General features: G+C 44.5%; 1 protein-coding gene across 1 annotated transcript; it reads right to left on the bottom strand.

The window, feature by feature from the left end:
* Nucleotides 1–881: 881 nt before the first annotated feature.
* On the bottom strand, nucleotides 882–71,343 carry MYPN (myopalladin). The gene is made up of 21 exons (XM_060241168.1): nucleotides 71,121–71,343; nucleotides 54,327–55,259; nucleotides 44,493–44,668; nucleotides 42,481–42,532; nucleotides 41,426–41,552; nucleotides 38,733–38,804; nucleotides 38,160–38,301; nucleotides 36,785–36,808; nucleotides 34,538–34,654; nucleotides 33,213–33,582; nucleotides 31,790–32,365; nucleotides 29,422–29,569; nucleotides 17,303–17,395; nucleotides 12,852–13,073; nucleotides 11,780–11,929; nucleotides 9,484–9,566; nucleotides 8,515–8,641; nucleotides 6,385–6,592; nucleotides 4,212–4,377; nucleotides 3,091–3,224; nucleotides 882–1,744 (listed from the first exon to the last, which is right to left on the bottom strand). Exons 2-21 carry the CDS (start codon nucleotides 55,256–55,258, stop codon nucleotides 1,584–1,586), a joined length of 4,080 nt encoding a protein of 1,359 aa, XP_060097151.1. The 5' UTR covers nucleotide 55,259; nucleotides 71,121–71,343; the 3' UTR covers nucleotides 882–1,583.
* Between the last annotated feature and the right edge of the window lie 39,466 nt (nucleotides 71,344–110,809).

Genomic DNA, 110,809 nt, shown 5'->3' with positions numbered 1-110,809 from the left:
AAAAAGTCTTCACAGTCCATCTCTTCGACTCAGTCAAAGAAAGTCCCAACTACAAATATTTTGACAACATGGAATCATTAGATCTCCAGGCAACTTATCATGAGGGCTAGATCCTTCAGTCACTTTGAAGTAAGCTAAAAGATATACAGATTGACTTGGTTATGGCTGACCACTAGTGCAAAAGTAGAGAATACTTGGGGACCTACGTTTGCATTAGAATTCAATTATATTCCCTGTGATGGTTGGGACTGCATGGTTCCCAGTGATTATAAATCCAAGTGAGTGTTCATTGCTAATAATACTTACAGCAGCATGACTCTTGTCCTTTATGAATGGTCTTTGTCAGATCTCATCTCCTGGCAGCAAAATCCAAATCATACATCAGATCCAAGAGTTTAAATACAGACAAAATGCGTAACAAATATTCCTAGCCTTACTGAAGACTTTGCTAGAATATCGAATAAAACAGAAATGTGGGCACGCTAGTTAACTGGATGCATTATCAAAGACCCCCACCTTAAATGAATCTGTTTTTCTAACTGATGCTAAAAGCCTCATGAAAGTAGAATTCTATCAGAATCCAAAACAAAACTGAAGGATATTGATTGGACCAGGTCACAGCTCCTCTTTGTTTAGCACTTCACATCTAGAAGTACTTTCTCCTCTCCCCTAACCTGAAGGGTAGAAAGAAATTCATATCTAAAAATCCCATGAAACAAACAAAAAATGCAATTTTTTGCTTATTAGGCAGCTCCTTAAATGGAAGAAAAGAACCAGTAAAGCACACTTCAAAATGCATATAGCAATGGTAGCTGTGGTGTCTATATAATATGTGCTTCATAAGATATAGGCTGTTTAATTGCACATGTTCACGTTCAAAATGCATGCATGGTGTTTTATGGTATCATTCAGTACACCACGGTACACAATTAATGGAATATAAACACACACAAATAGAAAAAGTTACTCTGTATATTGTGGTTCCTACATACTATGTTTATCCAGTTCCCAAGATCTCTTACTGATGTGTATTCCAATTAAACTGATCGTCCAGTATTTTTGTGTGTGGGAGGGTTATTTAGATTTGTCTTGTGCTTTGTAACCATCAGCCACCTTTTCAAAACACTACATTCAAAGTCACATGGTTTGCCCTCTTTCAGAATTTATCACAACGTTGATACTTTGGCTGCTAGCTCTCAACCAAACATCCAGAATCCTCCCCAAGATCTGTTTTAGGCACAATAGTTTTTTTTTTTTAAAAAAACCCTGAAACAGTAAAAAGAGAAAAGCATTTTTTCCCCTTTAGGGGTTGAAAACTAGGTCTCTTTCATGGAGGGGGAAAAACAACACAACACTGAACTTATTGCACTGCATCTATACCACAACAATCCAGTAGTATGATGCTGCACCAAGATCTTATATGTTACTCACAGGAATTCCAGCAACAGTACACTTACTAAACAGATACAAGTTGCTTGTAAACCTTGAGAATCCCGGTTTGTATCTTCCGTTCTTTTTTCACAGTTCTAGTGTTCTTTTGCAGGTAGGATTGGAACCAGCAGGGGGTTTTTTTGTTTTGTGTTTTAAAGTTCTTCACTTTCCACCACAGGTGATGAAAACCGCACTGGACTCTCCACAGCAGAGAAAGCAGAAAATATGTCGAGTCCTTGCCCTGTGAGATTTGCATATCGAGTGCCACCAGGGCGGATCTTTATTGGCTGAGGGATCTGCTGATGCCATTGGGCTGAGGTGACAAAAAATACATAATCATGGGACACAAAAATCTGCTTCAAAAATCCACTTATAGTTTAAAACTCATATTTTAAAACTGTGGTAACATCTACCCATAGTCTGTAAGTGAAGTCCTAAAAACTAGTATGAACAAGGTGGGTATGTTGCATTTGCCCTCGACTAAAATTAGTTTTCCTGAGGTGTTTCCATGTTACATTTACTAGGCAGAGTCTAACTGATATGAAAGTTGCCCCATGGCACAGAGTGGTAAGCTGCAGTACTGCAGTCCAAGCTCTGTACACAATCTGAGTTCAATCCTGGCAAAAGTTGGGTTCAGGTAGCTGACTCAAGGTTGACTCAGCCTTCCATCCTTTCCAAGGTTGGCAAAATGAGTACCCAGCTTGCTGGGGGTAAAGTGCAGATGACTGGTGAAGCAATGGCTAAATCACCCTGTAACAAAAAGTCTGCTAAGAAACATTGTGATGTAACATCATCTCATGGGTCAGTAATGACTCAGTCCTTTCACCTTTACCCTAAACTGATATGAAGCACAGTACCACTACCTTTAGATCCTCTCTCTTAGCTCTGCCACAGCTGCACAAGAAAATTAAGTGACCGCAATATCGTTAGTAATGACAATAAAGAAGTTAGGGTGTAAAAGATCACCCCAGCATCCTTTGCAATTGCAGAGAAGATACTGGATACTTCCCTTGGATACAATGTGGCCATATATGATCTAAGAAGTAAAAAAGGAGTCATTAAAGCCTGTCTCCACCCAGCTACTGTATTCATTCAGGAATGTTAAATAAACAGAAGCCCAGAAAAGTCTTACAAATAACAACTTTACACTGGCATAATAATCTTTTGTGAGTCAGAGCTCACTTCTTCAGATGCATGCTGGGGCACCTCCAACAAGAACTGAAGGCTAAAAATAAAAATGGAAGAGTTCTTAAAGAAACAGTAGCCTGGGATGCCTCAATAGCACTTTGCCTCAATAGCCCCACACATGGGATTCCTCAATTGTCCCACACCTGGACAACTGGTGCTGCGAATTGTATTTTAAATTGAAAAAAACCCTGCAAATCATTTCTGAAAAAAAGCAAAACAACGCAGAAAATGATGGGGTACCCATCTGACAATGATCTCCCCCTAGCCCTCCCATTAAACCAGTAGGAGCATATCATGGTCATTCCAGCCTAAATTGTTGAGCAGAATCAACTTATGACAACCAGCTAAGAAAAAGGGCAAGTCATGACTCAAAGGAGTGGCATGAGTCACTATGGCTAGAAAAGATACAGAGTTCATACTGGCAAAGTACATCAGTTTTATTATTTTATTACTTAAACAATAACCACTTACCGTATATATCTAGTCTTGCAGTGCAGGAAACAATACCAGCTTCATTTTTTGCAGATAAAGTGTACCAACCAGCATCCATTTTCTTAGCTGGCTGAATCAAAAGGCAAACATACCCTGTAGCATCTTGATGCATACTAAAAACAAAAAAACCCCAAAGGTTCTCAATATTTTAGCTATCAGGTTTGACATAGCTCAGGTTTGCAGGTTAAATTATATCCATGCAGTGTAGTTCAGTTCCCCAAAACACATGCGTGAGGGGTTACACTTGGCTTGTTGTCCACAACCAGTACTTCTCATTGATTCTATTGACTGAATATTTGACTTCGATTTGTACCACATATACAACTCTAATAATTAGGGCTAAATTTTTGGTTGCTTGTGTATTAGAATTAATTAATGAAAAAATGTTTGACTAAAAGGTGCCCCATCCAAATTTAACAAGGTTACTAGTTTTTTTTAAAAAGTTAATACTTCTAAAAAGAGCAGATGACAGTGATGTATAAAGAAGCATTCCTTCCTGTGTTTGAGTAGAGGGAATGCCTCTTCTAGAAGATGCTTGCTTCCACACATGTATGTATCAGCAAAGAATGGATGGTTCTTCCTTTAGAATATTTTTGTACATGTGCACAGTGAATGGTGTGTGGACCCGCAATGATTTTCATGCATGTGTGCTTCAGCTATGCACCCAACACAGGAAATAAACAAGGCCCTAAACCCTCCTGCTCTCCAGCCCTCATGGGAATAGAATAAAGGGGCATTTATAAGACCTGAACCGATTTCCCACTAGCCTTATGCCGCTCTCACACTCCTCTTCTTGGCGGGGTTTCCGTCGGATTATCTGCCCCGGGGCTGCAACTAGCTTCGCCTTTTTCACGTGGCAAACAGAAACTGGTTTTTAGAGGATCTTGTTTGCTACATGAAAGAGGCGGAGTGAGTTGCAGCCCTGGGGCAGATAATGTGAAATCTGATGGAAGCCCCCACAGAGAAAAGTGAGAGTGGCATAAGAATAGTGGGAAATCGGTCCTGGTCTTTATTGTTCCTTACACCTCAGGAGAGATGAAATGGACCTCTTGAAGAGGACTTACTGTTCCATTTTCAAAAGACATAAACCCTGCAAATACCTTATCCTTTCTCGATTGGCAGGAATGGTTTCATTGTCCTTCTTCCAAAAGAAGACTGGGGGCGGCATTCCAATCACTCGGCATTCTAGTCGGACCGGATGCCCTTCTGGGACTCCACAGTTCTGCAGCTTCTCCAGTATCACTGGAGCTTTTTTCACTTCCTTCGCTGGAAAGCAGGGAAGAAAAAGCTGGCATGAGTCTGGTGTAGTGAGTGACACTCAGCCATCGGGACTGGTGTTATTCATAGTTAAGAACATAAGAAGGGTCACACTGGACCGGCCGAAAGGTCCATCAGGCCCCAGCAGCCTGTTCACACAGTGGCCAATCAGTTTTTGCCAAGGAAGCCCCTGAGCAGGATGATTGCAACAGCATCTTCCCACCTGTGGTCCCAAGCTACTGCTTCTGGTGCTGGAGAGAGTAGATACCCATCATGGCTAGAAGTCACTGATAGCCTCATAAGACCCTAAAACAGGGGTGTCGAACTCATTTGTTATGAGGGCAGGATCTGACATAAATGAGACTTCGTTGGGCCGGGCCATGTCTTGCTGGGCCAGGCGGGGTGTGTACCTATATAAGTTTAGGTAGTAGAGATATAAACTTTATAAAGGACACAGACAAACACAAAGATTTTTTTTTTTTTAAGTTAAGACATGCTTAAAACATTAGCACTCATTGGTCTTAAAGGTGGTTTCTTTTTATTTCTCCTGTGGGATCCAGGGAACTGGGCAAAGGAAGCTCTGGCTCTTTCCTTCCTTCCTTAGGGGACCAGGAAGGGAAGGAGCCTCAGCCAACAGAAGGAAGAGAGGCGTGGCTCAGTAACTCTGCTGTGCAATTGAGAAAGCCTGGCAAAGCAAACTATCCCTCCACACCTTCCTCTCCAAGGGAGGAGCCTCACCAATGGAGAAAATAGAATCTTTTCTTCATAGTTCTTGTGTGATTGTACAAGCCTGGCAAAGCAAGCTGTGATGCAGAAGGGAGCAAGAGAGAGGGAGAAGGAAGCAGACCACAGCCAGTTGCTCAGGGGCCTGATAAGAGCCCACATATTTGACACCCTTGCCCTAAAAGGTGTGTGTGTGTGGTGTGTACTTACACTCAGGGGTCATTTTGTAGGAAAAGAGGTGTCAGAGCTCATAAGCACAACTCATTTGCATATGCCACACACCCCTGACATCACCAGAAGGTGTATTAAATTAGTTCAGCATCTACCTTAAAATACTTCTTGAATTACAATTGTCCAAATAAATCCTTACTCCCATCACACTTTTTAAATTACTTTCTCCTATGTGGCTACAGTGGAATGATGAAGATTTCCATCCGTCTGTTTTATATGTTTTGGTTATTTTTCCTTTTTTTGTGTGTGTGGGGAAAAATATTAGAAAGTTTGTCAAACCTTAGTTCAGCAAAATTCTCACAGAGGGTTTGAACAATGGAGTCCAGAAACAAGTATTGGGGGGTGGGGGCAAGAAATAAAGAGTACAATAAAATTTAGGGGTTTCAGAGCTCTGCTCTTGTGAGCTCCTGCCCAAAATGAGGCCTGCTTACTCTTGTGTATGTGTACACTGGAGACTGGGCAAGATAAATGATCTCCCTGTAGATGCTGAGCACATTCTCCTTAATTGCTGAAAACTGTAAGCGGAATCTTAATCATTTTTAGCCCTATTTGCATACTGTCTTACTAATGTTTATTTACTAAATGGTTCTCCTGCTTTTCTAAATTAAAAATTCAAGGCTGGTTCTCCGAAATTATTTTTAAAAATTCCACCACTATATATAAACCAGGCAATACAAGACAAAGCTAAAACAATGTACAATCAGCAAACTAAAACAAATAAAACACCATTTATTCTTCATGGCTTACAAAACAGGAATACTTCCCCTGGTTTTCTTTAAAAGAAGAAGAAGACTGCAGATTTGTACCCTGCCCTTCTCTCTGAATCAGAGCGACTTACAATCTCCTGTATCTTCTCCCCCCACAACAGACACCCTGTGAGGTAGGTGGGGCTGAGAGGGCTCTCACAGCAGCTGCCTTTTCAAGGACAATTCCTGCGATAGCTATGGCTAACCCAAGGCCATTCCAGCAGCTGTAAGTGGAGGAGTGGGGAATCAAACCTGGTTCTCCCAGATAAGAGTCCGCACACTTAACCACTACACCAAACTGGCTCTACAGACTTACCTACAACGCTGAGTTCCAGGTTGAATGAGTTTTGTCCTGTTTTGTTGCTTGCAATGCAAGTGTAAATCCCAGCATCGTTTTGCGTGAGGGGATCGATCAGCAGGGAGTGCACCCCTGTCTCCCGGACCAACATCTTGTGGGTGGTATCTGGCAATACAGGCCTGCCGTTCAGAAGCCACATCAGATCTGGAGGGGGTAGGCCACTCACCTGACAGAGAAGAAAACAAGCTACAGGCAAGTGACAGGATGACTGACGAGTCTACCGCTTTATTTTCTGATGGCATCTTTTTAAGCCCTGCTTCTCAGAAGAACATGGTAGAAATTAAGAAAATGAAAGTGATCATTTGGCTCAGTTAGAGAGAATTTTTAAAAGATGTACATTTTTACACATGTTGGTCGAACATGCCCTTTGAATCCCTGTTGTGCTATTTTTAAGACATGTGAACACCGTGAACCAACTGAGGTCTACTTAAGCCTCTCATATGAAAATACTCTTTGCGTGTCCATTAGGGTTGATAGAGCCCCTGGGTCCACCGCCCTTTGTTGATCATCTGGCCAGTGGAGGAGACTAGCCCAGAAAACCAGAAGCCTTACCCAAGTTCCAGAGACATGTCTATGTCACTCCCAACATGAACCAGAAGTGATGTTACGATGTCTGTGACGTCAGGGTGATGCTTTGGTATTTTAGGCAAAACCTATCACGACAGTCAAATTTATGATAAGAGTTTTTGCCCAAATACTAGAGCACTGCCCTTACGTCACTGTGTGATGACATCACTTCTGGCTCACATCAGAAATGACATGGACACACCCCTGGGACATGGACTAAGCCTCCCTCCCAGTAAGTCCCTCCCATCCCCCGCCAGTTGCCAGAAAGGACCTGGCAACCCTAGTGGGCATGCTGCTTCCTCATAAAGTGTAAAGCAGCTATGCGTCTTTATGTCTCCACACGTGCTTTGCACAGACGACTGGTGTCATGTTTATGTTCCATTGAGAACAGGCAGTGAAATAAAAGCTGTGTAGCTCTCTGACACATTACAGGGGGGGAAAGGGGGTACATGACGAATCTCCCACATGCTGTTAGGTATGAAGCATTATACTTCATTGGTCATTAGGGGATAACATGGAGGACAGGAGAACAATGTAAAGCCCTCTGGATCCCCACTGGGGGAGAACATAGGATAAAAATAAATACATGTATTGTATGGACATATATACTGTGTTGTTTTGTTTTGTAATCTAATTTTGTAATCAAACTTGATTGCAGCATTTGTTAAATCTAAGGCAATGTTTTACTGCATTGTTCTCCAGTCTTGCATTCCTGTTGCGTTGTGTACATTATACAGTTCTTAGTATGTCATTATCTAAATTAATAATTCAGTTTGACTGTACTGTTTGTTGAATGTGTGCATGATACTGTTCTTACTGCAATGTTTTTATTTGTGCCATCCGCCCTGAGTCTCTCAGTAAGGCAGGGGACTTGGCAACCCTAAAGGGTCTGACTGGGGAGGAGGTGGAGGATTATGGGTAATCATGTTTTAGAGGATTAGTCTTAAAATAAACGCCTGAGTTCTTTCAAAACTATACAATTTAGTGGGTCAAACATTTCCACTGCAGTTAATTGTTAAGGAGTCACATATTGATCATTTTTTTAAAGGGCGATGAGCTTAAACCCAGCCTGCATGTAGGGTTGTCAGGTCCTACCTAGCTCTGGGCACGGGATCCTCCTCATACACACAAAGCGTGCAGTGCATGATCATGTCACCCAGAAGTGGTGTTATCATGCTGGGCACATTGCTGGAAGGGGGGACGGTCTGTCACCTGGGGGAAAACTCTATGGTTATCATAGAGTATTTTCCTAAGTGATAGAATGTCCCCCCCAGGAACGTGTCCAGTGTGATAATGTCACTTCCATGTGATGTCATAATGCCGGTCATGTCACAGTGTGCAGACACTCTTTGGGGGTGCGGCTCCCTCACTGGCCAGATGTGTGATGGCGGTTAGGGGGCCCCAAAATTGGGGAAAACCCACCCCCGGCAGGAGGCTGGACCTGCATGGCATGGGAATTTGCTCTACATACTTTCAGAAGACACAACAGGGTGAGCAAAGAAAGCCAGGGACATCAAGTACCTTGCAATCCAATCTACAAAGCCGTCCTTCATGAGCTACCATATCCCCAGGAGCCTGTAGAAAGTATGGCCGGAAAAAACGTTCCTGTACTGGCTCCTTATCTGCTTCTTGCACACGGGACCTTCCCCTGAAACACAAAGCCCTGTAATTTAGAGTGGGATTATTAGGTGGTTTCTGAGCTAGCAAATTGGGCCTCCAGACTTTGAGGCCAAGGATTGCCAACCTCCAGTTGGGGCCTGCAGATCTCCTGGAAATTCAAAAGATTTCCAGATAACAGAGATCAGTTCACCTGGAGAAAATGACTGCTCTGGAAATTAGGGTTGCCAGGTCGGTGTTGGAGAATACTTGGAGACTTTGGGGGTGGATCTGGGAGAAGGTGGGGCTTGGGGACAAGAAGGGCCACAGCATAGCACAATGCCATAAAGTCCACCCTTCAAAATGGCCATTTTCTCCAGAGGAGCTGATCTCTGCCAGCTGGAGATCAGCTGTAAAAACAGGAGATCTCCAGGCCTCACCTGGAGGCTGGCAACCCTACTGGAAAGTGCACTTTATGGATTTATACCCCTCTGTCCTTCCCTCCCCAGACCCTGCCCTCCAAGGATCTCCCCCCCAAATCCCCAGGAATTTCCCAACCCAAAGTTGGCAACCCTATCAACTGGCAAGAGTCTAAGGGGACCGCATGAGGGCACCATCAGTAACACTGTGACATAACTTCCACAGAAAACCCAGAAATGACATCATGGCTCTGTTAGAATAACTGGAAACTCTATGGTAGAACTGCTCCAAGCAGCAGTGGGAAGAGGAAGTTGTAGGCCATAGTAGGAGACCTGGCAATCCTGAGTCCTGAAATCTTTAATATTTGTTCAGAAATTTGCACGTTGCTACTGAACTTACACTGGCTTTATTTTGGTGAAGGTACCCATGCTTACCTCACAATTTATGTCCCAAGCATGAGTTGCTGTTTTTTACCTGTGCGACTGGTTAGCTGTTGTCAATCTACCACGCATTGGAAGAGTCTGCACCATCAAGTGCCCGGAGCAGCTGATCCTCCCCTGTCAAAACAGTAGAGAAGGTAAGCACACACAAGGGGAACATACCACTGGCAAACAGTGGGGGAGGGCTGTTATTGTCAGGCTCTGTAGGCAGCCTTCTCTGGAGTGGAGCCTCTGATTGACCAGTGATAGAGAAAGGATGCTGGATGAGATGGACCTCTGGTCTGATCCACTAAGGTAATTCTTATTTTCTATTATTATTACTATGTCTAATGTTAAGGTGGGTAACTTTAATATTTAGTATTAATATTTAATATTAATCACAAAAGCATATCAGTTCAAGATAGCACTGGAGTTCTGATATAGTCAGGGGAGTAAACAATAATGACACACACACGACCTAATGAGGACTGAGCATGCTAGGATTGCCAAGTCAGAAAATATCTGGGGACTTTGGGGGTGGAGCCAGGAGACTTTCACATTCCCTAAAATAAATACATAAAAATACAGCAGTGCATTTCCCCTGAATACAGTCTTCATTTCCTCATCCTCCAGCAACTGCACATCCTCTCTCTCTCTCTCTCTCTCTCTCGCTCTCTCACACACACACACATCAGCCAAAATAAAGACTTTGAAAACCTATACTTTTGTGATCTTACTAGGGCAATTAGTCAGAGTGGTTAAATGTAACCATCTGCTGTATATTCAACCAAGTTCTTCAGACTAACATGCGGAAACCAAAGGTTCTAGTTTACTCTTTACTCTCTATTTTACTGTGCAAATAACTTCTGAAAGGAATATAAAACAAGCCCTCATTTGTTGTGCCGGTTTCGCTTCCTTTCTAGCAGTCCACTGGGAGCAGCCATGTTGTTTTGCCAGCTTGCCCCGTCTCCATTCAGCCTGGCTCCTACAGATTTAAAGGCACACACACCTTCCAAAAAGCAAATGGTTTCCCAACTACTTCTAGCCTTCCAGGTGGAAAGGCACATCGTGGCTGTTGAGGCAGGCTCCCCTCCACCCCGGCTAGTGACTGGGGTGGGAAGGAGCCTGCAAAACCGGGGGATCCCCATTGGGACCTGGGGATTGGGAAGCCTAGAGCATTCTGAAGGAAGCACAGGATATTGAGAACAACTGGGAATCAATTAACAGGAGGGAAAAATACATGGAGATTTAGAAACTGGTCTGGTCAAGTTCCTCAGAGTTTATAATGTGGAGGGGATGCCCTAATCCCCTTTCACCATTGCAGATGAGCTTAGTGGATGATATTGGGAAGGAGAAGATGATCACCATCACTGAGTCCTTCTTCAGTTCATTATAATATTATGTTTTATCATTATCATTATCAATTTTAATTTAATTTAATTTTTATTTATTTTATTATCTTTTCTATCCCAAATAGTGGATCTGGGCATGTGATAATATCTGTCTATTTATGTATGTGCATACACTTGCATATATGCCAATTTAATAGCATAATCAAGAAGTTTTTAAACAATTAGCTAACATTTATTTAGTTAAATAATTATCCTAAACATTTGTTAGTTTTTCTGCTAACAAAAAAGAACCTTTTGAGCACCCAACAAGACTGTGCTGAAAATTATGAAATGGAGAAGAAAAGTAAGTTTTTATATTTTAAGGAGTCTCCAAGCAGCTTACAATCACCTTTCCCTTCCTCTCCCCACAACAAGCACCTTGTGAGGTAGGTGGGGCTGAGAGACTTCTGAGAGGACTGTGACTGACCCAAGGTCACCCAGCAGCTGCATGTGGAGGAGAGGGGAACCTACTGCTCTTAACCACTACACCAAATAAGAAAGCCATGTGAGATGGGGGCTCTAGTAAGCAGGGGAACTGGGTGACCTGGGGTGAAAAGATGTCTGGATCCTAGGGATACCAGCCTCCAGGTGGGATGTGAGGATCCCCTGAAACTACAGCTTATCTCCAGACTACAGTGATCAGTTCCCCTGAAGAAAAGAGGATGGACTCTAGGGCATTGTACCCCACTGAGATCCCTGTCCTCCCCAAGATCCATCCCCAATTCTCCAGGAGTTTCTCAACTTGAACTTGGCAACCCCCCCCCCCCCATCAGTGGCTGGGGGGAAGGTCTGGCAACCCAAATTCAGTCTGTTATTAGAAATTGACTACGATTTTTTCATTGCTTGATCTTTTTTCTGGTGGTGTGAAAAATACTTTACATAACACTGCTGTATATGCTTTACATACACATCTTAAGCCAGTGGCCAGAAAGCATATTTTTAAAGGGAGTAGACCCATACCTGTGGATTTGAAGCCATGAATGTGTAGTTTCCATCATCATCATTTGTGGTTGCTTCAATATGTAAAGAGCATGTCCCATCACCTTCTCTGCTCATTTTGAAATGCTCATTTTTCTTTGATATCTGCTTGCCATCTTTAAACCAATATACCTAAGGAGATTGTTAAAAGAAAAAAAAAGTAGTTTAATGTAATAGTTATGGGCCAAAATGTATCATTTTTTAAAGATGGAAATTGCAGCTGCAGGAAGGCCTTAAGAGATTGCTTAAGAGACTGTTATGAACACCCCAAAACCCTATCAGTTCAGATCTTATGTCCAGCACAAAGTTCCTTCTGATAAGCTACTATGGCCCACCCCCCATCTGCACCCAGGCAACTGACAGGCCAACTGTCATCAGTGTACATTTCCCTTGGTGTACCTGGCACTCCCCTCATCCTGGCAAATGGCCATCTCACTGCTAGCAGCTAGGGAGAACTGTGGTGTAAAAGACCATGGGAGCAACCACAATGACCAAATAAGAACTGGGATTTGCGTGGGATTTTACCACAGGAAATGCTATGCATCAAAGAAGATGGAAATATCCCCATGTTCAGTGGCTCCACTAATACTCTTGGACAGTCCAAGTTATTTCTCTTGGTAAGTCAGTAAATGGTAAGGGACCAGACTGCAGACTGTAGCTGGCAGTTGGAATCTGACAAAGGGAGAGCTGACACTTAAAGGCTTATACCCTGAAAATCTCATTGGTCTCTCAGGTGCTACTGGACCTGGATCTAGCTCTTCTACTGCGGACCAATACGGCTGCCTTCTGAAATTAACTCTGAACTGTAGTATGCTTCCTTCACTCCTAAAAAAGGAAGGAAAAATGATAAAGTCCCAGAAAGGGAGAGCACATTGGCTCTCTCCTGCAGGCCAAAGTAAAGATTCAGTTTGGAAACTTGCGGCTCCAGAAGCACCCAGTCCTTGGGAATTACAAATTCTAGATACAAATACACTTACAAATACTAAATGCACTGATAGTAAAATGACTGGGAGATGATCCTACTTCTTCAGTTGGTTTTCCCCATGCGACCTACCTTAGGTATTGGTATTCCAACAATTTTGCAAGTGAATGCAGCAGGATACCCTTCCAAGACCCGGAAATGCTTGAGCCTCTTGTCGAAGATTGGAGCAATGCACTTGCCTGTCGGGATCTCATCATGTTGGATTTCATCATCTGATTCATCCACTGGAGTACGTTCCAAGCGAAACTCTATTTCATTCATCAACCTCTGCTCAAAGCTGGAAATCTTGTATTCCTGTTAAATGAATTTGGAAAATCTCTCTATGACAAATGTCTTATCCCCAAATAGCTAAATCTCTCTTGGCATGTGTTCTTTTAAATCAGGGGTTGCCATACTGCCAAACAATATCAACCTTCAGTCTTTTCAAATGTAACAAACCTAGAAATATGATTGGGCAAGGATGGAGCTGTGTGACCCACCCATCCCTAGTCTCAGGGCCATCTTAACAGCATTATGGGCCCTGGGCAAAGCAGTGTACTGGGCCCCTATGACAACTACTCATATATTCATATAGTCACAAACTATCAATACCTGGTTATTAGAACTGCTTCATACACAGGTTAATATGGGGCCCCTATGCTTGGGGGGGCCACAGGCAAGTGCCCACCAGGCCCATGCGTTAAGACAGCCCTGCCTAGTCTTGCTTGTGATGGCAACATGACCATTGCAACAGTTGTCAGAGAGAGAATAGCAATAAAAACGTGTGCTTATCAAATTGCTGTTCCTCCTTTTGCTTATCCATTGGTGGTACTCTTCTTATGTTCTTTCATTACCACTTTGGCTTCCGTGTTGTACTGAAAGGGCCCATTGGAAAAATTCACCATAAAATCTAAATTAGCATACAGTGTTAAAGAAAATCTATACCCAAAATAAATAATCTACATTTACCTGCATAGAAGAGCAATTGCACTGTGCTTGACTGTTTCTGTGAAATATATTTGTTTGCATATTGGTTTAGTGCTTTGCTTCATGGGGTGGGTGGGGGTAAAGACAGAGCTACTTATGGTCTTTTTATTTTGGACTTCATTTCAGTTTTCATTTAAGGCAGGGGTCCCCAACCCCTGTACTGGTACTGGTTTATGGCCTGTTAGCAACCGAGCTGTGAGTTGTATAATTATTTCATTATATATTACAATATAATAATAATAATACATTGGATTGATATCCTGCCCTCCACTCCGAATCTCAGAGTGGCTCACAATCTCCTTTATCTTCCCGTCCCACAACAGACACCCTGTGAGTTGGGTGGGATTGAGAGAGCTCTCCAAGAAGCTGCCCTTTCAAGGACAACTCTGCAAGAGCTATAGCTGACCTAAGGCCATTCCAGCAGCTGCAAGTGGAGGAGAGGGGAATTAAACCCAGGTCTCCCAGATAAGAGTCTGTACACATAACCACCACACCAAAATAAAGTGCACAATTGTATCATCCCAAAACCATTGTGCACACCACCACCCCCAAGTCAGTGGAAAAACTGTTTTCCACAAAACCGGTCTCTGGTGCCAAAAAGGGACTAGATGCCAGCCTGCTGAAATGACAAAGACTGAAATCCTGCCTGCTTTCAGTTGGAGAAAGCAAAGGGCAGGTCCTTGCTTCATGCCTTTCTTTCATCTCAGAAGGGAAAACTGCATGAAATGAAACACCAGTTTCATAATTACCAGACATACAACAGACACACCCACCAGCTACAGTTGCCAACTCTGGGTGAGAAATACCTGGAGATTTGTGGGGCAGAGCTTGGGGAAAGCAGGGTTTGGGGAGGGGAGGGACCTCACTGGTATGTCATGGAATCCACTCTCCAAAGCAGCTATTTTCTTTCAGTTGAAGGCAGCAATGGTTTATTATCTGGCCAGTGCCTCTCTTTTTTCCTTACCCCCCAGACAGTTTGTAAATTTCCTTTTCCCTCCAGCAGGACGCCCTGGTAGTCCAGGATTTAAAGAAAACCTATAGGGTGCCATCTGAGTTTAACTTTTAGTTAATTTGTCTGTTGTTATTAATTGGTTTTTGTATTTTAACTATGTTGTAAATCACCCAGAGCCTGGCCCAAGCTGGGAGGGGGTAACAACAACAACAACAATAATCTGCCGAGAAACTGATCTTTTGGCTGGTGATCTATTGTAAAAGTGGGAGATCTCCAGACGGCACCCTGCCATCATGGGCAGACTGTCCATTTAACTTACAGGGAAGTCTCCCAGTAGAGTGCAGCCCCAGAGGGTCACCAGTGTCCAGGAACAATCAGAGCCAACCCTAGCAACTCAGCCTAAGCCTCAGACCCCAAATCAGCCCCGACAGCCTGTGTCAGGTCACCCACTGTCTCCTCTTGTACTGCTTCCAGTCTGGGGGATGATGCAGTGGGTGACTTAATAATGCCCATTGTGAGCCCCACTAAGTACAACTGGGCCACTCAGCTTGACTAGTCTCCAGGGGCTGCTTTCACTTCCCAGTCTATCCCTGCCCCCCCACTGCTCTTCTACCATGCCAGACCATAGTAAGCAGGGCAAGTAATCTGCAGGAGGCCGTGTTCATACATTCACACAGCCACGAAGAAGTGTGTCCAGCCACTAGATGGGGCCACCTCCCTCTCATTCTAGGAAAGCCGGCACCATGGCTTTCCACCAACTGGCAGGCAAAGCAGGCTGCTAGAATTTCACCTTGTTTAGTTTTCTCTTTCATGAAGCATGTCTCAGCAAATTGCTTAACCAAATGGGCCAAATTCCTATCTCAGTTGCTTCTGAAAGCTGTTACATAATGCCTTTAAAAATAGAAAGGCCTGTACTCCTGAAAGTGAACGACAGAAATGTATTCCATGATAATAATTTCCAGAAAAAGAAGGTCAACCATTCTTTTTTGGTGTTACGTGCTGTAAGCATCTAAAACAGTAAAAACAACATTTTTGGGACATGGTAATGCTGGACCTCAGAATTCCAAACTGAGCCGTGTAATCTGAGCAGAGTCGTACTTTACAAAAGGACCTAAAGTTAAATGGCAAACTGACCATCAGTTGTAAATAATGTGTATATTTTTGAGATGGAAAACTGTCCTTTTTTCAAACTGCCGTTTCTACAAATTTAAAATTTAAACTAGAGTTCCCAACTCTGTTCTGGGGAATCCCTAGAGATTTGAGAATGCAGCTTAGAGAAGCTGGGGTTTAGCAAGGAGAGGGACTTCACTGGGGTATAATGCCATAGAATCTACCCTCCAAAGAAGCCATTTTCTCCAGGCAAACTCATCTCTGTGGTTTAGAGATAAGTTGTAATCTCCAGGCTCCACTTGGAGAACGGCAGCACTGATTTAAAAAGTAAGCCTCATCAGGGACAAGTTGATTTCTCTCCAAGAATGTGTTCGACTGTCGAACTTAGCACATTAGAAGGTGTCTGTCAGATGTGAGCCAATCACAGCTCCCAACTGCTGTTTTCAAGCTGTCTCTCACATTCCGTCGACTCTCATTGGCTGCCCATAGGGAGAGGTTACCATTTTAAAACCTCAATTTTCCCATCTGTACTTTGGGAGTAATAGTGATTTACAATCATGGAAACATTATTTCTTGTCCCAAGTAAATGTTGGTAACAGAATGAGCTATGAAATAAATATATTTTTAAAAAGCAGCAAGTAACATACAACACAGCAAACATATTGGACTCAGTTGAATCTTTTAAGAATATGGCAGTCTCTTGATTTATAATATTCCGTAGATCACCCCTACCTTGAAGATCAGACATCTTGCTCTTAATACTTTTGCCATGCAGTCCTAAGGTATAACTTTACTTAGGATTGCACTGTTAGCTACTTTCATAATATTTTACACTATTTGCCAAGAATGATAACTGAATTATTTTCGGTAGAAACTAACTTTCCCCGATCTACTCCCATACCACCCTCTAGTTGTGGTAGGCTTCCCAATCCCCAGGTCCCAGCGGGGGATCCCCCGATTTTACAGGCTTCCCCCCTCCCCCAGCCAGCAGGGGAAGCCCCACCCCCACAGCCATTATGCACCTCCACAAAAGATTCCCATAGGGAATGATGGGGAATTGATCTGTGGGTATTGGGGGCTCTGGGGGGGGCTGTTTTTTGAGGTAGAGGTGCCAAATTTTCAGTATAGCATCTAGTGCCTCTCCCCAAAATACCTTCCAAGTCTCAAAAGGGTTGGACCAGGGGGTCCAATTCTATGAGCCCCAAAAGAGGGTGCCCCTATCCTTCATTATTTTCTATGGAAGGAAGGCATTTTAAAAGGTGTGCTGTCCCTTTAAATGTGATGGCCAGAACTCCCTTGGAGTTCAATTATGCTTGTCACACCCTTGCTCCTGGCTCCGCCCCAATGTCTCCTGGCTCCACCCCCAAAGTCCCCAGATATTTCTTGAATTGGACTTGGCAACCCTAAGTTGTGGCAACTACCAAAAACTGAATTTGAGGATTTCAGATTACAGTGATGAGATTTACACAGGGTTGCTGGGAGGGTAAAGTTGTACCTTGGATACATCCTGAGTTGTATAGTTGTAGATGGGGGTATCATTGGTTGGTCCCTGAAGCATGAGAGCCAGATTTTCATCATATGTTGTTCTCTGGTAGAGGGAAGTAATGGGGTTAGGAAAGTGTTATTGCAACACGTATGAGCATCATTATAATGAAATTAAGAACAAATCTGCAGGAGTTTCAGAGGTGAAACAAAACTAGGATTGGATTAATCATTTAGCATTGTGGTGTACAGTGTATATTCAAATAAGTATGAAATAGTTGACGTTCCATGTTTTAGAACGCCACAGTTCTCCCAGTAAAACCAACTACAAAATTCCCACTGATTATAGAAGAGGAGTAGGAGTTTAGATTTATACCTGCCCTTCACTCAGAGTGGCTTATGATCTCCTTCCCTCCCTCTCTCCACAACAGACACCCTGTGAGGTAGGTGGGGCTGAGAGAGCTCTCAGATAACTGCTCGAGAAAACAACTCTACAAGAACTGTGACTGACCCAAAGTCACCCAGCTGGCTATATGTGGAGGAGTGAGGAATCAAACCTGGTTCTCCCAGATTAGAGTCCACACACTTAACCACAACATCAGAATGGCTCTATAATGGAGCTGGGCTGCAAATCCTAAAAAAACTCCCCCCCCCACAAGTACCTACCCTGTACATGATGTGTGTGTGTTTAGGAGGGGCTGAGATTGAGGGACCCTCTCCCATCGAAACTGTAGGAACAAAACCCTTCACAGTAGTCTTGTAAAACAGAAAGATGAAACCTTAAATGCACAGCCAACAAATATTGTAGCATTCCTTATGCTATATAGCCACATACAAACAAAACATGTCTATTGTTCAAATAACTGCAAATTTTCTTTAATAGAAAATCAATAAACAAGTGACAGCTTTGTAAAAGATGACTGTCATTTGGCTTCCTTTTTCTTTATTCACACAAAATGTGTTATTTTAATTGAGGCATAGTCCCATAAAGTATTTAACCGCTTCTAAAATGCTGGAGTATTTTCTTCAAAAGTCTTCAGCATTCCTGTTGGCAAATCCAATCACTGGTTGGAGTGAATGATTGATTTAGGGGGACCCCAAATTAAATTGAGCATTGCAAGGACTGCTTGCTGTGAGAGATATATCTGAGCTTGAGGCTTACTAAATTTCACCATGGAATCTCAGAGACTAACAAGAAGCCCCCTATGCAGGACCCAAGTCCACTCCTGAATACTTATGAGGAAATACAGAGGTAAAATTTCTTAATGGGGGGGGGAGGCATTATGTCTGAACAGCCAACTGCTCAGGAACTGCTTTCTGAAACATCCAATAGAGGGGTCCCAAACTCTTTTCAGCCTGTGTTCAACTTTGGTGACAGAGCGTTTTGGGCACAATTACAAAATGGCTGCCACAGGAGGCAGAGCCAACCACAATAATGCCTTCTATCTACAGAAGAACTTCTAAACACATTCTCTGTAGGACAGGGGTTCTTCAGGATTTATTTCCCTCAGAAGATCTGTGGAAGTTCTTCAGGGCAGAGAGGTATGACTATGATGAGTTTATAACTGGAGCTCTGAAAGTGCTAATCAGGTTGCTGGACTGCAGTAAAAGGAAAACAAAGGAGATAATAATCTGTGGAGAAGGACCCATTGATGCATTTCTTCAAATCACCCCAATATCCACCCCTCCAAAAAAATTAGTATCTCAGCCTCACACTGTGCCATTAAAGGACTCTGTAAAAAACTGAGTTTTGTTTTCCTGCTAAAATATATTTCAATGATTTATTTGTTGCTGTCAAACATATTTGTTGATTTTGATGTCTGGTCCTCTTGTGGGCTGCCGCCTTCAAGATTCATCCTGTGAAATCCTAGGAGGTCATACCTTGTTGAGAATCACCCTTCCACATTGCCAGAGAGATCTATGCTTATGTTTGATATCTTTTCTACCATATTTGAATTTGCAGCTAACCACTTGTAAGCATGTTTGTTCCTGTCTCATTGCAAGTGACCATCTCATTGCAAGGTTGCTCCATGTGCAGGATGAAGATACTTGTGCACACAGGAGGAACAGACCACAAGAAAAACACTGCTGGGTCTTCTCTAGAGCATCAGACTAATATATCACCAATGGAGGTTCACATGGGGTAACACTGCACATTACACTACTCCCTTGAGGGTTATAAAGAAACTGTAGCTCACCCCCTCCCTTGGAGACAGGTGGGAATTCAGACTGGACACAAGGCATGGCACAAACAGCACAAGAGCAGCAGATGGGTGAAAAGGTCAGTGCAAACAGAGAATGTGAAGCACGTACAGTAGTGCTCCAGAAATCCCGTGCCTGTTCTTTTTCTTTTTCTTTCTTTGATGTGCCACACGAAATTCTGACAAGCTAGTTATTAAGCTAGCTTTGACCTGGATGGTCCAGACTAGCCTGGGCTTACAGTTGCCAGGCATCCTGGCAGAAAAATTAAAAGAAAAATATGAACTTGTCTACTTATAGGGATTTCTTGCCATAGACCTCCTGGTAGCTCTAGGAATTGCCAGAAACTTGATGGTAAGAACTGTGCACACTGGCTATTCCAGTCTTTAGAGGGTACTGAAGGCAAGCTTTTGCCAGAAACCCCTGAACCAACATGGTTCCCACAATGGACCCACTGTCCCAACAGCATAGTCATACTCCATTTTCATAGGATACCCAGAAAGATCAGAGGCAGCATGAGATAATTGCTTCCAAGCACTGCCTCTTCCAGGTTATGGTTCTACTGAAGGTGCCTTGCCCAAGGGCTTCCCCAAATATACCTGTATTAAGCTCACTCCCCATAAAACACGGAGACCTGGCAGCCAGAAAGGCAATAAGACCGGGCCCCCCATCGCAATGGTCTGTCAAAAGCAGACTATGTGGAGCCAGCACAGACTCCATCTTGGAACCAGCCTCACAGACCAAAAAGAACTTCTGAAAGCAAGCACGTGTACAATCAACAAGAGGCAGCCAGCCTTGTCTTCTTAGTAATCCATAATCCCATCTTCTCTGACTCTAGCAAACTGTACTGTCTCCAAAGTAATTCCAGAGGTCTAGCACCTCTCTCCACTCAACATTGAACCACTGACATATAGAAATACAAACATTGGCTAAGTTCCGAATCTCGGAAGCACAAGCCAAGCATCCCACACATACACAGTTTTTATCTGGCTACTCATTACAACTGGGTCAGCCCACCCCTGCCTCCCCAGAACATACTTAAACTGGCACTCCGCGCCCCAACTTTGTACATCTCTTGTGGCACATAGAAGAGTGCACCCTCAGACTCTCTCTGAGCTTCTAACATTGTAATGTATTGGCTGAAATACGCGCCCACGCGCAGAGGCGGCTGGGTATCCCAGGCACCTCTAGCGCGGGGCGCGGAATCCCCGCCTACTACATCCACGGCGGGAAGTTTAACAGGCCAGGATTGGCCTGACCTGTACAGGAGGCTGAACCGGGTATGTACATAAGCGGGGCCCGGCCCGCGTGTTCTCCCTCTTGCAACGTGCTCCTAATAAACAATGTTGCCCTACTCTCGTCTCTGCCTCGAGTACGTTACACTGGCGACGAAGGTGGGATACTAGCCTCATCGGCGACAATCGGAGACCTTGGGCAACGAACGACCGGCCACGACCGCCGCCGCCACCATGGCCAACCAGAGCGGGAACACCGGGTACATCGAGCCCTTCGACCCTGCAAATCCTGAGGGCTGGGAGTCCTACTCGGAACGGGTCGAGTTCTACCTCCGGGCCAACAAGATCACCGACGCCGGATCAAAGAGGGATGTTCTCCTGAGCGTCTGCGGGCCAGCCACGTTCGAGATCGCCAAGGGTCTCTCGGCTCCCGCCCGCCTCGCGGAGAAATCCTACGATGAGATCATCAGGCTCCTCACGGGCCATTTCTTGCCGCAGCCCTCACGGGTGGCCCGCAGATTCCTGTTCCACAAAAGGGACCAGACCGCTGGAGAATCAGCCGCGGACTACTTGGCGGCCCTCCGCAAACTCGCCGGGAACTGCAACTTCCCCCAGTTGGAGGAAACCCTGGCCGACCGATTCACGTGGGGCCTCCGCGACGAAAGGCTCCAGCAGAAGCTCTTCGCCAAAGAAGAGCTCACCCTCCAGGGCGCCTTCAGCGAGGCAGTCGCGTTCGAGAGGGCTGCCCGGACCTTTCCCCGGGTCAAGACCGAGACCGCCCACCATGAGGAGCTGGACCCCGAGCACCAGGACGAGGGGGAAGCCTTCCAGACGCGCCGCGCCGCAGGACCAGCTGCCCGAGCTCCACAGCGCCCCCGAGCCAGCGAACGGCCGAGCCAGCGAACGGCCGAACCAGCGAACTAACGAAAGGGCCAAATGCGCCAGCTGCGGCGACCCCCACGATCGGAGGGACTGCCAGTACCGGACCTGGGACTGCAGGAGCTGCGGGAAGACCGGCCACATCGCGCGAGCTTGCCGAGCCAAGCACAACCGCCCGCGACCGACCGCACACCACGAGGCCACAGAGTCCCACTCAACAGCCTCCACCTCACTTCAGGTACTGAGTTTGCCCCTGACCACCCCCAACAAGATAAAGATGGCGGTCCTCATAGACGGGGCCCCCTGCGTCATGGAAGTGGACTCGGGCTCCTCCATCTCCATAATCGCGGAGGAGACCCTGAGAAGGCTGCGCCCCGGCTAGGGGCTGCAGCTGCGACCGGCAAATTTCATATTGCGGGACGTCCAGCAAAACCCGGTCCAAATAGCGGGGTGGGCACGGGTGCAGGTGGAACGGGGGTCCTTCAGAGGCCCCCTAGACATCCTGGTGGTCAGGCGGCCGCTTACCACCCTCTTGGGTCTTGCATGGTTTGGCCCCTTGGGAATCCGAATAGAGGTGGCGCGCACGACCACCGCGGGAGGGTTCGGGGAGGTGTGCAGAGAGTTCCCCGACGTATTCGATGGGTCGCTGGGTAGTTACAAGGGCCCGGCCATCTCCCTACCGCTCGACCCGACGGTCAGACCGATCCGGCTCAAGGCAAGGAGGGTCCCCTTCGCCTTGAAGCCCAAGATCGAGGCAGAGTTGGACCGCCTAGTAGCACAAGGGGTCCTGGAGCCGGTCGATTACGCCATGTGGGAGACCCCCATAGTGTCTCCGGTCAAACCCAATGGGGACGTGCGTATATGTGCAGATTACAAGTGCACAATTAACAAAGCGCTCCAAGACAACCCCTACCCAGTGCCGGTGGTGAGCCACGTCCTGGCTGCTCTAGCGGGGTCTAAGGTCTTTGGGAAGCTGGACCTGGCCCAGGCCTACCAACAGCTCCCAATAGACGCCAAGACGGCGGAAGCCCAGACCATAGTGACACACAGGGGGGCCTTCCGGGTGAAGAGGCTACAGTTCGGGGTAAGCGTCGCTCCGGGGATTTTCCAGAGTATAATGGACGCTCTCCTTAAAGGGATCCCCGGAGTGCAGCCGTTTTTCGACGACGTTTTAATCGCCGCCCCCGGCCCCGAAGAGTTCGGAAATCGCTTGAGAGAGGTGCTCCGCCGGTTCCAGACAGCGGGGCTCAAGGTCAAACGGGAAAAATGCTTGCTGGGGGTCCCACGGGTGGAGTTCCTGGGTTTCGCCGTAGACTCCGCGGGAATCCACCCAACAGAAGAAAAAACTCGAGCCATCCTGCAGGCCCCGGCTCCCACCTGCAAGGCGGAGCTCCAAAGCTTCTTGGGGGTGCTGAACTTTTATCATTCGTTCCTCCCCCACAAGGCAGCCCTCGCTGAGCCCCTCCACAGGTTACTGGACAAAAAGGCCCCGTGGGTGTGGGGAAAAAGGCAAGCCGCCGCATTCCAGACGGTCAAGGACATCCTAGTATCTAATGCGGTGCTCCACCATTTTGACGAGGGTCTCCCCGTCATCTTGGTGTGCGATGCGTCGCCCTACGGAGTGGGGGCAGTCCTGGGGCACCAACTCCCGGACGGGAGGGAGGTTCCGGTGGCATACTACTCCCGCACGCTGTCTCCAGCCGAGCGCAATTACGCGCAGATAGACAAAGAGGCACTGGCAATTGTGGCGGGGGTCCGCAAGTTCCACGAATATCTGTACGGGCGGAGGTTCACTATTGCCACCGACCACAAGCCTCTCCTAGGCCTGTTGGCCCCTGACCGGCAAACCCCCCAAATTCTCTCACAGTGCGTGTTGAGGTGGAACCAATTCCTCAACTCCTACACGTACACACTGGTGCACAGGGCAGGCAAGGCCATGGGCCACGCGGACGCGCTCAGCCGTTTGCCGCTCCCAGAAGTAGGCCCAGACCCCGCCCCCGCACACCAGGTCATGATGATAGAGAGCCTCCCGGAGCAGCCCCTCCACGCGGCGGAGGTCGCCAAGGCAACACAGAAACACAAAACACTGGCGAGGGTGCTAGACTGGGTGATGAGGGGCTGGCCGGAGGGGAACATGGGGGAAGAATTCAAACCATACACGACCAGGAGGGAGGAACTAGCTGCGCACAAGGGGTGCCTATTATGGGGAAGCAGGGTGGTGATCCCGCCTCCGCTGCAAAAGCGAGTCCTGGAATCCCTACACGAGACCCATCCCGGCATAGTCCGAATGAAGGCGTTAGCCAGGAGCTACGTCTGGTGGCCGGGAATGGACGGGGAAATTGAGACGTGGGTGCGCAGGCGTCAAACGTGTCAGGAGTCAAGGCCTGAGCCCCCCAGCGCCCCCGCCACACGGTGGGAGTCCACCCGGAAGCCCTGGTCGAGGCTCCACATCGATTTTGCGGGGCCATTCCAGGGTCAAATCTTCATGATCATTGTGGACGCCTATTCCAAATGGCTGGAGGTCATTCCCGTAGGGTCCACCTCAGCGGCCGCCGCCATCAAAGCGCTGCGCAGGGTCTTGTGCACCCACGGTATTCCGGATACCATAGTCTCAGATAACGGGACAGCATTCACAGCGGCGGACTTCCAAGGGTTCCTCAACAGATACCTGATTAAACACATTCGCTCCGCCCCCTTTCACCCGGCCACTAACGGCCAGGCGGAGCGGATGGTCCGCACAACCAAGGAAGCCTTAAGCCGCATCGTTCAGGGAGACTGGGACCACAGACTAGCTGCGTTCCTTTTCGATAACCGGGTCACCCCCAACCCGGCCACAGGGGTCAGTCCGGCCGAGCTCCTCATGGGGCGCAAACTCATAACACGGCTGGACCGACTACACCCTGACAGGACCGCTGACCCCAGCGGAAGTCCCGAGGTCCGGGACGCGGCAAGGGGGTTCTTCGCAGGCGACCCAGTTTATGCCCGGAACTACGCTAGGGGACCCGAATGGGTGGTGGGCAGAGTGTTACGAGTAACGGGGTCCCGCCACTACGACATATCGACCGAGGGGGGCCAGGTCCTACGGCGGCACATCGACCAGCTACGCCGCCGGACGCTGCCCGAGGACCCAGCGGACATAGAGGAGGCGGAGCCAACCAGAGGCCGGCCAGACGACGCGCCCCCAACGACAGCAGGGCTGCCGCCCGAAGTGCAGGGGCCCACCGAGCCCGACCGGCCCGAGGAACCAAACCCGCCGCCTCTGGCGGCACCACAACCCCCGGACGCGCCCGCCAGGGAAGCAGCGCCCCCCCCACAGGACCTTCCCAGACGGTCCACCAGGGAGAGCCGCCCGCCCGCGTATCTTAAAGACTATGTTCATTAACTAGGGGGGGAGGAGTGTAATGTATTGGCTGAAATACGCGCCCACGCGCAGAGGCGGCTGGGTATCCCAGGCACCTCTAGCGCGGGGCGCGGAATCCCCGCCTACTACATCCACGGCGGGAAGTTTAACAGGCCAGGATTGGCCTGACCTGTACAGGAGGCTGAACCGGGTATGTACATAAGCGGGGCCCGGCCCGCGTGTTCTCCCTCTTGCAACGTGCTCCTAATAAACAATGTTGCCCTACTCTCGTCTCCGCCTCGAGTACGTTACAAACATGAACCACTGGTTGGCCATGTCTGTTCCCCCTCCTTCCTCCACGTGGATTCCAGACTTCAGGATCAGGTGAATATCACCCTATTACAAACCAACCCTCTTCTTGTCACTATCAATCACCCCTCTGTTTCTTAGTTCTGTATACGTGTGTTGATCTGTGTTTATTATTTTGCATGAATGCTTAGTGTGAATTTACACATTTTTACACAATGAAACTCAATTTATTCAATTAAGGCCTCTTTCTTCCATTGGTATCTCTTGCAATCTGACCCTTGCATACATAAAGAACCCTTATGCACTTGAACTGCCCTGTGTCAATAACCAGACCCAAGAAATTGGGGTAACACCCCACATTTTGGAGCTAATCCCCCACAAAATGTAGTTCTGCAAAAAAATGAAGAACTACAGATAGAGAGCTGGAAAGATTAAGAAAAATATTTTGGATGGAATCAAGATGAAATGACAGTAATAATTAGTCTTCTTGGTAAGGGAGGATGGGTCAAATCCAACGTTTTTCAAAAGTTTTTTGATCTACAGTTAGTCACACAGTATATAAATAACTAGTACTGTCAGCAGATAGTTCTCCAGCCATGGAGTGATGCTTGTTTCCAAGGGAGTTATTATGCCGTTAACATAAAAGATTGGATGGTATTTCATGTTGGCCTTCTAAGCAATTTATCCCATTGCTTTAGCAAGTGCAGACTTTAGCATCTATGATTCATCTGTAAAAACATGCCCCATGCTTATTGATTTACTAGAAGTGGTTTTGACAAGCGACTCTCCACCAGAGAAATGTCACCAGGGCAATAAAGAATGAGGAGCATACTGCTTTCTTTTATCACCTGTGAGTAGTCTATGTCCATATGTCTTGGTTATTTCTCTTGCAAACATATAAATTAGGAGTGAGGGGGGAAGGAGAGAGAGTCTTCTGCATATGTTACATGACAGCCACAGAAAAATTAGTGTGAGGAGCTCCACAGAGTCAGTGAAGCCAGAAATAGCTCCCGTATAGTAATTAATGTGCTCCCATGTGCTTCTACACAATTGTAAGGAAACATACAAGAGCAAGGGAAAGATTTAATTTGGCTCCTGGCTGCGCTGAAATTTGTTTTCAGCAACAGGTTAGGACTCAAATCTAGGACAAGTGAAATAATAACTAAAAATAGAGCTCATTTGAATATGTGTAAAATGCCTTCTCTTCTTCATCACAATCACAAGCATTTAACAAGATCCTATGTTTGTAGGCCTGAAGGGCATATCCACATACACAACCCACAACGCATCTGAAAAAAGGCACAAAGATCAATGTTTACAAAGCGGTTGTGATGACAACCCTCATCTATGGCTCCGAATCGTGGGTTTTATATCGTCATCACCTGCAACTCCTCGAGCGCTTTCATCAGCGCTGCCTTCGCACCATCCTCAACATCCACTGGAGTGACTTTGTGACCAACACTGAAGTCCTCAAGCGGGCGGAGGTTACCAGTATCGAGGCACTGCTGCTGAAGACGCAGCTGCGCTGGGCAGGGCATATTTCTAGGATGGAAAACCACCGCCTTCCCAAGATTGCCCTGTATGGCGAACTCTCCACCGGCCATCGAAATAGAGGGGCACCAAAGAAGAGGTACAAGGACTCCTTGAAGAAATCCCTTGGCACCTGTCGCATCAACCATCACCAGTGGTCTGACCTAGCCTCAGATCGCAAAGCATGGAGACACACCATCCACCAGGCTGTCTCTTCCTTTGAAAACGCACGCATAGCTGGTCTTGAGGACAAAAGGAGATTGAGGAAGAATCGCACTGCTACAGCACCAATCCTAAATCAGACTTTTCCCTGCAGCCACTGTGGCTGGACCTGCCTGTCCCGCATTGGTCTTGTCAGCCACCAGCGAGCCTGCAGCAGACGTGGACTATTGCACCCTTCTTAAATCTTCGTTCGTGAAGCCAAGCCGAGAGAGCGAGAGATGTTTGTAGGGCTTAAGGGTTGTATCTAGTACAGCATTTCCATGCAAAATTGCAGCTCAAACACAACACTGGGCTTCACCTATACCCCAAAAAAACGAAAAGAGGGTAACTTAACCCAAAATAATGAATTAAGAACCTAGAAAGTTAAATGAATCAAAACTAAAGGGCCCAGTATTAAAACTGCTGAATATAGGACATAAATATACATTGATATTAAAAAAATACCTGTATTTATTACAAAATACTTTAAAAATAATTAGAGGCCCAAATATAGCCTCAATTCAGGTTACAATCATGCAGAAATCTCATACAAAGACTTTATGCGACTCTGACCAAACACACTTGTGTTAGGTCTGCCAGGTGTTACCTTTTTTCCAGTGGGGAATTTTGGGAGAGGGGTGTTCCAGGGGTGGGCAAGGAATATCACATGGGGGACCCTCTGGTATTTGGGTCCAAGGAAAATCAATTCTAAGTGTAGCCTGGAGCCAAGTAACATAGACCAGAATAGGAAGGTATATAAGTGAATACCACTCAAGACAGGGCAGACAGTGATTTCAAATAAGGCCTCTTAAGTACATCTCTACCTTGAGTTAGTGACATTAATTAGAACCAGGCCTCAGATTCAGCAGGAGCTCATAGGAGTGCAGCTCCTGAACCTTTCTGAGGGTTCCCACTCCTCCTTCCCACCTTGTCCACTGAATAACAATCCCTGGATGAGTTCCATCACCTATTTTTTTACAAAACGACCCCTGATTAGGACACAATTCCAACTTGGCCCTATATTGACTAATTATTGTAATATTACATTGTCTGGAACTAATGTGTAATAACTATGCTTGACCATTGAAGAAGGCCATACGGCCGAAACACATTTGTCAGGGTTGCATAAAGTCTTTGTTTGAGATTTCTGCATGATTTTGACCTGAACAGAGGGTATATTTGGGGCCATAATTGTTTTAAACCATTTTGTAATATAATGCATGCATTTTTGTATAGCAATGTATATTTATGTTCTATATTCAGCAGTTTTAATACTGGGCCCTAATTTGGATTCATTTAAGCTTCTAGGCTCTTAAACGTAGCCTCGGACCCCCTATTGTCAACCTCATAGTGCACACATATTGTTAGATTTATAGCACACACATTCCGTAACTGAGGACAGGGCTCTGTCTCACAGCCTTTTCTAAAATGCCAGCTACTTGGCTACTGTGAAAGAAATATATATGAGAGTAAATAAAGACGACCACTTATATGGAAATCTCACCAGTAGTCTTGCTAAACTTGGCTAACATCCCTCCCATAAATATTTCTTCCAGTATTAGGGTTGCCAATCCCCAGGTGGGGGCAGGGGATCCCCCGGTTTGGAGGCCCTCCCCCCGCTTCAGGATCGTCAGAAAGCGGGGGGAGGCGAGGGAAATGTCTGCTGGGAATTCTGTTATTCCCTATAGAGATTTATTCCTATAAAAATCATGGAGAATTGATCCGCGGGTATCTGGGGGGGGCTGTTTTTTGGGGTAGATACACCAAATTTTTAGTATAGCATCTAGTACCTCTCCCCAAAATACCCCCTAAGTTTCAAAAAAGATTGGACCAGGGGGTCCAATTCTATGATCCCCAAAAGAAGGTGCCCCTATCCTTCATTATTTCCTATGGAAGGAGGGAATTGAAAAGGTGTGCCGTCCCTTTAAATGTGATGGCTAGAACTCCCTTTGGAGTTCAATTACGTATGCTTGTCACAGCCTTGATCTTGGCTCCACCCCTAATGTCTCCTGGCTCCACCTCCAAAGTCCCCAGATATTTCTTGAATTGGACTTGGCAACCCTATCCAGTATACCTGCTTGTAATGCCAGCACTGGAACCAGTGCTTTTTTTGAGCAGGAACACACAGGAATGCAGTTCCAGCTGGCTAGGTGTCAGGGGGTTTGGCCTAGTATTCAAATGAGTTCCTGCTGGCCTTTTTCTACAAAAAAGCCCGGTGTGAAATGATGACATCACAGACTGTGGCCTAATATGCAAATAAGTTCCTGCTGGGCTTTTTCTACAAACAAAGCCCTGCCTGGAATAATGTCACACTGAGTGATTTTTTTGCTTGGGCAGGCTGCCCTTATAGGGTATCCTATGTATGTATGCGTTGGTGAGGAGAGATGGAGCTTTAACCTTTAGAGGATCACACATTTGAACTGTAGGCAGAGCACTTACCTGAGGGCCATGTGGAAACATGTCATCCCTTAAATGCAGCCTTTTCTCCAGGTCTTTTACAACAGCCGCTTTGCTTTCTCTAATTGACTCCTCTGTGGCCAGTTGTGAGGGTCTGAGACTTTTCTTCACTGCTCCCTGCTGGCTTCCTCTACAAAACAAACATTCTGCTAAGAGGCTGCTGTTGATATTTAAATTTTGATATTTAATTTAATTTCAGGACAAAAAAAAAAAGAAGGGGTAAAGTACCACCAGAGCTGGCAAATGCAGTTTTTCAAGGCACAAAGGATTTCCCACTAACCTCACTTCCAGCTTGCCTGGATTCAGTTTCAGATCATTCAACCCAATCCATTCAACCATAGCTTCCAAACACCAGTTAAGGGCAGAAACAGCACATCCCTGGATGTTTAGCTAATGGGATGCACAGCCCACCAATTTTCTCTTTCTAACCTGGATGAGGCTAGCTTGATCTCACCAGAATTCAGAAGCTAAGCAGGATTGACCCCGATTAGTATTTGAATGGGAGACCACCAAGGAAGTCCAGGGTTGCTACACAGAGGCAGGGAATAGCAAACCACCTCTGAACGGCTCTTGAAAACCCTATCGTGTCACAATAAGCTGTCTGTGACTTGTCAGCACTTTCCACCATCTTTAGCAGTTATCAGTGCTTTTTTGTAGCTGAAACTCCTTTGCATATTAGGCTACACCACCACCACCACCACCCCACCACCCCCAATGTAGCCAATCCTCCTACAGGGCTCTTCTACTGTAAGCTCTTGGAGAATTGGGGGGGTGTAGCCTAAGATGCAAAGGAGTTCCTGCTACAAAAAAAGCCCTGACTACAACAATAAATTTACCCATTAATCATGTACCATCTGTGCGGCCTCCTCTCCATGATATTAAAATTAATAATTCCTAGTTCCAAAGTTCTACACAAACTCTTCCAGTGACTACACTGGGAGGTATTGGTGAAAATACCAAGCCCTGTAGAACACATACATTAACTCCTGTTGAACAAAGTTTGAGTCCGGTGGCACCTTTAAGACCAACTAAGTTTTATTCAAGCTATAAGCTTTTGTGTGCATGCACACTTCTTCAGATACATTGAAATGGAAGTTACCAGTTCATACATGTAGGCAGAGGGTTAGCAGCAAATTAGCATAAGCATACGAAAATGTGTTTATCAGATGTAAGGACCAAACCAGAATAACAAGCCTGGTTTATAAGGTCACTATTTGCTTGGGTTCAATTCCAGGGAATGACCACCAGAGTTTAGGGGGAAGGGACATGGAGAGTGTGGCATTGTGTCACAGTGATGTCATTTCCAGAGAGAAATGGAAGTGATGTGACACCATATGCAATGCTGTTTTTGTTCTGCTACCAACGCTGAGAGTGGTTACCAGTGGGAGGTTTGCTACAGCAGGGGTGCGGTCACACCTACCATTAAAAGCGGGTGTGTAGTGCTCAAATCTGAACTGCTGAATATTGATTCGATGCAGGGCAGTTCAGACGAGCATCCAAGAATGCTATTCATTCTGTTGTGCGCGATCAGACATCCAATACTATCACGCTCCTTTCTTGGAGCATGCGTAATCAGATGGTGATTTCTGGGAGGGGAGGGGGTCCATTGAACATGCGCCCAACTGTTTGGAGTTGGAAAATCAAAACTTTCTTCAGAGGCAGGGGGGAAGGGCGAAAGTTTCCAGAATTAACGTTGCCGATCCAAACCACAGAACTGCCAGGAATTATTTTCCTAGAAATTGGCAGTGACAATGATATCTTGAAATCCTCCACATTGAAAAAAAAGAATTTTTTCCTGTTCTGAATAGTGGGATAACGTTTCCCCCTCCCCTCCGATCCTGTGTTGATTGGAGAAGCAGAAGCGTCACCTCAGATTCCCGGATGATCTGGCAATGCGCAGGTCTGCTGGGGCTTTTTTTTTTTAAAGGTGAGAGGCAGTATCGCGCGTGAGCTGTCCAAACAACAAAAAGCCGATCTTGTGCCACTGTTTTGAAAAAGGGCCTGACTTTATGTGCTGTCAAATTAATGCGCCATTCATGCGTAGCAAGCCTGGATGACACTGGATGACGCTCCATTGCCAGATGTGCCTGTCTGAACGAACATATTTAATCCGTCAGCCAGACGGAGCTGTGTCGTCACTAATGGTACGTGTGACCGCACCCCAGGAGACCCAGCAGCTCTAACCAGGGTCCCTTGATGAACTCATAAGAGTACTTTAATAAAGAAGATTGCATTCAAAACACCCTTTCCCACAATTTCCATTGGGATATGTTTTCTGTGAACATCCTTATCCATTCATTCACAATGATTTACTCATATTATATTTATATGCAACATTTCCATCACTTACGCTGCTGGTGCACTTTTAGGTAGGCCCATAGCATTTGTTGCAGGTACAGAAGGAAGAGAAGGAAGTACAGCGCTTAGGAAGGCTACTGGATTCTGGATCCGACCGGTTGGAGAAAGAGGTGTAGGGGGCACATTTTGGGGCTGGAACTGGTTCATACTAGAAACAGAAAGCAACAGTGGTGGTAACACAGGTTCCTTGGGAGTTGTTATAGGTTGATCAGTTTGGTTGGAAAAAACCCCTGGAGACCTTGTCTGGACTGGTGGAGGAGTTCTAAAGAAGTTTTCCTTGTTGCTTGTTCTTTGGTTTCCTTGAGGTATGTTGCTGAATGATGAAGACATGGGGGAGCTAGAAGGTGAACTGACGGTTGGAGAGGTGTTCTGAGATGCCAGGAATTGTTTCGGCCGGGTGTAGGTGAACGTCTGTGATGGAGAGCCTTTGTTCTGCTTGTATGTACTTGAAGATGACTGCTGATTGGGCAAAGCAGCAGAGTTCAGCTCCCTTGGAAGTGTGGGAGATGGCTGCTGTTGCTGCTCAAACAAGACCTGGTTGTGCAGTTGCTTTAACATTGTCGGATCCCTGAGCACAAACAGAGACAATCTATATTACATGCCATAATAAACCATGTGTTTTTCCAAAAAGATACAGTATATGAGTATTTGCAAAATGTAATATTTCCATCCCTGAGAGAAAAACAAAAAAAGAAACAATTAAAATGACACAGGCCTGGATCATATGAACATATGAAGCTGCCTTATACTAAATCAGACCCTCAGTCCATCAAAGTCAGTATTGTCTAATCAGACTGGCAGTGGCTCTCCAGGGTCTCAAGCTGAGGTTTTTCATGCCTATTTGCCTGGACACTTTTTAGTTGGAGATGCTGGGGACTGAACCTGGGACCTTCTGCTTACCAAGCAGATGCTCTACCACTGAGCCACCCTCCCCTACATTTTCTGTCGATGGAAGCATGACTTCCCTGTTTCACCCTCACCCTACAACCCAACCCCCTCCCTCAAATGCTACTACTGGGGGATGCCTCCCCAGAATAATTAAGGGTAGGGTTGCCAGATCCCTCCACCCAGCCACCAGTGGGGCATAGGGTTGCCAGATCCAAGTTGGGAAAGATTTGGGGATAGAGCCTGGGGAGAACAGGGGTTTCAGTAGGGTACAATTCCCTAGAATCCACTCTCCAAATCATCTATTTTCTCCAGGAGAACTGATCTCTGTAGATGAGCTATAATTCCAGGGGATGCCCAGATCACGCCTGGAGGCTAGCATCCCTAGCTAAGAGTGGGAGTCAGAGGTCTGCTTTGGGAGGGGGGAAATCAGTGAAAATGGCCCCCTTGCAGGTGTAGAAATTTTAGGCAAGATCCAAAGCAAACTTTTAAGAATATGACTAAACACTAAGAAATGCCTTCTTGCTTACAGCTTTGGTTTAGCTAATACTGGTGGTGGCTCTTTGGAAGGTGAGGTTGGCTCTTGTGTTTTCACCACCTGTCCATTGATCTTATCTGGGAAGGAGTTTGGTCTGATCTGATTCGTAGGCCCTCCACCATCTTCTGACGATGTTTCACTTCCTTTGTCATCTTCTGGCAACTTAAAGTGCACATGGAGGCCTATCTTGGAACTTGACCGGGGTTCATTGTGGTTCACAAGAACACCTTCCAGTTTAGGTTTTAGAGGCTGATCCACCACTGGAACTGAAGGGAGAGGTGCAGAAGTCTGGCATTCAGCAGCAACTTGGTTTATTGAATTTATAGTGTGAAGAGCAGCAGCATTATTCTGGTCCTCAGGTCCTGCAATAACAAGCATTACATAAGTACCTGTTATCCAAATGTGCTAAAGTAGATTACAAGGTCCACAAATGTAGATAGTAATCAGAGAGCCCTGAAAGGATCTAAACCTGATACCCTTAAAATTGGGGTCAAGAAGTCACATGTGTCAGCAGGAACTGGTAATGAAAGATTAGGAGCAGTTATGGAGGCCTGGCCTTGGCATCTGACTTTCTGGAAAGACAAGAAATTTATACATTTGCCAGAACCTGGTTGGGAAATACTTGGAGATTTTGGAGATGGACCCTGAAAGGGGTGAGGTTGGGTGAGGGAAGGGACTCCAGTGAGGTATAACACTAGAGTTGCCAATCCTCAGGTGGGGGCAGGGGATCCCCCAGTCTGAAGGCCCTCCGCCCGCTTCAGGGTCATCAAAAAGTGGGGGGAGAGAAATGGCTGCTGGGCACTCCATTATTCCCTATGGAGATGGATTCCCATAGGGAATTGGGGCTTGGGGGGAGGCTCTTTTTTGAGGTCAAGCCACCAATGTTCTGCATAGCATCTGGTGCCTCTTCTCAAAACACCCTCCAAGTTTCAAAAAGATTGGACCAGTTTAAGCAGGGCCTTTTTTGTAGAAAAAGCCCAGGAGGAACTCATTATCATTTTAGGCCACACCCCCTAACATCACCATTGTTTAGTATAGGGCATTTTTGTAGAAAAAGTCCAGCAGAAGCTCATTTGCATATAAGGCCACACCCCCTGATCCCAAGCCAGCTGGAACTGCGTTCCTGTGCATTCCTGCTCAAAAAAAGCCCTGAGTTTAAGTAAAAACTTTCAGCAATGCATAATAATTTTGAAGGGCTCAAACAGTGAGGATTTAGTTACAAATATGTTCTTATTTTCATCTGTGAAATTCTAGAAGCCCCATATCATTGACTAACGTGTCCATATTTTTCGAAGAGTGATTAAAATGCTCACTTGCCTTTTACAGTTAGCTGAGCCATACTGGAGACTGTTCCATATTTGTTACTTGCTGTGCATGTAAAACTTCCAGAATCTTCTGAAAACACTTCAGCAATAACTAATGTGCAGATCTCCTCTGAAAACCACCACCATCACAACAACAACAAAGAGAGCACATCAAGCCCAAATTATAACCATTAAATAAGCATACTCATGACAAGAATGTAGTAGACATGCAGCCAATTGTGAGGATTTTATCTTCTGGTCTTCACAGTGAAAGGCACACAATTAATATCCTCTCCAGGGTTGTTCGTTTCCTGAGGTGAGACATTCTGCCTGTCTCAGGGATCTGATTATGAAAACCATTAAATGGAGTGAGCGACACGCAGATCCAGCCTATAGTACACAGTTACCAGAAAGTTCTCCTCCAAAAGTCTCACTGAAATGAAATGTGTTTTTCAGGAGTTTCTTTATGCAGGAGAGCTTCTTAGAGATTGCGCCTTATGTTAATTAGTGGGCGGAGTGCAGAGAAGGGACTGCTGTGAGAGCCAGCATGGTGTAGTGGTTTGGCCCAAATCTCCATTCAGCTATGAAGCTCATTGGCTGGCCAGTCACTGTCACTGCCTATCCTACCTTACAGGCTTGTTGTGGGGGTAAAATGAAGGAAGAGGAGAACCACATATGCCACCTGCACCCTCCTTGGAGGAAAAGTGGAATGAAAATGTAATCAGAGGTCTGTTGATATTCTTTACCTCAGAATTCACATGATTTGAGCCAGTCCTGGGGCTCCCTGTGTGAGACACATTTCAAGAACATAATACAGAAAGGGAGCCTGTCTCACAGTATGTCTGTGGCTGCTTCTGTACACCAGCAGAAGCGCACGCACATTCTTCATCTGGATTTGTTTAGAAGTACAGCACCAATTTTGTTTTTGTTATTGTTGCTGGTTTGTACCTATCACTGGAATATATCCTCCAAATGTACCTATTGGTAGGCAGAATAGCAGATTTTCCCTCCTCCATCAGTACTTCAGTATCTAACCATTTTGTAAACACATTTCAGTCTGAAGCTCTGAAAACCACAGAATATGGGAATTATGTTTGTATGACACACACAAAAAATTTGTGAGTGTATAATCCACTGCTCACTTAAATCTGTTGGAGAACCATGAGCTTTCAACCTGTTAAGTTTCTGTGGACAGCAAACCATGTGTTTGTGAGGGAAAGGAACGCATCCTTTGAGGTGATCTCTCTCAGCATTCAGTGGCAGGTGGCATTTTCCGTTCCTCACAGAAGTAGCTGGCTCATGTTACATGATGTATGAGAAGCCTTCTCACATAATATGCAAACAAGTGTGCCTGAATTCAGCGAATACATTTTGGTGAGCACACGGAGTAACCAAGTTAGTGAATTCTAGAATAAGTCCCTGGAACAAGCTGTGCTGCATGAAGTCCTTGTGTTCTTTACAATGTCTGAAGATTGTTGGTACTAGAGACTGAAAAACCGAGTTAACAGTTGACATTAGCCTCTCAGAGGAAGAATGCTTAATGTGGCATTCTCAGATATCAATGGTGGAACACTTGAAATTATACTCTTGTGTTTCATTTGTGGGATGGGGTGTGGGGAGCTGAGGACTGAGAGAATAAATGGCATGGCCTGCAGTCTCATACAATATTCTCTGTCAGGCAAAAGGGATAAAAAAAATAGAACAGCTCTATGCTGTCTGGTGTTATGTCTGATTTCAAAGTGAATAAGGGATAATTCTTGCTAGTTCACTCATGTTGCCTAGCCCAGGAAACAGGGCTGATTCCATATTTGCGGGGGGGAGGCGCTCTGGGCAAAGAGTGCTTGGGGCCCCTCTTTCCCCACTTCTGAGCCCTCCTGCTGACAGGGAATGCAGGTGGTGGGAGGGCATGCAAGCAGGCAGAGGAAGGCCATGCAATGGTCAGCACGGGAGATGTGCCGGCAGCCGTGTGTTGGCAATGGTCCCCTCAGGAGCCCTGAACTTGACTACTGTCCCATTTCAGGGTCTGCCAACAGTAGCCCTTCGGGGAAAAGAATAACTCTCTTAAGTCTGAATTCGATTCAGAACAAAAGGCTTTATTTCTTGCCAAAATGAAAATATTTAACGTCTATATTAACAGACTTTTCAAGGCCCGCCCCCCCCCCCAAATACATGGCAACATACCTCCTCCATCCAAGCACATAACTGAGCACAAACCTACAAAACCTTCTGAACTTTTATTTTAACAAACTAGACTTCTTACCTGGTTCCGCCATAGAGCGGGGTTCTAAAAAAAGAAAGAAAGAAAATATGACTCAGTCCAGTGTTTATTTCACCATAGTCTCCCAAAGTCCTTTCATTAAATCATATACTGGTTCACTACATAGTTTTCCATACAGATATTGCTCCTCTTTTAGGGCTCCTAGGTTCCACTACCTCAATAGCCATAGTCTAGCATTGATGGGATTGCATTCAGATGTTTTAGTGTAACATATGAATTTCAAAACGTTTGTTTTTATTTCAGTGGAGAAGCCCAACATTTAATAATCAGATTCAAGTACCTGGTCTTTGAACAGACTGCTGAGGTTTTGATGCGGAGACTGAATGCAAGGTTCACTTCAGTGCTATGCCTATTATGTATTTCGGCTCAAGACACTGATCTGGAATATTTGTGGATATAGTACAAAACTGTGTATATGGTATCATGTACAATAACCTTGTGGATGGGCTTCCATGACAGGTTATCCTCTCTTTTTTTTAAGCATCAAGTCACAGTTGACTTATAGTGAATCTGTAGGGTTTTCAAGACAAAAGACATTCAGAGATGGTTTGCCATTGGCTGCCTTTGCGTCATGACCCTGGTATTCCTCGGAGGTCCCCAATCCAAATACTAGCCAGAGCTAACCCTGCTTAGCTTCCAGATCTGATGATATCAGGTTAACCTAGGCTATCCAGGTCATGGCAGATTATCCATAGCTTTGTGCAAACAGCAACAGATATCTAGATTTAGCATACCACCACCTATGTGGCAGCAGTTCATGTTACTGCCATTCTTGCTTGCAGGTGTGGTGTCCTGTTACTGCAAGAAGATCCCATTCAGAAACCAAGAACTGACCTCTGTGAAGACACTGTGTTCTCAGCTTTAGCTCATCACCTGCAATGTGTGTGTGTGGAGGTAAGGATAAAAATCTACTTGCAAAACTGTTCTAACTTACATTATAACTTAATGTTTGGTAACCACTTTATCCACTTGTAATACAATGCTGACATACTGACTATGGGAGTGTTCCTGATTATGGTGAAGAACTATATGGTGGTAGGAAGTGCTATCAAGTCCCAGTCTATATGGTGAACCTATATAGTTTTCAAGCTAAAAGACAAAAAAAGATGTTTTGTCATTGCCTCCCTCTGCATAGCAATCCTGGACCTCCTTGGTGGGTGGTCTCCCATCCAAGTACTAACCAAGGACAAACCATGTTTAGCTTTCCAGACCTGATAAGCTCAAGCTGGCCTGGACCAGGCAGGTCAAGGTATAAAGGACTCCAGGACTGTGAATACTCTGGCTTAAATTTACAACCAGCACGTGGCAGAAACAGTGAGTTTTTCAGACATATGTCTGTAACAGATACAAAGCATACTTTTCTGTAATATTCTGAAGTCTGGAGAGTCTTCTATCAAAGTCCCTTCTCTGTACCACTCAACCTTCGGAGAAGGGGCTCCCTTCACTCGGCATTCAAACACAACCAGCTGACCCTCAGAGGCTGATATGTTCTGGAGCATCTAAAAGAGACAGACCGTGAAGGGGATTTAAGGCTTTCAGAACTGTTTGTGTGAACAGAATTCTCTGAGTGCAGTAGCCAAAAGATGTGCTGAAAAACCACCACAGTTCTAAACAGAGTTACTGCCTTCTAAGTACCAATGACTGCACTGGATTCAGAAAAGTGTTAAGACTGCCTTGGATGGCACTGTAAGCAGACTAGAGATTTCTTTCGCTTTGTAGAGCAAAAACAGGCAAGGATTTTAAAAGTTACATGTTTAAAAATGGTGATTTGTTTTTAGTTACAGCAAATACATATAGAAATTGAGACTGGTTGTATGATCCTCCCCGCCTCCCCAAAAAAGGACAGTTTATTATTGGGCAAATAGCCAAGTAGCAATGTGGATCCAACAATAACATGGTTAATTTTTTTAAGATAATAAAATCAAATTACCTTTGTAAACACTGGTGCAGCTATTATGGGTCTTCCATCTAGTCCTTGTAAATAATTAGTGGGGCTTTGACTCTGGAGGTTGAAAAACAAACATTAAGAGACAGAAATGCAGCAGCTGTTAAATGAGGCATACAGAAAATACCATGCTGCCTGTGACATAACATTTTTGCTTTTAATCCATTTTATCCATCTAAGTTCTTGTCTTTATTGTTTAGTTGTTTATGTAATTAGTGCATATGTTATATATTAAAGTACTGTCTGATCTTGGATCATCATAATAAAACTGTACTGAGAACAAAATCCAGTCAGTATGGGAAAATTAGATCAGAAAGCAAATTGGTGTAGATTTTACAGAAAAGACAGCATTCAGGAGACTAGATTCTTCCCATGTGGATTCCATGGACTTTATCTTGAGAAGCTACATCAAAATCAGCCCATACTAACTCAAGCATTTTAAATGGAACCGCTAGAGAAGTCAAAAAGACTTAAATATGGGAAATGAATGAAGCTGTTAAATTGCTCTTTGTTTGGGATTGTTCCTTTTTCTCAAAACAATTTGGTAATGGGTGTGTTCTGTCTCCTACTCTTCCTCCAGTTAATTCCCCAAAGGAGTTATTAAATACATTTACTTATTTCACTAACAAATCATAAGTCTGAGCAAAAACAAAAAAGCTAACAGAGACATTTATATTCTATAGCCCATACAACTGAGCTCAGTTAAGTTTAGCGGAGATTCTTTGGAAACAGCACTGTTAGGAACTGAACACTGTGTGATTTCTTCTAGTTCTTCTTTTCCTGCCTGATGGATATGACATTATTCCATTAAAGATGACCTAGGGTTGTTAGTTGCTAGAAATCACTGTGCATAATTTTTCATGAATGACTTCTGCTTCAGTGCTAACTGCAGGACTTTATTCACTACTCCCAGATGTGTCTTGGGCATAGCACCGGGAGAGGAACTAGGTGAATTATCAATGGAAGCTAGGGCATGGATTAAAGCAGGGGTGGCCAATGGTAGCTCTCCAGATGTTTTTTGCCTACAACTCCCATCAGCCCCAGCCATTGGCCATGCTGGCCGGGGCTGATGGGAGTTGTCGGCAAAAAACATCTGGAGAGCTACCACTGGTCACCCCTGGATTAAAGCATTTCTCTTCAAAGTAAAAGTTTTAAAATCTGATGGAGGATCTACTCTATGTGGGCTCATCCAGGCAGATATACATGGGATCCAATGAGATCAACTATTGGAAAAGAAAATGAAATGCTTAGGAATAACAAATTACGGTATACGATTAAGAATACAGAAACTAAAGACATTATGACAAATTTAAACAGTGTATAACTGAGTTGGATGTTATAAGTATATCTATTAGGGAGTGCAGGATATGTTCAACACTCCATTTGGGAATTGCCCTCCCAATGCAACTGCCAAAATATTTTTATCAATTGACCGTCTCAAACCTAAAAAGAGCTTTTACTTTGGCAAGAATGAGCATTCTTTCCTCGGCGGCTTTGGAAGGCAGATATAATAGAATATCATACTCTAATAGAACATGCATATACTCACATGATAAAATCAAAACCATCGAACAGATGATTATGGAGTGCCCTATATTCAATGAGTTGAAGGCTAATTTAATCACCCCTTTACTTAAAAATAAGGATTGCTAAATGTGCTAGCCCAGCTTCATGGCTACTATCAGATACAATTGTTTGTGTCACCCTCTCTATGGCAAAATTCATAGGTGCAATAATCAAATATAAAAAAACCCACTGGTTCTAACTTCTGCATAATGTGTTAGTTGTATGAGCAGTACTTGATAGACTTACATTTTGTGAATTTCAATACGATTGCAGTTTGAAAGTTACCTTGGACCATAGGGAAAGGTGGGATATAAATGTTTTAACAGAATATACATACAGATATGCAATAGTTGTATAGGATGTGGCACTGTGCCACAGCAGTATCCTTACAGGCCTTAAACTCATCTTTACACCCAGCCTGAAAAAATGGTACTGAATTTTGTTTGATCATCATGTAAATCCATCTTTCTCCTTTGTTCAGGAGTTTTTAGTGGGTGACCTCAAAGATATCAGGAAAAGATTCAGCTTTAGCTAAAGGATAACTGCAGGGAAACTGGCTATGGAAGCCTCCCTTGTACCAGCTGGAGGCAGCAAGTCAGATGATACATCTTGTCCTTGACAAAACTTCTAGGAAAGCCTTGTTTACTGGTTTGATCTTGAGTTGGATCCACCCAACTTTTTCATTCAGTTCCCTTTCTTGCTACAGCTCCTATCCTACATGCCTTTGGTCCAAGATTTTCCTTTACCTTCAGCATAACCTATGTGGTGCTCAAAAGGGTTCCCTTCGAAGCTCTTTTCACCAGTGGAAAAGTTGGTTGGATCCAACCCTACAGATTGCCCTCACCTCCCACCTATACTACATTGTGCCTCATCCTTCTGTCAGCTGCTCAGGATAGAGGTCTTCCCTCCACCCCACCTTCCTTCTCTGTCTTCCTCCTACTTCCTCCTCCTTTTAGGAAGCCCCCTTCCTCACTGCAACAAAAAGAAAACTGTAGTGGTAACTGGTTTAGCACATCAGGTGAAGCCAAATCCCTGATGGTGACATGTAAAGCTGTACAGTTTAGTGGTTTCTTTCCCTGAGATGATGCAGCCTATGCATTCATATAACTTACATGGTGGACTGGTATTGACACAGGATTTACCACAGAAGACTGAGGATTATATGCTACTTGATGTGAGACTGTGGCATTAACAGGAGGTGGCGGCACATTTGAAGTGACACTGGTTGGGTTTTGAAACCTGAGGTAAATGAGAGAAAAGATTTACACAGAGGCCAGCCTTCTTTTGACAATATATTCCCATTAACCACATTGTAGCTCTGTGTTATATCATTGTGATTTTGAATCATGCATACATCTGAAAACAGATACAATATCTGAAACTCAGACAGAACAAATCTGCCAGTTTGTCTTTGTTTAATCTCTTTTGAGGATTGGATTGGCAGAGAGCTGATTTGGGGAACAGCTTCTAGAAACAAATTCTCATGGGACACAGTTGTGACTACTGTATGGAACTGGTAATCTAAATCAAGCTCATTGGATATGTTGGCTTTTGTCTTTCACCTACGTTGTGTTCATTAGTTCATGTAGGTACCAGCGAATGCATCAGGAGAGGATAATAAGGGTGTGCCCTTCAATGTCACATGTCCTTCAGTGTAACTTTACCACTCTCATGGGTTACACACAGTTGGTGTCTGCATGCATAGATTGCCAGAGTCAAAGGAGAGACTATCACTGAACCCAGTTCCTTGTGAGAATAAAATATGGCTGCATTCCACTGCTTCTCTGTGCAGATACCCCAGCAGAAATGGAAGATTACCCTACAGTAGATATTTTGGAGGCATTCCCTATGTCCAGGGGAAGGAGCCAAATATAACTCTACATTGACTTTTCAAGCCCTGTTGGCAGTGACAGGTTCTGAAGGGATATGAAAAAGCCACACTGCTCCCTACTTCAGGAGGGATGGAGGGTCTCCATGTGGGTGTGCACGAAGGGCATTTTGCCCCAGGGCCTTCTAAAACATGAAGTTCACCCCAGTGGAAGAGATGCATTTCTGACTCTTCCCCCTTCCCTCTGCTAAGAATACCAAACATAGTACACATGATCTGTACTGAGAAGGAAAATATTTTACGAATAGTTTAGAAGACTTCCATTCATGCAACACTTACCGATCCATTTCTTCTTTGCTGGTGTCACTTTCAGATTCAGAAGATGACGCTCCTGTGAAAAACCAAAAGTCACTTTCTGTGGCACCATATTTATTTAAGCACTGAAATCAAGTGGCTTAGAATGGATTGCACAGTAACTTTGCATACAATTGCACAGTAAGGTGTTTTGTACTTCTAAATGCCTTAAATATGCCAGATAGTACAATTTTATATGCTGAATTATGCTAATGTGATAACATAAACTTAGGTTTGATATTTCAATTTTCTTCCAAATTTCCATTTTAAGAAATCCAAAAACCTAAACCACAAAAAAACAAAAACAAAAAACAACCAACCAGTTCCTCCCTCTTGTGGCTTAAAAATGTCTGGAAATTTTACATCTTGAGGCAGATAGGATGATATTTTTGTTGACAAAATAAGTTGAAGAACTCAGACTTATCAAAGAGAGAACTGTTTTATGTTCCACCATACCCTCTGATCACCAGCATCCTTTTAGATCAGGGGTCCCCAACCTTTTTGAGCCTGCGGGCACCTTTGAAATTCTAACACAATATGGTGGGTGCAGCCACAGATTACCGGCTTCAGGAGGTGAAGCCAGTCACAAAATGGCTCCCACAGGGTACAATCAGACTAGCACTTTGATCCACAGTCATTGTTTCTCCCAACTGGATTTAAAGTGCTCGATCAGGCAGCAACATCTGGCTCCCATCCTGCAGCCATCAGCCTCCCATGCTCACCCCCAATTTCCCCAACATTGCAGAAATTCAGGATTTACTGCATGTACTGGTTTACAAGTGCTTGTGCTGGTATCTGATCACTCTCTTGTGGGGTGAAGCCTTTTGGGACCTCCAGTTCCCATTTTGTTGCCATTTTTTAACCTTTTAGTGATGACTGCATAAGCGGTTATTTGCCCAAGGCGCCTTTAAAACCACTTATGTGAGCTCAAGAGTGAGCCAGTCAGGACAGTGGATGGGGAGGCTCAGCTGCTGAAGGTGGGGCTGAGGCGGTGCCTGATGATGTTGCTTGGGAAGGGCCACGCACTGGGCCCAATGGCACCTGGAAGGTAAAGTGGCCAGTCCTGCTCAGGTCAAGCAGCAAGGCCAGCAGGATGGCAAAGAGAGGCAAGGCAGACATGTAGAGCTGGAACAGGAGGCCAGCAAGAAGGTGCTGGCGGCAGAGGGCTCGTTGGCAAGGAGGAGTTGCCCATGGCCATGGTGATCAGCACTATTGTAAAGTGAGTTCAGCCAGCTCTGAATCAACCAAGAACATTTTATTGTAAGAAGAAACAGTCACAAATAGCACAGCACTCATTATATACACTCTGCCCATGGTTAACCACACACCCCTAGAAGTCAACAATTACTCCTATTGGCTCACTCCAGAATCCTTCATTTGCATCTCTTTATTACAAGTTGTTACATGCCTAGCATCCTGACTGGCTTACTCCAGAATCCTTCATTTGCGTCTCTTTATTACAAATTGTTACATGCCTAGCATCCTGATTGGCCAGTTGGTTTGCAAGGAGTGCCTGTCTCAAGCTCAGGCAATAATAGCCCAGTGAGATGCAATACAGAACACAGCAGCAAATACCTAATACGGCAAATACATAACAAGCAGGACATCTGATCATGACTCTCCCAGTACAAACCCCGCCCCCCCAGACCAAATTAGGTGAGCAGCCTGACTGTACCAAGCCACCCATCAGATTGCAGCCATAGTTTCTTCAATCACATACTGATATACCTTGTGCTATGATGGCAGCTGATGCCAAAGGAATATTTTTTAAATTTGTGCAACCTGAATTCTTGGCAGGCAAAACCCCCACCTGGCTCCACCTACTTTCTAAAAACACTTGGTGGGCATCAGGAAAGGACTCTACAGATGCCATGGCTCCCATGGGTGCTATACTGGGGAGCCCTGATTTACATCAATACAGCTATATAAAACCAAGTACAGAGTACAACTGTTGATAGTTATCACACAGCTCCTGTTCCAGAGAGTTCCATCCTTACCTTCTACATAAATTTCTGCAGAAGTTGAGTCTGTTCCATAGATATTAGAAGCAAAGCAAGAGTAACGCCCAGTGTCTTCTTCAAAAGCTTCAACAATGACCAGTGAATGCTGGTCCCCCGACTCAATGATGTGAATATCTGGTGAGTTTTCAAGCTCTTTCCCTTCACAGTACCACCTGCAAAATAAGAGTGCCATTTGTCACAAGGTGAACAAATTGACAACCTGCAACAATAAAGCAGCTGCGCAATCACCTTAAGCAAATGAAAAACAGGACAAATACCATTATGAAAACAGGACAGATACCATTATGAACAATAATGGCCTGCGCTTCATACAGAAGTGGTGGTGGAACCCACTAAGTTGTTAGAAAAGTTGAATAAAGGATAGTATTTTGTTCTGTTTCAGCTTCATATACTTTCCTAATAATTGTTTATATTCAGTATTATTCTCTCTGGAGATACAAAAATGTAACAGAAGCAGTTTAAGAACCATGGCTGAACTTTGGCTGTTTCTGATATAATATTTTGCATCCATGGGGGACTTTCTGAGTCATTCTCACAAATATCTGGAGATGAAAATTTTTCATGATCATCTGTATAATTTGTTCAAAAACTGACCTGGCTCTCAGTTATAATTCCAAAGCCATTATATAGAAACAAAAATTAGAAGTGAAATAGGGTTTAAAGATTTCTCATATATTTTCAAGCTGCCTTTGCAGCCATGAAGAGTAATTTGTGTGTGCACGTGCACATTTGTGTATGTGAATGAAAGAATAATTTGTGGATTTACATGCACACTTGTGTAAGTGAATGAAATTGGAGCTTTGTGGGATACTGATTTCCATGGCGAGAATTTCTGCACATGCATGGAATTGTGGAATATACAAAGGCCTTGATATTGAATACTTATTGTGTTCAGATCAAATTATTCCTGGATTCTTTTAAATTAAGCTGTTCTTGGGAGAATCACCTGGAGAGTCATAAGTTGTAGGAAGAAGGAAGATAATAAATGCTCTAAAATTAGAGTGCTTTTTACAAATATGTGTTTAACAAAGAAGACCAGAAGTGCCTCCTGAAGCAACTTCACTGCAAATCCCATTCAGGAGGACTATTCAATGGGTCTTGTTCCTAGAAAAGAAAATTGTTTTGTATGGGAACCTGGGAAGAGGCTAAGACAGGCTGAGCATGCTAAGAGCTCTTGGGCTCTCATTTGGTCCATCCCAAGCAGATCAGTGCCCTGTAATGAAAAAGAGATGAAGAAAACATCTCAGAACGCTCCTGTTAAGAAATGCAAAGGAAGGCTAGAAGGGATACAGAAATGCCAGCCAAGGGTGACATGAAATATAACCAGATAGGGTTGTCTTGAAAGAACAACTATTTCCATTTATTACTTGCTACGATTTCCATTTTTACATGCTACTATGTTAATAGTGATGGGATTTCAAACAATGGATATATTCTGAATTTGACGTATTTCATGCTCTCCAAGGCTACACATCTCCAGAGAGAGCTATTATAAGAACCAGTGTTATGGAAATAGAAGAGAACAACAAAAAAGGAAGAACAAAAGATCTTTCCCATGAGATTCAAGAAATCAAAGAGAAATTTAAAGCATAGTTAGCTGTGCTGAAATATCAGCATGGAAATACTTTAACTGAACAAGACAAAATAAAGAAAAGATGGGAAGTATACACTGAAGAACAGAAGAGGTGAAAGGATGACAGATTTCTTCAGAGAAGAAACTTTTGAAGAAGTACCAATAGTTTTAGAAAGTGAAGTGAAAGCTGCATTAAGATCAACTGGGAGAAACAAATCACCAGTATTAGGAGGGATATCAATGGTTATTCCAAGCCACAGAAACAGAATCTTTGGAATCTTAACAAGATTAAGCTAACAAATATGGAACCAAAACTGGAAATTGTCAATTTACATTCCCAAAAAAGGAGACATCAAAGACTGCAGCAACTATTGGACTATTACATTAATTTCTCATGTGAGTAACATGATGTTCAAAACCTTACATCAAGGACTGTCACCGTATATGGAACAAGAAATGTCAGGTGTCCAAGGCTGGATTCAGAAAAGGAAGAGGCACTAGAGATCATATTGCACATTTACATTGGTTACTGCATGCAAGAGAATCAGGCAAATCATCTTGTGTTTGATAGATTACAACAAAGCTTTTGACTGCATGGATCATGAAAAGGCTATGTCTTGTCTTAAAAGAAATGTGTGTACCACAATATCTGATTGTTTTGATGCACAACCTTTACTCTGGATGAAAGGCTTCTATGAGAACGCAGTGGGGAGAAACAGAATGGTTTCCAATTGAAAAAGCTGTCCAATAAGGATATATTTTATCTCCCTGTCTGTTCAATCTTTATGCCATATCATAAGAAAAGCTGAATTAGACTTAGAAAAAGATGGAGTAAAAATTGGTGAAACCTTGGGCGTTTTCACACTGACCTTACTCGGGAGCGACGTCCCTCTTCACTGCGCAGCGTCTGCGCGGATTTCGCACTTATTGCTCCACAGAACCCGGAAGAGCCGCAAAGTCCCGCGGCTTTTGCGTCGCAAATGTAAACTGGCCAAAAACCAGTTTACATTTGCGACGCAAAAGCCGCGGGACTTTGCGGCTCTTCCGGGTTCTGCGGAGCAATTAGTGCGAAATCCGTGCAGACGCTGTGCGGTGAAGAGGGACGTCGCTCCCAAGTAAGGTCAGTGCGAAAACGCTCCTTAACAAATTGAGATAAGCAGATGATTCCATATTACTGGCAGAAAGCAGCAAAGACTTGAAAAGACTCCTGATGAAGGTTAAAACAGAAAGTGCCAAAGCAGGATTACAGCTGAACATCAACAAGACAAAAGTAATGACCCCTACACAACTTTTAAGACTGACAATGAAGGATTTGAAATTGTTCAAAATTTTCTATTCCTTGGCTTTATTGTCAACCAAAAGGGAGACTGCAACCAATAAGTCAGAAGGAGATTGAGGCTGGGAAAGGCAGTCATGAAGGAGCTAGAAAAGATTCTTAAGTGTAAGGTTGTGTTGCAGACAACCAAGTTAAGTTAATTCATGCCATATTATCCATTACTATGTATGAATGTGAAAACTGGACAATGAAGAAAGCTAACAGGAAGAAAACTGATACATTGGAAATGTGTTATTGGAGGAGTTTTATGGAATACTGTGGACTGCCAAAAAGACAAATAAGTGGGTTCAAGATCAAATCAAGCCTGAACTCTCCCTGGAAACTGAAATGACTATTGTACTTTCGTCACATTATGAGAAGACAAGAGTCACTGGAAAAGACAATAATGCTAGGAATAATGGAAGTCAGCAGAAAACGAAGAAGACCCAATATGAGATAGATGGATTCAATCAAGGAAGCCACAGCCCTCAGTTTGCAAGACCTGAGCAAGGCTGTTAATGAGAGGATGCTTTGTAGGTCATTAATGTATAGGGCCACTATAAGTGACTTGATGGCACCTAATATGCACAAGCCATAGAGGTTTGTAGCTGTGCCCACCACCCTATGACAGAATTCCAAAGGTGCCATAGAGTTTTGCCCAAAAAACCAGAGCGTCGCCAACGATATCCCCAGCAAAATGACATCAGTTCCATGTGACATCATCATGTCGAGGGTGTCACGCCAGGTTGGGGCTGTTGGGGGCAGGGGGTGTGGCCTAATATGCATATGAGTTCCTGCTGGACTTCTACAAAAATAGCCCTGGCTTTGACAGTTCTGTTACTTGAACTCCATTGAGTATTTCTGTTGCTAAATCCCCAAGACCCAGTTCCTTTTTGACATTACCAATGTGGGCAAAGAAATACCAAAACACAAATAATTTTTTGGCAGATATCTGTGGGGGGCGGGGGTGGGAAGAGATTGATGCAATAGTTTTGAGAATATTTTGATTATTGATAATTTGTTTACTTCAATTACAAAAAACTGCTTGGGATTGTCATTAGCTAATATTTTAAAAATGCTAACAACTTTGATTATAGTTCAAACAATTTGCATTATGATTATGAAAAATACTGGAAGAACCCTTATATTTCCAAATAGCACAGAATATTCTGTATATGCATATGAAGTCACTTTGTACTCATCAAGACTACTGTTCCCTCTAGACCAGACATCTCCAACCTTTTTGAGCCTGTGTGCTCTGTTGGAATTCTGACAAGGCATTTTGGGTGCAGTAGCCACAAAATGGTTGCCATAAAATGGCTGCCACAGAAGGCGGAACCAGCCATAAAACGATTGCTATAGCTTTACTTCAGTCACACAGTGAAGATTCTTGTGCTGTGGCGGCAGTTGCTGCTGGAGCAACATTTTAAAAAATCTACATAGCCAATCAAATCCCTAGTAGCAATTTGAACCCTTGCTGTGCAAAAGCCCTGTGTGACTCCAGCCACTTCCTAGGTACCAGAAAAGGTGTTGGTGGGTGCCATGGTACTCATAGGCACCACATTGGGGACCCCTGCTCTAGACTAGAGTGATAGAATTTAGCATTTAGGGTTGCCAGGTCCAACTCAGGAAATATCTGGGGACTATGGGGGTGGAGCCAGGAGACTTTGGGGAGTGGAGCCATGAACAAGATTGTGACAAGCATGCTTAAACTCTGAAGGGAATTCTGGCCATCAAATTCCTTTGAAATGCCTTCCTTCCATTGGAAATGATGGAGGACGGGGACACCTTTTGAGATCAAACTATTGGGCTTCCTGGTCCAATCTTTTTGAAACTTGGGTGTTTTTTTAAGGAAAGGCACCAGATACTATGCTGAAAATTTGGTGGCTCTGCCTCAAAAAAAGCACACACCCCCCGAGCCCCAGATACCCATGGATCAATTCTCCATTATACACTATGGGAACCAGTCTCCATAGGGTATAATGGAGAGCTCAGTGGACATTTCCTCCACCCACCACCACTGGTATCAGGATAATGTAGCTGAATTCAAAGAAATCAATAAGAACTTGCAGAAAATGCTTTAATCTTGATGGAGACTACAGCTGTAATCCAATAAGTAAGGAAGCCCCAATGAATTCAGTGGGACTTACTACCAATGTGAAAGTAACTTGTGAAAGAAGAATTACTTCCAAGGCCACTGAGAAATCAATGGTGTTAGAAGTGTGTAATTTAGGATGCTCCTATCACTTTCTTAGTATGAATTTCCTGCATTGGGGGGAGGGGGGGGGCGTTGGACTAGATGACCCTGGAGGTCTCTTCCAATTCTATGATTCTGTGATTGATTCTATTGTCTTGCTCAGGGGCCTCAGAACAGGAGAGGTGCTGCTCTGATCAGTTTCTTACCATAGCAGTTTACTTTCACCTTACTTTCACTTTAGGACTGATTTCTGAATGTGAATAAGAATCTTCAGGGCAGAAGACCTGAACTCTCGAACAACGTGAGATTAGCATATGCTTCTCTTAGTTATTACTCCTCTACATGGATCAGAGCGCTCTCATAGGAAACCCATGACCAACAGCCTGTTTATAGAGTTTCAAATCCTTTTGACTGTTATTGGAGTGAGGGGTGTGTTGCCAAGCCAAAGTTAAATTAACCTAACAGAGGTGAGCTAAGTAGTTTGGAAAAAATGCAGGCACTTCTGAGTAGAGGTGGCAAATATGGGTCACTTACAAGCCAACGGAGGAAATGTATAAGATCCTAAGATCAGGCATACTAGGTTACACTCATAGTCTAGCATGGCATTCTGTCTCAATGGGCCAGCTCTGACGTAATGTGTCACATTCATGGGAAGCCTCCCGGAATGATTCACATGGAAAATACTTCAGCAGAATATCATCCATGTCATTTGCTGAGAGCCAGTTAATGTGATTGAAGGCTGGATCCTAGCACAAAACAGAACCAGAAGGCAATCCTCCTCCAGACTCATAGCCAGAAATGTTACGGTGACAGGGCATAACTGTAAATTATGCTCCCCTCATTCCAAATGTTGAGAATCATTGGAATTGGCCTGATAATGCCATACCCAGGGATGTCATGGGGTGGGTCCTGGTGCAGCCACCTTGAATGATTAGTAGCAGTACATCCATACACTACTAGGTATTGTATGATATGGTATCTGAATATACAAGCAGTCTTTTGGCTTTAAAGAGATGGGTTATTACTATGGCAGCAATTCACTGTGTGCTCATGCTAAAATATAGTCAAGCTGTTAAGTGCTAGATTATTGCTTCCCATCTCCAGTTTACAAGTGCAGTAGTTTTGTCACAAGCAGGCATGCACAGAAGTCTTAAAAAGAAGGCTAGAAGGCTAGAAGGAGGATCTGCTTCCTTCAAGTGAGCCCTCAAACCCAAGGTTTCAGAGCAATAATGAACTCCAAAATACGAGCTTTAGGGCCAAGACCAGGAGTTCTGGCCACTCAGAGAGAAGAGATAGCAAAATTTGAAACAGCAAAAGCCTAGGTAAACCTGATAGGCTTAAAGTTTGCTTTATCAATTTGCATTGAACTGGATTTAAAATCTTCAGCCCGGTAATTTAGGTTAGCCACTGACTATGGCTGCTGTGTGCTCACTGGCAGTGGGAAACCTCCCACCCTCTACGTTCAGTCCTCTACTCATATTAATTTAAGTGGCAGGAGAGAAAAAATGGGTAGGAATGGTATCAATGGTGATGCTTTAGGAATTTCCTGCAGTCTCTGTGGTCTTCACCATAGAAACTGGGGAAATTCCTAGAGCATCACTTGGAAATGACATTGTGGCCAGTGACTGCCCCCAAAACTCTTGGCATTTGCTGGAGATGCACTGGCAATGCTATTACTGACTGATATGCTACAACACAGTCTGATGCAGCCTTACTCAACTAGATAACATTTGAAACATAAAGCCTTAACACTGTTAGGGACAGTTTCATCCAACCTAGAACTTCATCTTCTAATACCAAGTAGACAGACGTGTGGAGTTAGTAAGAGAGGGGAAAGAAAGCACACCAATCAACATATCCACAGAGTGTTTGCCACTTTGACTTTCAAATGTATCTAGATTCCCTCCAAAATCTGAAGTTTCTTCTGTACTGGGAGGGCAGTGATAGGGCTTAAGATTGCCGAGATACTGTGTCCCTTCAACTTTTTGGTTTTCTTGCTATGAAGTACTTTTTCTTGTCTTTAGTGAGAAGTTCTAGGCCTGTCTGGGTATTACACCATGTTTAGCTCTAATGCTAAATGGGTGGGGTACAGACAGAAGTTTGTGCTTGGTGAGTAAAAGGCATTTTGTACATGCTTGGAAGAACACATACATTCACTCAGGCAACCTACAACCGTGTGTCTTGCAGTTCATGGTTAAATTCAGACACATGGCTGAGTGAAACTGGACACTTGTTTTTCTGCTTCTGCTCTCCTTCCAAGGCCCCACCTATTCCTGAACTGTGTGTGTGTGTGTGTGTGTGTGTGTGCAAAGTGCCACCAAGTCACAGCTGACTTATGGCAATGCCATAGAGTTTTCAAGGATTAAGCAGAGGTGGTTTGCCATTGCCTTACTCTTCAGTGTCTTCTTTGGTGTCCTCTTATCCAAATATTGACCTTGCTAAGCTTCCAAGATCTGACAAGACTAGGCTATACTATACCATTCCACATCCTGAATCAAATACCCGTCTGCAAACAAACAACCCCAACGTACTATAAATCTGACACCCCTTTTCTGCTTAATTGTTCTTACTTGTTACTATAGACAACAAAGAGGAAAAAGACAAGAAAGTACCAAAGGAGCTGGGAGAAAAGGGTAGGGAGCACAGCAGCTGAGAATGAATCTGGTCATCAAGGAATTAACTCACTCACCTCCTGCTATTTGCACTTTCCCCTCTGCTGTTCCTTTCCAAGCAATCCCGACCAAAATCACACACATTTCCTCTTTTATCTCCAGAACAAAAAAGGGCTAGCGATTTATTTGTTTAAAAATGAAACCTGTGGATTCAGAGAATGGGCATAGCCTATTTCTAAGGGAGCACTGCCCCTAAATCCCCCTGCAGACGGGGACCTGGAGAGTTCCATAAATGATCAGTCTCAGAGAAACACTTCCACATATTATATTGCAATAAATGTCAAAAATTTGAGGAATGCTGATAGTCGCATGCAAAGGCTGATAAATCCAGATGAATTATATAAACGTTCCTCTCTACGTTCACATGTACCTCTTTCTGAATGAGGGTTGCCAACTTTCAGGTGGGCCCTGGAGATCTCTCAGAATTACAACACCTCCACACTAGAGAGATGCATTCCCCTGGAGAAAACGGTTGCTTTGCAGGGTAGACACTGTGGCATTATACCCTGCTGGGATCCCTCCTGAGCCTGCACCCCCCAAATCTACAGAACTGTCTCTACTCAAGAGCTGGCAGCCTTCTTCTGAACTCAGTATGAGCCCCCTTCTTTCTCTATGCTTGAGGCAGGTTCTTGTTTCCTTGACATTTATTTTTAGGTGCCTGGCATGCTTATCTAATTAAATGTTTGTTCAGCCTTGAAGAGACATGGTTAGCAGATCCATAAGTAAAATAAACATAAAAAATGAGAAGACAAACCGCATCATACATTTTATTAGGACCAATAAAATGACACATAACTGTGTGAGCTTTTGAGTTCACCAGAGCTCTTCTTCAGGCTGGATATGGCAATTTAAAATAATGTTTTAAGAGAGCAAGGAAAATTTATCTGGTGATGATGGTGAATTCAGGATGGCTTTTCTATTTTTAGACATTTTATTTGCTTTTTTGGTTAACATTCAGCCTGAGGAAGAGTTCTGGTGAATTGAAAAACTCACACACCATTCAGTGATATCACAGCATCAGTGAACTGACAGGTCCCCCCCCAGACACCAGTGGGGGATGGGGGTGGGGTTGCCCCATCCAGGCTGGGAAATTGCTGGAGATTTTGGGGGTGGAGCCTGGGGAAGACAAGGACCTCAGTGGGATACAATGCCATAGAATCTACCCTCCAGGGCTTTTTTTGTAGCAGGAACTCCTTTGCATATTAGGCCACACACCCCTGATGTAGCCAATCCCCCAAGAGCTTAGATGGCTCTTAGTACCAGGCCTACTGTAAGCTCTTGGAGGATTGGTTATATCAGGGGTGTGTGGCCTAATATACAAAGAAATTCCTGCTACAGAAAAGCCCTGCTACCCTCCAGAGCATCTCTTTTATCCAGCTGTAATTCCAGGGGATCCCCAGGTCCCACATTGAGGCTGGCATCCCTACATAGTCAGAGTGGCTGGTAACTTTTTCAAAGCCACAGAAGGAATGATTATTGAAGGGAGATTCTAACAGAGAGTGATAGTTCTTGTGCTACTCATGAATTGAAGGAAATGGTTGTTTTTATCATTTCTTTGTATTTATTTATCAGTGAACGTTTTCAGATCAGGCTTAATTTGACACACAAATACAATGGGACCACAGTGTATCTAAAAGAATGAAAATGAAATTTAAAAAACCACACACAAATGGTTTCAAAAAGGAATCTATATACTGGGACAGATGCTCTAGGATCCTGAGCCGGACACGATGAGATGCCCAGAGGGAGGGAAACCAGATTTGTGTATTTTAGGTAGTACATAAAACACTGGAACCCTGGGATGCTCATTTAACAAAAAATTAAAGGTGGATTCCTCTATATAGTACATGTTTTTGAAACAACTATTGCAGGATATCGATATAATATAGAAGACAAGTACTTTCCAATGTGAGTTTATTGTTTATATGGGTTTTTTTGGGGTCTTTGCACAGTGTTTTTAAATTTCATTTTCATTAACCTGACACATTGAAATAAAACCGTTGGCAGCCTGTGCAGATTTTCTTTTGCAGAAATACAATAGGGTCATGTTTACCTGACTTCAGGTGATGGAATTCCTACCACAATGCAGTCCAACTGTACTTTGGTTCCTTCAGGGACCTCTCTGCTCCTCAGTTTTTGAGTAAAATGCGGTGGTTGGCCTATAGGCCCCTCAGAATAAAAAGGTACAGCCAACTCTGCTGTTAACTCTGAACTTTCTAGTTTATTTACAGCTTCCAAGTCAGCTTGATGAGGATTATCTGGGTTGTCAAGTGAAGGCTCAGCTTGATCCAAATCCTGAGGTACTGGAAGGCAAGGCCTTTCTCGGTTTTCGGACAAATTCGAGAAACCAGAGCTATTGTCTTGGGTAGCCTTGCTTTTAGATTCAAGTTTGCTCCTGTAGTTTTTGCACGTCCGCGGTCTGATCCTTTTTGAATTGTGTGCTTTGAAAAGCGAAGAAAGTTCCTCAATAAAATCTGCAGCCTTGTTGAGGAATTCCTTTTTGGATTCCGCCTCCGAACCGAACTGCTGTTTCTTTAGATCCTGAGAGTCTTCCTTGGAACTATTAGTGTCTCTGGCATTCTCCTGACAAAAACTGGAGTGAAGAAGGCTGTTATCTGAAGCAGATGAATCTGTAGACTGGAATTGTTGTTTGTTTGGAACCGTTTTTTTCAGCTCAGAAGGATAAAACACATGGGTGTGCTGCTCTTCTTGTTTGACGTCAAGTGGACTTTGACTGATGGCCTGTCTGGCCAGGTTCACACTTTCATCCAGTTCTTCTTGGCTCAGAAAGGCAGAAAGATCGGGAAGTTCATCTTGACAAGCCACTTCCTCAGGAGTCCCAGCAATACCACCACAATGGAACAAATGCGGAGATGGCTCTGATCTACTTCTTTCACTATTCCCTTGATGGCTGTTTTCAGCTAAGTAGCTCTCTCGCAGAAGTTGAGTTATGGAAGTCGAAGATTCCGAAGTATCGTCTTGCATGCTGTTGACAAAGAGTACAAACAGGACCATAACCTTGTCAATAGAAGGTGGTTGCTAGTACTGAATCATTTTTCTGCAGAGAGGAATGCAAACGGTTAACGGACATTTCTATCCAAAGGGCATTTCTACTCCTTTCTTTAAGACTGGGTCTTAAAGACAGATACAGATATTGGATTTATATCCCACCCTATACTCTGAGTCTCAAAGCAGTCACAATCTCCTTTACCTTCCACCCCACCACTCAACAGACACCCTGTATGGGAGGTGGGGCTGAGAGAACTCTTACAACAGCTGCCCTTTCAAGGACAACTCTGTGAGAGGCGCTATGGCTGACCCAAGGCCATTCCAGCAGCTGCAAGTGGAGGAGAGGGGAATCAAACCCAGTTCTCCCAGATAAGAGTCCGCACGCTTAACCACTACACCAAACTGACTCTCCAAGATCAAGATCAAGTTTGGGATGGCCAATTTCTCTATTCTTGGGAGCCACTCTAGTCTGAGGCCTTCTTTTTTGTCTGACAAAAGAGGTTCTTCCATTGGAGTAAGTCTCTTTAAGGTGAAGGAAGTTTTCAAAATTCACCATCTAGTAGGATATAAGCGACTGATTTGGAGCTGATAGTTTTGTTGGCTGTGCTACACCCAAATCTATAACAAAATTAAAGAACCTTGTTACATTAAGTCAGAGACTACTGGTCCATCTGATTCAGTATTGCCCACTCTTGCTGGTAGCAGCAGTCTCTCCAGGGAGTCAGATAGAATGGTTATTCTCAGTGCTGCAAGTGCTTCAGACAGACCCTAGGACCAACTGAATGCAAGGCAGTACCTCTGACCTACATCCCCTCCCTAAGCAAATGCTCCCTGCAGGGCTTTTTTTGAACAAGAACACACAGTTCTGGCTGGCTTGGTGTCAGGGGGTGTGGCCTAATATGTAAATAACTCCCTGCTGGGCTTTTTCTACCAAAAAAGCCCTGGCTGCTTGTAGAATACACACATTCAGGTACAACAGTACATGCATAAGTAAGTGCTGTCAAGTTGCAACATACTTATGGCGACCCCAGCAAGGGTCTTTCAAGGTTAATGAGAAGCAGAGGTGGTTTGCCATTGCCTTCTGCTGCAAAGCCTTCCTTGATGGTCTCCCATCCAAGTACCAACCCTGCTCAGCCTCCAGGATCTGATGAGATCTGGCTATACCATTCAGCCTTCCTTCCCACAACAATGGTGGTGGAATGTGCTGTCAAGTCTCAGCCTATTTAAGGCCTGCCTCTTTGTAGTGACCCTGGACTTCCTTGATGGTCTCTCATCCAAATATTTGTCAGGACCAACTCTGCTTATCTTCTGAGATTTGTCAAGATCAGGCTAGTCTGGGCCACCCACAGCGATCCATGCAAATATATGATATATAAAATAAATGTAAATTGAATGTAGAATATTTTAATTCAATTTAATGCGATTGAATATTATTTAGCACCCCCTTAAAAACAATATGAGTCAAAGTGTGGACAAACTGGTTACAATTTAAAATTTCACAGGGCTGCCAAAAGCCAGATAAAATTGCTCCTGGGTCCATTAGCTAGTCAGCCATGAATTTTACAGTAAGATATGAAATTCCTCCTATACAGAAAACTATGTGTGAGTCTGTTCTCTCTATGGTGTTGCATCCTAATACTTCCTGAAACTTTCCAAAAAAGCAGCCTTCTTCCTGTATTGCCTTCTGATTCTGTCTGAAACTTTGTCTCAAAGCAGATGGCTGTTTTTATATTGTATGCAATTCTGAGTTTGGAATATGGTTGCCAGACCAGACTCAGAAAATATCTGGGGACTTTGGGGGTGGAGCCAGGAGCAAGGTTGAGACAAGCATGATTGAACTCTGAAGTTCACATCACATTCAAAGGAACTGCACTCTTTTAAAATGCCTTCCTTCCATTTTGAAACTTGGAGGTCGGGGTTGAGGAGAGACACCATATCCTATGCCGAAAATTTGGTGACTCTACCTCAAAAAACACCTTCCCCCTGAGTCCCAGATACCCAGTTGATTCTCCATTACATCCTATGAGGAGCAGTCCCATAGAATATAACAGAATGTCCAGTGGACAGTCAACCCCCCCCACCCCGCTTTCTGATAACCCTGAAGCAGGGGGAGGGCCTCCAAAACGGAGGATACCCTACCCAACTGGGGATTAGCAACCCTAGTTTGGAGGAGTATATTCCTCTGTACCTGAACATTCAGAACTGGACAGTAAGAACATCACATGCAAACATCTACTTTTTAAAAATTTCTGTATCAAAGGGAGTTACAGATTCTGAACAAAGGTTCAGTGCTACAGAGTTCATGGAAGAGGATGACCTTGTGAAATAGCAGGTGGTTTGCTGAAGACCGAGAGCTGCATGACAGGAATTCTGACCAGCTCTACTGTACAGCAAAGGAGAACTTTTGAGCCAACAGAGCAATTCAGTGAGAAGCAGCCAGCTGGGATTTTAGCTACAGAGCTGGAACCAAATCAGAGGAGCTACTGCTACGTTAAGTATACCATCTGAAAAAGTCTTGGGAAATTAAGGCAGCAAAAAACACTTGGGCTGTATGCAAAAGTTACAGAAGCATATGCTATACCAAGGGTGGCCAAATGTTGCTCAGGAGTCACATGTGGCTCTTTCATACCTATTGTGTGGCTCCCAAAGCCCCCACCACCCCATTGGCCAGTTTGGAGAAGGCATTTCTTTCTTTAACTCACTCTCCAGATGGTGGCTTGGGGGATGAATTTAAAGTTGTTTTCTTTCCCCCTCCCCCTATCTATTTTCCTTCCTTCCTTCCTTCCATCTTGTAGCTCTCAAACATCTGACAATCATGTCTTGTGGCTCTAAGACATCTGATGTTCATGTCTTGCTGCTCTCAAACATCTGACATTTATTCTATTTGGTTCTTATGCTAAGAAAGTTTGGCCACACCTGTGCTATACCAAACATGCAGAGAATGAAAATGTATTCTATAGGCAGGGTAATTTTGGGATGGGTAGGCTGCTTTGCCTTTGTCTAGCCCATATGACAAGTTTGACTCAGTTTGGACATAATGGAAAACCATGGTTTAATTAAACTAAATATAGTTAATTGATCATCCCAACCTATGCCAACACACTAATAACAGATCGGTTTCCTTCAAACCAGAATCCATAGCCAGGATATGAAGCTGGTTACCACCACAGCTTCATCACTGGTTTGATGTTAGGTATGAAGGTAGTATCCTGGTTTAATCCCTTTTTTGCCTTATGCCCATGCTCTGTATCAGAGGTCCCCAACCTTTTTGAGCCTGTGGGCATCTTCAGCATTCTGACAGAGGGTTGTGGGCATAATAACAAAATGGCTGCTGTAGGAGGTGGAGCTAGTCACAAAATGTCAGGAAGGGAGATCATGAATAACTCTAATAATAACTCTTCAACATTTCAGGCAAAAGCTCTGCTTAACAGGCTGATAGCAGACGACTGGTTCGGGGCGGCTTAAAGCTGCCCCAAAGAGAGCCAGCCAGAAATAGAGTGCCCCGGAGCTTCTGGACAGCAGTCAGAAAAGGGGCAGGCTGTGGGCACCTGGGGAACATCTAGAACGCTCACGGGTCCTGTCCGCAGCTCCCTGGGCACTCTCCAGGCACTTACTAGCCTTCCAGATAGCTGGGGAAGCATCTCGGAGGCACCCCAGCAAAAAGGCACCCCTTTTTCAGCCAGATCCCGGCAAGCCAGGGGTGGGATGGGGGTGGGATGAGAGGCAGGTGTGCATGTATGGACGTGCTTTTTTGGTCCGCCTGCCTCCCACCCCCGGGGCGGCTTTAAATGCCCGTCTGTTCTCAGCCACAGTATCCCTTTAAAAAAAATTATATTGTTTTTAAATACTCAGCTTATCTTCAGTCACTCAGTGAAGATCCTTATGCTGTGGTGGCAGCTGCTTCCAAACAGTTTTAACAAATTTGCTCCACCTATCATATCTCCAATGGCCAATCGGGAGCTCTCCTGGGCAAAAGCACCATCTGACCATGCCCACTTTCTAAGAATACTTGGTAGGTACCAGGAAAGGTCTCCGCGGGTGTCACTGTGCCCATAAGCACTGTGTTGGAGACCCCCTACTCTACACCTGTTACACCTCAAGAGTCTCCTGGCACGAATAGCTTAACAATTAAATGATTCTTGCCTTCAGCCAGCACTCATTAGAATCAGGCCTCTTCCTCTCTCCCTTTGGTTTCAAGGTGGGGTCGAGGGACACAAAGCTGAAGTCAGGATTTCCTGAGACAAGTCAGGATTCAGTGAGCACATGAAGACCAGATCCTACTTTCACGAAGTAACCACACAACTCAAATTAAGCCATAGCTTTGTATTACGTCTGAACTGACCCTTTCTGTGCTAAAGTCTTAATATCAGAGGTTGGAGATAGCGAGGCTTTTTGATAGGTAAAAATGTCTTCATTGTATTTAGTGTGTATGTTTTTGGTCCCACTGCCATATTCTTTGGCTGAATAGTACTTACAGGTTATTAAAGCACTACCAGAAAAAAAAAATCTGTTATCTATAGGTTAAGAATACCTAGGCTGTGATCACACACACTAAATAATGCACTTTCAATCCACTTACAATGTACTTGCTAACCAGATTTTGCCAGTTCGCACAGTAAAATCCAGTTGGAAAGTGCATTGAAAGTGGATTGAAAGTGCACTATTTAGAGTGTTTGACCACAGCCTTAGTCACACACTGCGTCCAGCACCTTGAAAAATAGTACTTCGTGTCCCTCCAGCAAGAGAGTTGGTTCTAAAGACTCTTCTTCTAAATGAGAAGTTTTGCTCCAATACAAGACTTCATTTGGGATCAGAGGAAAGAATCCTTCCTTTGGGGAAAGGGTCATTCTTTTAGAGAATGACTCTCCACTTAGCAAGATGGAATCTTTGGATCTAACTCAGGGCTTGGTTTGTCAGTCTGCCTGAAGAATCTACTCATTTCCCACATGCAGCTAGTAATATCATACTTACTTTGGATTAGCAGCTGCCTCACTAGATGTGTCAGAAATTCAGCCAGCCTCTCTGAGTATGTAACATCTCAGCCCCGTGATGATGTGGCATCGGGTTGTCAGGTCCTCCCTGGCCACTGGCAGAGGATGGGGTAGTGGTGGTGGTAAGCTATCAGATCCAGGTTGGGAAACTCCTGGAGATTTGGGGATAGAGTTTAGGGAGGACGGGGACCTCAGTGGGGCACAATGTCGTAGGGGCTACCCTCCAAATCATCCATTTTCTGCAGGGGATCTGATCTCTGTCGTCTGGAGATGAAATCTAATTCCAGGGGCTCCCCAGGTTCTGCCTGGTGGCTGGCATTCCTAAGCCGCAGGCTATGTGGATGGGAACCATTTTTATTTCTCAAGTGGGAAGATTCCCCATTGGGGAGCTGGGGTACTGGAGTGGTGCAACTGCTAGTGACTGAATAACAACTACAAGTGGTCAGTTATTAGTGAAAATGCAAAAAAGTAAAAGACATAATGTAACCAAAACCCATTAAAGTTCCATTGATTTCAGATGCACAAGTCTCACTTTGAAGTCAATAAGACTTAGAGGTGATTAACTCTCGTCATGGCACTTGCAATTAATTTCTATGGGGATCGGTATGCCAGTTCATCCCTGGGATGTTTCCTAGCCTGATCCAAACTTCATTTGGTTATGCTCACAGGAGTCATTAAGCAAATATTAGAGCTGACAAACTGTTAATAGGATACAGAGTAAGTTTACACCTGATGGGATGGGAAGTATAATTTCTGTCAGTTCCGCCTTCTTCCTGCTGCACAGCCTCAGTCTGCCATTCCTGAGGTCCCCTGTCCACGCCCCCACCCCCGCCACCATGGTATTTCTGAATAGTAAATGGGCTGCTAAGAGAGGGGAACAGACTGGAAAGTTATGTTCTGCTAAACAGGAGTGTGTTCTGCTAACTTTTGTTGTTAGCAGAAAATGCAGTCCGGAGCCAACCCTTTTTCATGAGTAATCGTCTTCCTAGTAACTGATCAATCAGTTAAATGATTAAACTGAAAAAAGCGTGCATATTATCAAAATCAACATATAGGTGACTTTTAAAAATATTGTGGGAAGTATAAGTCAATTTAAGTGAAACAGAGGCTGACATTTGTTAGAGAAAAAAACCACCTTTCATATTTTTGTCCCCTTCTATAGTAAACTGTTAGAACTGACAACTGCTTCAAATTAACAAAGATGCCCTAAAGTTGGAGCCCAGCTAACTAAAATTTGCCCTCAAACTTTGAAACTTGTTTCCACTAATGAATCCACTAAAACTATACTTGATTAATTTACCAATTATATCACAAAATATGGGTAGTCACAAACATATTCAGTTAGTACCTCCGATTCCTTCAGAAACATTTTAACTTCAGCAATGAAAGTAACCTTACCTGGTTTTATTCATAATCTGATACACAAATTATGACTTTTGTTGTTTGCCTATTATTTTATTTGTTAATCTGTGTACAAGGAAATTAGGTTGTCAAACAAAGCAGAATGAGATGGGAATACAAAGAAAAAGCCATTGGGGTACAAAGACTACAGAGTAGGCCTTGTCTTCTGTGGGTTCATACCCTATTCTGCCATGAAGTTCACTTGATGTCCTTTGGCCAGTCACTGTCTCTTGGTCTGTCCCACCACACAAGGTTGTTGTGATAATAAAATTGAGAGGGGCCAGTGTTCCAAGCTCTTTAGAAGAAAAACAGATTGAAACTGTGATAAATATACAATGCTTTAAAGTAAAAGAAAAAAGCCCCGTGGCACAGAGTGTTAAAGCTGCAGTGCTGCAGTCCTAAGCTCTGCTCACGACCTGAGTTCGATCCCCGGCAATAGCTGGCTTTTCAGGTAGCTGGCTCGAGATTGACTCAGCCTTCCATCCTTCCGAGCTCGGTAAAATGAGTACCCAGCTTGCTGGGGGGAAAGTGTAGATAACTGGGGAAGGCAATGGCAAACCACCCCATAAAACGTCTGCCGTGAAAACGTTGTGAAAGCAATGTCATCCCAGAGTCTGAAACAATTGGTGTTTGCACAGGGGACCTTTTCCTTTCCTTTCCTTTCCTTTCCTTTCCTTTCCTTTCCTTTCCTTTCCTTTCCTTTCCTTTCCTTTCCTTTCCTTTCCTTTCCTTTCCTTTCCTTTCCTTTCCTTTCCTTTCCTTTCCTTTCCTTTCCTTTCCAGTAAACTATGGCCTGATGCACATTATATAGACCTTGTGAATGCCAGATGTGCTTCTGTCAGATATGGACTGAGAATTCCCTCAGAGAACCTAATTCCTAGGAGCATATGGAACAAATTTAGATCAGAATTATGAAACATAGGAAGAAGGAGCTTAAGAGCGCAATCCTGGGGGGGGGGGGGGGTCGAAAGTGTTTTGGGAGCAGACAATCCACTACATTGGCGCAAGTAGCATTTGCGCCCATGTAAGGCCGGCTCCGCTGCAGTGGAGAGGAGCTACGTACGTGTGGGGCTGCCAGAGCGCCGCTCCGCCTAAGAGCAGCGGTGCATGAGGGCTGTGCCCGAGCGTTGGCAGAAGTACGGCGGAGCTCAGCGCTCAGGCGCAGGAGGGGGTGGAGTTGAGGGCCCGGCCAGGCTTAGGCAGTTCCCTGAGGAGTTTGGGCCATGACACGCCCCCCCCGAGAGGTGCATCGTTACATCTGCAAAAACAGCAGCGTGTCCCATAGGCACTCATTGAAACCAAAAACAAAGGTCACCTCCGCCACTGCAGAAGCCCGCAAACCCCTTAGGAAGTGGTGTAATTGCCTCACCAGTCCCCTTGCACCTCAGGCTGACAAGCCCCCTCCCCAACACCCAATCGTCGTCCGCCCCTCCTAGAAACTCAGTTGTTAGGGACAGCTTTGCGAGGCGGGGAGATCTGTCGGGGAGCTCCCTGCCATGCGGACTTAGAGAGAGGGACAGGCACGTTGGTGATGGGCTCTTCTCTGCACGCTTGCTTTGACAGTATCTTTGACTTGTGTGGGGGAGAGCAAGGTCTCTCCCCTGGGCTAACTGCTCTTGTTTCCAGGTCTCCACAGGTTCCGGGCATGCAAGGACTGTCACCCATGGCTGGGTAAGTTCCACTGTGCACCCCCACTGTCCTTCCCCTCCCCTCGCTCTCGACCGCTTGGTGTGCAAGTGTTTCCGGCACTTGAACCAGGCAGTGGGCTCCGGCAGGGGGCATTTGCTGGCTCCACTCCCCAGTGCTGATGCTTGCTCCCTTCCCTTGGTCTGCCCTGTGCTGCATTCCCAACCCTTGGCAGGGCACAGGGGTGTGTGTCTGGCAGCTGCTCTGGTGCAGGGAGGTGGGTCGGAGACTGTCCATTTAAGAGATTCCCTCAGCACAACACGTGTGCATGGCTGCAGCTGCCGCCCCTTCGGGTGCTTTTGATCTCTGTTTCTGTTTTGCAGGTTGAATGCAACAGAGAGGCTTCCATGTGGGGCACTTCCTCCCCCCCTCTTCTCCGTCAACTGCTCTCACCCTCCTCTCGAAGTGAAGCCTCGTGCCCCTCACGTCCAGCAAGACTGTCTGAGGTGTTCCTAGGAAACTGTTGCACCCAGTTGTTGACCAATAAAGTGTTGCGATGTGCCGCTCTTTGTCTCGCGTGCGTGGTGTCTGCTGCACATTCCCTCTGCCCCACCCCCTTCCAAGTGTGCTGTGTGCAGTGTTCCCTCTGTCAGCGGGTGGGGAGGGGCCGAGTCTATGAGCCACCTTTGCGATAGAGTGGACAGGGGAGTCTGAGGGTCTTTCCCCCCCATCACATGGCACAGAGCAGAGGGGAGTGCGGGGGAGGGAGAAGGGCATGTGCTGGGCACCTGGCTGGCGCCTTGCACTCTGTGTCCTGCTGCTGACGGAGGTGGGGTTCCCCGCAAGGGGGGGCCTGAGACTCCGTCTGTGCTGGGCAGAGCTGTCCTGTGGGGCTTGGACATGCTGTGGCTCTGTCTCCTCTTTCCTGGACACACATTTTGCCTGGTTTCCCTGACTGCAGAATACTGCCCAATGTTTTCCCTGTCTTTGTATGGGGGGGGGGGGGCTCATGACTTCTCTGGGGGAGGGGCTCATGACTTCTCTTGCCTGCTTTCCATTGGCACAAGTCTCTGACAGTGGGCGAGGGCCGCGGGACTGGCCAATCCCACAGCTCCGCCCTTCCCCTTCCCTTTCCCCTTCCTCACCACGGCAGTGCGCCAGGCTTCTCTGTCTCTCTTGCACATATGCCCAGCCCGACCCCTTTCCCCTCACCGCATTGGTGGGACTTCTCTCCCGTGACTGTGCCCGTCTGGCCATGATTGGCTCAGATCTCTGCCGAGGGGGGGTGGGGAAGGCGATCAGCCTCTCCGGGGCGACCTCTTCTCACCCTCAACTGTCATCTGCCATGGTGCCTGGCCAATCAGGGGGGCCTAGGCTGGCCCTCCCCTCCACTTGAGTCTGCCTCACCCGCAAGCTCAAGTGGGGTTGCCATGGTGACTGCTGGACCTGCAGTCACCTTACGCCTCTTCCCCCGCCCCTGCCCCTATGCCTGCTTATGCCAATCCCTTTTGGGACTCGACGAGTGCTGCCCGACGTGTGCCGTGGCCAGCCATCACGTATGTCTGGATTGGGCTGCGCATCTCCCCCATCGCTCTTGTCCCAAGCGGAAACAGTCCCACGAAGCTGCTGTTTCTCTCATTGGCAAAAGTTATTTCTCTATCAGTACAGTACATTATGGGGGAAATAACTGCTCCCCAGGGCTGTTACAGTTCAGAAAAATGGCCGGAAGGAAGGATTACGTTTGCCTCACTGAGCACAGTGGTTGCTTTCTAAATAGATCTCATGCAATCTGGGAACTGTGTCCTCAGCAGCAGGGAACTCCAGGATCCTGTGTGGCAGAAAACCCTCATAATGGTCACATGTGAATTGTCACCACCAGAAGTTAGTATTTTGATCACTAAAGCAGACTCCTGAGAATGGATTTCACAACACAGTCACATTTGGCTCATGTAAATGAAAACAATTGTCGTGTGCACAATACTTGACTTAGATCTGGTCGAAATTTTAATCTGGATCATTTGGGGTCAGAATGTTTTATCAAACTTTTGTTTGCTATACTCAGCTGGTGGCTGAAGATAATTTGTTGCTCTATATATAGCAACCAAGTACTTGGCTACCAGTCAAATCTAGCACACTGAAATATCTTTTGCCTGATTTTTTTTAAAAATTGTCAACAACATGAGTCAGAATCATACAAGAAAAAGATAAATTTTTCCACCACTGCAATTGGGAATGGCGGAAGGCCAAGTCTTCTATGTGTCCTGGGAGGTGTTTTTTAAAACTGAAGTGTTCAAAGTTTTAACAAAATATTTGTATCACTTCTTTTATGTGATATTTCTGCCATTAGACTAAAACACTGCAGGTTCATATTTACAGACTGGGAAATCCTAGAACATTTCATATAAAACTTCAGACTAGGTCTCTATTCACTTCTAAAGAAATACATTTCTTCCACATTCTCTAGGATAACAATACACTTGCAGTTCCTTCTGAACCTGTTATCTGATTTGCCAAGTATGTTCTGAATATTAATCCTGGCCTCTACAGGGCCTCTCAAGCTGTTGCTGAACATAGCAGCCAGTTCAGGATATCCCCCCAAATTTTCTATTCTTTTGGATGCAACTGTTCAGTCACTTGTTCTCCTGTAAACCGGTGGAGTTGAAACAGCCAAAATTCAGCACCAGAAGTCCTGCTTATAGTTATGGTAGAATAAACCCTTTCCTTTGAATCCATGGAGCTTAAATGTTCTTAACTTTTGCTGAATCACCCCCATCACGACCATAAATCTCACATGTTTGCATGCCACATCTTTAAAGGAGATTCCCATGTGTGTTCCTGAATGGGCATTACAATACTACACTAGAAGCAAAGATTGAAGCTACTAAAAATAAAATGAAGTGTGGCATGGGAGAAACATGTGTCAACATTGCCCTCTAGGCGATGCAGGGGTGGGGTTATGGCTCAGTGGCAGAGCACCAGCTTGGTATGCAGAAGGTCCCAGGTTCAACCCCCAGCATCTCCAGTTACAAAGATCAGGTAGTGGGTAGTGCCAAAGACCAAAGCTGCTGCTAGTCTGAGCAGACAATTATGACCTTGATGGACAAAGGGTCTGATTCAGTGCAAGGCAGCTTGAACATAAGAAGCTGCCTTCTACTGAATCAGACCTTTGGTCCATCAAAGTCAGTATTGTCTACTCAGACTGGTAGCGGCTCTCCACGGTCTCAAGCTGAGGCTTTTTATGCCTATTTGCCTGGACCCTTTGTAGTTGGAGATGCCGGGATTGAACCTGGGACCTTCTGCTTACCAAGCAGATGCTCTACCACTGAGCCACTGTCCCTCCCCTAAGCTTCATATGTTCACCGCTCGTGATGATGATCTGTAGCCAGATGAGCGGCAAGCTAACATGGCTAACTACCAGACTCTGACCTGGGTGGCCCAGGTAGCCTGATCTCATCAGATCTTGGAAGCTAAGCAGCATTGGCTCCAGTTAGTAGTTGAATGCAAGCAATGTCCTTAGTATAAGGCAGCTTTGTATGTTCATGTGTTCCTTCTCTATTTAAATGAAACTGGGCTCTCCCAGACACCAGTGTGACATTATTATTTCACATTCTTTGCTAAGAAATGAGTTGACATTTCTATCTTTCCTTTAAGGCTGGAGACAGTACTTTTACACAGAGCCTGGAAACTGGAATGATAGAGCTTATTGTTTACTGGTACTGCACAGTAGCTAGATTCCTTGTAGTAAACAGATTGTGCATGTTTTAGAAGTGCTTTTTAAAAACCCACAATGCCTGTTTGACCAAAGACAACAATGAGGCAATGAAAGGATGTATATCATAGGAAAGCGGGATACCACCTACAACAAACTCTCTTTAAAATGAATGTCTGTCCATAGCCATATGGATCTTTAGAGCCTGATGATTCAACATAGTGGCTGGGATCCCACACCAAAATTCCGTGGGGAAAAGTGGGATTGACTGATTTCCCCCCTCTTGCAGCAGACCTTCAAGTACCTTGAACTACCGTATTTCTGGGGTTCCCCTCTCCTCGATAAGTAACATAAGGGGATGGGGGGGGGCTTGCAGTGGCAGGGGGAGGCAGGTAGTCCCACTTAGTGTATAGAAATCCTTCTGTTCAGAGACATTTTAGGCATGTCCAACTCCCCAAAGGAATCCAGGTGGGCAGCCGTGTCGGTCTGAAGCAATAGAACCAAGTTGGGGTCCAGTAGCGCCTTTAAGACCAACAACGTTTTATTCAGAATGTAAGCTCTTGTGTGCATGCAGACTTCATCCGATGAAGTGTCTGATGACGTGTGCATGCACATGAAAGTTTACGTTCTGAATAAAACTTGTTGGTCTGAAAGGTGCTACTGGACTCCAACTTGGTTCTATCACCAAAGAAATGTTGCGTCTAATATGGGCCAGCTGCCATGATCCACATCATCTTGGCTCCTGTTTCCATTTCATACTTAATGTTGGACATCAAACAATAAGTTTCACAGCATGACAACCAGGGGTGGAATTCTAGCAGAACTCCTTTGCATATTAGGCCACCTCCTCTGATGTAGCCAATCCTCCAAGAGCTTACAAGGCTCTTTTTTGTAAGCTCGTGAAAGATTGGCTACATCAGGGGGTATGGCCTAAAATATGCAAAGGAGCTCCTGCTAGAATTCTATCCCTGCTGACAACACAGCAAGGAAAGGGTCACCTCCCAGAATGCCCTTTCCCCTGCCCCCCAAAGCATCCTGTCTGCCTGAATTTCCTTAAGGGTGTGGAAGAGCACCCTGAACATGCTTCTGTAGAGAGCACAGGCATGCAATCAGTTGGCTTAATGCAGAAAGCTCAGGTCCCAGGATCAATATCTCTTTTTTTCTCTAAAGAAGCTTGATTTCTGTTTCGTTTTGCTGCAACCAACTAACACTGTTACCTTTTGGGATTTTTTCCTTTAATGGTGAAAGTTACCTGGCTGTAGAAGAATAAATAAATTGGATTCCTCCTTCTATCACTTTTTTTTTGCTGTCAGGTCACAGTCGATTTATGATGACCTTGTAGAATTTTCAAGGCAAGAGATGTGGTTTGCCATTGCCTGCCTCTGGTGCAGCAATCCTGGTGTTTCTTGGTGGTCTCCCATCCAAATACTGACCAAGGCCAACCCTGCTGAGTTTCTGATTTAGGATGAGATAGGCTTGCCTTGGCTATCCAGGTCAGAACACGAGCACTAAAACAGGTATCTTCTGTCCTATACACCTGGATGTTCCCAGGTGCAGACTGGGAAGACCCAGAAGCAAGCCAAGTGACCCCAGCACTGCAGTGACCAATCATTTCCAACCTGGCCAGTGGTGTCATAATGGGCATTGTTGGCTCATCTGTTGTCTTCACCTGCACCACTGCTACCCTGTGGTAGTACAGTGGGAGCCAACTACAGAGCTGATACGATCATTGTTACTACTGAAGGGTCCAAGCCAAAGCGGCAGAGAAGCTGGGGTTTGACTCCTGGCCATCTGTGGCCCTTCTGGACAGAGGCCCAGCAGGAACCTTGCCAGTAAGGTAAATGGCCAGCCCACCTTGAATATCCCTTTGGAAAAGGAATAGATATACCTGAAAAAGCTGCTTACAGGAATGGGATATTGTCCTTCTTTAGCTAGAGATCAACATGCAAATGCATTATTTTTCACTGTTCCAGAGTTTAGCCCTGGCCTGGAAAACCAGTTGTGTTATTGTTGTTAAAATTATATTTTGCTTCAAGGAATACCTTATAACCCCTGTGTTTGAGAGTTAAGTTTTAACTGACCCCAAATATAAGTCATACTACATTCCACTGCAGTTATTTCTTATTGGAGATGCCTGGATTGTGTTCTATGTTGTCCTGCCTTGTGCATGCAATTAAGGGCAGTTTTTGGCTGCTAAAAACCTGCCCAACTCTATTTTTATGGTGTATTTTTACATTATTGAACTCTGTGCTACATTCTGTTCCATTATAGCCATGCACGTACCAGCACAGACTGCCAGGGCAGGGGGAGGACATTGCATGATGAGATCTGAAAGCAAAATTCAGTCTACCAACAGAAAGTGGAGCCTGATGTATTGGGAACCTGTTGATTCTCTTATTTGTATAGGTGCCAGTGGGGAATGGGGGAAGGTGGTGGTGGGAAATGGGGGGAACCGGCTCATTGTTTACAGTCTGTTTTCATGTGCAATTCAATTTATCCTAATTAAATGTATTTGCAAATAAAGAGAAAGGCCTATGAAGTACATTAACAGTAAGCCCTTCCTTCCTTCCTTCCTTCCTTCCTTCCTTCCTTCCTTCCTTCCTTCCTTCCTTCCTTCCTTCCTTCCTTCCTTCCGTCTGTCGTAACTGCATAATTTTTCCCAAATAGGATAACAGCTGATTTAAAGCTATGCTAATAATAATTTTTAAAAAACCATTAAATTCATAGAAACCTATTCCGAATTAATAGGTTTCGGATAGCAGCCTAATAATCAACAAGAAAATGAATTAAGTGATTCAGTGAAATTACTGCTGAACAAATGACTTCAGGACAGTAATCCAGAAAGATCTGTAATGAAATGATAGCTGCAAACCAATGTTTGTGAATGCTCTGGCACATTACTCCAGACCTATAATCCTAATTAGCATTCATTTGATAGCTATTCTAAGTAGCACTCTGTCAGCATTCAGTACACATTGTACTCACTAAAACTTTTTGGTCCCAATTAGCTGTTGCTTAAATCATTCAAAATAAAATATCAAAATAAATAATGGTAGCATTATTGAGGAAGTCTTCTTGAAAAATGCATCTTAAATGCTTTTAAGAATCACATTTTACAATGTTTTAATTATTGAGAAGGAAAGAACAAAATACACCTTGCCTTTGTGGATTATTTTTAGACAGATATTTGTAACTGAAGAGTTTTACATTCTTAGATTGCACTGTTGTGTGCATGAGCATGTGTACTTAATTAACAAAACTAAGAACATATTCTTTTCATTAAAGATTATCTGAAGATCTCTGGCCATAAATTGCTATTTTACATACATAATAATTGTACTGAAAAGTTCCAAGCACTTAGTGGATTCTCTTTCTATTGTCCGTGCCTTATTTATTACAGTTCAGATCATGACACTCTTTCGATTACTGCTTAATGTTGCAATACAGCAAGCCAAACATTTGCCACTGACAGTCAAAAACATTTTTTTCCAGAGAGAGAGAGATAAGGGTTGGGGGCGGGGTTGAGAGCTCAATGCCCTTCTAGCAAGACTGTTTCTGCAGCTGTTGTGTACATTAATCCACAGAGCAGATCTCCAAACCCTAAATATAGCCAGCAGTGTCATTTTACATGACACACACACACATAATTAAGAAGAAAGACTTTAAACATGAGACAATATTAAACCAGAGCATGGTTTTTTTAAAGGAGGCTATACAACCATTGTGAATTGAAAGCTGAAGATTACAGTGTGAAAAATGTCAAGTAACATTGGAAGCGTGGTAAAAGGGAACAATTTATCCATGCGGTTTATATGTCATAACTGTCTTCTGTTGACTCTACCCGAATATACTAAACAGGCACAGAAGGAATTTGGAAACTGCTGCCCACTCCCATTCAAGCTCTTTATGATACAGCATAACATTCAGTTTCTTTTTAATCTCGCATGCCTCTCTGTAATTTAAGGCAGACAGTTAAAAATAAACTTATTTGCTCCCCTAATATGATTTATCAGCAATAATTAGCATTCAGATATCAACACAGACCGCAACCTTCCACGCACCTGTGCGATCCTCCCAAAGCACAGCCACTCTTGTAAGTAAAAGATGTTACCTTTTTAAAAGTTGTCTGGATGTGGAAATCCAACCCTGGCACACAAGGACGTTGACGATTGCCAAAAGTACGAGATTAAAACCACCAAAGAAATGGTACTCCTTCAGGTCCTTTGGAACTGAAAGGGCTGGGAGTCCATCGGGGGGGGCGGGGGGCGGAAAAGGCGTTAACCTTCGTTTTAGTGAAGATGGCAGTAAGAAGCTGGACAACCTGTCACCACTGAAGCAATAGCATTTGTCAGTTTGCAGGTCCCAAGTTATTTTGAGACACATAAACCATGTGCCTGGGAAACATTCCACCTCATTGGACAGGATAATATTGAGCAAAGGGATTCCATTGCTGTAACAGCACCTACTGGGGAATAGTCATTTTCCCTCTCTGCAGAATGCCAGATAGATGCATGTGCATTCCTGGCATCACTCATTCACAAGAAAACGCAAAATCCATTTGGGATTGCCTCAAGTCAATGTCGGTTAATGCAAGTGGTTTTATTTCAAATGAGAAATAACAGAATTTAGCTCTTCCTCAGTTATCCTGTTTTCATTTCCTATGATCATAACGTATGTGATGCCTAAGATCACACACAACTAATAAAGATACCTAGTCCCATTTATAATTTTTATATCAGGGAACCAATGCAAAGCCTTTTTACAGAATCTAATTGTTTAAGTGTGTCTGAAACATTTTGAATTTCATTGCTGAATTGAGTGAGATGGAGATCACGTCTTGGCAATGGCCTCAGCAACAGTTGAAAGAAGTGATGGTTTAGAAGCGCCACAAACTGCATTAATCCATATGAAGTGTCTAGTTTGCCAGTGCATCATGAATGAAAGCTTTCTGTATACAGAACTCTCACAGACATTAAGAAGACTGATATCCAGGCTGCGAATGAGATTATGGTTCTGTGCCTTAATCCTAAAACTGAATATGCCAGCATAACACATCCATCAGGGGTCCCCAGCATGGTTTCCATGGCACCCACCAACACATTCCTGGCACCTGCCAAGTGTTTTTAGAAATTGGGCACAACCAGGTGGGTCTCTTGCCCATTGGGTTGCCATGTCTCCCATGCTACCGGCGAGGGATAGGGGGATAGGGTGGCCATATTCAGGTCGGAAAACTCCTGGAGATTTGGGGATGGAATCTGGAGATGACAGGGACCTCAGTCTGGAGATGAGTTGTAATTCCAGGGAATCCCCAGGTCCTACCTGGAGGCTGGCATCCCTATTTGGTGCTCAAAATTTCTTGGGAGAGAGCATCTTGTTCATTAATAAATCCTGAAGCTGGTCTATCTTGTTGTTGTTAATGAACGCTGACATCGAAAATCTGGATGAACTTGACATTTCAGCAACTATTCAGTGTTCTACCAAAGTCTCAGAGCTGCACCTCCCACTGGGATCTGCCAGCATCAGCCAGTCAGGGTGCCTTGTCTCAGCAAATAGGCATCGTGATTTGTTCTGCCTGTCCCCTGTTCTGATCTGCACTTTACTGGGGGAGGCCATTGCTAAAACCAGTTTCTTGGAAAGTAAATATTAACTTTTATGGCCCCTAGAGCTTAAGCCTAAAGCCATAGGGCTTTTTTTTCTGGAAAAAGGTGCCTGAACTCTCAAGAGGGAAATGAAGGAGAAACACATGGGTAAACTTTTAAACTTTTTTTTTTGAGAATTTTGTTTCCACAAAGACGTTCCAGAACTCCGTTCTGCCACATTCCCCCAGGAAAAAGCCTTGCTTGCCCCTGCCACGAAGGAACGCAACAGTCTCTATGCAGAGGCAGGCATTGGCTTTGAATAGCTCTTGCCTTGAAACCCTATGTGGTCAGCCAATCACCCTACAACCGTGACTTGACAAGCAAAAAAAAAAGTAACCTAGACCGACAAAGCAAGTCTAAGTAAGTCTATGCAGAGTCCTACTCTGGTTTATTCAATGGGAGCTTACTCCCAGGAAAGCGTTCTTAGGATTGAACAGTGAAGCAGATTTCTACGGCCCAATCGGTCTGTTATGCTAGCCTGACCAAATGAATTCTGCACTGAAGCAATCAAGGCAGGAAACAGCACATTAAGAATTTTAGCAGATGTTTCATCACTGCAGACATATCTTAAGCTATGCCTAGAAGCTAACTTGATGGTAGTAAGTGAAAACTGACCAGCAGTAACGGCAGCCAATTGCTAGGGTAATGGGGAGACAGGTGGGCAAGTGAAATGCTATTTTTTAAAAAGTGTGTGTACAGAGAATCAAGGCATACCAAAAGGACTTCATCTGAAATGTCCATGGGGCAGAGCCTGTTGAAGTTCATGTTATTGTTTATATGTATAGCATTGTCACTGCACATTAGCATTTATTCATTAATTTAACAAAATTATTTATATCTCAGTTTTGTGAGAAATATAATATATTGGTCAAAGCAAATAGACCAGATTTCAAATAGAAAGAAGTTCAAATTAGCTTTTAAATGTTAAACAACAACCAACAAAAATCAGTCACAGATTAAAAACTCCTCACTGCAACCCTCAACAGGGTTTCGCTTCTGCTGAGGGCAAACTCTGGTCCAAAACAGACGTTGTGGCAGGGTCATTCAACTGCTGCCAACATATACCTCTGATGGAGAGTGATGTGGCTTCACCATGCTCAAAGTTTCTCTTCCTTCTACATGTGGCAACCAAGGTAGTTGCAAGAGGGCAGGAAAAAAATCTGGGGCTCACCAATTCTGGGTTGTGGTGATTTGGGTTGGAGCCTGGGGAAGGAGGGGCAAAATGCCATAGAGTCCACCTGCCAACGCAGCCATTTCCCCCCCCAGGGGAACTAATCTCTGTAGTCTGGAGATAAATTATAAATCTCCAGGCCCCACCTAGAGGTTGGTAACCCTACTAAAGCACAATGACATAAATATTACATTATTTTTTTTAAAAAATAGGAAATTTCACTCAGAAATATGAGTTAACAGTTGAAGCTGTTTGTTGTCTTAATTTTAACCCAAGGAATTAAGCCAAAAGTGTCAGCAAAACTATGGGCTTTGGGGAGCAAGCTGAAGGAAGAAAGATAACAGTTATGTTTGATGAGAGAATTTCCTAACAGATTATTCATGTGGTGATTTCCCAGCCATTAGGTGCAACTAGAACCGAATAAACAGTGTTCCGAATATTCTCGATTAGGAAACAGCAATATGCTTATTTAGAGGTTTGCAAACACTTTCCCCCAAAAGTCATACACTAGAAATTCTACTGATTAAGTATAGTATATTTAATTATAATGTAATATAGTAATAATAATTGTAAAACCTGTAAAAGGCCTCACGGAGCTTTGCAGTGCTGGAGAGCCTCTTGAGGAGTTTTGCAACTGGAATCCTAAACAAATTCTTTCAGAGGTTTTAAATCCTGCATGGAATCCTGATATGGATTATGCCACATTAGCACTCCGCAGACATAGTGATAAATACATTCCATGTTTGGAAACCAATAATGTATATCAGAGTATCACATCACAGAGCCATTCATAAACACGGCTGAAATAATTGATGATGGTGTTATGGTTATTCAGTGTTGTAAAGTTACAGTCACTTAGGGATTGTTCCATATAAATCAGAGGTGATCTTAATATTGAGGGAAGTGATCTCAATGATCATGTTCAGCAAAAGGTCATATTTTTTGAAAAATGAATAGCACTGTCCTATGTCCTGTTATACCCTCCTAAATCCATTGAAGTCAATGGCCTTAGAATGGAGTAACTCTGCTTAGGATGGTCCTGTAACACTGAGATACTAATCACATTTGTTTGGAAGCAAGTCCTACTCATATTGGCGCAATTTATTCTGGGTAAAGGCCTTAGGATTAAGTTGTTAGAGTTTCTTGATAAATAAGTTCATGACCCATTCTGAAAGAAAAGCAAATAGAAATAGAATCACAGAGTTGGAAGGGGTCGAACTGGCCATCTAGTCCAACCCTCTGCTCAATGGAGGATCAGCCTAGGGCATCCGTGTCCAGCTGCTGCTTAAAGATTGTCAGTGTGGGGAACTCTCCATGAAAAATTGTCCAAGGATACTAAAATATGGACAGAAATAGTACAAATTGTTTTGTCTGCTTCATCAGAAAGTGCATACTAGATCTGAGAAGATCATATGTAATTTGACATGAAGAAGGATCTATAAAACTATTTTTCTTCCAAAAGTAATAAATTTCCAAATATTATAGCAAGTGCTCCAGTGTAAGATTAGAGCCCTCTCCCGGGTATACCATTAAAATAAAGGTATGCATTCACCTACAAGTTACAGTTATGTCTAGGGGAAAAAGGGGCTGTATAGCTTTTTTGGGGGGGACAATCTTACATTGATTAATTTTATGAGACAAAAGTGAACAGAGAGAAACAAATATATTTACTTGGAAAGAGGAGGACCCAAATGTAAGATTGCCCCCCCCCAAAAAAGCTATACAGCCCCTTTAATGGACACATGTCCATTAAAGTCAGTATTGTCTACTCAGACTGGCAGCAACTCTCCAGGGTCTTAGGCTGAGGTCATTCACATCACATCCTACCTGATCCTTTCAACTGGAGATGCCAGGGATTGTACCTGGAACCTTCTGCATGCCAAGCAGATATTCTGCTGCTGAGTCACAGCCCCTCCCTGAAGTGTCACATCTTTGGAACACAAGGCCGGATCTAGGGGGGCAGAGGGGACACTTGCCCCGGGTGCCACCAGAGGGGGAGCACCAAATTGGATATGGAGTCCGTTCTATTCTATGGGCCCCTAAAATAGAATGGGCCCATAAGGGGGGCATCATTTTTAAATTTTGCCCCCCCTCAAAAACATGTTGATCCGGACCTGTTGCAACAACTGTATTTACATACAAGTACAATAGCAACCACAGAAAATAAAAAATAAACTAAGGATCAATTGCTTGGGCTGCAAAACTATAATTAAAACTCTTCCAGGGGAAAACTAATTAGGATATAGGAAGATCTGGGAAATCTGTGGCCGCTGATGGAGCAGAAAACAACTAATTCGTTCAAGTACAGAAGCCTCTGAAAAGCAGTGGCAAAAAAAAAAGAGCACCATAAAGAGATAATGGAAAAGAAAAGCAGTCCTTTGCCAGATAGAAGTTACATCTTAAGAAAACATATCAGTTCTTAGTGAGTTACTTGCCCAGGAGACACTCTGGTACTTGAGCAAAAACTCTATGGTAAAAGCCAGTTTACCATAAGAGTTTTGCCCAAATATGAGTGTTGCCTGGAAGTCTCTGGTATAATGATGCCACTTCCTGTGTGACACTGGCAGCCTGGCCTGGGCCTTTCATTTTTCTCCTGGTAAATCCCAAACCATTCCCCACTAGTTGCCAGGAGGGAGTTGGCAATCAAACACCTTAATTTTCTCTAAAGGCAGCTGTGGTTTGTGTGAGTGCTTTGTGTTGGGACCTCACTATTTCACTGACCTGGATTGCCCAGGCTAGCCCTATCTCATCAGATCTGGGAAGCTAAGCTTGGTCAACCCTAGTTAGAACTTGGAGGAGAGACCACGGTGGGAGTCCAGGGTTACTTTGCAGAGGCAGGTAATGGTAAACCACCACAGTTCGTCTCTTGTCTTGAAAACATCATAAGTGACTTGATGGCAAAATAGCTCTATCTCACAACAGTTCATACAGGCATTAATTGGTATTTGAGTCTGATGACATGGGCTTTATTACTTTTAAATGAATGTTTTATTGGTGTCTCTGTGTATGACTTTATGAATTACATTTATACCAATTGCCTCCCATAATTCTTGTACTGCTGAGTGGGGTATGATTTTCCAGATCAATCTCCTTCTCTTTGTAATAGTGTAATGATGACTTCAATAGTAATGTTGTATATCTTTCACTGCCTCTGTCTAGCATCATATCCCTTCCCTCTCTTGGCAGGACCAAGAGAATGTCAAGAGAGGAAGACAAGTGAGAGCATATGTAGAGATTATGTCCCCACCATTTTTGAGGATTATAAAGCCATATATCATTTCCTTGCCAGACGTGCCCTCCTGGTGAGGAGAGGTGTATATGTCAAACATTGGAGGAAGACACAGACTCCGCACGTAAGTTCCTGGGGAGCCAATCCTGCCTGCTTTATCTCAAATCTGCACCACAATCTTACTGCCTTGTTTGTTTCCTCTTGATGTGATAAGCAACATCTTTTCCCTCTAACCATCTTCATCTTCCTCAACCAAGAGCCTTCATCTTCTAATTCTAATTCAGGATCATTTTGATCTTTGTGTCTGTGCTGGTCCCCTCATCCCAAATTCTTCTTCTGTGGAATAAAATACCAGCTCAAAACACCATAATACTACAGACAAGAAATTCTAGACTTTCCTGTTAATGCCAATTTTTTATGTTTTTAAACAAAAACAACCTTACTGATGTAAAACATTACTCCCTGTGATAACAATATGCAGCCTTTATCACACCGTTCGTTTAAAGAAAGCATTTCTTAGACAGAGAATATATTCATCCACGTGCAAATTAATTATATCCATCTATAACCATTTTGTTCCAATGAGAGAGAGAATATTTTCCACATATAACCTTTTTTGTGTATAATGTGACCTTGCATCATTTCTGTGGGGAAAGTATATTTGGTGACATCAGTTTTCTCATAGCAATTATTCCTTTAAAAAAATAACATTGCCTATGAATATTTGTACTCTATCTTCTGGACAATTCTGCCCACAATTAGTCCTGTGTAAGCCTGATGAAATCAATTGTCAGCAGGTCTGTTCAGAAGACTCATGTTATTCAGTGGGGTTTACTCACACAAAAGTGCCTTTTAGGATAGCTATCATACACTAATAGGTTTGCCTGTAAATTGCTAAGACAGAGGGAGAGGATACATCTTTTGAGCAATATCCAAATACAGAATCTTTATATGCCATTCGGTAATGTGAAAGTATGACTATGCGGCACTCTCTTATTGAACTTCATTTCAGATTTGAGCCTGTCTCACATTGGTACTAGTCTCAGAAAACATTAAAACCTAGAACTGGAAGGGACCTCAAGGGTCATCTAGTCCAAACTGAACAATGCATGAAATTCACAACTACCCTCTCACTCCCCTAGTGACCCCTTCTCTATGACCAGAAGAAGGCAAGAAAGAAAGAAGCACTTTGTGCACTTTCAAACTATTAGATGTATGAACTGATTTCATTCCCTGAATCAGGGTTATTTTAAATGTTAAATGGCACATTATGAGATAATGTCTGTTTTCAAAATCAACTCATGCATTTAAACAATATCTTTCAATTTGGGCAACTTAATATTTACATTGACAAATTTATTTTTATTGTAAGAAAAGATACTGGGCCAATTCAACCAAGTTCCTACAACTGAGGTTCCGGGACTCTCAAGAGGGAAATGAAAGAGAAACACATGGATGCTCCTCACAAGCTTTTAAAACATTTTTTTTGAGAATTTTGTTTCCACAGAGGTTCCAGGACTCTGTTCCACCATGTTACTCCAGAAAAAAAAGCTCTGTCTGCTTATAAGAATAACATGACTTAAAATTTTATACAAATCATATGGGTTACCAAAACACTCTTGCTCCAAACCACTGAAGAAGGGTTGCCAAATCTGGCTTGGGAAGATCAAGATAGTTTTGATCTGAAAGAATGCTAATTGACAGACTGAGAGGCATGTGCAAAGACCATGTGCATACCCATATGTGAAGTATGAAATGCAAACTCCCTTGACAATGCTGTATTTCCCATTCATTCACCAAAACACCTCCCCACACACTACACAACTGATCCATCTTTCTGAGGTTGGTAAAATGAATACCCAGCTTGCTGGGGGTAAAGTGTAGATGACTGGGGAAGGCAATGGCAAACCACCCTGTAAAAAGTTTGCCAAGAAAACATCGTAATGTGATGTCACCCCATGGGCCATTAATGACTTGGTACTTGCACAGGGGACTACCTTTACCTTTTTACAAAGCTGTGTCATCGATAAATCAGGAAGAAAACCTGGAAAAGTCGCAGGGGGTGACCAAATGTCTCCCATCCACCATTTTTTGCTACATCACATCAACATTTCATCCAGTTAACAAAATCATTCACTTTTAATTCTGCAAAAACCTGTTTTCTATTTCTAATGTGATGGATTTCAGAAGGAAGAAAATTCTGATCTTCCTTTTTTTACATTCTGTAAATGTGGTATTCACAAGCCTCAGATTCAGTGGGAGCTCACAGGAGTGCAGCTCCTGAAACTTTCTGAGAGTTCCACCTCCTCCTTCTGAGAGTTCCACCTCCTTGTCCATTGAATAGTAGGTGCAGCTGCATAACAATCCCTGGATGAGTCCCACCACCTCTTTTTCTACAAAACAACCCTCCCCTGGGTATTCATAAGATGTTCCAAAATTAGGTACAACAAACTGGGCAAGGAAAGGTGGCAGCAGGCAATACTCCGTGAGTTAGTCAGCTGTTGAATGCAGAGTCTCCCCCATGCGGTCTCTGTATGACTGCATGTCTCTGTGTGAACATCCTGAGCTCTGAGCCCAAGGCCTTCCCACCAAGCCAAGTGGAATCTGCCACTGAAATTCTACTAATCATATATAGTTTCAAAATGTGTTACAAGGCTACAGTATGAATATAAACCAGTGAAACAAGAGAATCGCTTCAATTCGAGTCGCTCAAACCCTCTGCCAAGGAATTTCCCAAAACTATTCATTCTAAAATGTATAGGACACAACATTTTCACAGATAATTAAGGAGGGGGGAGAATTCCTCAAATTGGGACATTTTTATTTGCACTCAACTGTCTCTGCAAAAAGATAACTTTCAGGCATTCATAATGTGGTCCAAATGGTTTCTAAGAAAATGCAGCCAGCCAACCTATTAATAGGTCTTAAAAAGGCACAGCGAATTGTAGGTTATGCAACTAGTGACGGACTTATATACTTCTTGGATACAATATTTTAGTTTTCTGTAGGGTGAATATTTTGCCAAGTTTTGCAGACTGGATGAAGCAACAAACAGTCATTTGATTAGCTACTAGATTCTTAATTTAAACCACAGTTGCTTTACTGCCCTGCCGTTCCATACTTCTCTTTTTTAATTGCTTGCCAAGCTCCATCTGCTGTTCCTGACTTCATATTACACCTTCTTGTGAAGCCTCTAATCCCCCAGGATGAACTCCAGGAAAAAAAGGTGCTCTACTTTGGAACTTTCACAGAGTATTGATAATCCCATTTTCATTGCTGAAAAGCAACAAAAAATGCTTTCCAACCCACATAATTGTTAGAAATGTTCTTGGGAACAAGGCAACTCAAAGCTCAAGAAGCAATAAACAGAAAACACTTATCTTACCACTGATGTCACATGTTTTAGAATGGTTAGGATTTCATGAAAATAATACAAACTGCATTTGTGATGTGCATACAAAATATTGTATTATACGTAACTAGGAGTAAGGCCTGTTGTGAGGAAAATACAACAGGCTCTAGAAAGAGGCTCTGGGTGAGGCCCCCCACGCTGTCTTCCCACACCCCAACTTCCCACCCCTGGCTCCCCTCCAACTACCCCCCACCTCAGTCACCTCTTCCTCTCAACTACCCCTGTACCCTTAGCCCTCCACTATTCCCCAAACCGTGACATTCACTCACCCCCACCACATGCAGTCTACTCAGCCACCCTCCAACCTTTGGCTCTCATTTACCCCCCCCCCTCCCTTTGCTGTCTTCCCATCCACCCCAACCCTTGGTATTCCTCACCCCCATCCTTGCTGTCTTCCCACCCCCCCTGCAACTGAAACCGATGCTGGCTCCCCCCCTCCCCTCGCATGTGTGTGTGTTCCCATGTCTGTGATGGCTCAAACCCCTGAAAGAGACTCAGAATGGATATAAGGAAGAAGAACTATTGGGGTGTAGAGGGCATGATGACGATCACACAGATGCTGAAGCTCAGCATTCCTTTTGTTTGCAGTGTATTGTTGCCACCTTTTCCTGTCATATTCAGCCTTATGGTGTTGAGCATCAGTGTGAGCTTGTGGAGTGATCTGGGTTTTTTTGGCCTGGCATGGTTGTGTTATGATATACCATTCAGCAGGGGTGTCAAACTCATTTGTTATGAGGGATGGATCTGACATAAATAAGACCTTGTGTATTGCTGCCACCTTTTCCTGTCATATTCAGCCTTGTGGTGTTGAGCATCAGTGTGAGCTTGTGGAGTGATCTGGGGTTTATTGACCTAGCATGGTTGTCAGGCAGGGTCATGTGTGTCATAAAATGTAATGCCAGGTAGCTAGGGTTGCCAAGTCCAATTCAAGAAATACCTGGGGACTTTGGGGGTGGAGCCAGGAGACTTTGGGGGTGGAGCCAGGAGACTTTGGGGGTGGAGCCAGGAGACATTGGGGCGGAGCCAGGAGCAAGGGTGTGACAAGCATAATTGAACTCCAAGAGAGTTCTGGCCATCACATTTAAAGGGACAGCACACCTTTTTAAATGTCTTCCTTCCATAGGAAATGATGGATGGGGGCACCTTCTTTTGGGGCTCATAGAATTGGACCCCCTGGTCCAATCGTTTTGAAACTTGGGGGGGGGGACTTTGGGAAGAGCCACTAGATGCTACACTGAAAATTTGGTGCCTCTACCTCAAAACACAGCTCCTCACAGATGCTCTGAATTATTGCATCAAAATCTGGAGACAATGTCTGTGCTGTAGCAGTCTTGAGTATGGTATCAGATGTTGTTCAGGTGTGTATCTGTAAGTTGCAAACCTACTTCTGATTTATTGACATTCATTACAGAAATCTCATGGTCAATGCTCTGTGCCCTATGACCCAGGGGAAAATGTAAATGGCTGGGTGTTGTGAGCTTTGGTACATCGTTGCTTCATGTGCTGGTCAAAAACGTGCAAAGCCACCATGAAACAGACTGAAGGCTTTGTGTTTATCTACAAAGCTATAGTTTTTCCTAGAAGAATAACTGTGACTCCAATGAGGCAGTGCAAGAACAGAGAGACAGCAATGTATAGTGGTTGGTATCAGCCTACTATCTGGGAAGCCTAAATTCAAAATCCCCAGTCTCCACCTCACTGGCTTCTTGTTATTCCTCATTAAACAATTCACATTGCTTTCCTACTGAGAAAGATTGGATCATGAGGGCATGAATACAGTGAAAAGGAGGAGGGGACCCAGCTACACCCAGGAAAGCCCTGGCAAAACCAGCTTAATATCACAGAGAGAGCTGGAGGTGAGGGGCGAGAGAGAGAGAGAGAAAGAGAGAGAGAGAGAGAGAGAGAGAGAGAGAGAGAGAGAAACAAGGCAAAAAGTGAGGAAACAGACCATAGGCAATTCCAGGGGCTGGACAGAAGCCCTGTGGGAGCTACATCAGGCTTGTGGGCTGGACATTTGACACCCTTCCACAGAGTATGCACTTCAAGGCAGCCATTTTCTGTAAGGGAATTGATCTGATTTCAGCTTTCCATCTCCTCCCTGTCCCTACAGCCTCTACCTAGGGAAAGTACAGCCTTCCTCCACAGTGGGGACCAAAGCAGGAGGGAAGCAACCTTAGCAGGGTGGGGGGAGTAGTGAAGTGCCAAGGGTGTGGAGCTAGTTGAGAAGAAGAGGTGGGGGGGGCACTTGCCCAGAGCTTCTTTCTAGGAAAGGAAAGGTCCCCTGTGCAAGCACCAGTCATTTCCGACTCTGGGGTAACGTTGCTTTCACAACGTTTTCACAGCAGACTTTTTTTTTTATGGGGTGGTTTGCCATTGCCTTCCTCAGTCATCTACACTTTACCCCCAGCAAGCTGGGTACTCATTTTACCGACCTCGGAAGGATGGAAGGGTGAGTCAACCTTGAGCTGGCTACCTGAAAACCCAGCTTCCAGTGGGATCTAACTCAGGTCGTGAGCAGAGCTTAGGACTGCAGCTTTAACATTCTGCGCCATGGGGCTCTTCAAAGGTAGTCCCCTGTGCAAGCACCAGTCGTTTTCGACTGTGGGGTGATGTTGCTTTCACAACGTTTTCACGGCAGACTTTTTATGGGGTGGTTTGCCATTGCCTTCCCCAGTCATCTACACTTTCCCCCCAGCAAGCTAGGTACTCATTTTACCGACCTCTGAGGGATGGAAGGCTGAGTCAACCTGAGCCAGCTACTTGAAACCAGCTTCCACTGGGATCAAACTCAGGTCATGAGCAGAGGGCTCCGACTGCAGTACTGCAGATTTACCACTCTGTGCCACGGGGGTTCTACCCTCTTTCTAGAGCCCATTGTATTTTTCCTCACAACGGACTTTATTCCTAGTTTTACAATAAAGTTTGTAGATCTAAGAAACAGATTGAAGATATTTTAATTAATATTGTTTATGCGAGATAGTATTAACTTAAGAAAAGCTTCAAGGAGAAACAGTGACAATAATAAATATGTATGAAAGGGTGTTGCTAAAGAAACTGTTTCCCCGACCAAGACCTGATAATTTAACAGATTAGCTCAGGGGTGTCAAACATGCAGCCTGGGGGCCGAATCAGGCCCCCAGAGGGCTCCTATCAGGCCTCCAAGTGACTGGCTGTCATCTGCTTCCTTCTCTCTTTCTCTTGCTTCCTTCTGCATCACAGCTTGCTTTGCAAGGCTTGCTCAATCACACAGGAGCTACAGAGAAAAACCTCTATTTTCTCCATTGGCTGAGGCTCCTCCCTTGGGGAGGAAGGGAGGGGAGCCAGTGCTTGCTTTGCCAGGCTCTCTCAATTGCACAGCAGAGCTACTGAGCCAAGCCTCTCTTCCTTCTAGTGGCTGAGGCTCCTCCCCCTCCTGGTCCCCTGGAGAAGGAAGGAAAGAGCCAGAGCTTCCTTTGTCCAGTTCCCTGGATCCCATGGGAGAGAAAAAAATCTTTGTGTTTGTCTGTGTCCTTCATAAGGTTTATATCTCTGCTACCTAATCTTAAATAGGTACACACATTGCCCAGCCCGACAAGGTCTCATTTATGTCAGATCCGGCCCTCATAACAAATGAGTTCAACACCCCTGGATTAGCTGGACCAAGAATTTCCCTCAGCATAAGAAGTTCCTTTCACCATTATCCCATTACATATCTTTTCTACAGATTATTTGAATGTATTTTTAGGACGTTCTTAGGAACTTTTTAGAAACCACTTCTAAACAGATAACATAAATTTTAAGCATTCTGTTTGTGAAAACTTTCAACAGTTATTTCATATTACATGTATAATAATATAGGACATATATTTATAAAAAGACAAGCTGCCATTAAGGTCAGTTTATAGTTTTCTTCACATTTTTCATTTTATGTAAAAAACAAGGTATGTTTTAATTGCTAGCTGCACAGAAGGACAACTGGCAAGCACAGAGAATTGTCCTTCTGTTGATTTTTTTACAGAGATACACCAGATGGTAATCAGCAAAGTCTTTTGTTCAAATTGTTAGTTCTTATAGATAATCTATTAGGAGAGGCCTAGTGGAGAAAAAACAGAGTGTGTGAAGAATGCTGCAGAAGTTTCTCATGCTATGGTAAATTGAACAATAGGTGGAAGTAATATGCCTTCCACAGCAAAATCTCAACTGTTAGATCAGCAGTTTCATCCTTCTCAGACTCAGATCCTACCTTTCATCTAAAACGTGGGATCCACTTGACTGAGTCCTGCACATTGTCTATTCAAAGGGGGGGGGGGAATACTCTGGAGTTCCACGCACAGAACCCTCAATCTGATTATACCCCAATCTACAGGAGAAGGGCTATGGCTCACTGGCAGAGCACCTGCTTGGATGCAGAAGGTCCCAGGTTCAATCTGAAGCATTTCCAGATAAGGAAATAGGGTTGCCAAGTCCAATTCAAGAAATTTTAACTACCCACAGATTGATTGGGTCAATACGTCTTCAGGTCGAGAGAAAGAGATAGAGTTTCTAGATGCCCTCAATGACTGTGCTATGGAGCAGATGGTCACAGAACCTACCCGGGGTGGAGAGATCCTGGATTTGGTCCTAAGTAATGCCCAAGACTTGGTGAGAGATGTAAAAGTGATTGCACTGCTTGGGAGCAGTGACCATAACGCTATTGATTTCACCATTTGTATAAATAGGGAGTTGCCCCAAAAGACCAGCACAACCACGTTTAACTTTAAAAGGGGTAAATTCTCTGAGATGAGGAGGCATGTGAAAAGGAAACTGAAAGGAAAGGTAAATACAGTCAAAACCCTTGGGGAAACTTGGAGGCTATTTAAAACTACAGTCCTAGAAGCTCAGATAAAATATATACCACAAGTTAGGAAAGGCACAAACAGGTATAAGAAAAGGCCTGCATGGTTAATGTAATGTACTGAGTGACGAGACGGGTTGAAGGCAACATACTTTATTCGGTGGTACATTACAAGAGAGGGAACACGCGGGCCGGGTCCTGCTTATATACATTTCCTGGAACTGCCCCCCAGTCTGACCAGTCCAATCCTGGTCAGTCAAACTTCCCGCCACAGATCTTGATGGGTGGGGCGTATAACGAGCTACATCGGGGACCCGTGGGTTTGCCTGGGTCACTTCTGTAGCGATCGCCATGCGGTACCTTAGCTTATGTTTCAAGACATAACACTCCTCCCCCCCCTAGTTCAGGACACATAGTCCTGCAAGTAAGCGGGGGCCTTGCATTCCCTGGTCGACCTCCTTGGAGTTGCTTGTGGAGTAGGAGCGGTCACCGGGGTGGCCGGGGCTATGGCTGCTGCGTCGGGCGGGGCGGCGGTTTCCCCGCGTGGGGGTAGCGCCGGCCTATGGCTGTCCGCCACCTGTTGCCCTTCTGGTGCCCCAACTCCTGGGGGGTCGCCCCCGGCCCAGTGCTGCTCTTCTACCCGATCGGTCGGAGCGGTCGACAGGGGCGGAGTAGCTCTCAGTGTGGGTGCGGCGGTTGGTTCATCCTCGTTCCGTACTACAGCCGGCTTTTCTGGCAAGGTGCGGCGGCACATCTGATCTATATGCCTCCGCAGGATTTGGCCCCCCTCCATTGAGACGTTGTAGTGGCGGGACCCGGTCACGCGCAGCACCCGACCTGCTACCCACTCTGGGCCACTTGCGTAGTTCCTTGCGTTCACCAGATCCCCCGTAGTTCCTTGCGTTCACCAGATCCCCCGCTTCCCTGATCTCGGGAGAGCTGCGGAGGTCGGTGGCTCGGTCAGGATGCAACCGGTCTAGCCTTGTGATCAGCTTTCTTCCCATTAACAACTCGGCTGGGCTCACCCCTGTGACTGGGTTGGGGGTGATTCTATTGTCAAATAAGAAGGCGACCAGGCAGTGGTCCCAGTCCCCCTGTACTATGCGTCCCAGGGCCTCTTTTGTGATGCGTACCATCCGCTCTGCTTGGCCGTTGGTGGCCGGATGGAAGGGGGCGGACCGTATATGTTTTATTAGGTATCTCTGCAAGAACTCCCGGAATTCCCGAGAGGTGAACACGGTCCCATTATCTGAGACGATGGTGTCAGGAATCCTGTGTGTTCAAAGGACCCTGCGCAATGCTCGGACCGCCGCTGCCATTGAGTTGGAGGCTACGGGGATAACCTCCAACCACTTGGTGTAAGCGTCCACCAGAATGAAGAATGTTTGGCCCTGAAATGCCCCCGCAAAGTCAATATGTAACCTAGACCACGGCCTCCTATGGGCTTTCCAGCGGTGGACCGGGGCACTGGGCAGTTCGGGCCGGGACTCCTGGCAGGCTTGGCATCTTCGAACCCACCCCTCGATATCCTCGTCCATCCCCAGCAACCATATGTAACTGCGTGCTAGGGCCTTGATCCGTACAATACCAGGATGAGTTTCGTGAAGGGCCTCCAGCACTTGTTTCCGCTATGGGGGGGGGGGAACTACCACCCTGCTTCCCCAGAGAAGACACCCCTTGTGCGTGGACAGTTCTTCCCTGCGTGTTGTGAATGCCCTGAATTCTTCAGCCTGTTTTCCCTCGGGCCATGTCCAGTTCCATCAGGCAGGGGCTGCCCTCGATTCTGATCGATACCTTGACCTTGTCGGGGGTATTGCTGGGCAAGTTCATTACCTGAAGGCTGGTCGAGGCGGTCGAGTAGTCCTCGGTCGAGTCTTGGTTGGTGGACTGGTGTCTGCAGGCAGCCTTGGCCCGGCAAGCCTGCGCAATGTGGCCCATTTTCCCACAGTTCCTGCAGTCCATGTTGCGATAGGGGCAGTCCCGATGCTCGTGCGGGTCCCCACAGCTTGTGAACTTGTTGATGGTTGGCTTCTCCATTGCTCGTGGCCTCTGGGTCGCTCTCGGTCCCATCCCTGGATGGCGGCGTAGCTGGTGCGTCTCCTCCTCCTCTGGGTGGCTCGGCGCCATCTCCTCCTGGTAGACGGCTTCTGCCCGCGGGTTGTGGAAAGCTTTTGTGGCTCTCTCGAATGCGGTGGCCTCGTTGAAGGCGCCCTGGAGGGTGAGCTCTTCCTTTGCAAAGAGCTTTTGCTGTAGTCTTTCGTCCCTCAGGCCCCAGGCAAAACAGTCCCTCAGGGCCTCCTCTAGCTTGTCGAAGCTACAGTTTCCCGCGATTTGGCAGAGAGCGGCCAGGTATTCGGCTGCCGTCTCTCCCGCCTCTTGGTCCCTCTTGTGGAAGAGGAATCAGTGGGTGATGATTGAGGGCTGGGGCAAGAAGTGCCCAGTAAGGAGTCGGACTATCTCCTCGTATGTCTTCTCCATGATCCTCGCGGGGGCCGAGAGACCCTTGGCGATCTCGAATGTTGCCTCGCCGCAGACGCTCAGGAGCACGTCCCTCTTATGGCTGTCGTCCGTTATCATGTTTACTCAAAGGTAGCAATCGACCCGCTCCGTGTAGGTTTCCCACCTCTCCGGTTTAGTGGGGTTGAATTCTTCTAGACGACCCGTCGCTCCGCCCGGGTTAGCCATGGTGGCTGCGGCAGCGGGTGCTTCCATCTCCCTAGACGGTGTACCTTCTTCGTCTCCAGCCAGCTCCGCGAAGTCCCTCTTCAGGAGTTACCTGGCTAGGATCCCACCTTCGTCGCCACTGTAATGTACTGAGTGACGAGACGGGTTGAAGGCAACATACTTTATTCGGTGGTACATTACAAGAGACGGAACACTTATATACATTTCCTGGAACTGCCCCCCAGTCTGACCAGTCCAATCCTGGTCAGTCAAACTTCCCGCCACAGATCTTGATGGGCGGGGCTTATAGCGAGCTACATCCAGGGACCCGTGGGTTTGCCTGGGTCAATTCTGTAGCAATCGCCATGCGGTACCTTAGCTTATGTTTCAAGACATAACAGTTAACAAACAAAGTAATGGAAGCTGTAAAAGGTAAGCTAGTCCAAGTGAGATTAATAAAAGGGAACACAGGCAGTGCCAACACTGTGATCAGGAGGGCAAAAAGGGACTATGAGGAACATATTGCAAAAAACATAAAGACCAACAATAAAAATTTCTTCAAATATATTAGAAGCAGGAAACCAACCAGGGAGGCAGTGGGGCCCTTGGATGACCAAGGGGTAAAAGGATTACTGAAGGAGGATAGGGAAATGGCTGAGAAGCTGAATGCATTTTTTGCCTCCATCTTCACTGTGGAAGATGAGAAGCGTTTGTCCGCTCCAGAACCATTAATTTTGGAAGGGGTGTTGAAAGACCTGAGTCAGATTGAGGTGAAAAGAGAGGAGGTCCTACAACTGATTGGCGAATCAAAAACTAATAAGTCACCAGATCCGGATGGCATACATCCAAGAGTTCTGAAAGAACTCCAAGTTGAACTTGTGGATCTCCTGACAAAAATATGTAATCTTTCATTGAAATCTGCCTCCGTTCCTGAGGACTGGAAGGTAGCAAATGTCACCCCTCATCTTTAAAAAGGGTTCCAGAGGAGATCCGGGAAATTACAGGCCAGTCAGTCTGACTTCAATACCGGGAAAGTTGGTAGAAACCATTATCAAGGACAGAATGAGTAGGCACATTGATGAACACAAGTTACTGAGGAAGACTCAGCATGGGTTCTGTAAAGGAAGATCTTGCCTCACTAACCTGTTACAGTTCTTTGAAGGGGTGAACAAACATGTGGACAAAGGGGACCCAATAGATGTTCTTTACCTTGGCTTCCAGAAAGCTTTTGATAAAGTTCCTCATCAAAGGCTCCTTAGTAAACTGGAGAGTTATGGAATAAAGGACAGGTCCTCTTGTGGATCAAAAACTAGCTAATTAATAGGAAGCAGAGAGTGAATATAAATGGGCAATCTTCGCAGTGGAGGATAGTAAGCACTGGGGTACCGCAGGGCTCAATACTGGGTCCCATGCTCTTTAACTTGTTCATTAATGATTTGGAGTCGGGAGTAAGCAGTGAAGTGGCCAAGTTTGCAGATGACTCTAAATTCTTCAGGTTGGTGAGAACCAGAGAGGATTGTGAGACACTCCAAAGGAATCTTTTGAGGCTGGGTGAGTGGGCGTCAACGTGGCAGATGAGGTTCAATGTGGCCAAGTGCAAAGTAATGCACATTGGGGCCAAGAATCCCAGCTACAAATACAAGTTGATGGATTGTGAACTGGCAGAGACTGACCAAGAGAGAGATCTTGGGGTTGTGGTAGACAACTCACTGAAAATGTCAAGACAGTGTGCGATTGCAATAAAAAAGGCCAACGCCATGCTGGGAATTATTAGGAAGGGAATTGAAAACAAATCAGCCAGTATGCCTCTGTATAAATCGATGGTGTGGTCTCAGTTGGAATACTGTGTACTATTCTGGTCACTGCACCTCAAAAAGGATATTATAGCATTGGAAAAAGTGCAGAAAAAGGGCAACTAGAATGATTAAAAGTTTAGAACACTTTCCCTATGAAGAAGGGTTAAAATGCTTGGGGCTCTTTAGCTTGGAGAAACGTCGACTGTGGGGTGACATGATAGAGGTTTACAAGATTATGCATGGGATGGAGAAAGTAGAGAAAGAAGTACTTTTCTCCCTTTCTCACAATACAAGAACTCGTGGGCATTCAATGAAATTGCTGAGCAGTCAGGTTAAAAAGGATAAAAGGAAGTACTTCTTCACCCAAAGGGTGATTAACATGTGGAATTCACTGCCAAAAATATGACAGAGTGTTGGACTGGATGGGCCATTGGCCTGATCCAACATGGCTTCTCTTATGTTCTTATATCTGGGAATTTTGGGAGTGGAGGCAGGAGACTTTGGGAGTGGAGCCAGGAGCAAGGGTGTGACAAGCATAATTGAATTCCAAAGGGAGTTCTGGCCATCACATTTAAAGGGACCGCACAGTTTAAATGTCTTCCCTCCATTGGAAATAATGAAGGATAGGGGCACCTTCTTTTAGGGCTCATAGAATTGGACCCCTTGGTTCAAACCTTTTGAAACTTGGAGGGTCCTTTGGGTAGAGGCACTGGATGCTATGCTGCAAATTTAGTGCCTTTACCGCAAAAGACAGCCCCTCCAGAGACCCAGGTACCTGCTGATCAATTCTCCATTAAACCCTATGGGAATCAGTCTGCATAGGGAATAATAGAGTTCCCAGCAGACATTTCCTCCACCCCCCCTGCTTTCTGATGACCCTGAAGTGGGGGAAGGGCAGGGAATCCCCTGCCCTCACCTGGGGATTGGCAACCCTATAAGGAAATCAGGTTGCAGGTGATGTGAAAGACCTCCACCTGGGACTCTGGAGAGTTGCTGCCAATCTGAGTAGACAATACTGATCTTGATGGACTAAAAGTATAAGGGAGCTCCGTGTGTTCAACAGAACTCCAGCCTACACAGCAACGAATGCAGGAGGAGGGGAGTGCGTATGATTGTGCTAGCCAGCCATGCCCCTGCCTCTATATGATTGCTTAATTATTTGCATAGATGTTCCCATATGTCTTACTTAAAGGTTTCAAGCAGTTTTGCCTTACCTAAATGTCTATAACAGAGACTACTTACCTAAATGTCTATAACAGAGACTACTTAGTCAAAAGCCTGCTACAAGTTTGTCAGGGACAAAGAAGAAAAAGTATTATCAGAGGTTTTTTTTTAACAGGAACGCAGAGGAATGCAGTTCTGGCTGGCTTGGTGTCATGGGGTGTGGCCTAATATGCAAATGAGTGCCTGCTGGACTTTTTCTACAAAAAAGCCTTGTGTGAAACAATGGTGATGTCAGAAGAAGATATTGGATATTGGATTTATATCCCGCCCTCCACTCTGAAGAGTCTCAGAGCGGCTCATAATCTCCTTTACCTTCCTCCCCCACAACAGACACCCTGTGAGGTGGGTGGGGCTGGAGAGGGCTCTCACAGCAGCTGCCCTTTCAAGGACAACCTCTGCCAGAGCTATGGCTGACCCAAGGCCATGCAAGCAGGTGCAAGTGGAGGAGTGGGGAATCAAACCTGGTTCTCCCAGATAAGAGTCCGCACACTTAACCACTACACCAAACTGGCTCTCCACACCAAACTGGCCTAGTATGCAAATGAGTTTCTTCTGGGCTTTTTCTGCATAAAAAGCCCTTATTATGGTGGCAAATAGGCTGCCCTGGGTATCTGCATAATGCTTTTTGGAGCAAAGAAACCACTCATGAACATATATATCAACCATGATGGATCACTCCTGGGGTCAAAGTAGAATTTCCTTGGGTGAACTTCTTTGCATGGCAGAGTGCTGAATTGGTAAACTCTGTCTTTTTTCAGTGTGACTGGGTGTGAATTTCTACATCAGCCTTCAAATATTTTCTGCACCAGATGTTGCAGGTAGGAAGCACATTAAATACTAGAGACCCTTGCAACTCTGCTGAAATCTTATAAAGGTCTTAGAAATAGGGATGCTGCAAAGCTTGCTACAAACATGTTTGGCATACTATGTTTGTCAGCTGTGACCCCTGCAGAGCAGAGTGTTGAATGACCTTGCCTTGCCACCATTTACCTACTCATTTATTTATTTACTTAAATTATAACCTTCCTTTCTTGCCGAGACTCAAGTCAGATTACAGAATTTAATTAGGACCTGTGGCTCATGGGGTACATGCCCTCAATGTTATTTAACATCTAAATGAAGCCAGTTGGAGAGATAACACAGAGACCTGAAGTAAGTTGTCATCAATGTGAGGACAACGTACAACTCTATCTCTCCTTTCCATAAAAATCCAGGAAGGCAATAGAAGCGTTAAGCCATACAAACTGAAATTCAATCCAGGCCACATAGAAATGCTGTGGGCAGAGACAATGGCTGGTTGAGGAAGCTCACTTCTGGCTGGGGTTACACTTCTCCTCAAAGATCAGGCATATTGCTTGTGGGTACTGTTGAACTCTGTTGTTTTTGGACAGACAAAAGTTGGAAGTTGCCCAGAAAACGTTTTATCGACTGTGGTTTGTTTGCAAACTGCACCCATTCCTGGAGAAAGCCAATCTTTCCACAGTTACACATGCATTAATGACTTCCAGCTCTGATTGCTGGGGGTTCTACAAAATGCAATAGCTAACGTTCTTACTGGGAGGTACTGTGTGATTAAATTAAATCAGTACTATGCAGAGTTGCCAACCTACCACTTGCATTCAACAGGAGGGGAAGGATGTGCAAATAGATATAGCTAGACTTTCCAGCACCCTCCTGTTCTTCTGTCCCTACCTGCTGCTACTCAGCTGGGTGGTAGAAGAAAACTGGGGGGGGACTGGGAGGGCAATTGCTGGCCTCCGAGTCCTGACACAAAAACATCATTTCCGGTGTGGCCAGAAGTGATGTCATTGCATTTCTGGTGATACTGTGGCATTCTCTCAAAACTCTATGGTTCAATCGTAGTGTTTTAGCTGAATGATACAGAGTTGCTGGTGATATGGAGGTGCTGAAATTAACCCATAAGCAGGGGTGGAATTCTAGCAGAAGCTCTTTTGCATATTAGGCCACACACCCCTGATGTAGCCAATCTTCCAAGAGCTTACAAAAAAGAGCCTTGTAAGTTCTTGGAGGATTGGTTACATCAGGGGTGTGTGGCCTAATATGCAAAGGAGCTCCTGCTAGAATTCCACCCCTGCCCATAAGTAATGTCATCACATTGCCAGCAATGACATTATGTCACCAGAGAGGGCAACCTCTGTCAGGTCAGTCTCTTGCTGGTTGTCAGCCTCCTCCTCCTCCTAATAATAATAATAATAATAATAATAATAATAATAATAATAATAATAATAATAATAATAATAATAATAATAATAATAATAATAATAATAATAATAAAAGTTTGTTTGTGCATTTGGAATGAATATGTTGCTATACACTGAAAAATCCTGACAGTTGGCATAGCAAGGATTTTAACGAAATAGTGCTGGTAACAGCAGCCAACCTGTTATAAACATGCAGAAGTTCTAACTAGGTGACAGATTTTAAAAGTTGTGTGAAGTCTGCCTATAAATATCTGCTATTGAACTGTCCCCACACCATCTCTCTGGTCAGCTGAGGGTGGCCACTTGATATTGTCCTCCATGTGTCAGATACAAATGTAGAAGTTATTTAGAAAGTTGCTCTTCGCTGGCCACACCCTGACTTTGGAACTTCCTTCCCTCAGAAGTCTGCCAGATTTGAGCCTGTATGGCATTTTTATTTTGGTAGATATTTAGGGGGTGAGGGTTATTTGTATACAGGCTATGAATGTATATTATGTCTCTGGGACGTATCGTATGATACACTTTCATATTAGGGTGAAGACAGACAGACATTCTGAAGAAGTCATTTGAACACACACGTGCTACATTCTGAAGCATTTGTTTTCAGGGTGGGGACTGTACATGTATATTTCAAATCTCTTCCACTGCATCCTCACGTTATAGATTCTAATTATTTTTTTTTAAATCCTGTAGGTTTCACTGAATTTACAGGATGAATTAGGGTTATAAACATAACCAACTAGCAAAGTAATTACATAAACAATAATCATCTTTTGTGGTAGAATCACATTCTTCTAATAAACTGGTTCAAAAGTTGCAATGGTTATAAGCAAAAACTATTTCTAGGCTTGTTTCTGTACAAGGTAGATTATAAAAGCTGCAAAAGGGCTGTCACCATAACAAATTCATTAGAGGAGCCAGTAAGATTTACAATGGCCATTAAGGAATCATTTAGAGGTGTGTGGCTTTCATAGATTCAACAGAGAAGTCAAAAGAGAGGAGGGAAACTTTTTGACAGAAAGGAGGCATCCAGTTTTGTGACTCGGAGTAATCTCTTAACGATGGCTCCCCTTGTGAATAATTTGTCATTGTTTCTACTTCAGTAGCCCACTCATCTATAGAGTTTTTACATTTTTTTCTAAGGGGTAATATCATGAGCTATGCATCCTGATTGTATGCTTATTTGCTCAGAAGAAAAGCCTCAAATGGGTTACTTTAAGGGCTTTTTTTTTTTTTAAAGCAGGAACGCACAGGAACTCAGTTCTGGCTGGCTTGGTGTCAGGGGATGCAGCCTAATATGCAAATGAGGTCCTCCTTTTCTACAAAAACCCTGTGCAAAACAATGATGATGTCAGGGGGTGTGGTCTAATATGCAAATGAGAGCCCTCCTGGGCTTTTTCTACAAAAGAAGCTCTGGTTTTAATAAGCGTATCTTCCTTTAAAAGTTAATAGGGGTAATTGTTTACCAGTAACACACAGGCGTGCACATGTACATACCCAGTATTACTGGTTGATTTCCATCATAATTTGAAAGCAGGTGTTTGTATCCTAAGAAGGTCCTGTAATAGCCATTGAGCAGGAGTCAATTCCAAAATGAAAAATGAAAATTAAACAATTACTGGGTGCCTATTATTAAACATAATAAGCCCCGTGAAGCCATGTTCATTTTCTTCCATGCAATGAGTGACTGGCCTATCCCTGATTTGTTATATTAAAAAGTGGCAACCCCAGCTCTGTTTACTTGGTACCTGATACCTGCCCATCCATTTGACTGACAGAGAGGCCAGCTGAAGCTGAAAAACACCAACCTGTCCCTCAGGGAAAGGAGGATTTCCTCTGCTCTCCTGGTGATGCACAAGGCTTGAGAGGTCACTGTGGGATCACACTGGCTTGGGTTCTCCTTTGTCAGGAATAAGGGCCTACAATACTACTCATTTAATCAAAATCTGGACATAAACAGGAACTGTAGAATCTTCCAACTAAAGTTTAAACAAATGTTCTCATTCCTCACTACAGTAAGTGCAGATATTTATATCAAAATGCTTCTACACCTGTAAGAACAAGCCCCCTACTTTTCATACACATGGACATCGTGATCACCAGTATGGTTGCCAGGGTGCCTGGAGTTTTGACTCGCACATATCTGCTCTAAGAAGTGGACTTTGCCCATGGTTTCTAAGGCTTATGTAGATACTATAAGCCTCAGCTTTGCAGCAGCATTCTACATCTCTGGATGGGTGTTAGCCAGAACTACAGACGAACTTCCAGCTGCTCCTTGTGTGCCCAGCCTTGGCCGCTGCAGTGGAAGAAGCCACACCACCATGAACTGTACAGGCGAACAGTTTCCAGCCTGTTTCCATGAACCAAAGGCTAACACCACCAGAATCCATCTTGTTTTCCTGACTCCATATCCAACAGCTGCTTCAACTTCTGCATAAGGCAATCAAGCTTATCTTGCCAGACCGCCTAAGCCTTTGTTTAACGGAACTCAAGACAAAGACTGGTGCCAAAAGGAAGACCATCTTCAGCTAGAGCCAAGTTCCTTTGTGTAAACTGGGTGTTACCTTAGGTAGCAATTTGACCATCTATTGTCACCTTTTTAGATAAGTTTGGTAAACTCAAGCACACCTCCACCCAGTAATTTCCCCCATTCTTTCCCCCATTTTGGAGCCTCACCCTGGTCCATTACAACCTGAAAGTCCAACCAGGTACCCCTGGACCAAGCTTGTTCATTGGTCAGTCATGGGCACCCAATTAGGTGCCACCAATTAACTTGCTATTGGCTACTGCAGAAGTCCAGCCCTTATGGTCACTGCAGAGCCTCCCCTATTCTGAGGACATGTACCAGCTGACCACCTGTCATCCACCCCTGTACCTCCCATCCCCTGAGGGTCTAAGGTAGTCTATTTAACCTCTGACCCAACTCCACTCATGTGTGCTTCTAGCAGTATCCCAATTCCGCTGTCTAGATCCATCCCCGATTCTAAGGCCAAGTTTTGGGTCCCCTCTTCCCCGTTCTCTATCGTCGCCATTGGAGCCTTCTTGAAGACTACGATAGGTAATTATCACCCTGTTTGTCTACCCATGTGTTGTCTCTATCGCTCTCTCTATTTTTCTTAGGATTATATGTATGATTTTATGAGTATTTTATCTTGTATGGAAGCCTATATTTTTCTGAAATAAATTTTAATTGTTTAACTTAATTAGTGTCCCTAATATTTTTAAGCATTAATTTCTGGACGTGGAGTCCTGTATACACAGGTAAAAGATCCTGATTAAGCCAGGTGCCCACCTGACAATTCCCCAACCTCGTTTTGAGGGCATTTTGGCTTACACACCACACTCGCCAGAGTTCTAAATGAGTCTTTTTGAAAAATTACTGCAAGATGAACAGATTTCCCAGAACAGACGAACAGATTCACCTGATGAAGCCTGTTGGCGAAATAAGTAGGGGATTTTTTTGGAAATTTCAACTGAATAATAAAATATATATTTGAGCTGATTTTTCACCATTGGCCTTGGCCTTATTTTTTTATCTCATGCGTGGCTCTTTTATTTCCTTCATGATTTCTGAATTGGTCACCCACAATTATGACCATCAATCTGCCTCCAGAAGCTGCTGAATCATTGAGTGAAGTTATGAACCTGAGTCCAGAAAGGAAGTGAAACAGCTGCATACAAGCGGCTCTGTGCCATGGTTTGCCTGTTGAATATTTGGAATTTCAACCCATGGTTCTGCATCTAAACTATTTATTTATTTATTATATTTATATTTGTATCCTGCCCTCCTCTGTCGGGCTCAGGGCGGCTCACAACAGATTAAGATACATACTATTAAAATAAATTACAATAAAATCATTAAAATTCGTTATATACATACAATGCATTTACAGTTTCAGTCCTAAAATCCAAGATGGCATCAGTATTATTAATTTGTATTTGACACTGCATACGGTAATGTTCAGTGCTGCGGTATAGTGATCACATTCCACATTAGTTGTTAGTTACACTATGGTTAGTGTAAATGTTGTTTGGGTTGATGCTTGAATAGAATCAATGGGGTGAATCTGGACTAAATCAGCAATTGCAGTTGATTCTGCCTTCCTGATGCAGACCAGCCCCATAGTGTTCTGTAAGGTCCCTTATCCCACAGGAGCTGTGAGAGGAGGGAGGCAGGAACATTCCCTTCTGCTGATGGAAAATTTAACCCGGATCCAGCCCAGGGTTTTTACTGCCTGCCCATTAAAGCTCAGCTCAGGCAAGTTTTCAGAGTCAGAGAGCTTTCCACATTTAGCGATCACCCTCAGGCAGAGGAAGAGGCAAACGGAAACGCAAGAAAACACTTTCTCTGTGATCACCATTTAGAATGAGAAACAACCTGCATTTACCAGCTCAGGGTTTCCACCTCCCCATTCATTGGGTTGTGCTCTGAACATGTAAGAACTGGCAACTTTCTCAAGACAGAAGCAGCATTATCATTTATCACATCACCTCAGTTTATAAAGCCCTGACCTGGATAGTCCAGGGTAATCAGAAGCTAAACAGGATCAGCCCTGGCTAGTATTTGGATGGGAGACTCCCAAGGAATATCATTCCTGATATCCTGATGCCAGAGTTTACTAGGGGGCAAATTCCATTGATTTCTATCACATTACCCCAAAGGAGCTGCAAGACTGAACCTCAGGAAATCCAAACAATATTGTGATTCTTAGAGAGATTGACAGGGGGTTCATTATTTCTCAATGAGGTGCCTTACACCTAACTTTTTAAATTTAGATTCCCTGCTAGCCTGATCTCATCAGATCTAGGTGATTACCAAGGAAGTCCTGGGTTGCTAGGCAGAGGCAGGCAATGGCAAACCACCTCTGAACATCTCTTCCCTGAAAACCCTACGGGGTCGCCATGAGTCAGCTGTAGGGTAAATAAATAAGGAAACTTCCTCCCCAGAAGTTTGAAAGTACATGATTCCAGTTTTGAATGCTGTTGTAGAGAACCTACTTTATGAGAATAGCCTTTCTGTATGTATGTATTTATTTATTTATTATGAAACTGTTCCAGCAGTTGTCTTAGTTTGTGTCTACCCTGCCAATAAGACAGACAGACAGATAGACAAATGTTTGTTGATTCACCTATCCTAGGGGTACCAGTCTCCAGACGGGACCTGGGGATCCCCCAGAACTACAGTTCATCTCCAAGCTACAGAGACCAGTTCCCCTGGAGAAAATGGATGCTTTGGAGACATGGTATGTCACTGACATCCTGGTCCTTCCCAGACTCCACCCCCAAATTCCCAGGAGTTTCCCAGCCTGGATCTGGCAAACCTACTCCTTTATTCTCATTTCCCAACGGTAGCTGGAGTGGGGTGGCTGGCAGTCCTATTAATAACATTTGAATCCTGCTTTTCCTACAAGGAGCTCAAGGCAATATCCTCCCCTTATTTTGTCTTCACCACAAGTCTGTGGGATTATGAGAGGCTAAGCTGAGATCTAGTGACTGGCTACCCTGTGGGCTGAAATGATGAGCAAGGATTCAAAGCCAGGTCTCCCTTGTCCTAGACTGACACATATCCGGTCCAGATTCTTTTTCTCCTGTAGATTTCAGGGCTGCCTCCAATAGCTGGGCTCACAAACTTTATCCACAGTTCCATTTACACCACCAGGTCCTCTCATGGCCTCTGCTCCCATGATTTTTAATGTATAACTTATTCCTGTGATCTGACAGCAACTGTTTAATCCAATGTACCTTGGAGTACCTCAAGAAACATGGAGGGGGATAACAGGAAAACTTTACAGTGTGGAAAACAAAGAGTTAAGATTGTACATTCAGTTTCTAGTAGAGCTACGAAGCCATTGAAGAATTCTTAGCAGATCAGTAACCAATTACATTTACACAAATGTGCAAAAAAAACCCCCAAAACCCACCCTCTATGAAGATATATTTTTGAGATACTGCTGTGAGATCAACTTCAGTTTAACAGATTTCCATCACTCCTTTTTAGAAAGAATGAACAAAGTTAATTTCTTTTTAATTCCTACTCCTAACTGCACTAAAGCTGTAATATCCCAGGTAAGCGTGTCCTGAATCCTCAGCCCTACCATTCAACAAACTAAACTTTAGGTGATTAACAGTGAAATTCTAAGCAGAGTTGCACTCCTTCTGAATCCATGGAAGTTAATGACCTTAGAAAGGCATAATTCTCTGTTTAGGATGTTGCTGTAATTGACCAGGTTAAAGTTTGTGGCCCTGATTTTAAACCTTTAATTCCTTGTATATCAGTTCTGCTCCTTTTGATACTACATTCATGCCTACTAGTCATTTGACAATGTGCCCATCATAGCTTGTAGACTTTTTCCATGCACCAGAAAATAACCTCCCCTTCTCTTTTACATTTAATTTATTCTTGACAACCAGTCCCATTAACTCTCAGGTAGGAAAAACAGCTCCTTCCCATCCCTGTGGGCCCACACCTGTTCCCGGCTTTTAATGTAAGGTTCTCTCCAGCTACAGCCCGGAAGGCTTTGACACAATGGCTTACGTTTAAATAATCCCTTCCTTGTGGAAATTTGAAAAGAAGCCAAGTCAGCTCACCGTGTAGTGGTGTGACCCTTCCAGCCTGCGTGAGGGTGTCCCAGGTCTTTCCTCTTTTGTGCCTCTCTGCCTCTCCCCAGAGCAGGCTGCCTGCCTCGCTGCCTGCAGTCTTTGCAAAGTAGTAAGAAGGCTAATTTTAGGGTACTTCATCATAGTACCATGGAAAGGCACCGGTGTCATTTCAGAAATCAGCAGCATGTGGCATGGCTTGGAGCTGCTTCTGTTGTTGGGTTCCCCCCCACCCCGAGACAAATTGTGGCCTCAGGTTTTATTGGTCTCAACTTGTCCTGTTAGTGAGATCTCCCCTCTCCTAGCACCACACTGAAATTAAGCATTTATGCCTCCAAAAAAGCAAACAAACCGCAGTCCAGAAATAACCATGGAGCCATGTACTTGGGAGACGTGCCTGTTCTTCAGCTCATGTACTGGCTTCTTATGCAGTCCTGTATACCGAACATCGTCTTCAGAGGCCTCTGCAGTGCTCCCTCATATCTCTGTGTTTCCATATCCTGATACATCTCTGCCTGGCACATTCTCTCTTCCAACTCAAGCACCTTGAGCAACCTGAAGGCATCCTGTGCTTCTAAATGACAATGCCTGCTCTCCCTTATCGCCTCTTATCTCTGCAACTTCAGTCTATCAGAACCTGTCTATGTGTGGTGTCACCTCTCTCACCCTTCAAATGTGCCCAGTGTGATGACATCACCCGGGGATTTTGGGAAAAAAAACTCTATGATGACCATAGAGTTTTTTGCCAACTGAAAGAGTGTACATGTGAGAGAGGCGGACTATAAATAACACAAATAAATAATAAATGCTGAGGGTCCATTCCATTAACATTGTTTCCTTCTTCTGGTACCATGCACCTTCCTGTGATGCGGGCAGTCCTTAAGAAGAGCCTTCAGAAAACGCTGCTATGGATTTATAGAATCCATCCCTTTGTATGCATGTGAGCTGCTTAGCATTATTTTAAAAATTGGGCACTTGGGAGCATTTGAATGACAAAGTATATTTCTTCACTTATTTTTAGCATTCAGACAGTAGGCTGATATTGATGGTGTGCTGTTTGTTTCCATACAACCTATATTTGCTTTGTAGCCTAAAGCTGATAATTTGGTTCCCTCTGCCTGCCAGTGAAGACACTGCTGCCCAAAAGAACTAGGAACAAAGAGAAATATATTTGCCCTTTTCCCCCTCAGGGCCAAACAAGTCATGAGAGCATGGGGAGTCAGTCACATATATGAAATCACGTTTTCGCATGTGTAAAGTTTGTGTGTGTGTGTGTGAAGTTTTCATAAAGTAGTTCATACAGGCATAGATAATGAAGCCCTCCCCCACATCACCTGGCTGTTCTCCATTATCTGAAGCATTTTTCTTTCAGCCTGGATACCTTCTTGGTGGTATTGGAGCTGGCTGAAGCAAAACCACTTAAAGCAACAAAGTGCAGTAAGAGAAGTGAAGAGACAGGAAGCCTGCTTGGTTATCAGTGGGCAAATAAATAGCTCTCCATCCCGACTTGGGTTGATATGTGAATGAATTCACACAGCTCCTCCCTTGCCCTCTAATTTGACAGTTCAAAGCCAGTAGAATTAATGTTCATGATGATGGCATAAGTGGGACGGAAGTGTTCTCTAAATGGGTACATCTTTCCCTTCACTTATTTTAAACTGATAGCCAGGAATGATACTTTCTTATGAGGGTATAATGTTAGGTGGCCAAGTTCCCCACATGTGAAGATTCCCATTGGAAGAGAGAGCACCGGAGAATTATGGTAAATGTCTACTCTTTGCTTTATTTACAAATGTACAAATAGGTGGAAGCAAAAAAAGGCAATTTTATCAGCTCCACTATCCCACACCAGGTCCTCAGAAGGGAGGGAAACAGAAGGAGGGGGAGAGTGTGTTGGTGTGTTCACACTACACTAAATAATGTGTTTACATCCAGGTTTTTTCTATTCTTACTCAGTAAAAACCTGGATGTAAAATGAATTATTATTTAGTGTGTGAACGCACCATGTATTTCTGGAGGTACTTCCATCAATGTCTACTCTGTTCCTTCTGAACTCAAAAGCTGTCCCCCCCATATCCTTGCCCCTCCTTGGATGCATACTAAATAAAGAGAACCAAATGAAGAGAACCATTAGTGCTTGTTGAGGAGGATTAGTCATCTTTTGTCATGTGCCTCCTGAAGTGTGGGTGGCACTTCAAGCCAGGATCACAGTAATCAAACCAACAACAATCTACTTGAACCGACAATGATCTACATTTCTCAGTTGCTTAAGACAGGGAGCAAAGGAGTTCTCACAGGAAACAGATTAATGTGGTAATGGTAAAGTCTACACATTTTGCGTATGAAGCCCTCTTTCAGGGCAACTATACAAATATTAGAAGCAATGCCAGGAAAAATATATACTCTAACCTGTAGTATCATACATAACAGTGGTAGATAAAGTCACTAGTATATTGTCCCTATGGGCTCAAATGATTGACAATAAATAAAACTAACACATTTTAGTATATTTATTTATTATAAACATTTTTATGCTGCCTTTCCAGCCAGCTTGGGGTCCTCAAGGTGGCATAAATCAAAACATTAGCACAAGCTTTAAAAAGTATTAAAAGAATTACAAACAGCAATTAGACCACATACACAGAAAGGCTGGTCGGTGAGGGTCAGGACAACCAAGCAACAGCACAGGACACCATAATGCTACTGCCTCATTATCCATGTACCTTCTGTACCATATCTCTTGATATGCTCCAAGTCTTATTTTTAAACCAAGTGTTCTTAGAATGTTCGGATTTATCCTTCCCCAGACAATCTCCACAAATAAATGTAGCAAATGTACTTCCACTGGCTCCTAGAAATGTCACCTCTCCGTTCTAGAACACCTGCATGGGAAACCTGGGGAGTTAACATACTAATTTCTGATATTGCTCTAGAATACTTGTAAACTGTGGAAGGACTGCTATGGCCTACATTCCTAATCACTGCATTGTTCCTCTGTGTGACAGAACCGGCCCGATTCTGCCTTCAGACCCGGTCCCGTCAGCTCCCTATTGAGTCGCCGACTCCTGGAGGGATAGGGTTGCCAAGTCCAATTCAAGAAATATCTGGGGACTTTGGGGGTGGAGCCAGGAGACTTTGGGGGTGGAGCCAGGAGACATTAGGGGTGGAGCCAAGATCAAGGCTGTGACAAGCATAATTGAACTCCAAAGGGAGTTCTGGCCATCACATTTAAAGGGACAGCATGCCTTTTCAATGCCTTCCTTCCATAGGAAATAATGAAGGATAGGGGCACCTTCTTTTGGGGCTCATAGAATTGGACCCCCTGGTCCAATCTTTTTGAAACTTGGGGGGTATTTTGGGGAGAGGCACTAGATGCTATACTGAAAAATTGGTGCCTTTACCCCAAAAAACAGCCCCCCAGAGCCCCAGATAACGGCAGATCAATTCTCCATGATTTTCTATGGGAATAAATCTCCATAGGGAATAATAAAGTTCTCAGCAGACATTCCCCTCCCCTCCCCCCGTTTTCTGATGACCCTGAAGCGGGTTGAGGGTCTCCAAACCGGGGGATCCCCTGCCCCCACCTGGGGATTAGCAACCCTAGTTTTATATTGTAATTGTAAGTTTTACATGTTGTGAGCCGCCCTAAGCCTGCTTCAGCGGGAAGGTTGGGATATAAATAAAATATAGTATTATTATTACCATATGGGTGGGATTTCTGTTAAAATGGAGTAACCTCAAAAGGTACAATACTGCCAATGCCTGTCACAAACTCCAACTGAGCTGCACCATGCAATAAAATCACACATCATTATGGATAAAGCCACATAAGATACGGGCCCTTTTGGAAAAGTCAAAAGCTGTATAATCTTCACAGGCAGGAATATTCAATTTAATATCTTGGGCTTTCCTACTGAAACTGGACCATAAACTATTCTTGTGTGTCCAAAGAACCATAAGCAGAAAGAAAATAGTGGTTCTAATTTTCTGAAACGCACTAACGTACTTTTTTGTACAGAAGGGAACATCTGAAACCAGCCCATTATTGTTTCTACCTAAAAAGTGGAGTCAAGACCTATGAGATATTACTGACTTAACTGGAACGCTAACCATTGAGCAGTAAATTTTCTAAAGTCCTCACCTCTATATCATTCAGATATCCTTGGGAGTTCTTATAATTTCACCATTTCTGTAGGCACTTCAGCTAGAGGACTCATACTTGAATGAACTCTTCTCCCCATAGCAGCCCACAGACAGGTCAAGTTCTAGCGCACAGACCCTAACCACTGTGCCCATTTCAATAGTTTCATATAAAAGCAGCATAAGAATCCACTCCCCACCCCCCGCCCTTGTGGCCATCTTTCTGTTCTGGCTCAGGGGAAAAAAATTCCTCATGACCTTTCATAAAGGTTGCCAAACTTTTCCTTCTTTTCCTATGATTTCTCTGTCAATTTTACATTTGGTTGTTTTACCAACACATTGTAGTTGATCTTTGTCATGGTGTATTATGAGATTTTATAGTTTCACAACCCACTTTCAACATCTTGCAAACGTGGTTTAAAATATTTAGATAACTAAATGTTTAAAAATTAAATAAGGGTAAACCATCAAATGATTATGTACTCCACAGAGCACAGGTCAGACCAGCTGAACGGCAACATGCCCCTCTCCTATCTGGGGGTTAGCAATCATTCTCCTTCTGAACAATGTCAGAAAATTCCTGAAGGGGCAAGCATAGAAGATGCACCTAGACTGCAAGAAAGTTCTCATTATCATCTGGTTCATCTTTCTGGTTAAGCATTTCAGCTTTGTCCTATATGCCTCTCCTACTTCCATAGCTGCTTCTAAAAAAAATCTATATTGTTTAGAATATTTAAGACTCTAGGGTTTTAAAACTTCCTATCTGATGCATTTTTATAGTATTTTCCTCCTTTAAACAGGGAGCAAGTTGTTTCTGCTCAAAAGGTTCCAACCACCAGACCCACAATGCCAAAGAAACCACTCGCAGGTATAGACAAAGTGGAGCATAGAAGTCATCTTGTGTTTGTAGCATAACCCTTGCCCCTACAAAACCAGAGTGTGACCCCCGTCAAAGCTAAGCGTTTTCAAGTCCCACTGAGTAAAACAAATGGGCATTTACCCAATCATCACACACAATAACGAGAACTTCAAGAGTTCATCTTTGCCTGTATCATATTTAAAGTCTGTATTTGGATCAATTGCACAGGAACTTCAAACTGCCACAAACGGTAACGCTACATCGCATTGAGTGTCCAAAGCATTTCACATACGCTATATCTTGCGAAAAACCCTCCTTCTAAGTTGGCTCACTATTGCCTTCCTGCATATTGAAAATATCTTGGAATTGACGACACATACAAAGAAAACAGCTGTAAAATCAAGAGTACAAAAAACAAAACAAAAAAAACCACCCCACGGTCAAGAATCATTGCTTTATTTTAATTTAAGTGCAGGAATCCTTGCAATTTCTGTATAGGATCTGAGTGGTGGATTCCACCGCGCACAAACTTCCACAGAAACCGGGCAGGGGATTTACATCACCAGAAGTTCCGCGACACACTTCAAAAGCCTGCTCGCCACAATGGACTGTTCTCCCAATTTCAAGAGCCCAGCTCCCGCTTTACTCACCAAAGCGAATCCAAACAAAACACAACAAAGTGCAGCGCAGCCCCGCCCCGCCCCACCACCACCACCACCACCACCATCTCCTCCTCCTCGTTCTCCTCCCGTGCTCTTTCGAGCGCTTGGCCCAGGCAATCCACCAGACCGGATTGGTTAGAGCCGGACAATACCAATGATGTGCGTTCGAGGTTTGCACAAACTGAGACGAATTCAAACCTGGGGGCGGGGTAGAGGAGCTGGACCGCGATGGAAGAGAGGAGGTGGACCAGCTGGGAGCTACCAAACTAAATTCAAAGTAATTTACTCTCGAGTAAACGATACAGAATTGGATTGCGCCGCTGCAGTTTTACGCATATATACTTGGGAGGACACTCCAGGTTGGCGCTATTTGTGATACAAACGAACACGCACCTATATGTATGATCTATCTGTAAGCTGCCGGCGCTGGTGTTGCTGCGGCGGCGGGCGGCAGCGGGCGGCAGCTGCGCCTGCACCTGGGCCGGCGCCGCTTGTGTTGCTGCGGCGGCAGCGGCGGGCGGCAGCTGCGCCTGCGCAGGCAGCGCTGGTGTTGCGGCGACGGGCAGCAGCTGCGCTTGCACCTGGGCTGGCGGCGCTGGTGTGGCAGCGGCGGCACGCGGCGCTGGTGTTGCGGCGACGGGCGGCGCTGGTGTTGCGGCGGCGGTGGGCAGCAGTTGTGCCTGTGCCTCGGCGGTGGCGCTGGTGTTGCTGCGGCGGCGGCGCACCAAAATTGGCGCCGTTTCCCCTCTCCCGCTATCGGATTTTTTGAGAGCGGGGGAGGAAGCGGCAAATTCGGGGGTCCCCCGCCAGGGCGGGGGGGTTGGGAACCCTATGGAGGGAGCTATTTCTCCTCCTGCCCCTTGGGCTCACTGCCACCACCTGCTCAGTCTAGGGGTTCAGATTGAGAGGAACAGGACTCCCAATCCCCCTCTCCAGCTATGAGGCCGGGCCTCAAAGTCCTCTGCCACCCTGTACTTGGGTATCACAGAGACCTCAGCACTTCTTTGGGGAACCCCTGGAGGATTGGCACCTTATCCAACTGCATGCCTTCCCCCTTGCCCGGGGCCCCCTTTATAAAACAGCGTGGTCTAAGGCGGTTGGGGATCTATGTGGTACAGAGATGGACTGCCAGCATTTAAAACAGTAAAAATATTTAATTAAAAAAGAAAAAGAAAATAAAAGAAGAACAAAACAAAAACAGTTGCATGTAAGCACAGCACAGCACCCGCACAGCAAACAGCATGACAAAGAAGATGTGTTATAAACGCATCCTACTGTCCCTGATCTAAACACACCCTGCCTTTTGGGATGACTTACTTGGTTGCAGGAACCAGCCTTAACACCCTGAAGTGCTGAAGAAGTATTTATGAGGCAATAAATACTCGGGAGACAGTCTGAGAGAAAGGATCCAAGTGCACTGGAGATTTGCGTGGGAAAAGTCACTCCTCCCTCGCACCTCAGCAGCGCTTTTATTAGTTCTATTACATCACAACATTCCACAACGTTAGCCTATAAATCACCGTGTCTACTCTGCCCAGTGACAGCAGACGCATGCGTACATGGCACAAACATAGCAGGTTTCTTTGAGACTATAAATCAAACTAGGCTGCAAAACATCCCGTCCACATTCTTATCTCTCTCTGTGTTCTCAAGCTGCATTCCAGCACATCTCTTCTCTGTACTTAAACTGAATGAATCCCCACACTTGGTCTTACTGCCTGGAGGCCTCATTTTCCTGACTAGGCCGCATGCACAGGCAGGAGCCCCCACACTGGCAACCTCTTCCTTCGAGCTGCAGCTGAGAACTGCCTCTCTTCCTGCCTAACACATGCCAAGAACAAAAGAACTTCCTGCCTCTCTAGGAGACTTTCCCCCTAGCGTTGTTGGTTTGGCTCTGGAAGGGAGGGGGGAGTGAGGGGAAGGCTAGGCCGAAGCCTGCTTAGGAGTTTCATGTTTTCCCTCCCAATGAAGCACCAACCTGGATTAAAATGGCGTTTCTCCACACTCTGCTTCAACAACAACATACTCTTTTTTCTCTCCTTGAGGAAGAAATAGGGTTGTCAGCTCTGGACTGGGAAATACTTGGGAGATTTTTGGGATGGATTCTGGGGAAAGAAGGAATTTGGGAGGGTCCTCAGCAAGGTATAATGCCATAGAATCCACCCTCCAAAGCAGTCATTTTCGCCAGGGGACTGAACTTGGTTGTCTGGAGATCAATTGTAGTAGCAGGACTTCTCCAGGTGCCACCTGGAGGATGGTAAGCCTAGCATGGAAAAGGTCCAAATGGATTTCTGTATCTGACTAATCAGACAGTGAGGAAAACTGCAGAATGAGGGCTGAAGGAGGGCAGTGCCAAAGAACAGACCTCATTATCTCAGTGCACATTGCAGACACAATTAATATTGAATAGAGGCGTTGCCAGCTGCATTGACGCCAGTGTGGCTCAAAGGTTGGTTTTGATTTAACTTTCAAATCATTGTCATCTTCTCATGAGGACATCTTTGCCTGTTTTTTCCACTGATGCTGGTAAGAGGGGAAACAAAAATAGGAACCACAAACATACTGGGACAGGGACAGTGAACATACTGGGGAGGGACAGTGGCTCAGTGGTAGAGCATCTGCTTGGGAAGCAGAAGGTTCCAGGTTCAATCCCTGGCATCTCCAAAAAAGGGTCCAGGCAAATAGGTGTGAAAAAACTCAGTTTGAGACCCTGGAGAGCCGCTGCCAGTCTGAGAAGACAATACTGACTTTGATGGACCAAGGGTCTGATTCAGTATAAGGCAGCTTCATATGTTCATACTAAAGATATATTTTATAGTGAAACCACTGAAACAACTTACTGATAAAAGGCACAACACATTGAGGAAGTTGAGTGAAAACCAACCATTTGGGTTTCCCTCTTCAGTGGAAGTGGGAAATGAATAGACTCATGAATGCTGTATTCAATTTGTGGATCTATGGCTCTACTGAAGAATAGATTTTTCCAGGGCTTTTTTGTCACAGGAACTCCTTTGCATATTAGGCCATACACCCTTGATGTAGCCAATCTTCCCGAAGTTTACAGGGCTCTTCTTACAGGGCCTACTGTAAGGTCCAGGAGGACTGGCTACATCAGGGGTTTGTGGCCTACTATGCAAATGAGTTCTTGCTACAAAAAAAGTCCTGGATTTTTCTGAAATTAGTGAGCTTTCATAGTGTGGTGTGGTGTAGTGTAGTGTAGTGGTTAAGAGCAGCGGACTCTAATCTGGAGAACTGGGTTTGATTCCCCACTCCTTCACATGCAGCCAGCTGGGTGACCTTGGGCCAGAGTTCTTTCAGAGCTCTCTCAGCTACACTTACCTCCATAGGATGCCTGTTGTGGGAAGAGGAACAGAAGGTAATTTTAAGCTGCTTTGAGACTATTTAAGGTCAAGAAAGGAAAGGAAAGGTCCCCTGTGCACGCACCAGTCATTTTCAACTCTGGGGTGATGTCGCATCATGACGTTTTCACGGCAGACTTTTTACGGGGTGGTTTGCCATTGCCTTCCCCAGTCATCTACACTTCCCCCCCAGCAAGCTGGGTACTCATTTTACCAACCTCGGAAGGATGGAAGGCTGAGTCAACCTCGAGCCGGCTACCTGAAAACCCAGTTTCCACCGGGGATCGAACTCAGGTTGTGAGCAGAGCTTAGGACTGCAGTACTGCAGGGTATAAAAAGCTACTTCCTTTTCCTCTACTTCCTTCAAAATTAAAAAAGGATCCTCAAGCCCTAAGCATTTTAAGAGCATAAGAACAGCAGCATTTCATGGCATTATTCTGATTCCTTGCAAATTTGTAGCATTCCTTCATTTTTTAATGCAACCATTTTTAATCTGCTTTTCCCTACCCCACATAGAGGAGCTGTCAGAACTTGTAACTATTGCTGATGCTTCACTGCCTTGTAACCAGTACTTGTATTGTGATCTCAGTATTGCTCATGTATGGATTGTAACTGAACCAAACTGACTCTATGTTGTAACCTCCTAATAACCCCAAGTGCCTATGTAGCAATTAACCTTGCCCTACTGGTATCCAAAATATTTAGGGCTGTAGACTGAATTATGATGTGTCTCTGTACATTCTCACACTGGTGCCCTTTGAAGCCAAGCCGTGTGGCCTTCAGAGCGAGGAGGCAACCTCCCCGCTGATAGTGGATGGTGGGAAGACAGATGTGCTTGTAACGGTGTGAATTGTGGCTTTGTGATGTGTTTGCTTTAGTGTATAAAACTGCGCTGGTGCTGGCCCTCGCCATCACTGTTATCTCGTCTCTTCCAGTACTTAGTTCTCTCTAATAAAATCCTAGCTTTGTAACCAAGTATGGGATCCGTTTGAAGTTCTTAAGTTCTGACAGGAGCCAAGGCTGCTCACAGTAAAATAGGGTTGCCAGGTTGGACTCGGAAAATATCTGGGGACTTTGAGGGTGGAGCCAGGATCAAGGTTGTGACAAGCATGGCTGAACTCCAAAGGGAGTACTGGCCATCACATTTAAAGGGCTCATGCTCCTTTTAAATGCCTTCCCTTAATTGGAAATAATAGAGGATAGGGGCACCTTCTTTTGGGGCTCATAGAATTGGACCTCCTGGTCCAATCTTTTTGAAATTGAGGTTCTTTTGAGGAGAGGCTCCAGATGATATGCTGAAAATTTGGTGCCTCTACCTCAACAAACAGTCCCAGAAACCCAGATACCAATGTGGTATTATCATCATGAATGTTTTTAATATGCAGCAGGTGGAAGCCAAAGTGAAAAGGGAATTTCAGTACAATCCCGTCATGTGATTGTGTGATTGATTGCCAAGCTGCAGTGGATAATATATTGGAGCGTTGGACTCTTGTGAAGAACACTCACTTTTTTGTAATTGTCCTTCGACCCACCTTTTTGGAGAAGTCACATGGATTGAGTGTTGTAATACTGTGGGCACGGGGGGGGGGGGGGGGACAGACGTTCTTGTTTCTACGCATATGTATGCTCTAGCCCCTCCACTCCCTTCCCCAGGCCAGCACCATTCATTTCTTCCTCATTATAGCGGATGCTGCCAGTGCCTTGTGCTGCCATTGTTTTTAGTGTAACCTCTGTGTGTTGTCATCCCCCCCCCCCCAGAAAAGAATGCACTGTTTAACAGTATGGCACTGGTATTGCAATATGCATGTGCATGAAAAGTTTAAAGACACATTCATTTCGCAAAATATATACACAACCCATGTTCATCTTGCAATACCATGCTAAAAGAAGCATTCTTTCTTGTTCTGCAGAGAGACCTGTGTTAGTCTGCTGCAGCTAATGGCACCTTGAAATCTAACATTTATTCCAGCACAAACTTCAGTGAGTCAGAACTCACTTCATTAGATTAAATTA

The sequence above is a fragment of the Heteronotia binoei genome, chromosome 6 (assembly GCF_032191835.1).
Source record: "Heteronotia binoei isolate CCM8104 ecotype False Entrance Well chromosome 6, APGP_CSIRO_Hbin_v1, whole genome shotgun sequence".
Lineage (NCBI taxonomy): Eukaryota > Metazoa > Chordata > Lepidosauria > Squamata > Gekkonidae > Heteronotia > Heteronotia binoei.
Note: the sequence above shows the minus strand (reverse complement) of the source record. Positions and strands in the feature narration are given on the sequence as shown.

Bases quoted from the DNA above. Each gene is read 5' to 3' on its own strand.
- MYPN (XM_060241168.1), bottom strand. From the start codon at position 55,258: ATGCAAGACGATACTTCGGAATCTTCGACTTCCATAACTCAACTTCTG. The intron at 29,570-31,789 runs GTAAGTGATGGA...TTTGTTTTGTAG, and splicing joins CCTAAAAGTGCACCAGCAGC to AGGAAGCCAGCAGGGAGCAG. The intron at 1,745-3,090 runs GTAAGTGGTTAT...TTGTCACCTCAG, and splicing joins TGCAAGACTAGATATATACG to CCCAATGGCATCAGCAGATC.